Genomic DNA, 121,896 nt, shown 5'->3' on the forward strand with positions numbered 1-121,896 from the left:
CCAACAACTCAAGAGGGGATTTAAAGTTAAGATAAGTTCTGTAGAAGCCGTTACATTTTCGTTAAATGCAAATGCTCTGTTTCTAACTGCTTTGTGTTGATCAAGCTGCCAGTGAAGCCAATGACTCAGAGATCATATGCCTGTCTGTGGCTGATCAGATAAATTTTTAAAAATGGCCACAAAACTGGAGATGTTAAAAGCCAAAGTATACATTTTTATGAGTGTTTCATACTTGTGCAAAGGATTACGCACATTTAAAAACAATTCCAGATGCATGTAGCACTTTGCATGGACTCTTTGGCAGCAGGTCTGTTCTTTTGCTCCTCTTTGTGTGGGAGAATTCCTTTCTATTGCAGATTCAGATCCTGTGCCATGCAGGCAGGCACAGAGAGAGAGAGCGAGAAAAGAGAAGAAGCTATAATTACAAAGTAAGCAATAGAACTGGTGCATAGCATGGCAGGGATCCCAGCAGAAAGAGGATAACACCAGAAGGGCAAAGCCAAGCAACTGTTGGGCAGGTAAGCTTGGCAGAACCTGCTATTCCAAAAAGGAAAACAGTGATTGATTAAGACACACAGAGTATCTTCTTCTGTATACTAACAGAGCAAAAAAAGAAAGACTTAAAATGTCAGGTTAAGCAAGTCTTATAACCTTTTGATCCTGCTGAGAAATGCAGTTCCACCAAGACTTCAGTAACTTTCACCCCACCAAGAGCCTAGAGTAATCCACACAAGACATTAGTCCACACAAGCTGGACATTACTGTGCAGCTACACAATGAACATATAGGTGTAATTTTATTAGGAAACCCACTGACAACTACACATATTTGGAGACCTCCAGATTCCACCCAGAACACCCCACAAAATCCATTGCCTACATTCAACCACTGGGATACAACCACATCTGTTCAGACTCCCTGGACAACTAAGCACACCTAAAAAAGGAAACAGACGAACAGTGCCACACTGATCCCTCGGAGCAATCAGCTAGGACAGACCTAGAAAAGAAAATGACAGACCACCATTTGTTGTCAATTGTTGTTGTTGTTGTTGTTTGTTGTTGTTATTGTAGTAGTATATCGCTCTTTGTTCCAAAGTGAGCTCAGTTAAACTTTATCATCAATGGTCTACAACCCATCCTGGACAAAACAGTTCTGTCTTAGAGGCCTTACGTGACAGGCCTCTTCTTGCTGACAGGCAATCCCTCCCCCAGCCCAACAACGTAAAACAGCTGCCCACCAGCAACAGGCCACACAACAGCAATATGGACACAGGGACCAGATCAGGAGGGACCTAATAATGTTGTCTGCAACATCAGGGATTAATTCATCTCTTATTTTCCAATGTGATATATGCCATCATCTGCCGGTGATGCCTTTCTGCACTGTACATAGGACAGTCTCTACACAAAAGAACAAATGGACACAAATCTGACATCAGAAATGACAATATAGAAAAGTCAGTAGAGGAATCTTTCAGACTCTCAAAACATTCTGCCAGTCAAAAAAAGGCAGGGTCATAGTCCAGTGGTTGAGCATCTGCTTTGCATGCAGAAGGTCCCAGCTTTGATCCTTGGCATCTCCATGTTGGACTGGGAAAGACTCCTTGTCAGAAACCCTGGGGTGCTGCTGCCAGTCAGTATTGATAGTACTGGGCTAGATGGACCAATGGTCTGACTCAGTACAAGGCAGATTCCTATCTTCCTATTACAGGCTTCTCCAGCCTGATAACGTTTTATGTTCCTATGGATTAAGGAACATAGGGACCTGCCTTGTATCAGGTCAAAATATTTGTTCCAGTACTGTCCACTCTGATTGGCAGCAGCTCTCCAGTGTCATCTGCTATCTGATCCTTTTTTAAAAAGAAAATTGGGGATGCCAGAGATTGAACCTGGGGCCTTCTGCATGCAGAGCATGTCTGTGCTCTACCACACAGCTGTGGACCCTCCCATGAGATCAAATCAATCCATTAAACTTTGTTAAGTAAGGGTCAAATATTTTGAAAGACTTTAATTATCAACAGATTTGTACTAATTCTAACATACACATTAGCTCCATGTGAAATAATAATAACACTAGCTTTTAAAAAATTGTCACAAACTATTACAATTTCTAACAATTTTAGATGATGTTTCTATACATGTGTACAATTCACTGAGCAGTTATTTTCTTTGGTTTTTAATCTGGAATACCAGGATCAGTCTACAGTTACATTTAAAAAAGAAAGAAAAAAGACAGGCATTAAAATAGAATTAAAGCAGAACAGGAGCAAATGTGTTTTTTTTAAAAATTGATCACATGGAGGGGGGCATTTCCTAATTCTTGCAGCAAGCTAGATGGAATCACAGAAGATCAGAGCTGGGCACCTCAGACCCAGAGGCTGAATGTGGCCTTTCAGGCCTCTCTGTCCAACTCTTGGGACTTTCCCTAGGTCACACTATACCCCAACCCACACCCTTCACTGGCTGTTCGGAGAGTGCTTTTACCTAGATGAGATGTATCCTTGAAATGTGGTCATGCCTGTTGCTTCCTGGATATGAGAGAGAGAGGGAGAGAGAGAGAGGAAACCTCTGTCTTTTATGTGGCAAGAATGCATACATTAAGGGAAAGCGTGCAAATGCAGTAAAAATAACATACAAAAATGCATTATATAAGGAGAAATCCTTTACCACAATGTGTCTGTTAGTCAGAACTGCATGAAAAAATGGGCTTGTTTGAAAAATCCAAACAAAAATGCTGAAGATTTGTCATGAGGATTTTTTAAAAATAACAACCCAAATTGCTGCAGAAATGTGGAGATTGAGAACTAAATTTAAGATTGGGGGGAAAGTGAGAAACTGAGAGAACTGAAATAGTTGGAGGTAGTGGAGGAGCTTTGCTACACTGCTTGGTTTGTCCCAGTTGCTACAGAGCTAGAGAGCAGGATGCCCTCACTCCTGCCCCTTGTTAATAAAAAGTGACATCATGGTGACTTTTTCAAAAAGTGTTTACATCCTGGGTTCATTGAATAATTGACTGCAATCAAATAAGAGGCAGCCAGCTGATCAATCAGTTGACTGACTGACCAGTATCCCAACACAAAGAACAGATTTACATACAAAACTCTGGCTGCGTTGGCACTGCCTCAGACTGATGGAGAGGAAGGTCACATCTTGAAATGCTTTCTCACAAAAGCACAACATGTTAAAGAGAAAGACAAGCTGGAAGAATCTTTCTACTTACAACCTTTAGCAAATGTTGTATTAGATTTAGATCATAGAAATCCAGGGTCAAATCCCCGCTCAAGGGGCAAAACTTATTTGGTGATCTTGGGCCAGTCACCCTCCGACAGCCTAGCCCACCTCATAGGGTTGTTGTGAGGAGAAAAGGGGAGATTGGCTATGTAACTGCCCTGAGTTCCTTGGAGGAAGAGTAAAATAATAATAATCTGGCTTCTTCAGTATTTTTCTATGTGCAGGAAGTTTGTTGTTTTTATAGTACAAGAAAGCTTTCAGAATTGCTGTTGCCCATCTCCAGTCTCAAGTGACATCATCCATGAACAGTTTTATCACATAATCTATTGTTTGTACAGGCTACCTTGGGCTTATCCACATGAGAGCATTACTTGGTACTAAAAGCGCTGTTTTTACCTCTGTTTTCTATTTGCACCGTCCATAGCAAGGGCTCAATGCTGGCTGCAAACACGATGTTTTCTATTCACACTGAGGGGAAGGATCAATCACATAGTTTCCTAATGATCATGCCCTCTAATTTAACATTTCCACTCCCTCTGATTACCTGGCAACCGAGCATGCTCAGTTTGTTCTACCAGTTAGTTTCATTTTAAAAAACAACAACCTAGAAGTTGTATTATTTATATTTTCACTGGTACAATACAGCTGAAATACAAATCTTTGATTGAGCAGTGTTACGGTTTTTCACACAAATTAGGGGGGAAAGAAAATAAAGGCACCGTTTGCAGAAACACAAAAATGCCAGCAGAACAGGAGAGAGCAGCTACAAGTTGCTCTTCAGCCCACAAGAAATGAAATGAATGAAGGGAGGAGGAGCGATTGGGCTGGAGAGGGGAAAGACTGACACACCCACCTAAAAGCATCAGAGCACAGCGTCTGCAAGCATTAGAGATACAGAGTGAAGAATTTTTCCTTCCCTTTTAGTATTATCAGAGGATTGGGTCAGTACAGATTTACAGGGGGGAAACTGCATGATAACTCCTGTTTGCCAGTAACATCATGTGAACCATGCAAATTAAAAGGGGATGTGAGCAGCAACAAACACACACTAAAACACTGTGTAGATGAGCCAGGTTACTATTTTGCGGTGGTATGAAGTAGGTTGCATGGATGCAGTTTGCCTCTCCCCCCCCCCGCCCTCTCCCCTTTGTTCACATGATGAAGTGGAGTGGCTTATTCATTGAGATGCAAAGGCCTGGAAAAAAACAAAAAAAATCAGGAAAAAAATTGTTTCCCCCCATTTCCCCCCATTTTCCACCCAGTTTTGAGGAAAAAAACAAAAAATGCTTTGGGAACAAAATGGGAGGAAAGCTTTTTTTCTGGGCCTTCACATCTCTACTGGTTCAGTATGTCCCCAAGTCCTAATGAGCCACATAATTGCCAAGAGGTTTCTGTGATAACAGATAAACAAGGTGATCAAAACAGTGTGGCTCCACGGAAGTAGGCATACTTACATAGAAATAAGCCGCACTGAATATAGAGGGACTTACTTTTCCTGGGTGAACAATGAACACACGTTCATTCAGTTCTCCACTAATATTTATCGCCACTTCAAAAACTTTATGTGCCATTTCACCATCATCCTCAAATAGTACCTAACTCTTCACAAATACAGTCATATTAAAGTCGGAAATAATATTTTAGTTCAGTTTTTATCTTTTAAGCTAGCCTGAGAACTCATATGAAAGTGGAAGGGCCGTACCTCAGTGGTAGAGCACCTGATTTGCATGCAGAAGATGGTAGGTTCAATCTCCGGCATCTCCAGGTAGGAGTGACCCAAGTCTAAAACCCTGCAGAGCTGCTGCTAGTCAGTGTAGACATTTCTGAGCTAGAGGATCCCGTTGATCTGACTCAGTATAAGGCAGCTTCCTAGGTTCCTGTAATATTGCAGGAGATCTTTTCCTTTGCTAAATACTAACTTTGAATGTTTGGGAGTGGGGAAAGGTGTTCACATTTTTAAACAGGAACAAGCTGAAGTGATGCGGAATGAAGACTGTTTTCTTTAAGGAGCCCTTTCTGACAACCTTTCCACACATCTACAATAAGAAGCAGACTGTGATGAATACATTAACTGAAAATGGGGATGAGCTATATGAGCTGCATTACAGCAAAATGCCTAGGGACATTGCCCTTGTGTTGCTGAAATCTGAATGACTTCTGTGCTGAGGTGGCATTGATGAACACATTTTGTTATGGAATCACATTCTGCAGACTACTGTGGTTTCTCTGGTGTTGGAGTCAGTTATTAGGGTTGCCAGGCCCTTATTTATGTAGAGTCACCTTTCTTGGAAATCTGTACATCTTCATGGAATATTTAAACTTTTTTGTCTGGCCCCAAAGGGGATGAGATGAGGGGCTCTCGGACCGCTCCCTAGAGGAAGATGCGTATTTCAGGATGTATGCTCATACTCATCACCTCTAGACTCCATTCTGACTGCTGCTGAACACATCCTCTTGATCGTGCCTTCCATAAATCAGATGCAAATGGCAAGGGAACATAGAAAGATGCTTGTAGTGGCTAATGGCACCTGCCCCTGTAGCTCCTTCCTTTCTGGAAATCTGAGATTTCACCCCTGCATATTTTCTAGAAGCAATGCAAAATGGTTTTTATCTGCTTTTCGTGCCTGAGGGATTTTAGTGCTGAGTGTGCTATGTAGGCACCTGAGAGTAAATTACTGGTCTTCTGGAGAACTGAGTATCTTTCATGGATTCCCTTCCTGCTGAAAAGTGTTATGGACTTCTTTTGTGTAGGGCATGGGTGGGTATCAGGTAGATCATGATTCAATGGTGGGCATTGGTCATTTTCTGATGGAATTCCTAATGCCTGCTAGTTGTTGAGACTGTTTTTAAAAAAAGGGGGGGGGAGAATGCTGGATGGCTATCTGTCAGGGATGCTACAGATGCATCTTGCATCAAGCCAGGGGTTAGACTAGATGACCTTCAATATCCCTTCTAACACTATGATTCTAAGATTAGGTGGGATTTCAGTCTAGCCAACAAGGCATTTCTCATGTTCTGAAACTAAACAAATAAATGTAACACTAATTCATTCTGTCTCAGGTGCCAACAGAACCCAAGTACACACTGTCATTTTGTAAATTGAAAAACACAAACAGTGGACCAAGGAAATTAGGATAAAAAAGAAAAGTACAATAGGCTGTCCAAGATAGAAAGCGCACTATAGGAGGTGGGAAACCTGTAGCTCTCCAGACCAGGGAGGGAAGGATCTGTCAATTTCAGTTCTCTGTACTCATTTTTCCATCATCATCATCATTATTCATTAGATTTATTGGTTGCTTGTTCCCTAAAGGTCTTCAAGCAAATTACAACAATGTTACAAACAAAAACAAATATGTCATACTATCCTTTAAAAAACACAATAAAACAACACCACCATACAGGTACAGGAAGCTTTGGCAGCTTTGGCAGCATTCAAAGTGCTGGTTTTGACCTACAAAGCCCTATACAGCTCAGGTCCAGGCTATTTGACAGATCGTATCTCCCTACATGAACCTGTCTGGGATTTGAGATCTTCAGGTGAGGCCCTTCTTGTGTTCCCCACACCTTCGCAAGCACATATGACGCGGACACGAGATAGGGCCTTTTCGGTGGCCGCCCCTAGGCTGTGGAACTCCCTTCCGAGTGAGGTGCGATCAGCTGCCGTCTTTCCGGCAACAAGTAAAGACTGTTTTATTTCAATGGGCATTTGGGATAGAGAACGACCAGGATTAAGTGTCATAGGTTTGGTGATTACATTATATGATTTTATTATTTTAAATTGTCCGCTGTTTTTAACCTGTATTTTATGGTTTTAATTTTTCTCATAGTTTAATTCTTTTTTAATAATATACTTCTGTATGTTTTAATGGGGTTGTTTTTAGTTGTAAGCTGCTCTGAGTCCTATTGGAAAAAGGGTGGGGTAGAAATAAAGTTTATTATTATTATTATTACTAACTTAAATTCACTTCCCCACATTTCTGCAGCAATTGGTGCTTTTAAAAAAATCCTCATGAAAATTCTTTAGCATCTGAATGCAAATTTCTATTACTAAACCCATTTTTGTATGCAGTTTTGACTTAATATACATATTTTTGCAAGCAATTTCCTCCTAAAATAAAGCATTTTTGTGTGATTTGGCCTGATTCCATATAAGGCAACTTCTTGTGTTTCTATGACGATTAGAAACAGTGGCACAGCTAGGCAATTTTAGACCCTGCACTTCATGGTCTTACCAGGGGATGGGGGGGGCTTAGATGGCCATGTGTACTACTTCACTTGTGAAGCACTCAATTAACGTTTCCTTTATTCCTCCCCACACCTACCACCTTTTGATGCCTTACAATTGCTTCTACATTCTTCATTTGTTAGAGCAAGCTAGCAAACCATCTTGCCAATCTTGATTGTTTTTTAAAGACAAAAGAAAAAGAAATATTCTGATTGTGCAGTTTTGCCTATAAAATCCAATTAAATCATAGTAATATCATGCCCTCAGGGATAAAATGAGATATGCTTTCTGCTGCTTTGCTGGTAAACACATTTGCTTCAGAGTAAGCACCATTTTGAAAAGGATCATATATTGCTGAATTTTAAAAAATTGAACAATAATTTAGGAGAAAGCTGGTTGATTTATAAGAAATTTGACTTAACCTGAGAAGTTCATATTACAAAGGGTCATATTCAATACAATCAAGACCTAAAATGAGCTGAGTAATATACAACCAATAATTATTCATATCATCCACTGAAGAAGACCTGATAAAGGTCAAAACACATTTTTAAAAATTCTCATGAAAATCCTCCAGCATTTTAGTGCACTCCTACTAAACACCTATTTATAAGCAGTTTTCACTAATGTACATATTTCTGCAAGCAATTTCACATCATACAATGTTATTTTAACTCATGTATTCATTTTTATGCAAACTTTCCTCTAACATGCATTTTTGTAAACATTGTTTGGTTGGAGAACTGCTTTGCAAAATTCGTATAAGTGAAAATTTCAATGGATGCCTGTGTTTCCGTTCTCATCTTATTTCAGAAAGTGTGAATTTGATAAATTCAGCTTAAAAAAATAAGTTAAATTTAGTTCTGAATCAAATTCATCCCCCTCCCTACTCCAGATATTGTTGTACTCCAACTCCCATCATCCCCAGGCACTGTGGCCAATACTCAGGAATGATGGGAGCGGACTTCCGGGAAGGGTTGCTTTGCCTGTGCTGCCTCTGAGACGAGCTCTTGTCTCAGAAGAAGCTTTTTCAGCTTTAAAATCAGTCACAACATTCTTTTTGACTGGTAAAGATTTTCTCCTGGTCAGGGAGAAACGTAGAGATTAACCATAAAGCCTGTTTTTGTGGGGAGGACTGGATTTCATTTATTTATGAGAGAAGGTTCAAACTGCAATGCCGGACGGACTTTCATCAAGCTCTTGCTGATTACAGCGACACGTTTATCTTTTCTTTAAAGAAAAACGGACTTCAACAGGCAGATAAGCATCCTTCTTTCTATTTTCTTTTTTTACTTGATTTAAATTGGTGTAGCAAAAAAGAGATTTGTCAATGAATCAGCTGTGAAGAACTTCTAGGTGAGTTTTATGGCTTTTCTCTTTCACTAACGAAATTAAGGAGGAAAGAAATCGAAAAAGCTTATCTTTGTTTTTATCGCAAAAAGCTGTCCTGGAGGTGCATTCTAAAGATACCAACGGAAGAGGGATTTCTATTTCGAGGAGGGGGGAACAAAAACTTTTTTTTTGGTCTATTTCATTTTGACGAATCTGCTTGTTCACGACGCCACTAATTGTTTTGATGTTGGGAACTAAGTTTGTTTTTGTATTCCTGAATACATAGAGATAAGGTAGGCTGTAATGTCTACACTGATATAAGCAAGCCTGGAACATTAACCCAATTGTGGCTGAAATAATTTTTGTTTCTGTGGTTTTAAGAAAGACAACCAGGAAAGTGATTGAGACCATGGAAGAAATTATTTCAGAAAATAATGGCTGAGATTGAGATAACGAAACAAACCCTGAGACACGGTAGACAGGAGATGAAAATTGAATTTAACAAAATGACGCAGGAGCTTAAAGAAACAATGGATTCTGTGAGAGAGGAGTTTGATGGGATAGGGAAGCTACAAGCCCTGGAGATTGGAACAAATGTGAAATTGGAAAAAGATTTGGAGTTTATGGATGTTAGAAATAAAGTTTACTGTTTGGAATTCAACGTTGTCTCTGAAGAAATTAATGAAGATTTTGGTGGTAAAGTTATCAATGTCTTGGATAATTTTCTGGACTGGAATGATATGATGGAGCTTGACATAGAAAAAATCTATGGAGTTGGCTACAGATATGTGACAGTGGAGAAACTCTTAAGAAATGAGCCAGTGCATTTTGTAAAAAAGAAGAACAGAGATATGACTTTGCAGCAATATTTCAGCAACATACTCAGAATTGATGGCAAGGACATATTTGTGATGGGGGAAATTCCCATCAGACTCTTGTTATATGACTATGGCTATGACAGCAAGATCATCATGGGATACTGATAATGGATGAATGGATACTGAAACCACTGGATTTAACAGGACTATTGAAGATGGAAGATGGAATTAATATTGATAATGGAAGAATGGTTGTGGAAATTATTGGACTTGGCAGATTTGACGAGATGGATTAATTGATATGTTTGCTTGGACTATGGCTATGACAACAAGATTATTATGGGATACTGATAACGGAAGTATGGCTACTGAAATTACTGGACTTAATAGGATTATTGAAGATGGAAGATGGAATTAATATAGATAATGGAAGAATGGCTATTGAAATTATTGGGCCTAACAGATTTGAATTAGATGGATTAAGTGATATGTTTATTTGGAGAAAAATTGAAAGATATATCTCTCAAGGAATTGAAACCTCTCTTGGACTTTTTGTGGAAAGAATAAAATAATGTTTATGAGATTTGATGATTAATTAAGATAACTACTGGAGGAAAGTGATTTTATAATATAATTTTAGAGATAGGATTGTTATATATTGTAGACCTATAACTGATCTGCGACAAATCGGAAGTCAACGTTTTATTTTATTGTTTAATTGTTTTTGTTTTGTTTTGTTTCTTGTTTCTCTGAAAATCTGAATAAAAATTAATGATAAAAAAAAGGAATGATGGGAGCCAGAGTCCAGCACAGTCTGGAGGGCCAAAGGTACCTTACTGCAGTTGTAACTCTTTTCATCTGTTATTCTTCAAGTGATCATAACAGTGTGGAAGGAGAGTGAGGGGCCAAGCGCATGGCCCTGACCTCCCCACCCTGCCATCTGCTCACTGACAGTGCAATCTTAGACATGTCTACTTGGAAGTAACCCCTGGGATTCTTTGGGAGGAAAGGCAGGATATAAATTCAATACATAAATAAAATAAATATGCATTGTGAGGGAATGTTGTTAGAGGGGAGCTTGCTCTAGGCACAGAGGCTCCCAAACCCCATGATGTAGAATCCTGCATAATCAAAGTACTAAGTCACAGAGGGAGTCTACATGCAGTAATAAATTGCATGGAGAAACATGACTGAAAAGGGCTTCTCAGTTCATGTTCAGCCTCACTGTATCAACTAAGGTCACCCTAGATGACACACAACATTTCCCTGCAACTCAAATTGCGCGGTAAGCTTGTCCATTGACCCTGATCTTCTTATTGGTGAACCCAGAACATAATTTGAAAACCAGTGACCTAGAATCCTGGATAAACTATGGGGGAAGCATTTGGTGAACTCAAATGAGTGAACATTTTGTAGGAAGTTTTTTTTTTAAAAAGCTCATATTCTAGACTAATTCTGGTGGGAAGAGCTGATGCCTTAATATACACACTCCAGGCTACCCACATAAGTGATGCTGAAGGAGGGGCAGGCAAAGCACCGCAGTATTCATTATAGATATTTCATCACTATCTAACAATCATAAAGCCACACTTAATAAGGTTGTAAAGTGGTGGCAGAGTAAAATGTGACATGTGAACAAATCACTCATAAGGAATGCATGGGAAATTGCATGCTTTGGCCCTACCACTATTATATATGTGCTCGTGTTGTTTCTAGAGAAGTCAAGGGAGGAAGGGAGGTCAGGAAGGAACTCCTTCAAGCAGGCTAACTGGCTATGCAGCATTCAGAGATAGAAATGCAGAGAACCACCCTTTGGGGCTGCAATCCTAAACACACTGGTAAATCCCATTCAACTCAGTGTGGCTTACTTCTGAGTAGACATGTATGGGATTGCAGTGTCAGTTTTTAGGAAGCAATAGTAGACTGTTTTGTTCAAGGAAGGACAAGCAAAATGATCAAGGGGCTGGAGCATTTTCCTTATGAGGACAAGCTACAGCATTGGGAGCTTTTTAGTTAATATGACTAAGGAATAAGGAGGGGACATAACAGATGCATAAAATGGCACAGATAGAGATATTTTTTTCACTGTATCTCACTAGAACTTGAACTTGGTGTTACCAAATGAAATTAATAGGTTGCAAATTCAGGGCAGGTAAAAGAAAATACTTTTAAACACACACACACACACCATTTGCTGCCATGGGATATGTTTGTGGTACTGGCCTAAGATGGCTCTAGAAAGGATCTGACAAGTCCATAGAGCTATCTGTCATTATAGCTAATTAGAACTTCCATACTCAGAGGTAGTATATCTCAAAATACCAGTGGGAAAAGGTTATTTTGCTCAGACTCTGCTTATGGGCTTCCCAGAAGCTTCTGGCTGACCGCAGATGGAAATTGGACTAGATAAACCCTTGTCCAGAACCAGCAGGATACTTGTTATGTTCTAAGATAGAGGGTATAAACTATGAATCTGAAATGAATTCAGGGGAAGGGATTATCAGACCAATTATTTTGATTCAAATGTGCTTGTAAAATGTTTGAATTTTTGTCATCTTAATCTCAATTTTGTCCAAAATCCCCAGTGCTGGATGCTGCTGATTTTGAAGGCTTTAGAAGAAACAGGAAAGTATTGTCTTAAATTCTTTAAAGCTTAACTATTATCAGTAAGGTTTTAGATGTGGGTTTTTTGTTTTTTGCTATTTATATTTTTAAAGATTAGTTGAAAACAACATATAAATGACTACTAATTGCATATCTTATATTAATTACATATCTTATATCTTTCTATTTTATATACGCATAGTAATTACACCTATTATAATAAATTATATTTAAAATTGTTATTTTTTTCACAACAAATTACATATGAGACCCATATTGATATCAGTTATGTGGATTACCAATATATAATAGTTCCACCCTGAAACCAGCTTTCTGGTGACAGCCTAGACAAGAGGGATAAGTCAACATGGACTCAGGAGATATTAGGGAATGACAGGACAAGGCAGCAAAGAGCTCAAGTGATTAGTGCTCAAGTGATCAAATAGATTTGGGGCAGAAAACCTGTAGCCCTCCTGATGCTATTGGACCCTAACTCCCATCATCCCCCAGCCAGCATGGCTAGTGGTCAGAGATGCTGGAATATGTAGTCCAGCAGCATCGGGGGGGGGCACAGATTCCCCACTCCAATTGAAAAGTTTAACTGTGGTATAGAGAGAACACAGAGGTGGGAAGAAATTCAGTTTGCATTTAAAGGTGAACTTACCCAATTTGCACTTTCCAAAACAATGTGAGAAATGAAACAGTCTTCCCTCAAAATTCCCACTTCTCTGAATTTTGCCATGCAGTTCTCTAGCCAAGTAATGTGAACAAAAAATGCACATACTGGGGTAACATGTCCATAAAAATGCATATATTAGCAAATATAGCATATAAAAATGCATTGTATTAGGGGACATAACTTTGCAAAAATGTTTCTATTTGGCAAAATTGCATATGAGGAGTAAATTGCAGATGAATTTTCATGAGTATTGGAAGTGGGGCAAGAGCAACTCCTGTTTGGGTTCTTTTGTTTGTATTCTAGAAGGAAAATAGTTAGGATCCTCCAACTAGCTAGGCTTGCCTACCTTTACCTGTGCTGTTCTCTACCTGACTTCCTTCCATTATAAACTGATATGCTCAGGGAAGCTGACCTGCCCCTCCTTCCTTTGTCTTCTTCTTTGACTGTCCAAGGAGAGAGGAGACATCTCAGTCTTTGCTCTCTCTCCTGAGCCATAAGGGCAATACCCAAGTCTGGGCATTGCACCTCCAACTTAGTTAGAGCCTTTCCTATCTACTATGTATTTCTATAAATAAAGTAGCTTTTCTTATCTTACTAAGACTTAAGTCACAGTGCAGAGTGAAAGCCTGCTTCTTAGGGAAATGCACACACTGGCACACGCAGCTCAGAACGCTGAGTTACTCTGCACATGCATAACAATGAGGACTTGGTCTTTAAAAAAACTGCAAACTGATGGAAATGTTAAGACTGAATTTAAGATGACAGTTAAGATTAACATTTTCACATCAGTATGCACTTTTTTTTGCAGAGGTATTGATTGGGGGGGAGACATCACCCACACCGTGCAAAATTGACCCCTCCACTGAACAGTTGTTGAGCAGAGGAGGTGATCCTACACAGGTGATGCTCAGCAAATTACTTTCCTTTATGGGGCATCATCTTCACCCTGCAGAATCACCGAGGGATCAATAGTGGGGAGGGAGGACGCATCAGGAAGGCAGAAAACTTAACCTACCTTGCCCTGGAAGGCACAGCTGGGGATCCGAGGTAGGTCCTGGTCTTTTACGGGGTTTTCCTGCCCTGCCTGGCTCTCTTTCTTGCCTAATGCCGCACTCCCTGACAGCTACAGATTGCTCTGGGTCATCCACCTTGAACTGTAGCAGTCCATGGCAGTCTGAACCCAACTCATCCAATGTGCAAGTTCCTCTGAATAGGCCTGATTTGGCTCAAGCGTTGGTCGAATCCAGTTCACAGGCTAAATTTCCACATTGCTGAGCTTCCTCTGTTCCCCTTCTAAACCAGAGTGTGCTGCTTCATGTGGTAAAACTCATGTTCACTGCTGATTAGGTTTTGTGGTTTTTTAAAAAGAATTATTTTCAGTTCACTGAGTCACAGAGGGATTCCTAGAATTTTAAGTATTTGGACAGACAGCAGCATCACTTTTCTTGTATCTGGGAGGAATATCAAGGCAACACAAAGTCAAAAGGCGGGGCTAAATCAAGGCTTGTAAAATTATTTCATGCCAAGGGTAGATGCCTTTTGGTTTTGATAAATGTCCCGTCATACCCCTTTATGGATAGTCAGATTATTATCTCTTTAAAAAAAAACCTTTATAATGCAGTGATTGGCTTTAAGGGAGGGACTTTCAAGAGGAACAGCAAGTTTTTGACATTATCAGTGCCATTCTGGCAAAACGTTCTGGACATTCAGAAGCCCAAAATCCAGGGAAAAATTCAGCAAGAGAGGATTTTGTAACATTGGTACTCAACATCTGAAGCAATAGCCTAGGAATATGATGCCATGGTGTCACAAGAATATGAATGAGAACTAGAAACCTTATAATAGCAAAAGTACAGACTACAATTTTCTAACAAAATCACATGGTTCCACAAAAAAGGATTTCAGCCTACGTTCTTGATACTTCCGTGTTCTGATACAGAGATGCAGTCACATCTGCTACCATGTTACTTAAATTGCCATAATAGTAATAGTTTTGCTGCAATCCTATACCCACTTACAAAGGAGTAAGGCGCATTGAATTCATAGGTCTGACTTCAGAGTAGACATTTATAGGACTCCACTATTTTTTTAAAAAAAACATTTTATTGAATTTTTGGTTTTTTTTATTTGTGTATATCAAAGAACCTCTGGACAAGAGGATATTGTAAGGACAGCATATATAGAAACCGATTGGTTCCCAATTGGAAAGGGTGTGAGACAGGGGTATATTTTATCACCCTATTTGTTTAATCTATATGCAGAACATATCCTATGGAAAGCAGGATTGGACCAAGATGAAGGAGGCGTGAAAACTGGAGGGAGAATTTCAATAATTTAAGATATGCAGATAATACCATACTACTAGCAGAAACCAGTAATGATTTGAAACAAATGCTGATGAAAGTTAAAGAGGAAAGCACAAAAGCAGGACTACAGCTGAACGTCAAAAAGACTAAAGTAGTGACAACAGAAGATTTATGTAACTTTACAGTTGACAATGAGAACATTGAACTTGTCATTATCAATACCTTGGCACTAGGGTTGCCAGGTTCATGGCCTGAGACTGATCCTGTATCTTTAGGAGAAGAGAAAATCAGCCAAGTGCAGGAGTTCTTGCAACACGGTAATGAGAAAAACCACATGGAGGGATTCTCTCATCCCCCTGCACAACTTTTAAAGATACAGAAGACCTCTTGGCTGCCAGGCCTGGCCTCCAAGAGGTCTTCTGTATCTTTAAAAGTTGTGCAGGGGGATGAGAGAATGCAAGAACACCTGCACTTGGCTGACTTTGTCTTCTCCTAAAGATACAGGATCAGTCTCGGGCCATGAACCTGGCAACCCTACTTGGCACAGTCATTAACCAAAATGGAGACAATAGTCAAGAAATCAGAAGAAGGCTAGGACTGAGGAGGGCAGCTAGGAGAGAACTAGAAAAGGTCCTCAAATGCAAAGATGTATCACTGAACACTAAAGTCAGGATCATTCAGACCATGGTATTTCCGATCTCTATGTATGGATGTAAAAGTTGGACAGTGAAAAAAAGTGGATAAGAGAAAAATCAACTCATTTGAAATATGTTGTTGAAGGAGAGCTTTGCGCATACCATGGACCACGAAAAAAACAAATAATTGGGTGTTAGAGCAAATTAAACCAGAACTGTCACTAGAAGCTAAAATGATGAAACTGAGGTTATAATACTTTGGGCACATAATAAGAAGACATGATTCACTAGAAAAGACAATAATGCTGGGAAAAACAGACAGGAGTAGAAAAAGAGGAAGGCCAAACAAGAGATGGATTGATTCCATAAAGGAAGCCACAGACCTGAACTTACAAGATCTGAACAGGGTAGTTCATGACAGATGCTATTGGAGGTCACTGATTCATAGGGTCACCATAAGTTGTAATCGACTTGAAGGCACATAACAACAAATATCAAATGACAGTGAAAGGCGTATTCTTGCTGTGGAAAATGTTCTTCCAGAACAGGGTTTTTAAAGGGCTATGAGCCCAATAGTCTCCCATTATGCTCTGTAACTGCCATACATGTCTGGCCATGAAGTGCGCTAGAATGGCTGGTTCTCCATAGGCCCTTAAGTGTTCATAAAAGGCACTATGTAAATATAACTATTTATATGGCTTTGCATGAAACAGTTACTCTAGCCATTGTGGGGTGACAGATGATACAGACTCCATAGTGTGTGCTTCTTAAATTCATTTGTTGCTCATGTTGTTGGTTTTTACCTTACCTTGTAGTCCTCTAGGACTGCAATTCTATACATACTTACCTGAGAGACCAAGCCCCACTGAAAGCAAGGGGATTTACATCTGAGTAAACAAATAGGATCAGGTTCCAAATGTGATGGGCTCTGTGTTCAGTCTCTTTCCTCTGAAAATGACGTAAACATTCTTCCAATATAACATATGCTACATCCAGTGAAGCATGTTGATATGTTTCATTACCAAATGGGTCCACATTTGTTTGCTCAGTTTGTAGAAGATATGCTCAGAGAATAACAAGATAACTGCAACTTTCTTCAATCAAATGGTAGCTTTCTTAGGAAGTTGATATTGATGCCATTTTTTAAATTAACCCCACAACACCAAACCAATGCCATCCAACAAGCAGTCCTACCAATTCAGTTAAAAATGCTTAGCTGCGTTTCTGTTTACAAAATCTATAAGATGCCACCTTTTATTATTTATTTATTATTATTTTATTTATTAATTTATATCCCGTCCTTCCTCCCAGTAGGAGCCGAGGGTGGCTTTGGACCACAACAATGGGCTATGTCATCTGCAAGCATTAAACAGTTCTCTTAGCCCTGCAGTTCCCTTTGCAGGGCTCAGGTGTTTCCTATCAGCAATAGGGGCCATTGTTCACAACAGAGCCAGATAATCCTGTTTTTATACGATGCTACTATCCGCTTTTGCTTCAGCACAAATAGGAACACAAATTCAGACCACCCTAGTTTTCTTTATTTAATGTAACTCTTGTAAAGGGCTTTATGATCTTTATGGCTGTAATCCAGGCAGTTCCCATAGCCATTACTAAGGACTTGTGTGGGTCTATTGACTGTTTTTCTTTGACCACCTGCCCATCCTCTCCTCTCTCATGCTATCTTGCAAGCAGATCTCCTTTTCAGAAGTAACTTGCTATGTGGAACATAGGAAGCTGCCTTATAATAAGTCAGACCATAGCTCAGTATTGCCTGCTCTGACTGGCAGTGGTTCTGCCAGGGGATTCAGACAGGGGATATTCTCAGCCCTACCTAGAGATTCTGAGGATTGCACCTGGGAATTTCTGCATGCACAACAAATACCCTACCCATGAACCATGGCCCTTCCCCAGCTGTGGTCCTTCTGCCATGGCACAAGGATGGGAAGAGTGTTCTTTTTTGAAGGGGGATATCACAAATCCAGCTGGATGAGATTCTCTAGGATTTTGGCCTGTTTTACTGATAAAGTAAGCTTCTGTAATGCCAGCCAGTAGCGTTCCAATTTCACAGAGTGGAAACAGAGACCAAAACTGAAAGAGATAAGAGTTGCCAGGAATTTCCAGTAAGTTCAGGCTGCACTGGATTTTTTTAAAAAACAAACCAACAAGTGTTCTATGGTGAAGACCAACAAACATCTATTAACAGGAAAATATTCACCTTCCCACAGATGTTTGCAATGCCTTTGTGGGTTGCAGCATGCTCTTCCCCATAACCATTATAAAGGTACTGTAACACATGTCATTCTCCTCTCTTCTTGTGCTCTTAGAAACACATCTTTCCTAATCTAATTGTAATACAGTGAGCCACATTAATCTCTGCCTATTTCAGCAGGCTGAATCTTTGCTCCACTTTTTTTTGGGGGGGGGAACATCCTGAAAAGTATCAAGATTTTCAAGATTTTTACAGTGCTGTCAGAGTATTTAGTTGTTTTTTTGCAATTTTACCTAGAGATATACAGTGTTTATCTATACCTACAAATTATAAATCATCTGTATTCTCCTTTGCAGTAGGCTGCAGCAGGATTGCCAAGGAGTGTAACACTCATGACTTTAGGCTTCCACTCAGGCCTCAGACAAGAGGGTTAAAACAACCCTGGCTTGCTTTCTCTTCTTTCCTGGCTCAGCCTCTGGGTATTTAGAATCTGGCATTAATCGTACTTTCCTAGAGCTGTAACTTATACATAGCACACATGCTAGAATGCACACAGAAACCTTGTTAACACTTGTTCCCTTCACTTGTCATACGTCTACCCTGAAGGAACCTTACCTGGCCTGGCTGCCTATGGCCCTTAAATGTTTAAATGTTGCCCCCACCCCATCCACCACCATCAACTTCCTGCTTCCTTACCAGCCAAGGCCCACTTCCTGTTTCCTCCCCACCTCCCTTATGATGTAATCTCCCACCAGACCAGGGAACTTGTCTTTGTTGCCTGGCAATACGGCTGACATTCCCCTCCCAGCCTCAGCTTCAGGGCCGCCCCCACACATCTGCTAAGCATCCTCAGCCATTTTTTTTTTAAGTACCAAACTAATAGGGAGCCAGATGGAATGATACATTTAATAATATTTTCTTTAAATGGAGATTGTAGATATGATGCAAAGTAGATATGATGTGAAGACCGGGGAAGGAACTGGCAATCCCACCCCATATATACGGTCTGCCTAGTAAACGTCGCAAGACGTCACCCTACGACTCACACTACAAGTGCGGGGACACCTTCACCTTTACTGCATCTTAGGGTTTCTCAAGACAGCTGTAATGCTTGCTTTGTCCAGATGCAGTGGGCCCAATCCAATCAAAAAAGAGGGAGATGCATGTGCTTGCCTCCCAGATGGCCAGAGGGAGTACAGTGAAGCCATGAGCTGGGCGATGAGGTGAGCTTTAGCACATGGGTTGATGACTGTGTGAGGAACGGGGAAAGTAGAGTTAGGCAGGAGTCCCAGTATACCATATAGAGATGATGATATAATAATTTATTTATATCCTGCTGTTCTACTGAAAGTACCCAGAAGGAGCTTAAGGTGATGTACATAGGTCTCCCTGCTCTCCATTTTATCTTCACAGCAATGCTGTGAGCTAGGTTTGGCTGCTAGGTTGTGCAAGGCCACCCACTGAGTTTCATGGCTGAGTAGAGAACTGAACCCTGGTCTCCCAGATCCTAGTTCAACACTCTACCCACTAGACCACACTCGTCATAAAGCCATATAGTATCACAATATGGTTCTCTCTTGCTTTCTGCTGGACAATGAAGATCACTCAGACATAGTGGGAGAGCACTGGCACCTAGAACTGAGGCATGCCCTTTGCACCAACTATGTTTGCACATCATTCAGCAGCATGGGTGGCAGGTTGCTGGACTGTGGTGCCATGTGCAACTGCCCCAACACGATGAGGTTTTTACACTGTGGCTTGCATATGTGACCCCGGTGGGCCGATCATTCCACAATGATGAGACACATCAGTAAAAGATTTCTAAAGCTAACACCGAATAAAGATTCTCATAAGATGTTCTTACAAAGACTTTTTTTGTGGGTTCAGTTAAGTGGACTCAATTGCGGTTAATTTGTTCAAAAGGTAATCCTGTCCCATTTCACTGAATGGGAGTTTTGCTGTCACTTTTGATAGCAGGATTGCATCCCCACCTATTCAGCTAAACCTGGCCAAAAAAACCCCCAACACACGCTTCCTTTGGAGATGTAATTCACACAGGCCACACAGACTGTCATACAGCAGAAAGCTTTCCTTATTTCTTATTTTTCCTTCCTTTCTCACACATCCCTTCTAGTTTTAGACCATCCACATTTAAATGAGTTTTTGTGGGCGAATGTGATTTCAGTGCACAATCAAATACCGTGCTCTTGGTGGGGAGGGAGGTGGAGATGGCAGAGGGGGGCAAATAATCAGTATTTCTGCCATTCTCCAAGCCCAGTGCTTGACAAACACGTTTTAAAATATTGCGCAGCATTTCATCTCTTCTGGAGGGCACCAAGGACCAGAATGGTCCTTTAGTGGGAAGGATACATTTCTGCTTTATCTCATATTTTGTCGAGGTAACGAAGCTTAGTTTCACTATGATTTCTCCATACTAAAAAGCATGTGTTGGTCTGATTGAAGCCTACTTGTCATAAATCTAGGAGTAATTATATATGTATTATATATATATATCATTACATGTGTATTAAATGGTGGTAAGAGCAAGAAAGCCTAACAGATGGAAATGTTTCTGTCCAAAGTTTAGCTTAAGTTTTTACAATAAGCAAAACAAATAAGAAACTTGGATTCATTCCATCTGTGTGCTACTGTTCTTTAGACTAACAGATCTTAAAAAAAAAAGCAACTTTTGAGGCTGCAATGTAAAGCTGCAGATAGAAATGTAAAAAAAAAAAGTTTACATTCACTTTGCTAGAGATGAGTGGTCAGCATGTTTGGCCTGTGGGAGCTCCCTTGCCATGTTTGGCATGTTTGGATTGCCCCCGAGAAAGGTGGCTTGTTGGGGCGGAGAAGCCACTCACACACAGAGAAAACAAATCTTACATAAAAATAGAAGCCCACGTCGACGGGCCATATATGGAGTGCTGGAGACTTTAGAGGGATACCCTTTTCGGACCACCCCTTTGGCGAAAACAAAATCACTACCGCATTATTGCTCTTTCCGCTCCCCCTTACCTCCTTTAAACCACAGCTTCGTATAACAAATGCTCTACAAAGGTAAACAACATTTTAGTGTTCAGGCCCTAGTGTGTACGCTAGGAAAGGTGACGCCCCATTGTGTCTTCTTTAAATATATATATATTTACAGATTTATCTCTCTTAATAACTGGTGGAGCAAAATGCAAAGGATTGCGGTACGGTGCAGCAACAGCAGCTTCTGATGAGTCAAGCTCCCACAGACGCCAGCCTGCCTCTCCAGCTCTCCCCCCGCCCGCGCGCGCCCTCCTTTTCCTCTCCTCCCCCATCCGCCCCTCAATAGATGTCTATTAAAAGCTGCTGACGTTGGGAACGACGGCCATCTTTGATGAGGGCACAGCTCCTATTCCATTGAAGAAGGAGGCTTGGGGAAGTCAGCAGCGGCTGTTCTTACTTCCCGACAATAGCAGCACACCCCATTCTCACAACCCTCGCGGAGGCGACCGAACAGAACTCTTCAGGAGCCAAGGTAAGGGAAACACCGGATAAAAGCCTCCTGTCTTTCTTCGGAAGCCTTTTTTTTTTTTTTAAACTGCTACCAAAGGTGTGGAGGAAAGGCAGATAAGAGCTGGGAGGAGAGCTGTAACCTGACCAACCATGTTGTTGTTTTCTGACTGAGCAAACAAGAGGAAAGAAGAGAAGCCAAGAAAAGCTCTTTTACACGGCTGGCTCTTTTTAAATGTAGTGGTGCCCTCTTATCTTTTAAGAGTTTTCCTGCAGCGTTAACTCTTTGTATGTGTGTGTGTTGTGTGCGTGGGATTCTTACCTATATTGTTTTATTTTTCGAGGATGAATTTAGAGGTGATGGTTGTTTTGCTGGCTGGGAACAACCTCTCTCTTTCTCCCGCGTTGTCGTGCATGGCGCTTGTCTGCTTCCTTAGTAATGGAGGGGGGCACGATATAGGGCGGAGTATTATTGGGGTGGGGTTTGATTCTTTGGGGGGGTTGCACGTTGGCCGACAGTCTTCGACGGGAGATACAGGTCCAGTACCATGGACAGCGGCGTCTGCGGCGGCGGACACTGTCGCAGCGACCGCAGAAATCCATCAGGGAAGCGTGCGCAGCTAAAAGCTTCACTGCAGCAGTGGGCTTCGATTCAGCACCTCGGACAGCAGGGCGCCTCTATCACGGGATCATCCAACATTCCAAACGTAGGGTCCGGGTCAGTATTCTGCACGGTGCTCAGTTGGTGCACAGAAAGCCCGGTTGCAACAACGCACATACAGCAAAATGCTTGGGGGGAGGAGGTCAGGAGGTGGGGGAGTGAGACCAAACTTAGATATATCAGATGCACCGTACGTATGTGTGTAGTAGACGGATAGGCGCACATTAAATTCTGTAAAATGTCAATACGATTTAATTCTTAGTTTCCAGCTTCTCTTCGTCGCTTGGTCAACACTGATTTTCTGTCAAGGGTGGCTCTGTTTACACGCCATAACCCTAGCCCGAGCTGTTTCTGAATCTCAAAATATCCGCATCCATAGTCACTTAGGAAAGGCAAAGCCTCTTCTGACCTCTGTATTGCAGAGCCCTGCAGCGAAGCCTCGGCTTGTTTTTGTCCACCCACCCAAGCCGTGGGTTCTCGTTTTCCTGTGAGGAGAGCCTGTTATTAAGCGGATTAATTTGAAAAGGTGAGCGGGAGGCAAAGAAGGGGGCGGGAGACAGTGGTGGTAAGACAACGTTCGTGCCTTTCCTGTCAAATATTAAAGTTCGTATTTTGCTTGTAACTTGTGTGCTCTGTTTTCAATACGTTAAAACATGGGGGGGTAATCAAAAAAGAAATCCTCTCTCTCTCCCCCGCCCCCCTAACATTGTGTGCAGTGACCAAACTGCGAAACTTCCAGCGGGTTTGGAAAGAAACCTCTTGTGATCCCAGCGCTCTGTCATTTTCCTACAGACTTCATCCATAGCTTCATTCATCTTTTTTACTCACTGCTACCTTACTAGTAAACGATGGAGGACCATTCTTAAACAGGACTATGGGGAGCAATAAGAAGAGAGTATCTGGGGTTCAATAGGTAGATCGCTGATGAATGTGGGGTTTAAAACCTCGGGCTCCCCCGCAACCGTCCACCCACAGCACCTCGACTTGAGGGGAGGGGAACCGAGCGAAGAGGACTCTGCTCCCCGTGTGCACTGCAGCGCTCCCCGGGCTGCGCGTGCATCTTATGTAACCGATTTGCTGGAAAGTCTTTAAGGCAACATTCCTGGCCCATGTAGCCCATGCGCTGGTCAGGACCGCCGATGCCCATAAACGGGAATACGGTTCCTTTGAAAGGTGGAAGAGGGTCCAGGAGACCGACCCTAAGCAAGAGAGCTTCTACAGAGGTTGTTTAAAAAGAAAAACGAAAAACGAAGGCATCAGCATTACGCTTCCTCTCCAGGCTCTTTGCGTATTTGCGTCAAACGAAAGCCCTGACGTGCCAAAGCATCAAGCGAAATGATCCCCGGTGCTTTTCTTCTTCATCGCAGGCGAAAGGGTAAAGGGGGGGGGGAAGGAAACCCGCAGTGTTAGGGGGCGGGAAAATGCTTGCTTCTGGGATTGATAGGCAAACCAGGGGACCGTGAGGCGTTGTTTCCATCCAGCAGCGCCTCTAGAAGTGATGGGGGACGACTTCCCAGGTGGTGCCCATTCATGGCTACGGGCTGGAGGGAGACGCGTCAGCTCAGCTCAGCTGACGGATTAAGAGAGCTGATTGAGAAAACTCCCGGAGATCAGGCAACGAGCACCAGAGAATCACCCAGCGGGCCTTCGCTTTCCGATGTCATATTTAGCTTCTGTCTCCATCTGCTGCATTAAACACCGGCGTGGAGGGGGCACGTTTAATCATAGGATGACAAGATCGATTAGGGGCTGCTTAGCTAGGTTGGATTCCTCTTCTCTCATCCCCCCCCCCCAGACACTCTCCATCCTTTTCACATAAGCTTTTAAGTCAAAATCGTAGGGTCTCTTGAAATTGAGCAGAGCTGGTTGGCTTGTTTTCTGCTCATTTCCTGGTCTTGGCTTGGGTGATAATCGGTGGAATTATTCTTCTGGTTGGCGACGGCTGCCCAACCCAGTTTTCCCCGGCAGATGTACACGCAGCAAAATAGAAGCGGGCGAGACGTCTCCCTTTATTTAAAAAAATATTAACCCCTTCATGGAAGTGTTGTCGTTTAGGTGTGGGCTTGCCAGGGCCATTTGGCAAAGCAGGGAGAAAAAGAGACTGGGCGGTGAAATGAAGGCTGCCTTTTCGAGGAAGGCTGCTGTCGAAGAAGGCATGGCGAGGAAAGGGTGTCTTTCTCAGCCTCAGGACTGAATCGGCGGTGGGGGCAGAAGCAGTGTGGTTCCTACGCCTCCAGACCCAGAGGATGGAACCCAGGATCATCTCCAGGAATCGTGCCTCCGCCGTCAGAAGAAGAAACGAGGTGGGGGTGGAGAATGCAGCTGGTAACTTAGAAGAGGACACATGGGGTTGGACGTGGGGCAGGCTCTAACCCCAGAATCAGAAACCCCAGGGCCGAGCCCCCAGCCTTGCTGCTTCTGACCATAGATCCTGCTTGCTGGCTTCCCATTGACCACTGTGAGAACAGGATGCTGGACTAAATGGGCCTTTGGGCTCTTCTTATGTACTTAGGAAGAAGCAATAGTAGTGCCTCTGAGAATGGACAGAATGCCTTTTGTGCCACAGCCAGCACAGACATGACTTCCAGGCACCTGAAAATCAAAAACTTGAAAAGATAGACCCTCAAGGACAGCCAGTGTCACTGGCAGTGGCTGGCAGGTGGAGCAAACATTAGCAGCAGTGCAGACCAGGCTGGAAGCAGACAAACACACACAGAAGTGGAGACCATCTCTTAAGGAATAACCTGCAGGAAGCTTTCCATTTGGGCCTGCCAATGTGGAATTCCACAGTGGCTTCTCTGACTGCCAAATGCTGTTGCAGGCAGTGGGATTTGGAAGGAGGGAGTGCTTGCTGCTTTTGCAAAAAGTGTAGCTTGGCCAGGCAGTTATTTCAAGAGTGCAACAGCTGAGATCACTTGGGGCTGTTGGTTCCAAAGAACTGCCAGAGAGGTATCCCAAGGAAAGGGGAATTCCTGCCTTAGTGTCCCAAGACTATTAGCCCCTAGAACTTTCTCTTACCGCTAAATGGGTCTCTTAATGGTAAGATAACTGGAGCAACACTGCTTAGCCTCCTTGTTCAACTGACTCTGCCCCACAGATAGGAGGGGTAGAATCAAGCACTCTGTCTCCCAATTTCCTTTGCTTTCTTAAAAAAGCATAGTCTGCAAAGGATCTTGGTTAAGTAGCATTTTGTTTATCTATGATATTTGAACCATGAGGACTGCATCCTGAAACCCCAATAACACTAATGCTGAAATGGCAAGGCCCCAATATACAGTATATGTACCCATGTCCTACCGGAATCGTGAAACTAATGACATGTAAATGTGAGTAAAACGTCATCCACATAAAAAGAGAGTGAGGATATAAAATGGAAACTCCAGTCTTCAGTTGCAGAGTTCAGCATCCGACCGAAAGAGTTTTAGTGACATTCACACAATGCCATGTACTAACCTACTTTCTGTTGAGTCAGACCATTGATTTGTTTAGTCTAGTTCAACTGGCAGAAGACTCAAGCAAAGCTCTTTCCCAGTTCTGTCAGCTGAGATTCCCCCACCCTTTTAAAAATTGGAGTTGCCAGGGTCTGAGGGCTGCCTGCTAGCAATGGACATGGCTAAAGTGGGTGTGGTCAGTGTGCACTCACATGCATGCCTACACACTCACCACACAAACAGCAGCACATGTGCAGACCACAACCACTCATCAGAGGAGGGGGGGGGAAACAGGTAGGCAGACACACCAACGTTTGAACACTCAGACAGCCCAGCAGAGGAGGTGCCATTTGCAGCATTGTTGCTCCCCATCACAGAGCAAGGGAAATGTTTTTCATCTCCATTGCAGAGCTGGGCTAGAGGGCTCTGCTCCTACTCCAGCGCTGCAATGGGAAAGAAAAACAAATTGATTCAAAGGTCTCCTTACCTTGCCAAGAAGCCTCTTCTCCCTCTGATGTGGCATAGTTGGAAGAAGGGCTCAGGACACAGGAAGGAGTGTTCCCTTCTGTTTCCCAAGCTCTTTTTGTGCAAATATGCGGAGGTACTATGCCTTTGAATGCCAGTTGTTGGGAATCACAGGTGGGGAGAGTGCTGTTGCATTCAGGTTCTGCTTGTGGGCTTCCCAGAGTCAACTGGTTGGCCAAGATAAGAACAGAGGCTGGGCTAGCCTGATCCAGAAGAGCTGTTCATATTTTCACAAACTTTCTGCTCCCTTTTTTGCTCTTATTTAAGGGAAAATACCCTTTTGGATATGGCCTCTTGGTTGATATAACATTTATGCCTTGCTGCCATCTTCCCATCCACTTTATTCTGTGCTTGTGTAATATTAATGTAGTACTGTGGTTAGAGTGGGTTGGGAACTGAAAATATCAAGCAAAGAACCATTGACGTGGGATATGATGTTACCATCTAGGAATAGCTACTTTTATTTTTTCCTAGCTTGTTTAGAATATGTTCTGTGTAGAACAATTCTTGGCTTGGTGTTTCTTTTTCCAGTTCCCCAAACTCATTTCCAGTGTAAAAAAAAATTAGCAATGGTTGAACTTGGCCCCATCAGAAATAAGCCCCCACAAACCCAAAATAAAACAACTACTTTATTTCTGAGACTCACATTATGAAAGCCAACATGGTGCCCTTCAGATGTTGGACACCAATTCCTGTCAGCCTCAGCCAGTATGGTCAGTGGTCAGGGATTATGGGAACTGGAGTCCCACAACATCTCGAGGGGAACATCTTGGCTACCCTTGGAATATCCAGTGACTTTAGATACAGTATATACTTAGGAAAGAATCTAAGCATGTGTTGAATTACATTTTCAGTTTCACACTTCCATTTCTATTCTGCTTTTCAGTCCATAATTTTTGAGGGGATGGGACACTCACTATTCCATTGCTCTTCCTCTCCATCTAAAATGGTAAAGTTCGGCTGCCAGCATATAGCACAGAAGTGTTGATCATGTAGCTTGGCAGACATGTCCTTACCCACATTGTTGAACCTGGGCCTTAGGGCTCAGTTGACATCCTTTGACAGAATGTAGAAATATCATTACTGACATAAATGATTTTGGTTGAATTAAATTCATTCTGCTGTAATTAATTTGCTCTAGCGTGGCTTGAGCAATCTTCCTTCCTAGCTGAATTTACAACAAGAAGTCAGTCTCAGGGTTAGAGATGGGTCAGAGGGGCAGTGCTATTAAACTGCAGGTGCTGGGAGATGTCATTGCTGAACAATATTATAGAGCTAAACAATTTGCATTCTAATTTATTGGAGCAGCAGGGCAATATTTGTATATCTTCATCTGTTATTCATCTGTATAGATGATTAGATCTATAGTAAGCAGCATGGAAATGTTATGGCTCATGTGGGGAATCAATTTCATGGCAGAAGAGTTTTCAGGCTTCAGTCCTATACTTATTTATTTATAAATACAAATAAATCTGGGGCTTGGCCCCTTTGAACTCAATGAGACTTACTTCTGGATAGCCACGTACAAGTTTCCACTGGCAGTATCTTCCACATCAGGGGCTATAATCCTTCCAATTATTCCTTGCTTTAGGGATAAGTGGTACCAAATTGTATCTGTGTTATAAATGCAGTAGGCATGTGCAAAGTGGAGTATGTTATATAATTTCAGGATATGCAATTAGAAGAAGTAGTGATCAGACCTGTCCAACTGAGAATGACGCATACCATCAATTCCCCACAGTTTACTTCTGTTGCAAATTTTGGAAACATTCTGCAATTTAAACATTAAGAGGCTATCCAAATGTTGTGTGTGTGCATGCATGTGCATGTGCGTGTGCCTGTACATTGGTCAAATATATTGTTATGCTGCACCCTCTTCTATCGTAGCTTTAGATTGTTCCTTCTTTAGCAGTGGTAGATGTGGTATCTTGTCTGATCTAGTAACAGCAGCTGAATTCTAATCCAAGGGAAAAGAAAGACTAGGAGCAAGTTGTCATGAATGTCTCATTGTTCCTTTGGATGATGAATGCTCATCTGGTATTGGCCAAATTGAATTCATGCTGGCTGCAACCATCAAATATGTTTAGCTTTTCATCTGGAATTATGCCAAGCCATGTATGTTTTGTGTTCTAAAGAGCCCCCATTAAAAACCCAAATCTCAGTATCAAACCATTTACAACCACATTAATGGCACCCGATGCGAATATGTTGACTTACACCCATCAAGTATTTGTTCCCAGTTATATGTTTGCAGTTATATTAATACAAATTGAAGATTTAATCACAGGATTGCAAATCTGACTTTTTTCTTTTTTGTTACATTCAGTGTTTCATAGACCTTGAAGTATTAGAGATAACACGTTTCTGTGAATATGTGAAATTGCTTCTGCTACCCCAAACGTATTTCTTTGATATTGTGAAAATGATGATGGTGTTTCTAAAGAGAGAATACATGTACTAAAGAAAAATCTATGTTTAAGTATTTGGAATGGATTTACTGCACGCTTGAAGTATGCATTTTTGGTCAAATCTTATACCAAGATCCTGGTGGTTTTGGATCAGAGTCTTCCCTTTCCTAATTTGATGTAAGCATAAATAATTTTTAACTGAGGTATTCACCAATAAGAATCTAGTGCTGATTTGACCATTTGAAAGTAAGGAACTGCTTTGAACATATGTAGATTAAACCATAGGTTCTTCTAGCAGCAGACTCTGACTGAGGGCTCATCTACATAGGAGCATTTCTTCATAGGAAATACACTGCATTTACCTTCGTAATAGATTTGCACCATCCGCAGTTCCTGTTCAATGTTAGCTGCCAGTTATTTTTTTCTCATTCACACAAGCAGGCATTCCTCTGGGGACGATTACTCTCGCTGTTTCCTTGTGGCCCTGCCCTCTGATTATACATTTCTACTCCCTCTGGTTGCTAGGTGACTGAACATGTTCTACTAGCTGCAGTAGGTTCCTTTAAAAAAAAAACCCAGCAGTGCGAATATCTGTGTTTTCTGTAGGTAGGATTCAGCTGAAATACAAATCTTTGTTTGAGCAGTGTTATGCTTTTATGCACAAGTTAAGGGAAAGAAGAAAATAAAGGCACCATTTGCAGCAACATAAAAAAAAGCAGGCAGAATGGAGGAGGGCAACTGGAAGTTGTTTGTCAGTAGGGTTTCCAGGTTCAGGGCCTGAGACTGATCCTGTATCTTTAGGAGAAGAGAAAGTCAGACAAGTGAAGGTGTTCTTGCAACATTGTAATGGGAAAAACCACAAGGTGGAATTCTCCCTTCCCCCTGCACAACTTGTAAAGATACAGAAGACCTCTGGGAGGCTGGGCCTGGCAACCAAGAGGTCTTCTGTATCTTTACAAGTTGTGCAGGGGGGAGAATTCCACCTTGGGGTTTTTCCCATTACAGGCTTGCAAGAACACCTGCACTTGGCTGACTTTCTCTTCTCCTAAAGATACAGGATCAGTCTCAGGCCCTGAGCCTGGCAACCCTATTTGTCAGCCTACAGGAAACAAAATGAAAGAAGGGAGAAGATAGTGGGTGTGGAGAGGGGAACGATTGACACACCCACCTAAAAGTATTGGAGCAAAGAGTCTGTAAGCACTAGAGAAATGGAGTGGAGCCATTTTTCCCTCTCCTTTTCATATTATCAGCGAATTCGCTTAGTACAGATTTACAGGGGGGAAACTGCTCAATAGCTTCTGTTTGCAGTAATGTCATGTGACCCATGCAAATTTAAAGGAGATGTGAGTAGCACCAAACACACAGTAAACCACTGTGTAGATAAGCCCCGAGTGTTGCTCTTCAGGATCTTGGGCAAAAGTCCTTCCAAGCCCTTGTACTATCTGAGATCCTCTTGAGACACCACTAGGACGTTGTGCTTTACCACTGGGCTATGAACTGATCAATTTTAGGTATTAATAAATAAGAGTAATGAATAAGTGAATCTTTTGCATTGAAAATGACAACATAATTTGCATGTAGTTATTGCCATTTCATGTTTGCACAGAAGCCAGCCTTCCCCAGCATGGTTCTGTCCAGGTGTTTTGGACCACAATTCACATCAGCCCCAACAGCCAGGGATGATAGGAGTTGTGGTCCAAAACATCTGGGGGGAACAAGGTTGGGGAAGGCTGATGTAAAACCTTTGCTAGTTTTCAGATACGTTTTAATCGAGTATTTTTTTAAAAAAAATCTCTCTCACACACACACTTGCACTCGCACTCACACAAACACACACACACAAACACTATCATTTTCTCAGTACCAGTAGAGTAACTCAGCATTAAGAATATTAACGCAAAGAAGGACAGAAATTACCATTAAAAGTACACTTCTAACTAGTAAGGGAGGTAGCATTTGTATACATGCTTAAGTAATTATAGTTTTTAATTTCATAAAAAGATGACAAAATTATTTTGTCCATAATTTGCTACTAGAAAAACGGAGTAACTTTAGAATGATCATAGCTGAGTGCTAATAATAACTGGTAAAATATCCTAACCCTGCTACCTGACAATCAGGATCAGGGATTGGACCTTGGATCTTGCATATGGGTTCTGATACTGAGCCAAGTACCCTCCCTTAACAGACATGCTAAGAGGACTTTTCTTAACAGACATCCAGTACAGGCAAAGGTTGTGATCTATAATAGTCCTGTGAAGGGTTTCTCAGAAGAAATAAGATTGTGACTTTTTAAAGGGATGTGTACATGCTTTTGGCTTGCACAAATCATAGCCAGCAATAACATAGAAAAAGAGAAACAATGGGTCCAGGGGTTTGGGGGGGGTCAACAGTGGGACCCCTGCTGAGGTGTGGTTCTTGGCAGGTCCTTGACACTGCCAGCCCATGTCACTATCTGTACTCAAAGGGTTTGACAACCAGATAGTGTAGCTGCAGTTTCAGGGTGTGACATGGCGCATGAAAGCCCTTTTGGAATAATATGTGATGGTTGTGTACTCATGTGAAATGCCTTGTGGAGTCAGTCCATCATGAATTTGACCCCTAAAATAAATTGCATCACCAGCTATAAAGCATATCCTCTCTCAGCATACTGATGTGCAATATGTTTAAGATATGCCTAGTAAAGTAATGGCTCTAATGTCAAATGTATCTTTTTACAAGCAAGGAAATAGTTTTGAGACAGATGCATTTTGGATGCTGTAGCAGTTAGTGTAGTGAAAGCCTGATGGGCAGGCACTGTTTAGAAAGGAGAGGATAATGAAAGAGAATGGAAACCCCCTCCAGGTTCTGAGTATTCACTGAGCATTGATACATAGATGTCATCTTTCATGTGCTGTAGGGAGAGCTTTATATATATATATATATATATATAGTGCGGGTATTTCTAAGATGCCAAATATTCTCTCTTCCCCTTAGGTGACAGAAGCCTATTAGGCTATCGGTGCCATCCATTCTGGATCTTAACTTTTCACAGTTTTGACCTCTGCTCTGAGAACACATTCTGACCTTGAGAACTTCTATTCCCCTATTAAGAAAAGGTACAGCAAGGTCTTTATGACCACTGAAGATATGGTAACCCATCACTGCTTTGCTGCAAAGAGAAAAATAGTGACCAGGGAAATTATTGTTGACAGTACTGAATCTGTCACATCAATGTCACACTCTTCCCTCAATTAGGTCAAGCTAGTGAACATCACCAACATCACCTTGACCCCACTGGAGGTAGGTTAGGCTAAGATATCATGATGATCCCCAGTCAAAATCCAACAAGGGGCTTTCCTTCTGCCCAGTGCCCACCTATCCAATCTCCCCCCTCCTCCACATTCTCTTCCCTTCCTCCCCTCCACCTTCTTCCCTACACCTTCCCTTCATCCCCTTCCCTCTCCCTTCCCCCTTCCCCTTCCCCTACCCCAGGTCACTTTCACCTATCCTAAGTATGATTGAACAGGAGTAAATTCATCGAATATGCATGTAAATGATCAAACCTACCCTACCCTCCTCCTCCTTCCTATCACCTCTCTCCTGCCTCTCCCTTCCCCCTACTTCCCCTTTGCTCTCCCTCTCCCCTTCCCCTCTCCTCTCCCCTCCTTCTCCCTCCCTCCCAATCAGGACTGCATCTCCAAAGATGGAGAATTAAACTTTTGTATATTTGTTGGTGTTCTTCTTACTCTGCTTCTTTCCTGTGTTACTAATGTTTCTATAGAGAATCTAACCTAGAAAATTGTATTTCTCTCATTATTCATCCTAGAAATCTGTGCAAATTTATTTTTATTAATTTCAAAGCCTTTTCAGTAGCCAATGTCATATGATGGCAAAGACAGCCTTTTGTGTTTCAAACTGGAAGTTATATTCTATAATTTTGGGTGCATTGTTGGATCTGAAACTGCAGTTTGATGTAAAATTAGACAGATTACAATATGTTGCTACTTAAGCAATGACTCTAGCTGTTGGAAAAAAACAAACTTGGTCTGCCCAAGATGCATGTTTTCAGTCTCCTATTCTTAAACCACTCCACTTAAGGAAAGGTGGGTATGGTGAATTAAAAACATAAAGCATACCTAGAAATTTGCTAGAATATATTTCACCTCCCAGTGTTTTATCTTGTGCAAGCTGAGACACTCCTCATGTCCATTGGAAACTATTCTGCAGAAAAGTCAATGCCATTATTCCTCAATTGTTTTTGGAGGCTTTTTTAGTGTAAATTATGCAAAGTATTACTGCACTTCACATATTTACAGAAACCGAAGCAAAAGAAAATGATTTACTATAGGAAACTTCACTAAAATTGCAAAGTAAATCAAACAAGTTTGAAGTGTGTATCTGAACTATATCAACCTTCTTAATATTGTTGCTTCCTCCCTGCTAAAACAAGATCAGCACAGCACATGTCTTCTTTCTATTCTTTGGGCTGATTGCAGGTGTTGCCACCTCTCACCATATGCTCAGAGGCACATGTTACCAAATTCTTCCAAGCTACACAGGAAGTGGATTGGACTGTGAAAGACCAACCCAAATTATGTGTGCATTTTTATAAATTTGTAGGGCAGTCCAATATCTCAGAGAGGAGTTCAGGTCTCCTGCTCCCCTTGTGCATTTACTATGGCTGCCCAATTCCCCTGCTTTTTAAAGTTTGATAGAAATATCTGTTGGCTATAGGTATGTTCTTAAACCTCAAGGTGTGGGTTTGGGTTTTTTTGGCCTATTAGTGAATAACAATATGAGACTGGTTTGATTCAGAAGAACCATTGATGAAGCCCTTAGAGCAAGCATTCCTCTTTCACTTTGTTAGCATCTATGTGCAATGAAAGGTGATGAAAAAGAGCCAGGACTTGATGAAAGTCTAAAGTTGTTACTTGGTGGTTGCAACTTGATAAGCAAGTTGCAATTGATAATCGAGACCCAAAGAGTTATATGGCATCACACCATTAGGAAAAGCTTTCTGGCATATCACATGGAACTGGTAAGTGAGAATTCTAGCAGGAAACCTGGAAGTCTTCATTAAACAGACTCTATCCAGACTGCAACTGTTAAAAATAATTCTACCGAGTAATGAAGGGATTCACACGACTATGTTCTTTGTGTGATTATTATAACTCAGTCAATGAACAAGTTCAATGGCGATCCAGAGCCTTTAGGATTGCAAATCATAGAGCAAAGCTTGAAAACAACAAGATTGCCTATGGAAAAGTTTTCATCCTGCTAGCTTAGTCCCTCTGATGACCCCTGAAGTCAGGAGGATGACTTTAAGGGGAAACTATGTATGAACAGCTGCACAATTAGGTCTCCTAATCACGCGGAGAGCCTACACACATACAGCTGTATATGTAAGGCTTCCATTGACAGACACCCCATAGAACAAGTGAATGTCAGGACCAAAGCTGGGCAAGTAAGTGCTATCCCACACATCCCTCCATATAGCGAACATGTGTGTTTAGTGAATGTTCGTACGAGGGTTTATGCTGTTGAGTAGTTATACGCTGGTATGTTTTTTGTTATATGGCTTAATCAGTGTGAACATCCTGTGTGAAGGATCCTGGCACAGTGCTGATTTAAAGTCAGTTACTTATACACATGAGTAGCTGCAGACAAGGTGCATGCCTACAATCATGTGAAGTAGTGTACATTGGAAGGATACAACCTACAGCCATTTCTGCAATCAGAAAAGTACATCTTCAAGCTTCTCTGTAGCAGCAGGAATTACTGTGACAGCATCTTTGCACAGTCCAGTTCATACTACCATCCTCCATGTGATTGTATGTTGCTTGCATGTAGGAGAATACAGACCTCTAGGAACTTGCCATCAGTGCAAAGGGCTTAAATGAATGAGAGAGCTTGACTGAATGATATTCTAATTCCTTCCTCCTGTACAATTTTGTTATGTATGATTCTAACTCAGCAGAGGGGAAGAAGCACCTCCACCACACCAAACCAAGCTCACCTTAGCAGGTCCACCAGGTAAATGAAGAATGCTCAGTAGCTAAATACTTCGCATAAGGAATCTGTAGACAGGCGATTGCATTCCTTATTGTTTGTTTTTTTCTACTGCTAAACTGCAGATCTGGCATCTGCAAATGAGCCCTTGTTTTGTTGGCTTTTGGCACAGCTAGAGCCTGCCTGTATGCGCCCTGCTGTCTGGAAATCAGTGTTTGCAGAATGCACCTATTGTACGGCTGCTCAGATGGAGTCTTATCAGAGAGACAGGCCTGTGAACAAAGCAGTAAATATTGTCATCCAGTTGGGTGTGTCGTTTGAAATGCATGGTTGATGCCCAGCTGATTCTCACAGTACCCCAACAATGTTTTTGGGCTGATTGAAGCTGTAGAACATTGGAACAAATGTGCAGTGGGTTTCTTGAGATGGGACTGAAATATTTCTGAGAAGACATAACTGAAATGATGCATCCTCAGCAAGTATTTGAAAGGGTTATTTAATAATTAAATACATAAATGAGAGATAGCACCCTGTCGGATGGCAGTGGGGAACATGTGCCCTGCGGGCCTAATTAAACCCACCAGCCCTCCCCATTTAGCCTGTGAAGCTGTTTCAGTGAAGCTGCACCCACCTCCCCCTATACTAAGGAATGATTTACTGGTTAGATTGCCGTGTTGGGTTTTGTTTCCTATTCCTTACACCAGTGGTGGTTGGTGGCTCCATGTCAGTGGGGCAGTGGAATCCACTCCATGTTTTAGTCCAAACTTTCAAGGAGCTGTCCAAGGTTGGGCAGCTCCTTGAAAGTTCAGACTAAAATGCAGACTAAAAATGCAGACTAGAACTGCCCCACTGACATGAAACCACCATTCACCAGTGACTCCCACTGACAGTCACCTAAAACTAGGGCCAGTTGTTTATTTATTTATTTATTTATTTAATTACATTTCTAGACCGCCCTATAGCAGAAAGCTCTCAGGGCGGTGTACAACAAATAAAATCACAATTAAAATATGAGCAAGTGTGGAAAAAATATATATATATAGTACAATTATAAAACATTAATAAAATTGCCATTGAGATTTAAATTAAGATCATATTAAGTTTAAAATGTTAAATTAAAATATTTAAAAATTTACAAAATTTAAAAAGCCTGGGCGAAAAGGTAAGTTTTTACCTGGCGCCGAAAAGATAACAGAGAAGGCGCCAGGCGTATCTCGTCTGGGAGGGCATTCCATAGTTCGGGGGCCACCACCGAGAAGGCCCTAGATCTAGTTGTTGATCTCCGGGCCTCTTTATGGGTTGGGACCCGGAGAAGGGCCTTCGACGTCGAGCGTAGTGAACGGGTAGGTACATAGCGAGAGAGGCGCTCCATCAGGTATTGCGGTCCGATGCCGTTTAGGGCTTTATAGGTAAGAACCAACACTTTGAATCTGGCCCGGAAACATATCGGTAGCCAGTGCAGCTGCGCCAGGACAGGTGTTATATGGTCAAATTTCTTTGTCCCAGTGAGAACTCTGGCCGCAGCATTTTGCACTAGCTGAAGTTTCCGAACCGTCTTCATAGGTAGCCCCACGTAGAGTGCATTACAGTAGTCCAATCTAGAGGTTACCATAGCATGGATAACTGAGGCAAGATGCTCCTTGCTCAAATAGGGTCGTAGTTGGGCTACCAGCCGGAGCTGGTAGAATGCATTCCGTGCCACCGAGGCTACCTGAGCCTCAAGTGACAGAAGCGGATCTAATAAGACCCCCAAACTACGTACCTGTTCCTTTAGGGGGAGTGTAACCCCATCTAGGACAGGTCGAACGTCAACCATCTGGGCAGAGGGTCCTCCCACCAACAGCATCTCAGTCTTGTTAGGATTGAGTTTCAGTTTATTAGCTCTCATCCAGCCCATTATCGCGGCCAGGCAGCGGTCTAGTACATCAACAGCCTCACCTGAGGAAGATGAAAAGGAGTAGGCCAATTGTGGGCCAATTGTTTAGACAGGGGATAATCCTGAGTAGAACAAAAAATTAAATGAAGCCTGTCATTATACCACCATAGAATGGGCAAGTGGTGGTTGCTTCAGTGCTGGGAAATATTCCTGCACACATACTCATGCTGTCCGAGCCTGCCCTGGGATGACATAACAGCAGAACAGGCTGGGTAAAGCTGGGAGTATGAGCCATGGCTGCTTCTTTTTTCCTCACCTGTATGGACAAATGTGAACATGCTCTTGAGCCAAACATTTTTTTTCCTTTCAACCTCTGGTTTCCTGTGGGCTAAAATAAAAGTGGGAATCAGCTGGTGGGGGCCTGCTTAAGGTAAGGCATTGTCCTGAAGCCCTTGTTGTTGTTATATGCCTTCAAGTCAATTACGACTTATGGCAACCCTAAGAATCAGCGACCTACTGTTGTTCAGATCTTGTAAGTTCAGGTCTGTGGCTTCCTTTATGGAATCAATCCATCTCGTTTGGTCTTCCTCTTTTTCTGCTCCCTTCTGTTTTTCCCAGCGTTATTGTCCTTTCTAGTGAATTATGTACTCGTCTGGCTTTGACCCAGCTGCGTCATTAGTCACAGCACTACTCGTACTTGTCCTTTGTTCTTCCCCAGTAGCTCGGTGAGTGCCTTCTGACCTGGGGGTCTCATCTTCCAGCACTATCTCGTGTTGCATTTTGGATATTTTGTTCATAGCGTTTTCGTGGTAAGAGATATTCAGAGGTGGTTTACCATTGCCTTCCTCTGAGTTTGGATGCATCTTAGTCTGGTGTCTCAGCTTTGACCATTCCGCCTTGGGTGCCCCTTCTAGGAGTCTAGCCTCTTGGTCTAGACTCCTGATGGCATTGCTCTCAGCTTCTTCAATACTCTCAACCCCCCTTACCGTGTTAAGGTATGCATCCTAGAGGGGGCATGAAGCCCTAGGCCTCCACATATCTGAAGGAGACAATAAAAAATATGGTTCTAAATCAGGGGCAGGGACCCTTTTTCAGCCTGAGGGCTATACTTCTTTTCGGGCAACTTTCTGGGGGCCACATGCCAGTGGCAGCCAGAGCCAAATGCAAAAGTGGGCAGAGCAATGGATGTGATTGTTAAGGTCCCTTTCCCATTGGGCAAAAACCAGAGGTTTCTACACATACACACCCCTCCGTGCTTCTTCCAGGCAAGCAAGGAGCATTACCACAGTCCAAGGCCGTATTCTATCCAGGCACACATTCTAACGTTCAAGAAGGATGTGGCCTGGGGAGGGTGTCTGGCCTGGGAAGAGTCTCAAGGACCAAAGAGAGAAGCCTGAAGAGCTGCATTTGGCCTCTGGGCCTGAGATTCTCCACCCCTGTTATAAATGTACAGTAAGGCTGCGCACCGCCTCCTGTACCCACACTTTGGCTCTGATCTGTGGGGGGGGGCATCAAGCTAACCCACCGTCGGTTGACCTGGGGGCCACCACCTTATCCCACCCCAGATCCAGTCCTGAATGAGTTTAGGGGCAGGGCTAATGTTTAATTAGGATTTTAAAACCCTAATTAAACCTATAACCGGGGGGGGGAGAACTTGTGGCTCCTTCCACCCTTCCCCGACCAAGATGGGGGTCAATTCTGCAGGTTGTTGCAATGTGCCTCTTTCTCCCAGACTGATGTCTCAGTAGAGGCATTGATTGGAGGAGAGACATCACAGCACCCTGCAGAATCAACAGCTTTGCTGAACAGCTGATCAGCAGAGGGGTACAATCCTGTGCAGGTCACTCTCTGCAAACCACTTTCCTAAGGAAAGTACTTTGCAACCCACCCACCCCCCTGCAGGATTGCTCCCTGGCTTCAACAGCCAACAAGCCAAGGGAGCAAACCTGTGTGATGCAGGTTTGCAAAGTGCTTTCCTGCAGGAAAGTGCCTTGGAAACTAGCACCTGCAGCAATTCTATGTGTGGCAGTAGTGCTCAGGCAGGGAGGTGAGCTGTGGTTGCCTTTTCTCCCTGTCTGATCTCCTGCCTCCTGAGAGCCCCGGGTCACTCCGGGTCATCCAATTTGACCTGTAGTGTTCCCCGGCTGTCAGAACCCAACTTGGCCAAGGTCCAAATATATCCAAATAGGCCTTATTTGGCTCGGGAATCAGCCAAATCCGGAGCACAGCTTGAATGTACACATGAATACATACACCATATTTCAGCTATCTCATAGATTGACTGAAGTGAACGCCTCGGTGTTGGTGTGCACTGGCTGAGGATCTAGCCCAGAAGAAAATGTTATTTTTTTAAAAAAGAAATCCTTGGAAAATGTTGCACACATGAAAAAGAGGTGCCTTGATTAACCACATCACAAGCTTGTTCAAACTTATTTATTTATTGGAAATGGTTGAATTACACCTCATTTATTAGCAGGGAAAGTGAAACATCAAGCAGAATGTCACAGGGAGCCAACCGACTCATCAACAGTTCAGTAACCATATGACCATTTGAAGAGGAGCACTTGACGTATAACTCAGATCTATATGTGGGAAGATAATTTGCAGCAAATAATTTATCTAATGCAATTTTGCATCTTTTTTATACATGGATTTTCTATTAGCATGTCCCAAGACATGTACATATGTTGACATACCCTGTTTGCAATTTATTGTTGAATTTCCAAATATCATTATTGGCTTCTGTTTTGGGTTTCTCATGAACTAGCTGAAAATATCAGAGTTTTAACTCTTCATTGCAGATGGATGTCATATCACATGCACACAATTCTGTTTATATATTTTATTACATTTATACCCCGCCTTTCCTCCAAAGAGCTCAAGGTGGTATACATGGTTCTCCTCTCTCTCCATTTTATCCTCACAACAACCCTGTGAGGTAGGTTCTATCCTTAAAATGATTTTATTTTTTCACCTTAAGAATGTTGATGCTCCATGCTAAAATTTTCCACTTTAAAAATATTATTCACATATTCAAATCCTTTGAGAAATGTATGTGGTTGGGATTTTTTCTTGCTTTAAATATGTTAGCTTCATTTGTTTTGCCTCACTTGCCCAGAGACATTTCTTAACAAAGCATTAAGTTGAATATAATGTAACATAGCCAGCTGTGATAGGTGTAAGCTTATTAGCTTGCTCAGTTAAGTCAAGGTACTCAAAGTCCATGAATGGGCTCTGCTTAGCTCAGTTTGAAATTGCCTGGGTATTTATAAGCTTTCTTGATGAGTGTTTGGAAAAAGTTCATTCATCCTTTGAGAATTTCCTCCAAACATGCAATGTTGGCACACATATGGTAATAGTACTACACATGTACATTACTGCACTGTTCTGTTTGAGCAACAGCCTCAGTGGTACAGAAGCAAGGCAAGGCAAAACTTCAGTGGCACCCCGGACAGCTCCATGCATGGCTCACTCTGGAAACTCTGTAAGCGAAGCACTCAAAAGCTGTTTCAGCAGCAGCTACTCTCAAACTATTCTCAGTGAAGAGGCACCAGAGATCATATTGCAAACATACGTCAGATAATGGAATGGACCAGGAAATTTCAGCACCCTGTGCTTTATAGATTATAGCAAAGCCTTTGATTGTGTAGATCATGAAAAACTATGGAAGGCTTTAAAAGAAATGGGGGTGCCACAGCATCTGATTGTCCTGATGAACAACCTATAATCTGCACAAGAGGCTACTGTAAGGACAGAATATGGAGAAACCGATTGGTTCCCCATCGGAAAGGGTGTGAGACAGGGGTGTATTTTATCACCCTATTTATTTAATCTATATGCAGAACATATACCAAAAGTGGGATTGGACCAAGATGAAGGAGGTGTGAAAATTGGAGGGAGAAATATCAATAATTTAAGATATGCAGATGATACTATACTGCTAGCAGAAACCAGTAATGATTTGAAACGAATGCTGATGAAAGTTAAAGAGGAAAGCATAAAAGCAGGACTACAGCTGAAAGTCAAGAAGACCAAAGTAATGATAACAGAAGATTTATGTAACTTTAAAGTTGACAACAAGGACATTGAGCTTGTCAAGGATTATACCTTGGCACAGTCATTAACCAAAATGGAGACAATAGTCAAGAAATCAGAAGAAGGCTAGGACTGGGGAGGGCAGCTATGAGAGAACTAGAAAAGGTCCTCTAATGCAAAGATGTATCACTGAACACTAAAGTCAGGATCATTCAGACCATGGTATTTGCGATCTCTATGTATGGATGTGAAAGTTGAACAGTAAAAAAAGTGGATAAGAGAAAAATCAACTAATTTGAAATGTGGTGCTGAAAGAGAGCTTTGCAGATACCATGGACTGCAAAAAAGACAAATAATTGGGTGTTAGAACAAATTAAACCAGAACTATCACTAGAAGCTAAAATGATGAAACAGGTTATCATACTTTGGACACATAATGAGAAGTCACGATTCACTAGAAAGACAATAATGCTGGGAAAAACAGGAGGGAGTAGAAAAAGAGGAAGGCCAAACAAGAGATGTATTGATTCCATAAAAGAAGCCACAGACCTGAACTTACAAGATCTGAACAGGGTGGTTCATTGACAGATGCTATTGGAAGTCGCTGATTCATAGGGTTGCCATAAGTCATGATTGACTTGAAGGCACATAACAAAAACAACCATTTTCAAACTGAACCTTAAATAGGAGCTGCAGTTCTGTCTCTGTACCTAGCTCTGCCTTCCACTAGAGGGGCCTCTTCATTTAAAGGGGTGGGTCTTCAGAAACAGAGGAGGGCAATGCACCAATGCCTCTGGTTCAGTATATACAGCTGGTCCTGGTCCTGAGGGCAATTCCATTCTGAATCCCTGGCTACTTCCCCTGAAGAAGAGGAATCATGGCACCTAGGCATCTGAAATATGTATGATGCAGGGTTCTGGGTTACACACTTTTAAAAAGGATGTTGACAAACTAGAGCATGTCCCAAGGTGGGCAGGACGATGAGGGGTATGAAAAATGTCCAATGAGGAACGGTTGAAAGAGTTGCGTATGCTTATCCTGGAAAAGAGAAGGTTAAGGGGAGTCTGCCAGCTGTCTTCAAATATTTAAAGGACTGCCAAATAGAAAATGGAGCAACACTTCTTCTCTGATGTTCAAAAGGGCAGGACTAGAATGGATGGAAATTGCAAGGAAGCAGATTTCCGCTAAACTGTAGAAGAAATTTTCTAATGGCAAGAGCAGTTCAACAGTGGAACAGGCTGCCTCAGGTGCTGGTAGACTCTCTTTCCTTGGACCTATTTAAGCAGAGGCTAGATGGTCATCTGTCAGGGATGCTGCAAATTGCTGCATTGAGCTGTTGCTGGACTAGATGACCCCAAGATCCCTTCCAACTCTAAAATGTTATGATCCTATAGACCAGCCTTTCCCAACCAGTGTGCCTCCAGATGTTGTTGGACCACAATTCCCATCTTTCCTGACCATTGGCAATGCTGGCTGAAGCTGATGGGAGTTGTGGTCCAACAACATCTGGAGGCACACTGGTTGGGAAAGGCTGGTCTATAGACTGTTTGGTCTGGAATCATACACAAGATTCAGACATTCCCCCAGTCTATTTGTTCCCTCCGTACGAGATTATTTTGCAAATTACATGCCTGTTTAAAAGGTCCACATTCATTTCACAGTGATCTAGAAGAGTTTCATTAAGAGTAATGGCTTAAATTGAAAGAACTCCTGCACCTGAGCCTACAAAGGAGCAGGCTTTAAGTGCCCAATCTGCTGACTGCTGACCATGCATGCATAGAATCTCATTTAACATTCCAAGCTGGAAAATGATTCAGTGTTTGGGTAGGGTGTGTGTGTTTTATTCATCAGACAGCCAGTCATTACCAGCAGAACCAATTCATAGGCTGAATCAGGTAAATACTAATGTTGGCAGTGTTACCAAATGGTACAGGGTCGGTTAGCTCTATGTGCTTCACCTTAACTATTTTGTAAGTCAGTCTCTCCTTTTGTTTAATGTCCACGACAACTTATGCTTGCAGCAGTCACAGCCATGGGAGATGGACAGATCGATTTATTATGGCCATAGGCAAATAAAAACTGATACGCACAACAATAATAAGAACATAAGATTCACAGGGGAGCCAATAATGGGTGATGTTGGCTGGTGCCCGTTGGAACCAGTAGGGTGAAAGCCCATCAGAGCCAATGGTAAGTGGATCCAGAGCCAATCGCAGACACAGCCAACTAATTCTATTTTTGTCCCCATTCTCCTCCCTGCTGAGTTCTGCCAGGGGCAACATTAAGAACAAGGTGGAAGAAGCTGACCTCTAGCCCTGCCCCCGCCCCTTGGATTGGTTGTAAGTAAGAAGGTGTGCAAGAAGGTGTAAGTAAGAAAGTTGTAAGTAAGAAGGTGTAAGTAAGAAAGTTGTAAGTAAGAAGGTGTAAGTAAGAAGGTAAGAAGTGAGAGTATTGAAGAGGCAGAGAGCAATGCTCTTTAAATGGTTAAAGAGAGAAGGAAACACGGTCAGAACCCTAAATGCAACAATACAGCAACTAGTACGTAGGGACAAAGAGAACTATTACAATAGTTACTGTACAGAAATAGAAGAGGACAACAAAAAGGGAAGAACAAGAGCCGTATTCCAAAAGATTAGAGAAATGAAATGGAAATTTAAACCAAGAGTAGGGATGTTGAATAATCAACAGGGCAACACACTGACTGACCGAGATGAAATAAAAGGAAGATGGAAGCAATACACTGAAGAACTCTATAAAAGAGATGCCAGGATGACAGATTCATTCATGGAGGAACCCTATGATGAAGAACCAGAAATTCTAGAATGTGAGGTGAAAGCTGCTCTTAAAATACTTGGAAGAAACAAATCACCAGGAACAGATAGCATACCAATAGAGTTCCTACAAGCTACTGAGACTGTCCAAATTTTGACAAACATTTGTCAAGAAATATGGAAAACTAAACAATGGCCCACAGACTGGAAGCATTCAATATACATCCCAATTCCAAGGAAAGGGGATCCCAGGGAATGCGGTAATTATCGAACTATTGCCTTAATATCCCATGCAAGTAAAGTAATGCTCAAGATTCCACAACAAAGGCTCTTACCATGTATGGAGCGAGAAATGCCAGACGTCCAAGCTGGATTTAGAAAGGGAAGAGGCACCAGAGATCATATCACAAACATAGGTTGGATAATGGAACGGACCAAGGACTTTCAGAAGAAAATCACCCTGTGCTTTCTAGATTACAGCAAAGCCTTTGACTGTGTAGATCATGAAAAACTATGGAAGGCTTTAAAAGAAATGGGGGTGCCACAGCATCTGATTGTCCTAATGAACAACCTATAATCTGCACAAGAGGCTACTGTAAGGACAGAGTATGGAGAAACTGGTTGGTTCCCCATCGGAAAGGGTGTGAGACAGGGGTGTATTTTATCACCCTATTTATTTAATCTATACGCAGAACATATGGAAAGCGGGATTGGATCAAGGTGAAGGAGGTGTGAAAATTGGAGGGACAAATACAAATAATTTAAGATATGCAGACGATACCATACTACTAGCAGAAACCAGTAATGATTTGAAACGAATGCTGATGAAAGTTAAAGAGGAAAGCACAAAAGCAGGACTACAGGTGAATGTCAAAAAGACTAAAGTAATGACAACAGAAGATTTATGTAACTTGACAATGAGGACATTGAACTTGTCAAGGATTATCAATACCTCGGCACAGTCATTAACCAAAATGGAGACAATAGTCAAGAAGAAGGCTAGGACTGGGGAGGGCAGCTATGACAGAACTAGAAAAGGTCCTCAAATGCAAAGATGTATCACTGAACACCAAAGTCAGGATCATTCAGACCATGGTATTTCCGATCTCTATGTATGGATGTGAAAGTTGGACAGTGAAAAAAGTGGAGAAAAGAAAAATCAACTCATTTGAAATGTGGTGTTGGAGGAGAGCTTTGCGCATACCATGGACTGCGAAAAAGACAAATAATTGGGTGTTAGAACAAATTAAACTAGAACTGTCACTAGAAGTGAAAATGATGAAACTGAGGTTATCATACTTTGGACACATAATGGGAAGACACGATTCACTAGAAAAGGCAATAATGCTGGGAAAAACATGATTCATAGGGTCACCATATGTCGTAGTGGACTTGAAGGCACATAACAACAACAACAAAGAAGGTGGGCAGGTAGGGGCTGGCTGAGGGCAGACTGAGGTTGGTGGGGCAGCTCCCCATTTGCCCTAATGGACCAGCATCCACTCACAATAGGAGAGTATTACTGTGTCCTTGGGGCAGATTCATATTTTATTATTGTTTGCCCAGAAAGTTGTGTATAGAGAAACATTACCTTGATAAAATATGAAAGGCAGTTCTTCTAGACTCTAAGTAGTAGATGGATATGAAAGACAATGCAGCTATTAATCTTCTCCATACAGGCTACTATAATGTGTGAAGCAGCTGTGTCAGAACGTTAAATTTTGCTGACTCAGTATAAGGCAGCTCCCTATATGAGCAGGTTCTTTGATGGCTGAAACGAACATAATAAGTGATGGATATCATGGTGCTTTGGGACATGCGCTGAAGAATACTGTGGAATGGGGAGGATATGACATAAGAAGCATTTGTTATACTCAATGAAGCCATTGAGGGACAATGTTCTAAATTAAGAATCATGGTTATCCCCATATAGATCTGATCTACTGTGGGCTTTAGAGATGCCAGCAAGCTCTCCCAAGCCAGGCTCAAATATGAATTTTGTGGGCTTCAGACAAGGAGCAAGGCTTTGCATTACAGTGCTGAGAGCCCTTGTGAAACTACATCTGCCATGGCTCCCCAGAACAACATCTCACATGGCTTTGCACCCTGATGCATATCAGAGTGACAGAGGAGAAAAGAAAGGAGTGAAACCTCTTGTCCTCTCCCCCTGGTAGCAGGAACAGGTTTTAAGATAGAGATAGCTGGCAGAGACAGGATGGGGATTTGTTTTTTTCTGATCCTTTGGACTAGGGTGGGAAAATTACCCAAACTCATCCATTATCTCCCACCCCTGAGAACTCAGGTAATTTCTGCATTGAACTGACATGAGCTTGGGAGAGCTCGCCCATCTCTAGGGGGGTTGTCCTTAGTTTAACATCCACCACTATTGTACCACTAAAAGAAATTGATCCTTTAATGTGGCAACACCCAGCCTTTGGAACTCCCAGCCCCTTGGTATTAGGAGGCAACTTTGCTGTATTGCTTTCAGCGCCTGTTAAAACTCTTTTCTTTCAGTGAGCCTACCCAGGCATGCAATTTTAGCATGTGATCTGAGTAAGCAGAATTGTTTTACAATTACTGATTTCATTTAAAAATTAAAAATATACAGTGTAACTTTTATTGGTATTTTTAATGAATGTTTTGGATTGTGTTTTGTAAACTGCTTAGAGGTCCTTTTACTTGAGTAAGTGGTGTATAAAATTTGCTAAATAAAATTGCAAGAGACAAGTCAAGCTTTAAATGTTACGTTTTGTTGTTCACATGTCTGTGCCATTCATATACAAAGCAGGGGATGGGGTCCCATTTTGCAAAAAAAAAGACCTCTGGGCCATATTTAACTAAATCATTGTGCTTGTGGAAGCCAGCTCAAAGTTTCCCACTAGCACAGTGGGTCTTTCCCCTCTCTGCTCCCCCCTCATCCTCCCAAATCAGGACGGTAAGAGAAGTCCCAGAACAGTGCATGGGGGAGGAGAAGGGAGGTCATTCAACTGAGTAAAGAGAAATGCTTGTGCTGACAGAACCATCTTCTTAGCGCTACATTGACTACAACCCTTCTCCTCCATCTCACCTCCATTACTTCATGCACTTTTCTTCTAACTGCAGTCTGATCATGGGAATCAGCTGGGCTAGGAGATAAACCAGGAAAGATCAGGTTGGGGGTTGCGCAGGGCTCAGCAATTGTCACTTGTGTACACCTGCATACACTCGCCTGCTCTATATGCAAGTTGGTCAAACGTGAGTCACAAAGAAAGAGAAAAAATCCCAGCATGCTGAAGGAAAGTTTATTTCTTGGCAAAGCCCAGCACATTTCAGCCTCTGATAGATTGGATCTTCATCAGGAGACAAAATTGTCTTTAGGGATCTCTAGTAGCAAAAATGCTTAAATTCTTAATAACAACTAAAACAAACTAATTTTTCCTTCAACATTTTTGGGATTTTCTTTCTTCCTTTGTGGTTCTTTAGATGCTGACCTTTTTTGTTTCCAGACATGTGAGTAAACAGATCTGGCTGACCCAATTGCCACTCGTTTTGCCTTTTAATGGCTTTAATATGGATCAGATCCTGATCTCGCTTCAACAGACGTCATACCTCATCAACTTTCTCTGTGCACTTGGAATGTCCTCATCTTAATATATTTTAAGAATTGGTAAAGCTTGAGGATGCTCTGCATACATACGGTTGAAAACTTTACAGATCAGTTGATGAGGTGGCAGTCATTACTAGAGCAGTGTCCAGGGGCGGCTAAGCTGTGGCCCTCCAGATGTTGGACTCCAACTCCCATCACCCCAGCCAGCATGCCCAGTAGTCATGGAAGGTAGGAACTGTAGTCCAGGAACATCTGGAGGGTCAAAGCTGAGCCACTCCTGGTTTAGAGCCACTACTGCCCATATGTTTCCAACTGCTATAAATCATGGCAAAGCCAAAGCAATATCTGCCTATCTAGTCCAAATGGCTCCACATAGAAAACTAGAGTTCTAGCCTAACCTTCTCCCTGACATACCAACTTTCTAAGTACAAGGATGTTTTGTTGTTGTTGCAGTGTGTGAGCTCCAGCTGCAATCTGAGGTGAGAAATAGGCCCTAAACTAGGGATGAAGGGAGCTGTCCATTTTGGTTCTCTCCGTTCCTCATTTTTCTAATCATAAATTCAGTCTTCCACATTTCTGCAGCATTCTGCAAATTTTTAAACACAAACAAATCCTCATGAAAACTTGTCAGTATTTTAGTACAAATTTCTCCTAATAAACACATTGTTGTATGCAGCTCTGAGTAATGTACATATTTTTGCAAGCAATTTCCCCAAATATAATCCATTTTTGTATGTTATTTGCACTACTATATTCCAGAGCTTGGAAAAGTTACTTTTTTGAACTACAACTCCCATCAGCCCCAGCCAGCGTGGCCACTGGATTGGGCTGATGGGAGCTGTAGTTCAAAAAAAGTAACTTTTCCAAGCTCTGCTATATTCATTTTATGCTCATTTTCCTCTAATGTATGTATTTTTGAAAACGTTGGTTAGAGAACTGCATCGGAAAATTTAGAGAACTGTGAATTTTGAAGGATGGCTGTGTTTCATTTCTCATATTGTTTTGGAAATTGCAAATTAAATAGTTTTCCCTTTAAGTGCAAACTAAATTGAATTCTTCCATCCCATCCCTACCATAAATTAAGTTTTATTCCTGTGGAAGATAGTCAAGCAACTTTTGGCTGGGGACTGCTAATTAAAAGATCTGGCTTAACCTATGATTTTCCATATGGAGCCTACCAGCCTTGCACAGTGATTGAGAAAACAGAATCATTTCTCCTTTTCCAAGTAGTAGAAACTTTGACAAGATTATCCTTTCGAGTGTGTGGCCTCAAAAGTTACAGCAGCCACAGTAAAGGTGGTAGCCTATGCTTTCTTTTTTTGCACAGAAAGGCAAAACCAAATACATACAGCTCGGTGGTTATTGGCTCTTGTGCAAGTTGTTGCTTCACAAAATGGCCGCTGCCCCAAAAAGTCTGCCAACATTCCAAGCAGTTCTTTAGGACAGCAAAATGGCCACGCTCTTGAAAGGCAGCACAAAGGCAAAAGTAGGAGAGCAAGCATTTTCTCCTTTTTCTCAGCTGAGGCCCAGTCGAAACCTGTGCCTCATCTCATCCATCTTCAGCAATGAACATGGATTCAGCAGTTCTGTCAACTGTTTATAACATTCTAGGACTGAATTGTGCAGTGTACGGCAATTCTTTGTATAATCCGTGTGCTGCAAAAGGTCTGTTAGCATTAAATATTAAAACAGCAGCTTCAGACTGATTTTTCAATGTTATTTAAAATGAGTTAAAAAGTTGTTTTTCTATATCTATATTCAGAGTGCATTTTCTGCCAAGGCCAGTGGTAGGTTGCATCAGCATCTCCAAATTTTTTTATATATATATCCTAATGTCTTAACACTGAATTTAAGATCAGCATATACTTTTAAAATGACAATTGTTGCCCTTTTTTGTGCTATAGTTAAAGCTGTAGCTCCTTTATGTTATGATAATCTTATGCTCCTTTATATTAAAAAAAATTAAGAAGCTCTTTTCTTGAAAAGAGAAACTACAGTGTAGCTGAAGTGCTTCTTTAAGGTTAAAGGAAAGAAAGAAATGTAGGCATTTATTTTCTCACACCTTCTTCCTAAAGTTCTGTGCAAGTGTATACGCATGGAAATTTGTTGTATACATGTCATAGCTAGCAAAATGCCCATCATGATAACTGTTGATGAATGTGTGTGTGTGTGTGTGTGTGTGTGAAGTGACGCCTTATCTAATAGGAGTAGGGTTGCCAGGTTCTTGGCCTGAGACTGACCCTGTATCTTTAGGAGAAGAGAAAGTCAGCCAAGTGCAAGTGTTCTTGCAACTCTGTAATGGGAAAAACCACAAGGTGGAATTCTCCCTTCCCCCTGCACAACTTTTAAAGATACAGAAGACCTCTTGGTCTGCCAGGCCCAGACACACTATACATTCCAGTAAGATTCTTGTCAGTAAAGGCAGCTAAACACCTCTGCTTTAATCTCTTTGTAGCTCTTCTGTGCATTTCTTGGTCATGTGACTTGTCCATTGATACTATCTCTTTAAACATTATTTAATCTGTTTCTAAAGAATATGCCGTTCCCTTGACTATATATTAGGAATGGAAACTTCTGTCAGTTATGGTTCTCTCAGCTTCTCATTTTTCCAACCTTAAATTCAATTCTCCACATTTCTGCAGCAATTTGCTATTAAAAAAAAATCCTCATGAAAATTCTCATGCATTTTAATGACAATTTCTCCTGTAAACCCCCTTTTTAGGCAGTTTTGACTAATATACACATTTCTGTAAACCAATTCTCATCACATGACATCATTTTTCTATGTTATTTTCACTCATATATTTTTATGCACACTTTCCCCGGATGGCATCCACCCGAGAGTTCTCAAAGAACTCAAATGTGAAATTGCTGATCTGCTAACTAAAATATGTAACTTGTCCCTCAGGTCGTCCTCCGTGCCTGAGGACTGGAAAGTGGCAAATGTAACGCCAATCTTCAAAAAGGGATCCAGAGGGGGTCCCGGAAATTACAGGCCAGTTAGCTTAACTTCTGTCCCTGGAAAACTGGTAGAAAGTATTATTAAAGCTAGATTAACTAAGCACATAGAAGAACAAGCCTTGCTGAAGCAGAGCCAGCATGGCTTCTGCAAGGGAAAGTCCTGTCTCAGTAACCTTTTAGAATTCTTTGAGAGTGTCAACAAGCATATAGATAGAGGTGATCCAGTGGACATAGTGTACTTAGACTTTCAAAAAGCGTTTGACAAGGTACCTCACCAAAGACTTCTGAGGAAGCTTAGCAGTCATGGAATAAGAGGAGAGGTCCTCTTGTGGATAAGGAATTGGTTAAGAAGCAGAAAGCAGAGAGTAGGAATAAACAGACAGTTCTCCCAATGGAGGGCTGTAGAAAGTGGAGTCCCTCAAGGATCGGTATTGAGACCTGTACTTTTCAACTTGTTCATTAATGACCTAGAATTAGGAGTGAGCAGTGAAGTGGCCAAGTTTGCTGACGACACTAAATTGTTCAGGGTTGTTAAAACAAAGAAGGATTGCGAAGAGCTCCAAAAAGACCTCTCCAAACTGAGTGAATGGGCGGAAAAATGGCAAATGCAATTCAATATAAATAAATGTAAAATTATGCATATTGGAGCAAAAAAATCTTAATTTCACATATACGCTCATGGGGTCTGAACTGGCGGTGACCAACCAGGAGAGAGACCTCGGGGTTGTAGTGGACAGCACGATGAAAATGTCGACCCAGTGTGCGGCAGCTGTGAAAAAGGCAAATTCCATGCTAGCGATAATTAGGAAAGGTATTGAAAATAAAACAGCCGATATCATAATGCCGTTGTATATATCTATGGTGCGGCCACATTTGGAATACTGTGTACAGTTCTGGTCGCCTCATCTCAAAAAGGATACTATAGAGTTGGAAAAGGTTCAGAAGAGGGCAACCAGAATGATCAAGGGGATGGAGCGACTCTCTTACGAGGAAAGGTTGCAGCATTTGGGGCTTTTTAGTTTAGAGAAAAGACAGGTCAGAGGAGACATGATAGAAGTGTATAAAATTATGCATGGCATTGAGAAAGTGGATAGAGAAAAGTTCTCCCTCTCTCATAATACTAGAACTCGTGGACATTCAAAGAAGCTGAATGTTGGAAGATTCAGGACAGAGAAAAGGAAGTACTTCTTTACTCAGCGCATAGTTAAACTATGGAATTTGCTCCCACAAGATGCAGTAATGGCCACCAGCTTGGATGGCTTTAAAAGAAGATTAGACAAATTCATGGAGGACAGGGCTATCAATGGGTACTAGCCGTGATGGCTGTGCTGTGCCACCCTAGTCAGAGGCAGCATGCTTCTGAAAACCAGTTGCCGGAAGCCTCAGGAGGGGAGAGTGTTCTTGCACTCGGGTCCTGCTTGCGGGCTTCCCCCAGGCACCTGGTTGGCCACTGTGAGAACAGGATGCTGGACTAGATGGGCCACTGGCCTGATCCAGCAGGCTCTTCTTATGTTCTTATGTTCTTATATGCATTTTTGTAAACATTGGTTGGTTGGTTGAACTGCATTGCAAAATTCAAATAAGTGCCAATTTTGAAGGATGGCTGTGCCTCAGTTCTCATATTGTTTTGGAAAGTGCAAATTTGATAAATTCGGCTTCAAATGCAAACAGAATCAAATTTCTTGTAGTGATGAACATCACCCTTGGTAGGCCCTTGCATGCCCATGCTGGCCCAAGTGCTGATGTGGGGACTGTTTGCTGCTGGTCCCATCATTGCCATTCTCTGGGTGGTCATGGGGGTCGGGGTAGGCTAATCCCTGCACTTTGATCTCTAGGTACAGCCCTAGCTGCATCACTGCTTGAAAATGCATTTTTGAATTCTCAGAACAATATATCTTGAACATTTGCTACATTGTCTACCCTATAGCCAAACGTGGAGGAGGCTACTGTTATGGGCTACTCAATGCTATTTGATTTTTGGCAAAGAACCAGTTGGATTTTCCCCCCCAATAAACGCGAATGAGCTATTAAGGCCACAATCCTATATACACTTAGATCAGAGTAAATACTGTTGAATTTGATGAGACTTACTTCTAAGTAAGTATACTGACTTCTGAGTAAGCACACATAGGATTGTGCATTAAAGGTCACAACAGTGTATTTAGTCTCATCTAAAATACGTGATAAATTAGGAATGTTATATAAAGCACATGGTAAATTGAGAGACCAAGATCTGTATGGGACATTAACCCCAAGGCAGGATTTGTCTGGAATTAATAACATCATTTTACTTTGCAACACAAGCTGTCACAAAAAATATGAACCCCTTGCACTTGATTAATATCACATAGCCCATGTTAGACCTTGATTTTCATATGATGATTGCTGCTATGATCATTCCACCTGAAAGCAAAATATTACTTACAACCCCTTCAGGAGAGTTGATACCAAGGAGCCTTTAAAGCAGGGGCGGGGAACCTTTTCCAGCCCAATGGCCGCAGTCCTTTCTGGGCCGCTTTCCAAGGGCCATATGCCAATGGTAGGTGGGGCCAAAGGCAAAAGTGGGCAGAATGAAATGAATGAAAATGTTACTTTTGTACTGTATACTAGTTTCTATGCACCTCCAGAGCCCTCCATCTAGGCATGATCAAAGTTCAAGGAACATTCCTACCAGGCAAAACCACTGGGGATGTGAATCAGGGTCAGTGAAGGGTATGGCCTGGGGAGAGTTCCAGGGCCAGATTGATATGCCTGGAGGCCACATTCGGCCACAGGCCTAAGGCTCTCCACTCCTGCTTTAAAGGATGAGAGCAAGGTTGGCAGAAGGACAGAACGTACATTAAAACAGGGGCAGCCAATGTTGTTGGACTACAAATCCCATCATCTTAGACCGTTGACCACGCTGGCTGGGGCTGGTTGGAGTTGGAGAGCCACAATAGCCGGAGGGCATCCCATTGGCTACCCATGCTGTATAACATGGGTTTGTTGCCAGAGCCCTTTTGGGAGAGAATGATTTTCTGGCATTCTGTGAAAGTGTGCATGCTTCCAATCCTGGTAAGCCTGGCTCATAGCCAGAATGGTTGGTGTTTAAGTTATTGCACCTTTGCTTCTTTGCTGCTTTAATTCCAAACCACAACTGGGAAGACCAGCCCCAAACACATCAGAGATATATGGAGGTAAAGGAAACCAAATCTTCCTAGAAGCTGGATTTAGAAATCCATCTGTAAATACAGATGATCTATAAACACCCCCTTTCAATTCACGTGGTGGCTGTCTCAGCACATTGGAGCTTACTGCCCATCCACCACTACTGTTCCTGGAAAGATAAAAGTAGCGCCATCTGAAGCAGGCAATGGAAGTAGAGGATGCAACACACTTAACCTGGGAGGACGTCCCATGGAACTCAATGGGCCTTACTTCAGAGTAGACATGTTTAGGATTGCACTGCTCAGGTATCATGTGAAAATTACAGTAATTATCGGAATGGTTGTCTGAATCCATCCGTTTGTAAAAGGGGCAGTGCTAAGCATGAACTTCGCTTCCATAAACTGCATAGCAAAAATGAATTCTTTTGACTCTTGCTGCTAGCTGTAGGTTCTATAGCCACGTGCACGCCCACACGCCCACAAAACACCCACTCACCTCTCATATACCAAAAGAACAATGAAAGAAAAAGACTTGGTATGAATCAGCTTATTTTATATTTCTCCTGCAGCCTGGTAATGAAGAGAGGCAAAAATTGTTAATGCAACAATTAGTTTCAAGCAGTCAGCTGGCAGTCAGATTGTATGTGGATGGGAGGGGCATGAGGTAATGGGGAATTGACGTTCACTGTTAGTAAGTGGAGGACTAGGGTGGCAGGGAGTGCAGGCTGCAGTTTTCAAATTGTTTGCCTCCAAGCTGACATGTTTGCTCAGTTCAGGCCTCCCCCTAAGCTATGGTTTGTGCTAACAATAGTTTAGAACTGAACCCTTCACCTATCCTGACCCTAGGGCCATCTGCTTTGCTGGGTGCCCGCACCAAATGAGGTGTGGTGGGTGACTTTCTTAGTGGTGGCACCCTGACTATAGAATGCCTTCCCCAAAGACAACATGCAGTGCTGGGAAGCCAGGAGAGCAACTAGCCCCCCCCCCACAGCCCTGCCAGTGAATCACCTCACTTACTTGCCAGATCAAGGAGAGTTCATCAATTAGCCTGGTGCTCTGGCAGATGACATGGTCACTCCTGCTCTGAAAAAAAAGGCCTGTGGCCACGCTCCCCTGCATTCCCTCTCCACTGCACCACTATCTGTATGTAGGAAGGAATTGCCAATCACATGAGCCCCCTCCCACAGCCAGCAGTGGTACAGCCCAGATAACACGTTTACCAGGACTGAGTCCACTCCCTGTGTTAGAAGGAGTGGATCAGAAGGTAAGACTGTGTTGAAATAGGATTCGCAAGACATGAGTGAGGAGAGAGGAAAATCTGGATTTTCCTTTTGCAGGGGAGGGGTGGATGGGAAATGAATGGTTGAGGGAATATTGCTTGAAAGGGGATTTTACCAAGGGGATCTGGGAAGGAAATTAATGTTTACAGGTACCTTTGTGTTTGGAGAGAGAAGTAATAAAAGGGGATATGTTGCAGAAGATGTTTGGCACCCACTAACCTGCCTACTTAACTGGCAGCCGCTTAGGCAAGCCAGGTATCTCAGATTCAGTAGTGGTTTGGTATTTGGGGCACATGCTCCTACCTTCAGTTTGTTGCCTTGAATAAGTCACTTCTCTCCATCTAGTCCCCTGTTCTGTTCCCATCTGTGGCCAGCCAAAGTCCCTGCGGAGACTCACATGCAAAGCTTGAAGGTGCTGGGCATCCCCTTTGGATTGTCTCTTGCAGCTGGTATTCAGACGCATACTGTCATAGGAATATAGGAAGGTGTATCAGACCATTAGTCCATCTTGGTCGGTTTTATCTACCCTGACTGGCAGCTTCTCTTCAGGATTATAGACAGGTGACATTCCCAGCCCTACCTGGAAATGCTGGGGGCTGCACTTGGGACCTTCTGCATGCAAAGCAGATGCTCTATCACTGAGCTATGGCCTTTCCCCAGCCTCTGAATATGGATGCTCGGGATGGTGGTCATCATGGCTGATAGGAGGTACTTCCCTAGGCAGAGCAGAGGTAGGGCTGTTGGTGTGTCGACAGGGAGAGTCATTGCTTGGCCAGGTTGGTGGGTTTTCTAGCAGCCTTGCCTTTTGAAGGCACCAGCCTTCCTTGTTCAGATGCACTGATTTCTTACCAGTCGGGTGGATTTGCAACTTGCAAACCACAGACTAAAGTGATGTATCGCACTGCATTTTGAAATGTCACCGAAAGGACACTGCCTCCATCTGCAACTCATTCCTCGTCACTGGAACATAATGAGAAGAAGTTGGCAGCAAAGGGAGAACACCTGCTCAGAGTTTTACCCCATGAACCTGCATTGTAGCAAGGTGGTGGCACTGAAGCAAGCACCCGAGAAGAGTTCACAAGTGTCATGGAGAGTCACAGCTCCACTGAGGCTGGGCTGCACCATGGAGCCTTCCAGGCAATGGACAGCACTTGATGAGACCACTGAGGCAACAGGAACACCAGAGCTATCAAGGATTTGTCATATTCTTCAGGAACGCAGAGCTATCTGCAGATGACAAGAAAAAGCATAAAGTGCTTTGTCACCCAGTGAGATCCATTTCACACTGTTCTCCAGTAATCATCAATGGTGTCTGGTTCCCTACTGTGTTGGCTGAGGTGGATGTCAAATGCAGCATTTGTCTTCCTCATACTTCTCCTGAAATGCAGGCCAGCTTCTTGAAAGAGGCCTCCCTGTAGCCTTGTCCCCATGATGATGCTCAGATAATGTGTTGCATCAGGTGTGTGCACTGTTTCTTCAGTGGCCTTGTCAAATTCTCTGCCTCATCAGACCACCTCTGTCTGAGGCAAGATGAATTCTGCAATCAGCATCCTCCTCAATGCTTCCCTGTTGTCAGCTTGACTTGGAAAGTATTGTGACTAAAGATGCCCCTTTTGTTTTCCTTCCCAGTATGGCTGCTGGCCTGAATCATTCTGTTGTTGTTGTAGTTCTTACGTCACTGTGTAGAGTCACATTTACTAATGTCGGTCTTGCCCTTGGGCAAAATGTGCCTCTAATTCCTAATGACAAGAGTATAATGTGGGTCCACTGAAGGTGACATTGAATCTCTAGCCGTGGACAAGAACAAATGGAGCCGAGGAAGCATTTGCGTGTGTTCCAAGCTGCAGTTTTCTTCAGGCATACTTGTACAGACATTTAAATAAATGTAATCCTTGTTTTGCTAGTGCTGCTGTTAATGAATGCTACTTTTAACTATTGCATTATGGTTTTAATATTGTATGTTGGATTTCTCTTTCCTTTATAAGCTGCTTTGAGTATTTATTTGACCTGAAGAGTGGGGCAAAAGTAAATATTAATTTTACAACAGCCACAGCGGTGCTCTGATGACCTAGTTAGAACTGGACAGGTGGATCCAGTGGCCATTTTAATTTCTCACAATGCATCTAACAAAGTGTCCCTCTGGGGTATTTTGGGGGACTACAGTGGCAGCTAGACCAAATAGGGGCTCAGGGCATGTGTCAGCTATGGGCCGTGATGAGCCAAAAGAGCCCTGGCTGCTGCCCAAGGATGCTAGGTGCTGATGCCATCTCTGATCTCAATAAAATTGTATGACTTCTTTCCTCCAAGGTCTAGTTCTCATGGCTCTGGCCAACCTGGGTATGACTTCAGAGACACAGTCTTGGAAGACAGAATGTGTCCTCCAGGTAGTTTTATACCACGACCTGTCTCCCCCACATGCTAGTTGTCTTTCTCTCTTTGTGGAATTGTATGAAGGAGCATTCCATCAAGCAAATCCTTGCTTGTAGTCTGCAGTGGTACAGTCCAGACTCAGGTTGACTTCCTTGGCGAGAGAACTAAGCCTCTGATGCAGGCCTCTGCAGGATGTTGCATGCTTATGTAAGAACAGAAGCCCTGCTGGGTCAAACCAAAGGCCCATCCACCATGGCTAACTAGATGCCTATGGGAAGACCATATTTCAGTGCTCTTTACGTGGTGCTTGCAATGCAGGCCAGAAATTGTCTAGAGCCTAGACAGTGCCAAGAGATGGACTCTGACAACACGTTTACCTCTAGAATGAAATTTGACAATAGCAAGACTCTTGGTAGTGGGAGACTTGGGCATTTGGATTTTCAGAACAGGGTGACCAAAGCAACACAGATTGAAAATAAGAGTCATAATGTTAGTTAGCTCTGAGAATTCTGTTTGTTTCTGCCTTTTCCTTTAGTACAGGTTTTTCTGTTTGACTACGGCATAGTTCTCAGATGTTGTTGACAACATTATGAGACAGGAGGTGGGATGACTAGAGCGCCGGTGGCGGAAATCTCGCTCCGAAGACGATCGGACACTGGTTAGAGCAGCAATAGCGGCCTACCAAGTGGCAACAAAGGCAACAAAGAGGGATTTCTTCACTGCCTCTATTGCGTCTGCAGAGTGTTGTCCCAGGAGGTTGTTCCAAGTGGTCTGCAGCCTGGTCGGTCCAGTTGCGCAGGAACCCATGGAACATTCTAAAGCCTCCTGTGATGCATTTGCTAAACACTTTGCTGATAAAATTGAGCGCCTGAAGAGCACGATTCCGTATGCCGTGGATACAGGAAGTGGGCCAGAGTCGGCCAGTTGCTTTCCGGTCCGGTGGGATTGGTTTCAGCCTCTTCCCTCTGAGGAAGTGGACAAGGTGCTCTCTACTGTAAGGCCGACCACTTGTTTGGTGGATCCTTGCCCCACATGGCTCATTATGAGCTGTAAAGAGAAACTGAGTGAAGGGATCATGGCAGTTGTGAATGCTTCCTTGGAAGAGGGAACAATGCCATCAGCCCTCAAGGAGGCGGTAATAAAACCCATCCTGAAAAAGCCCTCCTTGGATCCCCAAGAGTTGAACAACTTCCGCCCAGTTTCCAATTTACCATTCTTGGGCAAGGTGATCGAGCGAGTGGTGGCCAAACAGCTACAGACACACTTGGATGAAGCAGATTATTTAGATCCATTCCAATTGGGCTTCAGGACTGGACATGGAACTGAAACAGCCTTGGTCGCACTGGTGGATGATTTAAGGAGGGCGTTGGATAGGGGAGAATATGCATTCCTTGTCCTCCTGGATCTCTCAGCAGCTTTTGATACTGTCGACCATGGTATCCTTTTGGATCGCCTGGAGGGAATGGGAATAGGAGGCACTGTTTTACGGTGGTTCCGTTCCTATCTCTCAGACAGGCATCAGCGGGTGGCATTGGGGGATGAGGTTTCAGACCCTTGGCCTCTCAATTGTGGTGTGCCACAGGGTTCTATCCTCTCCCCCATGCTGTTTAACGTCTATGTAAAGCCGTTGGGAGCCATCATCAGGAGATTTGGGCTGCGGTGTCACCAATATGCGGATGACACCCAGCTCTATCTCTCGTTCAAGTCCTCGCCAGAGGTGGCTGTGGATACCATTTCCAAGTGCCTGAAGTCCGTAAGTGAATGGATGGGAGGAAATAAGCTGAAGCTAAATCCTGACAAGACCGAGGTGCTGCTTGTGGGGGACAAGAGAAGGTTAGGAGATATAGACCTGGTGCTTGATGGGGTGAAATTGCCCTTGAAGGACCAGGTCCGTAGCCTCGGGGTCATTCTTGACTCCCAGCTGTCCATGGAGGCTCAGGTTTTGGCAGTGAGCCGGGTAGCTTTTTATCAACTTCATCTAATACAGAGGCTGCGACCCTACCTTCCTGTCCATCTTCTCCCACGGGTGGTACATGCCCTGGTCTCCTCTCGCTTAGACTACTGTAATGCGCTCTACGTTGGGTTACCCTTGAAAACGGTCCGGAAATTACAACTGGTACAGAATGCGGCGGCACGTTTGATTAAGAACAGCCGTTGCCGTGATCACATCACTCCAGTGCTAGAAGATCTACACTGGTTACCAGTTGTTTACCAGGCCCAATTCAAGGTGTTGGTATTAACCTTTAAAGCCCTATACGGTTTCGGCCCAGGTTATCTAAAGGAGTGCCTCCAGCATCACCAAACATGCCGCCTGACGAGATCAGCCACTCAAGACCTTCTCTCGGTCCCACCAGTTAAAACAGCTAGGCTGGTGCGGACCAGAGAGAGGGCTTTTTCGATTGTGGCCCCCACCCTCTGGAATTCGTTGCCCTATGATCTTCGCCATGCCCCCTCCCTGCCAAGTTTCCGTCAAGCCTTGAAAACCTGGCTATTCAGGCAGGCCTACAAGATCCCGGGAGTAGATTAATTTTATCTTGCTACAGCTGTGGATGGTTTTAGATTAATTTTAGATTGAAGCTGGTTACCATGTTGTATTTTATATGTAGTATTTTATTCTAATTTGTACGTCGCCTAGAGTGGCCGCTGACCCGGCCAGATAGGCGACTCAGAAATAAAATTTATTATTATATATACCTAACTTAAAGTCTCTTAACCTCTTAAATATTCTTCTCTTAGGAATGGTCAGCTGTCTTGCAGTTCAAGAGGTAAATATAAATACTCCTGACAGCTTCATGTGGAGCTGGTCTTATTTTAGTTCTTGGCTTCAGCTTTTGGCCCTAGACACATATGTAGCATTTTCAATCAAGGAAAAATGTTGTTTCAGAGTCATTGGTTTTCTTACATTTATATATTTCCTTCTGTCATGGAACCCAAGGCAGAGTTACATGTAGTCCCCAGATGATCTCCCATCCAGGCACTAACCAGATCCAGGCCTGCTTTGCTTCCGTAAGGTAGTGGTCTCATATGCCTTCAGACCACATCCTAGGACAGGGGTAGCCACTGTGGTACCCTCTAGATTTGGTCATGCTGGCCATTGGTCATGCTGGCTGGGTCTGACAGAAGTTGTAGTCCACAAGATCTGCAGGGCACCTCCTTAACTACCCCTACCCTGGAGTATACAAGTATTTCCTCTATTTTTCACCATCTACCCCTAGAAAAGATTTGCTTTGAAGTCTTTCCACCTATATGAAAATGTTGATAATTTGCATTTGTGTGGGGCTTTAACAACTCTATAAATATTATTATTATCATAATGCAGGTAGGAGGCTGTAAGGTTGCTGTGGCTTGCCAAAGGTCACATAGTTCATGGCACAGTTTGATTCAAACTGGGGACTTCCTGATTCGTAACTCAGTAAGAGGCAGCCATACATATGGGCATTCTTTTTGCCAAAATCTTTGGCATATATTTTTGGCAAATGACTCAATCAGAAGAGTTGAAAGGATTTTGCTGCATCTTTCCATTAATCTGCTGGTCACGTGACAGAAACTAAAGCCCTAGAAGCACAGTCCATACCCTTGCCTAGCTGATTGGTCACAGGGGAGTGGGAGGAAGTTCCTTGTCTATATTAGTACAGAATAAATCCTGTCCTGTCAGGCCGTGGTTTAATTACTGGAAACGCAAAGGTTTTATGTTTGTGTAAAGTACCTGGGGGCTGGAAATCAAGTTTGGCATTAGCATTCTGCACTGACTTCCTGAGCAAAGTATGTGCAACCCCAAATTCTACAATATCCCACAGTGTGGTTCTTGGGGCTTCTTCATATTAAGACTTCTTGAGCTGTAGCTGGGAATTGGAAGTTGGGAGGGAATCAGCAGTATGCTTTGGAAATGAGCAAATAAGTAATGTGCATCTGTGGGGTTCTGTTGAATACTCCTGTGGCTAATATAATTTGTTACTCAGCCTGCAAATGTCAAACGCTATCAAATGTGTAGGAACAGCAAAACTCCATGTTTTGTACAGTCAACAGCCCCAGCTCTGTGACACTATTGCAGAAGCAATTTCACCTCCAAATTCCAATTAACAGATGGGTGTAAATGCTTACATAATGTTCCCATTCAAATGAATGAATATGCTAGGGATAGCTCATGCTTAAATCAAATTGTTTGTCCCTTTCTTTAACGAGTTGCACCTGGAGAGCCAGAGATTTTCTTTCAAACATCAAGAGTTACTGTTTAGTTATCATGTTGGGAACCACTGATGTCAGTGAGCATTTACTTACTTCTCCTGGACCTGCAGCCAATGAAATGGGCAGATTCTTTGGCTGTTCAGAGTTCTGAGGTTCTTGGGACCATTCCAGCCAGATAGTTATTCAAGGAATGGAAACAGTAAGGAACACATGCTAACTTTAACATGGACCTGCTGCAGCACTAAAACCAAAGAACTTATGCTTTTTTCCCATTCTGAAGTGGTGATACATAGGCGAATTTCTGCAGACATCATCACTATGATGCTTCATAACTAAAGCTCAAACGATTTAGTAACTAACAGTGCAATCCTAACTATGTCAACCCAGAAGAAAGTCCTCTTAAATTCACTAGGGCTTACTCCCAGCTAAGTTGGGTTTCTGGTTGAAGCCTAAGATTGTTTTAATGTTCTAGTAAATAAAAGAGGGCTGATTGGAGCCAGGGCGGGCAACCTGTGACTCTCCAGATATTGTTGAACTCCGTCTCCCATCAGTCACCAATTAGCATGGCCAAGGGTCAGGGATGATGGGAGCTGTAGTCCAGCAACTCGTGGAGGGCCACAGCAGGTGCCCCATCCCTGGTTCAGGCCCTTCAACCCCAAGGTCTGCACCAGGCAAGAGGCATTCTGCTCTATGTGCGAGAGAAAGGAGGGGGGATGCCTCTGGCAAGAGAGTAAGAAGAGCCGGCGAAAGCTGCAGCTGCAAGCAACAACTGGGAGTGCACTCCCAAATGTGCCTGTGCAGCGGGGCTTGCAGCTGGCACTGATTAAATTTAACACTGCCTGCAAGTCCTGCTGTGATGGGTTCTACTCAGGCGCTCTTACTTGGAGTTCCCAAATGGAGCTAATCCCTGCTAAAAGCAGCTCTCCCCATTGTTCTTTTGCACAGTTTAGATTCAGTGCCAAATGCAAGCTTTCCGGTGGGGGTTGATCCACCCGATATCATATGGCATCAGATGATTGACAGATGGACAGACTCACCAGACTAAAATGGTTTTCTACCACATCTGGAGGGCACTATATAGGCCACCCCTGCACTAAAGAGTGGACACGCATTTGCACGGGTAGGCAACCTTTCTTAACTTGGCTGCACTAGGAGGATGGGTAGGAGGGCGATTGCAGGATTGAAGAAAAAAGCTTGGAAAAGATTAATGCAGGCTGATATTGTCTCTGATCAACATATCCACTCTGTGAAAAGTTTGGCGCATGGTCCTGCAGGATTCAGGGAGCTAGAGGGAGCAGGCCCTTGACTTTGCACAACTCACGGAGGATGCGTGTGACAGGTGTCTGTGCAGACATTATGAGGAGGTGAAAGCTGCTTGCTTCCTCCCTCCCCTTTAGCGCTTACACATTTTCCTCCAGGCTTGCCACAGATAGCTCTTATCCTATTTATTAGGCATGACTGTACATAGCATCGTACCATTGGCTTTGTAAGATGACAACGCTAACTTTAAACAGAAGAGAAAACACACCAAAAATGGGAAACGACCAATGATAGATGACCCAAAAGGATCATTGGGTCATCTAGCTTAAAATATAGTAATATATTGTGGTGGAATGGAGATCATTTGTTTTAATGTATTTTAAGGTCTTTTTATGATGTTTTAAAGTGTTTTTAGCATTTCTGTTTGCTGCCCTGGGCTGCTGCTGGGAGGAAGGGTGGGATATAAATTAAATCATAAATAAATAAAATCATGAGGACAGAGTGTGAGTTCCATGCTGGTTACTGCTAGGGATTGGTGAGAAATTTGATTCAGTCGCTTTTCAAGCTGAATATATCAAATTTCTACTTTCTGAAACAATCTAAGAACCAAATCAAAGCCATCCTTTGAAATGTGCACATATTTGAATTTTGTGATGTTGTTTGCCAATCAAACAATATTTGCAAGAATACATATATTAGGGGAAAGTGTGCATAAAAATGCATATATGAAAACTGCATTATATGATGAGCAATTGCTTGCAAAAATGTGTACATTAGTCAAAGCTGCCTATAAAAATTGTTTATTAGGAGACATTCATATTACATTGTTAGAGAATATTCATGAAGGTTTTTTTTAAAACCACTGCAAATTGCTGCAGAAATGTGGAGAACCGAATATAAGACTGGAAAAACGAGAAGCCAAGAGACTTGAAACTGATAGATCTTCCCATCCCTAATTGCTGCACAGCAGTTAAGGCGTGGGGGTGACATGTCTGTTTACCATCCCTAAACTGCTTCCCCCACCCCCGCTCCTGGTGTTATGTATTGACACACATGCATGGTATCAGAGGCCATTGGAAACCAGCCTGTGCATGTGTACACATGGTTGTGAGTGTTTTCATAAAATCATAGAATCGTAGAATTGTAGAGTTGGAAAGGGCCTATAAGGCCATCAAGTCCAACCCCCTGCTCAATGCAGGAATCCAACTTAAAGCATACTTGACAGGTGGCTGTCCGGCTGCCTCTTGAACGTCTCCAGTGTTGAGAGCCCTCCACCTCCTTAGGTAATTGGCTCCATTGTCATACCGCTCCAACAGTTTTGAAGTTTTCCTGATGCTCAGTCAAAACCTGGCTTCGTGTAACTTGAGCCCATTATTCCATGGCCTGCACTGTGTTTTACATGTTTTCCCCTGCTGGTGTTGTGTGTATGTGTCCTGTATCAAAGACTTTCAGTTAAAACTGCAGCTCCTTCTGCTTGAATTATAAGTGGGTCTACTGCTTAGAAATTTTCAAGTTGAAAAAAATGAAACTATTTCCTCTTCCTTGCTGCAAATAAATAAAGCAAGCAAGCAAGCATTCTGCATTGGACATTTTTTAACCGATACATTTTATCAGAACATCAAGTTGTACTTCAAAAGGGGGAATGCTGAGAGAGACAAGAAGAGGTGCCAATCTTTAATGCCATAATGGTGCTTCACATGTTTTGCAGGAGTCCTGGGAAGCATGTGAGCAGAATTCAAGCTCTCTTTTGTTGTGGATTCAGAATTATATGTTACCAGGGTAGAAGTTAATAATGTTACTTTACCAAGGCTGCATTACTGTTGTTGATGATGATGATGAGGTTTTAAAAAACAAGTACTGTGTTAGGTTGATGCACGCTTTTGAACGGAAAAAAAAAAGTCAGGGGTGGCGACAGCACACAAATATAATGTGTGCTCTTTGTTCAGGTGAATGAGCCGAAATGTATTTGCCTTTTAACAAAATATTCTCCAGGCAGCTCTATCTCATTGATAATACGCACATGGATGTGCTTTAAAAGACGGCTCTCAAGCGTTGATTTTACTCTGGCAAATTCTAGTACCTCAGCCTACTTTTGCTTGACTTTCCTGCAATCCAGGATTCAAGTTCATTGTAAAAGGAGCTGCTGTACTCTTCTCAGCTGTATTTGTTTGACTCTCTTTTATTCTTAGGCTGAAGTCTTAAAACCTTTGGCCTGTGATGATTAGTCTCTATAGACTTTCAGGTAGGGCATAGAGTGCTTTCTTATGGAACCAAACCAGAATATAAATAATTTAAGAAGTGCAAGATTGGAGGAGGAGCAAAGTGAGCACAGTACTAATTGCACGCACCAGTGAGCTGCTCCTCCACTTTGAACCATAGTTTATATTTAAACTATGGTTTAATGCTACATGCTAAGCAGCTAACTATATGACTCAGAACATTCCAAATTTTTCTCTTGTCTCTGCCCTGAACTCACTAGGTGGGCTCAGGCAAATCACTCTTTCTCAGCCTCATATGGCTATCTGCAATCTGAGTATAATAATAGTTGCCTACCTTATAGGGTTGCCGTTAGGATAGCAAGATTATATATGTGAAACACTTGAATGCTAGAATAAAAAAAAATAAACAATTTAAAGAGTGCAGGTTGAGTTGCATTCTTCAGTCTGAACCCTCTTATTTGTGCACAGACTTGGGTTTGCCATTTCGGGAGGTTTTCAAGAAGAGAATCAATAAGGCATCTGTTAGGGCTGCTGTAGATATACAGCTCAATTCCTGCAACGGAGGCCCACAGCTGGAAGACACCTTCCATGTACATAGCCAACGCTGATTAATTGTCACATCTGGATATGCATCCACATGTGCATTGCGCGGTGGCTACTGAACACTTTTGATGCAGCTGGGCATCTGCAACCCTCTCCAATGCTGGTAGAGCTGAATGAGGGCCATAGCATTCTCTGCATCAAGTTGGAATAGATGAGCCCTGTGGTCTTCCCAGTCAGCTGTGTGTGTGTGTGGTTTTTTTTTTTTAAAATGTACACTGGAATTTGAACTGACTAACTCCATGATAAAATTGTTACTGACATTCACAATGGCATCATTAAAAGAGTGGTGAGTAAATGAAAGATTTGGTCCTGTGATCAGAGATGTCAGATTACATAGACATCAGCCCAATGCTCACAACCAGGCCTGCACTTTTTCAAAGAGCTCAGCACCTGGCATCAGTATGTGTAGTGCTTAGAGCAGGTGAGGCTAACCCAAGGCCCTCCTGGTGTTGTTGGGCTCCAGTGCCCCTCAGCACCAACCAGCATGGCCAATGGTCAGGTATGATGGGAGTTGCGGTCCAGCAACATCTGAAGGGCCACAGGCTAGCCACCTTTGGCACAGAGCCTGATCCATGGAGCCATTGTACAGATTTATTTGTTGAATTTGACTGCAGAACTGCTGGGCCAGGGAGAAGAGGAATCTTGACTTGGCCACAGTGAAGTGCATCACAGCCTTTCTTTCCTCAGGACGAATGAAAAGAGGAACCTAAATTTTCTGTAGCCTGCAGTACCACAGATGAAGGGTGAACAAAGGCTGTTTCTTAAAGCAAAGGGACTTCTTTGCGACCAATATTTGTAAGAAATAGGGGGAGACTTGAAATATGAGCGGGGACTTGTTATACTTTCTCTTGACTCAAAGTATACGAATGGATAGGGAAGGTCCGTAGCTCAGGGGCAGAGCATCTGCTTTGCATGCATAAGGCCCAAGGATCAATCCCTGGCATCTGTAAGTAGGGCTGGCAAAGACTATTTACCTGAAACCCTGGAGAGAGCTGCCAGTCAGGGTAGACAACACTGGGCTAGATGGACCAATGGTCTGACTCAGTATAAGGCAGCTTCCTATCTTCCTAACTCTAGGTGAGGTCCACTGCTCAACTAGCAGAACAGAAATGGTTGTGCATCTGAGTATATCTGAACCATATGACTTCACCACAGCTATCCTGATCTTCTCTGTGACTTATCCTCTGCCCAGCATCTGCCATTTCAAAACTCTTTCTAGCTAAGGGAAATGGTAGAGGGCAAAGTAGGCTGACTTGAGTCAGAGTCCTTCCCTGTAGTTGTGATATTCAGTCTAGTTATCCCACTGGGATCTGTCATATAGGAATAGATCCATTGGGTACACGCTGAGGAAGGCCAGTGGATGAGTTGTTGAAACAGCATTTTACCCGGGCAATTTTCCAGCTTTAAATTAAGTTCACATTTCTGCAGCAATATGCTATTTTTTTTAAAAAAAAACCTGTATGAAAATTCATCAGAATTTCTCCTGATAAAACACATTTTTGTATGTAGCTTTGACTAATGTACACATTTTTGCAAGCCGTTTTCCCTACTAGAACACATTTTATATGCTATTTTCACTAAGCACACTTTCCCCAATATATGCATTTTTGTAAACATTGTTTGATTGGAGAAGTGCATCACAAAATTCAGATAAGTGTGAATTTCATCGGATGGCTGAGTTTCGGTTCTCATATTGTTTTAGACAGTGCAAATCTGATAGATTTGCCTTTAAATGGAAACTGAATTGAATCCCCCCCCCCATCGCTGTGCAACTGCTTGGGTTAGGGGAAAGGCAATGTGCTGTTCTTGCCATAGCAATCAGTCAGACCCTTCCTTGCATTGGGATGTGGATTCAAGTGCTCTGCAACCAATGCAGCCTAGAGCAATCTCATCTGCATTCAGATCTGCATTTATTTGCCCATCCGAATGTGCATCTGAGTGCTGACATTCCTCTGTCTCCAATTCATTATTTTCAATAAGATGTGTATCCAGATGCAAATCTGGTCACTCTGGCCAACAGGGATATGTTCCCCCAACACCTATCACATTACAGTTTCACACCCTCTCCGAAGGAGTCTAAACATGCCCAAAAACTGGGGGATTATTTATTTGATGGTGAAAATGATCATGGAAGGTGTTGTCATTGTCGTTCTTCTAATTTTGGCTCAGCACTATAAGAAACTATTTTACAAGATATGATAAGCTGTTGCTTGAGGCTCTGGGCATCAAACAGGGTTTCAACGACATTAACTGAGTCATTTTTGTTTCTCCTCTCTAGCCAATATTCCACAGCATCGCTGTGATGTTAATAGCTCATAATTAAGATAATTCATTGCAAATTTATTAATTAGCAGTAAATTGTGTAGATGCTGCAGGGTAGTAGCTGGAAATCTGAAATTATTCTTTTGTGTACCATACTTTTTGCAAATGAGTAACCTTGTTCAATTATTGTACTGCTTCTATAAATAAAGATGAGTCAGCCCTCCTGTGGGGCACCGTTAATTATGACTAAATGCTGATATACAATCTTCAAGAAATCATCTGTGGTACTTTACAGACATGAATGACCTTGTCAGGACAATTCATATATTACAAAACATTTCTGCTTTTCTGACCCCTGAGGTACTAAGGTAGCTGAAAAGCTGGACTCATCTGCTGCGAAGTTCTCACTCAGTGTGGGTGTTATTTCAAGGAATAAGTCATCAAAATCTTCCACAGATTCAAGACCATATAAGATGTGGCACAGCACACCAGTAAAACAGGGAAGGACAAATCCGTCAGTTTCAGTTTCTCTTAGTTTCTCCTTTTCCCAATCTTATTTTCAGTTCACTACATTTCTGCATCAATTTCCATCTTTTTTAAAGTCCTCATGTAGATTTGTCAGTATTTTAGTGTGCATTTCTCCTAATATACACATTTGCATACAAGCAATTTTCCTTCGCTTAATGCCCTTTTGTATGTTATTTGTTTCACTTCCATATGCATTTTGTACGTGCACTTTCTCCTTTCCTACGGAGAACCGCATTGCAAAAATTTGAGAAGTGTGCATTTCAAAGGATAGCTGTGATTCGGTTCACCTGTTGGTTCTGGAAGTGCAAATTAGGTAAGTTTGCATGACAATGTGAGCTGAACCAAATCCACCCCCCATCCCTATAACAAAAGCCCTAAACTGAGTGTGATTTTGACTTATGTGCTGCTTTTCCACATGAATGTGGCCAAAGCGGCTCACTGCACAAAATCCAGGATCCCTTAAGGATGGCTTCCTCCCATACCATCCTGCCTGCTCCCTAAGATCTGAAGGAGAGTCCCTTCTTTGTATCTTCCCGAGGGTGGAAACATGGCTGGGTGGGACAAAAGTGAGGGCCTTTTCAGTGACTGCCCCTAGATTATGGAACACTTTGCTCCACAAAGTGCAATTGCCCTCCTGTCACTGTTTTTCTCCAGTTACTAAAGCCCTTTTTATCCTAGCAGGCTTTTATTCTATGAGACAGGCTATAATTTGTTTATTTATTAGATTTATATCCCACCCTTCCTCCCAGTAGGAGCCCAGGGCAGCAAATAAAAGCACTAAAAACACTCTAAAACATCATAAAAACAGACTTTAAAATATATTACAACAAAAAATCCTTTAAAACATAGTAAAACATTTTTTAAAACATCTTTTTTTTAGGCTGTTTGTATTAAACTGCCCTCTCTCTCTTTCTTTTTCCCTCTCTCTCTGTAATGGTTTTATACTGTTTTATGAAATTGTAACATTTTATGTCATAACATAAGACACCTTGAGTGGTGTTTTTACACCAAAAGGGCAGGATATAAATGTTTAACAAAATAAATAAAATGTAAATTAGTCAAGTCATCAAGAGATGGCTTGTGGGGGTTGCTGAAACTTTGGCAAGGTACTGGTCTGCAAGACCAACATCTTGATGCATGGAAAAGCAGAGCTTATTATTGTGGAGACGCACAAAGAGCAAGCTCTGGGGTGCAATTCTTGAGCTTTGCACATTATTGCCCTTTCTTGTAAAAGTAACCGAGCAAACAGTTCTCAGATAGGACTTCAGTGGGAGATTGGAAACTCTTATTGCCCTGTCTCCCGCAAGCCATTCTTTAGCTGTTGGAACAGTTTTATTCTTTTTCAGTTTATTGCATTGTTGGTTAGGTTTTATCATGTATTTGTAATTTAAAAGTTCTATGTATACCATAGAAATGTAATCCATTTTTGGGTGATCAGTTTTTAATCTGGATAGATCAGGTTAAATTGGCAGGGTGGGCCTCAGCCTTGGCCTCTTCTCCACTGCTGGTATTCCTCCATGCAGTGCCTGGCATGTCTGTCCCTGGGCCTTTGCTGGGCTAACCTCCACCTCAGTGTCCTTCATTCCTTGGTTTCACTCATCTCCACGCAGGCCCCCTCTCCCCCTCATCTCTGCAGCTTCTATACATTCTGCTCTTGTTCCACCTCCTCCTCCTGTTCAGTCTCCTCCCCTAAGGGCACATACAGTAGGGCCCCGCTTTACAGCGTTCTGTTTTATGGCGTTCCGCTGATGTGGCGGCTTTCAATTAGGGGACATTCCCCTTTTTAAAGCCGATTTTGCACTTTTGCAGCATTTTGCGGTATTTTGCAGCATTTTCTCTCTTTCTCTGTCTACCTCCCTCCCTCCCTCCCTCCCTCCCTCCCTCCCTCTCTCTCTCTCTCTCTCTCTCTCTCTCTCTCTCTCTGTCTGTCTGTCTATCTATCTATCTATCTAAAAGAATGGATGAATATATCAATTTCAGTTTCTTTCAGTTTCTCAGTTTTCCAGTCTTCAGTTCTTCACATTTCCACATCAGTTTCCACATTAGTTTGTGGTGATTTTTTTTAAAAAATAGTCCTCATCAGCATTTTAGTGTAAATTTCTAATACATATTTGCAAGCAATTTCCCCTGTATGGTGCAATTTTGTATGTTCTTTATACATGCATCTTATGCACACTTTAGTATATGCATTTTTGTGCACATTATTTGACTGAAGCACTATATTGCAAAATTCAAAGAACAGCAGATTTTGAAGGATGCCTGTTTTTTGGTTTGCGTATTAATTCAGGAAGCGAGAATTAGGTATGTTTGCCTTTAAATGAAAACTGAGCTGAATTTCTCCCCCATCCCTAGATATAGTGCATGGCTCAATGAGATTGCTTCCACATTTATTGGAAGCACACTTCCACTTACATTAGTATTGCTCTATTTTTAAAAATGTTTTAAATAAATAAATAAAGTTTATAATCTCTGTCTGTCTGTCTGTCTGTCTGTCTGTCTATCTATCTATCTATCTATCTATCTATCTATCTATCTATCTATCTATTTATGCGTGGAGATGAGTGAAACCAAGGAATGAAATTTTAAAAGGGGTAGGCCTAGAAGTGGGCATTGTGAGAGCAGGGGCACAGGATATAAATTCAGAAGAGCAAAATTACCACAGGCCAAACCACAAGTGCCAAAGACACTTGAAGAGAGACACTGCTTACAAGTGCCTGTACGCTAATGCTAGGAGCCTCCGAACCAAGATGGGAGAACTGGAGTGCTTGGTCTTAGAGGAGAGCATTGATATAGTGAGCATAACGGAGACCTGGTGGAATGGAGAAAACCAATGGGATACGGTTATCCCTGGATATAAACTATATCGGAAGGACAGGGAAGGACGTATTGGTGGCGGAGTCGCTCTATACGTGAAAGAAGGCATTGAATCCAGCAAGCTCGAAACCCCAAAAGAGGCAGACTCCTCCACAGAATCGTTGTGGGTGGTGATACCATGCCCCAGGAGGGACTTAATACTGGGAATGATCTATCGTCCCCCTGATCAAAATGCTCAGGGAGACCTTGAGATGAGATATGAAATTGAGGAAGCATCCAAACTAGGAAATGTGGTAGTAATGGGTGACTTCAACTACCCAGACATAGACTGGCCGCATATGTGTTCCAGTCATGACAAAGAAGCAAAGTTTCTAGATATTCTAAATGACTATTCGCTAGACCAGTTGGTCATGGAACCGACCAGAGGGACGGCAACCCTGGACTTAATCCTCAGTGGGGACCGGGACCTGGTGCGAGATGTAAGTGTTGTTGAACCGATTGGGAGCAGTGACCACAGTGCTATTAAATTAAACATACATGTAAATGGCCAATTGCCAAGAAAATCCAACACAGTCACATTTGACTTCAAAAGAGGAAACTTCGCAAAAATGAGGGGATTGGTAAAAAGAAAGCTGAAAAACAAAGTCCAGAGGGTCACATCACTCGACAATGCTTGGAAGTTGTTTAAAAACACTATATTAGAAGCTCAACTGGAGTGCATACCACAGATCAGAAAAGGTACCGCCAGGGCCGAGAAGATGCCAGCATGGTTAACGAGCAAAGTCAAGGAAGCTCTTAGAGGCAAAAAGTCTTCCTTCAGAAAATGGAAGTCTTGTCCGAATGAAGAAAATAAAAAAGAACACAAACTCTGGCAAAAGAAATGCAAGAAGACAATAAGGGATGCTAAAAAAGAATTTGAGGAGCACATTGCTAAGAACATAAAAACCAACAACAAAAAATTCTATAAATACATTCAAAGCAGGAGACCATCTAGGGAGGCGATTGGACCCTTGGATGATAAGGGAGTCAAAGGTGTACTAAAGAACGATAAGGAGATTGCAGAGAAGCTAAATGAATTCTTTGCATCTGTCTTCACAGTGGAAGATATAGGGCAGATCCCTGAACCTGAACTAACATTTGCAGGAAGGGATTCTGAGGAACTGAGACAAATAGTGGTAACGAGAGAGGAAGTTCTAGGCTTAATGGACAATATAAAAACTGACAAATCACTGGGCCCGGATGGCATCCACCCGAGAGTTCTCAAAGAACTCAAATGTGAAATTGCTGATCTGCTAACTAAAATATGTAACTTGTCCCTCGGGTCCTCCTCCGTGCCTGAGGACTGGAAAGTTAGCTTAACTTCTGTCCCTGGAAAACTGGTAGAAAGTATTATTAAAGCTAGATTAACTAAGCACATAGAAGAACAAGCCTTGCTGAAGCAGAGCCAGCATGGCTTCTGCAAGGGAAAGTCCTGTCTCAGTAACCTATTAGAATTCTTTGAGAGTGTCAACAAGCATATAGATAGAGGTGATCCAGTGGACATAGTGTACTTAGACTTTCAAAAAGCGTTTGACAAGGTACCTCACCAAAGACTTCTGAGGAAGCTTAGCAGTCATGGAATAAGAGGAGAGGTCCTCTTGTGGATAAGGAATTGGTTAAGAAGCAGAAAGCAGAGAGTAGGAATAAACGGACAGTTCTCCCAATGGAGGGCTGTAGAAAGTGGAGTCCCTCAAGGATCGGTATTGGGACCTGTACTTTTCAACTTGTTCATTAATGACCTAGAATTAGGAGTGAGCAGTGAAGTGGCCAAGTTTGCTGATGACACTAAATTGTTCAGGGTTGTTAAAACAAAAAGGGATTGTGAAGAGCTCCAAAAAGATCTCTCCAAACTGAGTGAATGGGCGGGAAAATGGCAAATGCAATTCAATATAAACAAGTGTCAAATTATGCATATTGGAGCAAAAAATCTGAATTTCACATATACGCTCATGGGGTCTGAACTGGTGGTGACCGACCAGGAGAGAGACCTCGGGGTTGTAGTGGACAGCACGATGAAAATGTCGACCCAGTGTGCGGCAGCTGTGAAAAAGGCAAATTCCATGCTAGCGATAATTAGGAAAGGTATTGAAAATAAAACAGCCGATATCATAATGCCGTTGTATAAATCTATGGTGCGGCCGCATTTGGAATACTGTGTACAGTTCTGGTCACCTCATCTCAAAAAGGATATTATAGAGTTGGAAAAGGTTCAGAAGAGGGCAACCAGAATGATCAAGGGGATGGAGCGACTCCCTTACGAGGAAAGGTTGCAGCATTTGGGGCTTTTTAGTTTAGAGAAAAGGCGGATCAGAGGAGACATGATAGAAGTGTATAAAATTATGCATGGCATTGAGAAAGTGGATAGAGAAAAGTTCTTCTCCCTCTCTCATAATACTAGAACTCGTGGACATTCAAAGAAGCTGAATGTTGGAAGATTCAGGACAGACAAAAGGAAGTACTTCTTTACTCAGTGCATAGTTAAACTATGGAATTTGCTCCCACAAGATGCAGTAATGGCCACCAGCTTAGACGGCTTTAAAAGAAGATTAGACAAATTCATGGAGGACAGGGCTATCAATGGGTACTAGCCGTGATGGCTGTGCTGTGCCACCCTAGTCAGAGGCAGCATGCTTCTGAAAACCAGTTGCCGGAAGCCTCAGGAGGGGAGAGTGTTCTTGCACTCGGGTCCTGCTTGCGGGCTTCCCCCAGGCACCTGGTTGGCCACTGTGAGAACAGGATGCTGGACTAGATGGGCCACTGGCCTGATCCAGCAGGCTCTTCTTATGTTCTTATGTTATCTATCTGTCAATCTATCTATCCAGCTATCTATCATATCTGTACTTAAAAAATGTTCATTTCATTTTTCACAAACAGCCCCTAAAAGCCACAGTGTAGAGAAGGTATCTATGGGGAGTTTGAATGGCTTTCCTCATTAGCCCTAATCAAGAATCCTTATTCATCCTAAGTCTTTGGGATGCAGAAAGAGTTGCCTTTGTTTGCCTTAACCAATTCTTCATCAAGAATCTGAATTGTGAGCAAAAGAGGGAAGAGGGCTGTAGGGTCCTAAACAGCACAGCTGCAGGACAAATGTGGCTAGAGTTCTCTGCAATAGTGCACTTAGCATGATGGTTAATCCAGCCCTACTATTTAGTATCATCTTGATACTGCAAAATATAGCTGCTGGGGTGCTTAGTGTAACCCCCAACTTTTCATATGTGAAACTGGCATTAAAGATCTGCACTGGCTTCCGCATTAGCTATCTAGCCAAGTTCAAGGTTTTGTTGTTGACAGTCAAAGCCCCAAACAACTTGGGACGAGGATACATAGCAGACCATGCCCCATGATACATACCTGGCGAATCTTTAAGATCCTCTAAGGAGACCCTGCTGATCATTTCATGACCAATGAATTATAACTTGATGACAATGCGGATGTTGGCCTTCTCAGTAATAGCACCCACTTTCTGTAATACCTTCCATCAGGTAACTTGTAGGCAGAGATAGTAATGACCTTTAAATGCCTCTTTAAAATGTAGATATTTACCCAAGATTTTCTGGACTCTTATCACTTCAATTTTTTTTTGTACACTGCTCAGTTTATTTGCGATATATAGTCAGTTTTTTTCTTGTTTATATCTAATTTTTCAGAATTTTTACTGAATATTGTTGTATTTTTATTATTTTTTATTTTGATGTGAACCTCTCTTAAGTGGTATAGTTGTTTTCATAAATGCCAGCTGCCAGTCGCTCCTGGGACCCTCACCTCCCTTCTCTTCACCTTCTCTTCCTATGAGAGATAAAAGATCATAGATATCTGCTAGCTGGGTTTTTGTGTGGTCAGTGCTAATTGGATTTGTATCTGACATATCTGCTTAAATGTGTATGTATGCTTTATTTCTTTATAAATGTATTTCTATATGGCTATATCATAAAATATCAGAGCGGTGTACAATGGTAAAACATAAAACACCATTAAAAGCAACACAAATATTGTTTTCAAGGACACTAGTTTAAAACGTATACCTCTGCAATTATTACACAGATTTTTCACGCTGCTTGTCCTACCCACCCATCCACCCATCCATCATCTATCCATCCATCCATCCATCCATCCATCCATCCATCCATCCATCCATCCATCCATCCATCCATCCATCCATCCATCCATCCATCCATCCATCCATCATCTATCATCTATCTTATCATCTATCAATCTATCTATCTATCAATCATCTATCTATCTAATCATCTAATTTCATTTATATCCTTCCCTTCCCCCCAGTAGGAGCCCAGGGTGGCAAACAAATAAGAACTTTCTACATAAGAACTAACAGAGAAAACACCACATATTTACAGGCAAGCTCCTATTATCAATTAGAGTGCACTTTTCACTAGAGACTTACAAATGCAGTGTGGACAATGGATAAAAAGGGTAGAAATCAATAATGCCAACATTTCCAGGGACATCTCAATGGCCTCACTTAACATGTATGGAGATAGCTAGAATTTCAACTGGTAGAGATGGATATGATGGAGACCCCTCTTTTTGGTTCCATATCGGGACCCCAGCTTTCTGTAAATTAAAAACTGATCCTTGGACTTCCATCAGAATACAATAAGTTATTTTCCAAGAAACAGCAGTGGTCAAGAGCTGTGTGAAATGCTTGCCCTTTCCATCACAGCACACTTCCTTCCCAGCGAATGGACGCAGAGCTAAACAGTGATTTTAAGGGACATCTATGACTTGTGAGACCATTCTACCTTTCCTGTTCCACTTGTCTTTAGAGATGTACAATACACTCAGACTGGTCAACTTCTCCATTGTCTAGTTTAAAATGCTCAAGTGACTCTCAGCCAAGAGTCCTGAAGCAGAAGTGTCCTTTGAAAAAGAAAGGCTTTTCCTATGAGATCCCAACATCCTGGGGAAAATGCTGGCAGGATGGGTACCTGGGTCATAACTGAGAGAGAAAGCACTGGGGTGGTGAGGATGGGGTGTGGGGTGGCAGCAACAATGAAGCTTCAGATTTTGAGCATTTGGGAGAGGAGTTTGAGGGTTGATGGGCTCATGTCTGTTTTAGACTTGGGTCCTCAGAATTCCTGAGGTTCGATTCCAAGACAAGTTTGAAAGAACTCTCATGCCATCTCAAGTCTAGCTTACTACGTGGTTTAAGTGACCCCAGCTTAGAAATCAGAAGAGAATGGAGAGTGCTGTCCTATGCTCCTTTTCCTATATAATGCAAATGAATAATACCAAGAGGAGTAAGGTGCGTCACTTGCCATGTCTTAACAATCCTTACAACAGCTTGATAAGGAACTTTATTGATCCTATGTTGCAAATGGGGTGAGAGGTGGGAGACAGTGGCTTGTCTGAAGTCTTGAGTATGCTTGTGACTGAGATGACATTTGCACCAGAAATTTCGAGGTCACAACTCACACTCTAAACAGCTGGTCTCCTACCCCACCTATCCCAGAAAGTTTGGTCCACCTTAAATACTATAAAGTATGACAGTTTGTCTTCAGCCTTTACAAAAGATAAGTGTGCTCCATTAGTTTACAGCGAATGTGAAATTTCATCATTTGGGTTTTATGGGACCTCTCATTCTGTGTCACAGGAAAAAGTAAAACATTCTTGATGCTTCAATGTGAAATGGGATGGGAAAGATTATTCACTGTACAACACCCATGATTAAAAGGCAACATGTTATGGAAACTTCAGCTTTGTTAGCCTGGGAATGATGTTCAAGAAATTTGTTCAGTTCATATTCCAGTATGAATTGACCTGATCCGCACTTCCTGGATGAATGTGTGGATGGAATGTAGTTGTCCATTGGACTTTGCACTTCCCAGAATAATGGTGGGAAGATCCCTTTAAAACTTACTGCTTCGAGGTGGGCTACCCCCATTAACTTTATGTGAACGTAAGAGCCACTCAAAATGGCTAGCCCAGATGCTGCAGCAGCTTCTCGGAGCAATGGGGACATGATGACATGCTGGTGCCACTCCCAAGGACATAGTGCAGGCATGCCCATCTTTTTTTTCCTGTACAATGTCCCTGGAAAGGACATCCCAGCATCACATCCTGTCGCTCCTAGGCAGGCCTTGGACCACCTCATAATGCTGTACATATGGACTGGGTTTTTCTAAAAATCTGCACAATAATATGGAAATGATATGAAACTTCGACATGACCGCATGTGAAACTGACATGGGGCAGGAATAGACTGATCTGTCCATCACAAGTTGTCCTTGAGGAGACGCAACAGAGAATGACATGTTCCCACACATTTCTTTGTTCAATGGAGAAAGCTTTCCTGTGGACAAGGTCTTTTTTTGCAAAATACATTGGACCAGACCCAGCCCACAGTTTGGGGCATTAGAACAGTTAGGGCTTGGTAATACATAGAAATGGTTATTTCAATTCTGTCACCAACTATGGAGAAAGTTTTGACTGTTTGGGGTAGAATCAGAGCTTGGAAGATTAGTTTTAAAAAGTAATAAATTACAGTTACAATTACATGGTCCCAAAAAGTAGTAATTACCATTACCATTACAATTGCTCTGAAAGTAACTGGTTACTTTTTCTCAAAAGTAATCACTACAATTACATTTTGGTTACTTTTTAAAAAAAACAAATGCCTACAAGGTGCCGGCCTTGGCTGCTGCACATCTAAGTAGCCTAAAACAACATTAAAAATAAACACACACATATAGAAGTAGTAGAATAATTCTTTTTATCCATAAGAGAGCAATGGTGGTCTCTCTGCTGGTAAGGGAGGTGGGGAGGGAGGCAGAGGCCACTACTCAGATCTTTGCACGTCAAACTAATTGCACAGCCCTCCACAGCCAGCAAGCATAATCTCTGTCACTTAACCACCTCCCGGACCCTCCCCAGCCACCAACTAAGGGACACTCACCCAAGCAAACATTTTCCCCTGAGATGCAAAAAAGTTAAAATACTGCAAATGCAGCACAGTAGCCAGAGAGGGTGGTGGAGGCCACTTTGTGTGCCAAATGCAAACACAGTATTCACACACACACACACACACACACACACACACACACACACACACACACACACACACCTTGTGATCTTTCACCTCCACAGTTCTTTATCTCCATTCTGCTGCTGCCTCCTTCTTCTCCTTTATCCATGTTTTTGCCCTCCAGCTCCTTTTCCCCTCCACTCCATTCTTCACCACCACCATCCATTTTTTTAAACAATTGTTTTCTCCACTCCACCCCGTCTCACTCTCCGCCTCCTCCCTCGTCACCTCCTACCCACCCACAGAGCATGAAGGAAGAGCGATGCTGCACAGAAGCCCAGTTTGAGGGACATGATTTTCATTCACAAGTCAGAGGAGCAGAAGACTTCCCCTGCTCCCCCCCAAGTAATGCCCAAAAGTAATGCTGGAAACATTACAATTACTCCTCAAAAGTAATAAAATTACTCCTCGTTCTATTACAATCAAAATGTAAAGGAATTACCAACTCATTCCTCAAAAAAGTAATGAATTACAGTAACGAATTACTTCCAAGCTCTGGGTAGAATGCTTGTGTGAGATCTTTCCTCAGCAAATCTTCACTTTGCACTGGGTTTGTTGCTCAATAAAGGTTGACATGGTGTCTTTTGAAAACAGAAATGAATAAGTTCTTCTTCGTGATTGCACCAAGGAAGCAAACATTTGGATTCCTATTCAAGAAAGTGACTAATAGCCCAGAAATAGAACAACATCACCTTGGGAACAATCTATGACTATTCTCTGGCTCATAAGAATTGCCAGCCACAGTTGAATGACTTGACGGTGAGAGCAGTAATCTAAGAGTGTTTTTGAAAATACCTGGCATTGACGCACAAATCATCCAGAAACAATTTGTTGATCAGACCACTAATCCAATGGTGTTTTGAAAAGACTCACCATAACACACAAAAATCAAGAGTGCAGCATGTTTAATTTCACTTCACTGGGTTTATTCCTTTCTGTTTTTCTTTCTTTTCTTTTTTTTATGTGTTCCAGGCTTGCAGGGAGGACAAAGGAAACCCACTTGACCCTAAAGCCCTGCCAACACACTTGCAGCCAAAATGGCCGAAGATGCTGATATGCGCAATGAGTTGGAAGAAATGCAGCAGCGTGCTGACCAGATGACTGATGAGGTGAGAGAAATGTCACTGGAGCAGTAACAGAAAACCACAGGCTCCTCATGAGGTCTGCAGGCTAAGCCCCCCCCAAAAATAATATAGGATTTATCTATTTGGTCCTGTTTTCCTAGCTCTGTTGCCCCTGATCCTTTTAACTCAGTGGTGGGAAACCTGTGGCCCCCCAGATGTTGCTGGATTCCAACTCCCATCAGCCCCAGCCAGCACAGCCAATGGTCACGGATGATGGGAGCTGAAGTCCAGCAACATCTGGGGGGGGGCACAGCTTCTCTGCCTCATCTTAGTGTAAGAAGTTGGGTTTTGGACATGGGATCTTCTGCATGTAAATGCAAAAAGTGCAGAAGGGTAATTCCAAAGGGATTGGGATTCTGTCCAATAGGGAAGCTTTTCCCAGGTTTTTTGTTGGCTTTGTGAAGCCTTCATAATGGAAGGAAGAGTGTTTCTGACAACTTAAGTGACTTTTGTAATTCCTCCCCTCGAATATAACATACAGTGCAAAATGAGTCTCTGTCACTTTTGTTTATGCTTCTAGGGCAGGGAAGAGGAACCTGTGGCCCTCCAGATGTTGTTGGACTTCAGTTCCCATAGCTCCAGCCAGCATGGTCAGTGGTCAGGGATGCTGGGAGTTGGAGTTCAGCAACATCTGGAGGACTACAAGGTCCGCTTCCCTGTTCTAGGCTTTACCACTAACAGGACATCTAGTTAGCTATAGATAGATCTGTGGATAGATCTAATGATATTTCGTTTTCATCACCCCTCTTGAGCACTATTTGAGTGAGGGGGGATGAGGCATAAATTGTCTAAATACATAAACAAGGATGTACTGAGTTCTTATATGTCTTGTTGGAAGGTGAATTCCTTCCCATGGAATTTAGCCCATGATATGCCACCATCACCTAGAATCCTAACACTAAGCTATTTCTCATTGCTAGAACAAAAGATACTACTCTCGATCAGTCTCACTTCCAAACACTGAGAATTTTGGCTGTAAGGTTCTCGTTGCTTCCCCTGCTGAAAAGCTGGGTAAGAACCTTGCCCTGTTCAGCCACACCCAACCTGGAGCAGTCATAGTCTGTTGTGACCAATGTGGTGGGAACCCAATCAGAAGAGAGCTAGTGAGGCATAGTGGTTAGTGTTGGACTAGAACTCTGGTTCAAATCCCTGCTTAGCCACGACATTTACTGGCTGATTGTGGACCAGCCACAATCTCTTTGCCTAGCCACAGGGTTGTTGAAAGACCCAAGTGAGGGTGAGGGGGAAAGCATTATATAAATAAATTAAAATAAGACAGCTATCTTCTTTTTATTTGACTGTGTTCAACATGCTTACATTTTGCATATTTTCAAGCTGAAAACTGTTTAGCAATTGTAACTCTCTTTCTCTGTTTCTTCATTTGATTTTTGATTTTCAATTTGATTTAATTGACTGTTTTGTATTTTGTGTTTTGACATGTATCTGTATTATATTTTTGCTGTACGTTGCCTAGAGTGACAGGATTTTACCTGCCAGATAGGCGTCTAATAAATTTTAGATAATAATAATAATAATAATTTCATTTCCTTCTCAGTCACTCGAAAGCACCCGTCGTATGCTGCAGCTTGTTGAAGAGGTAAGGGGTTCTAGATTTATCTTTAGTGTTATCCTGAGAATGCTTCATGGCTTCCAGAAGCTGATCCATCTTGAAGCCCATGAAACAAGCAATGCTGAAGCTCACTAATCACTTCCTTGATTATCCAATCAATGTCACAACCTTTCTGATACACAAGTGTTTTTTTGTTTTCTAAAGCACTTAGACAGTTTAGGGTGAATCCACATGCTCATCCAGCATACATTAAGCCAGAGCTTCTCATGGGATGATGCCCTCCTCATCCATATAGGCACATGTGGAAGATGATTGTTGTCTGGTAACATACACAGCAACGTCACACAATGTAAAGTTAACTGCAACTGCTTTTTGGTGGTGTGGTAGAAGGAGTCTCCTACACGTGAACATATGTGCTTTTATCCTGATAAAGGGCAAGGTGGTTGCAAAGAAACACAGGTGGTGTGTTACGTGCTTGGTGGATGAACATAGAAAATGCATCCAGTGTTTCACTCTGTGACAAACGTTCTAGGAAAATAGGTGAAAATCCAGAATATTAACTTCAAATGCAGAGCTTGGAAAAGTTACTTTTTTGAACTACAGCTCCCATCAGCCCAATCCAGTGGCCATGCTGGCTGGGGCTGATGGGAGTTATAGTTTAAAAAGTAACTTTTCCAAGCTCTGGTCAAATGTAAAAGATATTAAATGAAAACAACCTCCTACTTTAAAATCAGTAGTGACATGCAAACCTTGTTTAGAGCTGTGGACACAAGTTCCCCAAAGATGATTAGGTTTAGTCTTAGAAATATTATTTTAAAAGAATAGAATGTCAGAATTGCAGCATGGCTATTGAAAACTCTTCCATTGTCATTCAGACTTGACACTCAGATGGCATTGTTACCTTTGGCATGTCTTAAATGGTTGTAACACAAGGAAAGAAGCTCTGTCTGTGTACCTTTTATTTATTAAATGTATATGCTGCCCTTCCTCCCAGAAGGAGCCATGGGCAGCAAACAAAAACACTAAAAGCACTTTAAAACATCTTAAAAGTCTTTAAAACATATTAAAACAAAACATATTTAAAACATCTTTAAAAGCAATTCCAGCACAAATGCAGACTGGGATAAGGTCTCTACTGAAAAGGCTTATTGAAAGAGGAAGGTCTTCAATAGGCGCCGAAAAGATAACAGAGATGATGCCTGTCTAATATTTAAGGGGAGGGAATTCCAAAGTGTAGGGCCCAAGCAATCAGGAGATCACTTTGTAAGCCCAGCTGGCTGACCAGCACATTATAAAATAATTATAAACAGTGGGTGTGGTTTATTTTTCTACAAGAAAAAGTGCAATGAAGTACAGAACAGAAGATTGGTGGATAGAAGTAAACTATTTTCTAACTGTTTTGCATTGCTTTATGGAATTGTAATGCTATATACAGTAGAGCCCCACTCATACGGCGGGTTACATTCCCTACCCCCACTGAAAAGCAAAAACCGCTGAAAAGCGGAACTCATTTAATAGAATGGAGCACGATGCCCGAAAACTGCCATAAAAGCGGAACAAGCGCCATATGCGTCTAATTGAGACCGCCGCATTAGCGAAGTGCCGTAAAGCGAAGCGCTGTAAAGTGAGGCCCTACTGTATGTTGTAAACTACCCGGAGTGGTATTTGTACACTAAAAAGGTAGGATATACATATTTTAGTTAATAAAAAACGTAATACTGAAATGAAACAAGCAATAATAATACTATATAGCCAACCTGGGTCCTCAGATGCCGCTGGACTTCAGCTCCTATTGTCTCTGGCCATTGGCCATGCTGGCTGGGGCTGATAGGAAATGGAGTCTAATGACATCTTGTGTACATTAAATGTTATTAAGATTGGATCAAGGACTAATATTTATAGCAAATTATCATTGCCAGTATGATGCTTAGGGCCAATTCACACAACTTCATTACATATTAGGCTTATTGGCAGTCAGGCCAACTGTTTTGTGTGTGGTGGTGTTGTTTCCATCACTCTGGGTATATGAAGTAGCCATCTGAACATTTCACTGCAGTGAACGTAGATCCCCATTTGCCACAGCCCTGCAAAGTTCCTTCACAAGTGCACAGGTATTGTATCACTAGAGTGGTCCACTGGGATCTGGGCTCATGTCAGAATGTGCAGCTGGCCACCCACGTTCAGATCCAGATTGATTTATTTCTCCCTTTTTTATTTGAAAAGTACAAAAGATATACAATATAAAGCATCAAGATATCATACTGATCATATATCCTGAAGAATAAGAGTCTAAGCAAATCATACCTGTTCAAAGCAAAAATAAAACATTGAAGAAAAGACAGTCAGTGGGTATACACATTAGACACATACATGCACACACACACACATATATATCAGTACTGTAATTTGAATAGGAGGCAAGCGTCAAAATTTTAAAAAGTGAAAACATCACATAAGGCTCCATATTATCTTGGAATTTTCCATTCCAGTATTTTATAAATCATCTTTCAATATATTTACTGGATGCATGTCCTTCTTTACCCCTCTTATAAAACAGTTTAGCTGTTAAAGCTGTTTTGCAAACCTTCTCATGCGACTGCATTTTAACTAAAAGCCAAGGAAATTTGTAATTAACAGCAATGACCTGCCCTCCTGCTGGTAGAAAAAGATGTTTATAGGTTCGAGATCTTCTTTGCTAACTATCCCTTTTAAATATCCAAGAAGGTTCTTTTTAGAAGTCATAAGAATTTGATATTCTAGTACAGGGGTGGGGAAACTCTGGTCTCCAGGCCAGTCATGACCAGGGGGTCCAATTTGGCCCACAAGGCCATTTTCCCCACCTGCCCCACCAAGCTGTCAAATCTGGCCTGTGGGGCAAATACTAAAAATGATCTTGCCTGTGGAGACAAAAAGGTTGTCTGCCTAGCATATCTGTAATTATACTGGGTATTTTTCACTAAAATATTTGCACCTGAAAGCAAAACCAAAATATATGCATGATATTTTCACACAGTGCATTATACCTCCAGCCCCTGTCTTCCTGAATGTTATAGGTTTTGTTCGGGTGCGTGGGGATTAGATACCACCTAAGCTGAATTTTGTGGAAATTTTCCTGAAGATTTACATGAATTATATTTTTAACAGATGATTGTATCTTCAAGTTCAGTCTTCTGTAGTTATTGATTCTCCTACATTTCATTCCCATTTATGTTCAAAGCTGAAAGTAAATTTCTCTAAATTCTGAAGAAACTTGTACTATTTATCAACCAAGCCCTGGCTGTAGATGTAATCAGTACATTTTGTTATGTATAAATCTGTAAAACATAAATGTTGAAATTAGGTTCTTAATTTGTAGATATTGGAAGACCAGGGGCTGTCCTCCCATTATATTATATGTCCACCCTGGGTTCCTACTGGGAGGAAGGGCAAATATATATCTAATAAATAAATAAATATCACTAATGATTATGCCAGTCCAAAAAAATCCCTTGACACCATGTGCATATTAAATAGTTCTTTATAAAATAAGGAGGTGAATAGTCTGGGACTCAGTTTATTCTTTAATTTAAATCAGACATCTTGGGGTGTTGTTTTTTTTACTATTAGTGTTAAGAAGTTACCTGTTTTGTTTCTTTGCTTGTTTTGTTATGGTACTATAGAATATCTGCTAGTGGAAATCCAGGTTGCTGCTGCTGCTGCTAATTAGTTGCCTTTTTCCCCAAAAAGAAACTCAAAGTGACTTACAACATTAAAAACCTCATACACATAAAAACAATAATAAAAACATCCTAAAATATACATGAAATACATAAAAACAATATCCAACTCCCCATCTGACTAAAAACAAATAGAAAATTAAACTTCAAAGGCCTGAATGAAGAAAAATGTTTTTACCTGGAGCCTAAAAACAGGTTATTATGGTGCCAGGCGTGCCTCTCTGGGGAGAGCATTCCACAATGGGAAGCCACCACTGAGAAGGTTGCTTATTGCCCTTTCTCCAAATTGTCATGTGTGTCCTGATCAATGAAATCCCACCACTAAAGATAGGTGATGACCCAAACAAGAGGAAAATCAGTCGTTCTGGATTCCTGGCAGGCAGGCAGGCAGGCAGGCAAGGCGAGGCAAGATCAGCACCTTGGAGAGGGACCAAGGTATGAGGTTCAGGACCATGGTTAGTGATCTGCAGTTGAGACTATTTTACAAATCATCTCAGGAGCAACTGGCAGATATTTACAGCCTTGGTTTGGTATTTATTCATTGGAGGCCCCACTCCCTCAAAACTACATTTGGCCAATAAAGGGACCAGAGCCTTTCTCTGCAGCCATTGGCTTCTTCTAGGCCCCAGGGTTCCAAGCTATGGAGATGTCTCCTCAGGGCTCTCTTATTCCTGCAAGGAGTCTGCAGAGCTATCATTGGGGCTGGTGGCAGAGGTTTTTCCTTGAGATTTAGGGGAAGAGATGTAGGTTCTGGTGTTCATGGCTCCATGTGGGACAGACCAGGGAGTAGATCCATCTCCTTCACTCTTCCTCCAAGGATTTCTGGTCTAGGGCCATGACAATGTGAATCATGGCTTCTGTTAGAGCACATGATGATATGGTATATTATGCTGAATCGTTTTATCTGGCCTATCCAATATTATCTGACTCACATTGACTCTCTAGTGGGGGGTTCTTCACATCCCCTTCACATCCCTACTGACCAAACTGAGAACTGAACCTGGGACTTTCTGTGTACAAAAAGTGAAGGCAACTGTCATTTTAAGAAGAGGTTAAAACAATGGTTTGGATTCTTCTGCAGCATTGTTGATTCCGCTGAGCCTTGTCTTTGACCCAACCCTTGATTGTAAATAATCTTTTCAGGAGTTGGGAATCCTGTAGAGAGAGGTAATGTGTCTTATCTGCCTCTTGTGTTTCTAGCAGGTGCAATATCTTTATAGACTAGTTAAAACTCAGATCTTTTACTGTGCTCAAATAGTATTTCTTAAATCTTCTGTGCATAGCACCACAAGAAACTTCCCAAATAAGCCCTCATTATGCTCCAGGTAAATGCAGGGAAAGGCAGCTCAGAAAGGGTATTAAGTTTCTTGATGTACCACTGCAATGTTAAATCTCTGTACTTCATCCCTTCAACATAATTTGCCTCTCTGTTTCCATTTCTGCTTCTTGCAACTCTTCCCTCTTCAGTCATCTTTGCCTTTCTTTTCCATTGAATGGCTATCGATTCCCAATGTGTCTTGCATGTATCATGCGTTAGCTGCTTTTAGCTGATTACTAAGCTGCTGAGTTGGTGAATGTGGCCTTCGTTGTGAAGGACCTAGTAGATCCTGATACTTTAGAACTAATGTCAGACCTGCAACAAAATGTTGTAGTGTGGGTGCTCCTGTTCAGGGTTCCAGCCAGTCAGCTACACCCTCTTCTAGGGACTCCATTCCACCCCATCACCAGTTTTTCACACACACCCCAAAAGTCAGCCAACATTTCATGCCTATGTTTTGGGGTATTCTTCTAAGAAGCCCCCCAAATATTTTGTTCTACTTCTGCAAACCTTGGGGGGTGTCCCCCAAGTCTGATGATATCTCCCTCTTATGTGTGGATGGTGCCATTCTGGCTTCATGAGGATCCTCAGAGAATGACTTTGCTGTTCATATATAGGATAAAAATAGGTTGGTTGGAGCATATTTAATGGACTACCTTAACTCTAATTGCCATTATGGATTGTTTCTCACACAGTCTAAGAATCCACTAATAACCATGTCTCAACACAAGGATTTTATTCCTCTGCTATTTGCCTGTGATGTTTCTCCCTTCCAAGTATCATTTCTTCTTCTTCCTTTATGGATCCAGTTTTATGATAGTGGCCACCTTGTCTGTTGCCTGTTGATGGCAATGTCTTGGCTGTGATCATCCAACAAATATGTCAAAACACTGGGGCAAAATGAAGAACTTTTGCAAAAGGGAGCAATGCATGCTTCACATGTACGTCAGTGTGGCTAAATCTGAAGCAAAGATCCTTTCCAGTTGAAAGGTTTGACCTCGGGACCAATCCTGAAAAAGAAAAACGTTGAGGTATAGGTCAGTTTTCATGATAAATCAGCTTGGCATTTAAGTGTGTTGCTTCACAGAAGGCCAGTCATCACGGCAAATGCCATAATCTGCTAGTGCTAGGGCTGCAGTTAAGTTTTGTGGGATTCTTTCTTCTTTTTTGTAGTGAGAAGTGACGGGGGATATGTGTAAAATGTTCTCCCAAAGAGCAGCACTCCCCTAGAATAAGGCTGCAGTCCTAAGCACACTGACTTGAGAGTAAGCCCCATTGACTATGGGAAGCACCATAGCTCAGTGGTAGACCCTCAGCTTTGCATGCAGAAGGTCCCAAACCCAACCCTAGGCATCTCCAGATAGGGCTGTTATTATCCTCCTTTCTGAAACTGTGGGAAGCAGCTGCCAGTCAGTGTAGACCAGCCTTTCCCAACCAGTGTGCCTCCAGATGTTGTTGGACCACAACTCCCATCAGCCTCAGCCAGCATTGCCAATGGTCAGGAAAGATGGGAATTGTGGTCCAACATCTGGAAGCACACTGGTTGGGAAAGGCTGGTGTAGACAATAATAGTCTGACAACAAGGCAGCTTCCTATGTTCCTAATTATAAGTGAGTTAGTGTTGCACATCACCTTGTCCTGTGAGGTCCTACAACACACACACACACACACACACACACACACACACACACACACATATCTTGGCAAAAAGTTTGATGAGAAGGAGGGGGATTGCACTGCTGATGGTTTTAAATTTGGTGGACCTCTTGTCCCATGTTTATATGCCCCCATGCAAATAAGGAGGCCTCTTCATGGGGGGGGCGAAGGTTCTGTGAAAACGGGCTCCCTTTTTGCAGAAGTCAAAATATATAAATGCAGTAAATAAATAGATAATATGCTGCCTTTCAAGTGAATACATTAGCACCTTTAATGGGCTCTTGGGCTACATCAGCCTTCAGCAACCAGATATTTTAGACTACAATTTAGCCCCAGCCAGCATAGCTGTTGGGAGCTGGAGTTCAAAACAGCTGGAGGGCAGCAGGTAGTGACAGCTAGACTATAGTGTGGTGTTAAGGCAGACCATAGTTAACTAAGGAGAAGGGTGCCCAGGTGGGGAAAGAAGACTGGGGAAATAAATTACAACGCATGCTTAGGAAATGGTTCTGCAGCCATTCTTGTGTCCTTACGCAACTGACACTTCCTTTTAGTTTCTTCTAACTGCTGGCACTGTCAGACAGTCCTGGTAGTTTAATGTCTCTCCTACCCCATTCAGAACAATGTTGCTACACCAGAGTAAATGAAATAAAATGTATTTCATTGCCTCCTTTTGGAATTTGTGCCCTGATTCCTCGAGCAGACATGATATATTTGGTTTGGCTCCTATGAGGTGCTTATGGAAGGTGCCTAAACCCAAGTTCTGGGGGTGATTTTCCCCTTCCCCCCACCCCTTGTTGCACAGCTCACCCTGTCCAGGAGGATCTTCTGACCCTCAGGAGAGACCTTTAGTGGCCTTGAGCAGCTGAGGGTGGGAACAAGACCTCTTCTACCAACTCCGTTCCATGAGCTCTTTTTAGGATCCAGCCTTTGTCTTGACCTGCAGAACTTGTGAGCCACCAAGCCAAAACCAAAACCAAAACATTTCAGAAGAGAATTTTCTCAGACATTTTCTGGGAGATCCCCCCCACCCACATTCCCTCCACTGTTGGGAAATTCCATTTCCTGCACCACAGAATAGCCATTGAAATCACTCCCATTCCCCTCCCAGTTTCTCCATGCACTAGTCAGGTGGAGATTCTAGGGATGCCCTTTCCCCTTAACCTATGTTTGACATTCACTAATCAAGGTGCAGATTCTGTTTCCAGTTCTCTCTCACTCAGAGAGCATTCATTGTCTGGTCCACATTCCTGCCTTTGCTTTCGTTCACCTTGATTTTGATTTGTATGGGCATCAGTTGTTGCTTTTAAGGTTATTTTTATGTACTCTTAGTGACTTGCCACATATGCCATATATGAATGATGTTGCCATATACAGAAATGATTATTTACCTTACCTGACTTGTACATTCAGAGAAGCAATGGCCAAGAGAGTGGGGGTGAGTGACTCTGATGTAACATGGGAAATAGCCCTGGCACATTCCTCTAGAGCAGGGATGGGGAACCTGCAGCCCTCCAGACTTGTTGCACTTCACCTCTCATCATCCCTGACTATTCGCCATGCTGGCTAGGACTGATGGGAGTTGTAGTCCAACCACATCTGGCATGCCCTAGGTTTGCCGCCCCTGCCTTATAGGGAGCTGGGTGTGCTCTAGAAGCCCACTATGGGGGAAATGAACAAGTTCCATTTCTCACAGCACACTTGAATGCTTTTTTTAAAAAAATTACAAATCACACTGCTTCTTTTGCGACATAGAATGGCTTCTGGTGTTATCTAGGTGCAAGTGTGGTCCCATGCTTCTTTGCAGCTTCCAGATGGAACTCTTGTATTTCTCTCCTGCTCATCCCTCCAGTTAAGCAGATCCTACCTTTGGGGCTATCCATTCATAACTGTTTCGGTATAAACAAACTTATGTTTCCATTGCAGCCCGAGAGAAAAAGATAAACTGTAATGGGGGGTGGGGGAGAGAGACATCTGTTGATCAGATTGATAAATATTGGTCCAGTAACAAGTTCTCCTTCGTCCATGGTATATCCCCATCTCTAACGGGGAAATATCGGTGTAGGAGAAGGCTCTTTTCTGCCTTTCAGGATGCTTGGCCAACAATGAATTATGTATTGTTCAGTGTCAGATCATTCATGACCATCTTAGATGATAAAGGGCCTGGTTGGATGATACTGACTTCTGACCTTTCTCTTATACATGGCTGGGGAGCAAGAGAGCACCTTCCCTGCTGCACCTCCAAGCCATCTGAATGTTCATACATGGGCATATCCCTTGAATAGAATCAGGGGTAGGGAATCTTTTTCATCCTGAGGGCCACACTCCCTTCTGGGCAATCTTCTGAGGGCCACATGCCAGGCACAAATGGGTGGAACAATTACAATTACAATAAACTTTACCGTGTGAGTAAGCTGAGTAAGTGAGTAAGCACAACACCCCTCTCTATCCTCCACCCAGACAAACAAGAGGAATCATCAGAATTAAATGACACATTCCATCCAAGCAAAAACACCCAGGGTGCAAAGCAGGCCCAATGAGGGGTGTGTCCTGGAGAGAGTTCCAAGAACCAGATAGAGGCCTGGAGGGCCACAGTCAGCCCCTGGGTCTAAGGTTGCTCAGCCCTGCCTTCCATGGATACCCTACAAGATAGACATGCAGTGTAGGTGGGAGAGGGGGGAAGATGTGGTCTTTCTCCCACATCATCTGTAGGAGAGAGACTGGAGGAAAATATAATCCAAATTGGGCCTTGGTCCACAGTGTTTGAACACAACTGGTTTGAGGGCTGCCTCTATTTGACAAAAAACATTTCTCAACCATTTTGCCTACCTTGAAATCAGCAGTTTGGTTTCAGTAACATTTCAAGGGTGAGGCAAAATTCTTTGGGGAGGAAGAGAATCAAAGCTGCTTTTCCCAGAACACCTTGTTCTGGGGTGCTTTTTGCATTTTTGGAAATTCAAAATGGCTGCCACCATTAAAAATGACAGCTATAACTACAGAAAAAGACACACTTTGACAGAAGGACTAAACCAACTTAAGCCGACTCATTTAAAATATGTCAGACAGTGCTGTTCCACACAACTCTAGTTTTAAACCTGAACTACGAGGAAAAACCTTTTTCCTGTTTCTGTTTCCTTCTTTCTTGTATAAGAATGTCTTGCAGAACAAAAACAAAAAGAAAAGATTATTTATTCACAAGCAGACCCAAATGTTTAAAAATGCTGGTGGGGGAGTCAGAGATTAACAAAACACTCTTATGCATGTCTAATCAGAAGTAAGCCTAATTGAGTTCAGTGGGAATTGCTCCTAGACAAACGTGCTGAAGAATGAGTGAAGCAGTTTGGAAAAAACAAAGTTGGGAGATGGACCATTTCACTCTGAATCAATGGGTCAATTTCACAAATTTTACCTTGAATCACTTTTCTTCCCAGCTCTAACACTTGGTTCACACATCCAGTGGGACCAGAGCTTGGAAAAGTTACTTTTTTGAACTACAACTCCCATCAGCCCTAGCCAGCATGGCCACTGGATTGGGCTGATGGGAGTTGTAGTTCAAAAAAGTAACTTTTCCAAGCTCTGAGTGGGACAAACATTTCCTAAGGAAAATCTTTCCTGCCTTCTCAGATAATATAGTATTGCAATCAATACCAAGCTGTATTGTTGCAATGGAGAATATTAATTTTTCTTCTATATTATTTATGGATGTGATCTAGGGATGGGGGAGAAATTCGATTCAGTTAACATTCAAAGGTGAACCTAGCGAATTCACACTTTCCAAAACAATATGTGAACCAAAACACAGCCATACTTGGGAATTTGCTTTTCTCCGAATTTCACAATGCCATTCTCTAGCTAAGTAACGTGTACAAAAATGCACACACTAGAGTATGTATGCATAAGAATGCATATTTTCATGAAAATAACATAGAGAAATGCATTATATTGGAGGAAATACAAATATTAAGGGAAACAGGCTTTGCAAAAATGTGTATATTAGGCAAAATCGCATACAAAATTGTGTATATTAGGGGGAAATGCACTAAAATGCTGGTGCATTTCCATGAGGACTATTTTTTTAAAAAAAAATGCATACTGAGGTGGAAATGTGGAGAACTGAATTTAAGATTGGAAAAAGGAGAAATGGTGAGAAACCAAAATTGACAGATTCATCCATCCCTAATGTAATTGCTTCCTATTGTTTCCTTTATCCCTTTCACAGTTTATCTTTGATCTTCTGATATATTTTTTTCCATATCAAGGACTACTTGTTCTCTCACTAATTTCATTCTTTCTCTACCTCTGTCTCTTTGTTTCATCTTCTTATTCTTACTGGAATGTAGAGCAAAGATGCTGGTATCAGGACCTTGGTTATGTTGGATGAGCAAGGAGGTAAGTTTGGATCATTTACATCAGAAATTAAAAAGCATCTTTTCAGTGAAGTAAATTATTAACTATAGATACCTATTTAAGGTCTTAGTAACACATACAGGTGTGTGAGCACGTGTTTGCTTATGTGTCCACAAAGGATGTAAAATACATACCTAGTTACTAGTGATGGAAAGCTGAAAAAGACTTTTTCCAGTGTCCATTGGAATCAACAGGAATTCAGTAACAGACTTGACATCAGACTGCTTCAAAGCAGAGTATTGCAGAGAAAGGCTGTTGTCTTCTAACTACTTTCTGTAAGGAAGCATTGCTGGGAATGTAGTATAGTATTTCAGAATTGAGGATTTTAGCTTCTGTGCTGGAACAACATATGGGCATTTACTTGGAAGGTCCAGTGCAATCCAGAGCCATTTCAAATATTATGAATTTCTGCATAGAAAGCACTTTGCTATAGAGCATCATGAAGTCCAAACCAATCACAATTTGCCAGTGAGTGTACATGCAATGAAACAGACACGTGTGCAGTAAGGAACATAGGAAGCTACATTATACTGAGTCACACTATTTATTGCTCCATCTAGCTCAGTATTGTCTACACCAGGGCTGGGGAACCTGTGGCCCTCCATACGTTGTTGGACTCCACCTCTCATCAGTCCTAGCCAGCACAACCACTGGTCAGGGCTGATGGGACTTGTAGGCCAGCAACATCTGGAGGCTACAGGTTCCCTGACCCTGGTTTACACTGACTAGCACCAGCTGCTCTCTAGCATTTCAGATAGAAGTCTTTCCCAGATCTACCTGGAGAGGGCAGGGATTGAACCTGGGACTTCTGCAGCAAAGCATGTGGTCTACCCCTGAGCCCCCTCCCCTGCCCCCTCCCCATTGTTTGACATGACAGTCTTCATGCAGCTTGCATGCTTCTATGCACTTTTCACACTGGACATTTTTAATGTTTGGAGCAGCCCTCACTTCCATGTAAATGTGTTTAAGATAAAAATGTAAAGACACTTTGCCAGTCACCATTTTACGCAGTCCCTAGGACAGCCTTTCCCAACTAGTGGGCCGCCAGATGTTGTTGGACCACAACTCCCATCAGCCTCAGCCAGCATTGCCAATGGTCAGGAAAGATGGGAATTGTGGTCCAACAACATCTGGTGGCCCACTAGTTGGGAAACGCTGCCCTAGGACATTTACATCTAAAATAAGGACTGAACACATCTCGGTTGAATTCCTTTAAGTCACTGTTGGTATGCTCTAGTGGTCACCTATAAAAGGCATCTTAACAGTAGTACTAATGCATGTTTTGGTTGTTATTGTGATTTAATGTATACTAGGAACTGAGAATGTGTGGCCTTCCCAATGTTGTTGGGCTTCAACTCCCATCAGTCTCAGTCAGCATGGCAAATGGCCAGGGATGATGGGAGTTGTAGTTCAGCAATATCTGTAAGGTGATGGGTGAAGGTTTTATGCAGCTAAGCAAGCACAGGCAGACAGGAGTGATTGCAACAGCCAGGGTCTACCCAGGGTGTGGGCTACTGTCAAGGCAGGATTCGTGTTGTTGCCTCCTTATAAATACAATGTATCTCAAGATCTCTTACTCTGCATCAGCTTGTCAAAAATAGGAAATGCCCATTGATGAATTATTTGAGCCAGAGTTAGAATCCTACTACATTATAATCTGATTCACAATCATGGGTTGTATTCAACTAAGTCCTACTCAGAGTAGATCTATTGCAATTAATGAACCTACATTAACCTTGTTTATTAACTTCAGTGGGTCTACTCTGAGTAGAACTATTGAATACCACCCTATGATTCTAGATATATTAATCATGAAGTATAATGGCATTTACTCTGATAAACAGATCCCATTTGGTTGCTTTGATACATGGTTCAGTGTAACATCTATTTCTGTGCATCACCATTTCAGTGATTTTCATAGTATTATTTAATCAGATATTTAAAAATTCTGCACAATTTTTTCAGACATTTGAGACTATGTTTTTAAAAGAGTCACAGTCATAATAGTGCAAGGAAGCTATGGGAACTGGGTATCTAAATCCCTTGGTCTTCCTTGAAAATGTCATGATATATTTTGGCCAAACATGCAGTTTCCTTTCTGCCTCCATTAAACCAAAGTGGATCTTCCACAACAGCCCAATTCTGTCACCATTTTATATGTTTTGTTTTGGTTAGGAACTGAGATAGCTGCCTTATACCAGTTCAGACTTGGTCCATCTAGCTCAGTATTGTCTACACTGACTGACAGCGGCTGTCCAGAGTTTCAGACAGGGGTCTCTTCCAACCCTACCTGGAGATGTCGGGTATAACACCTGGGACCTTCTGCATGCAGAGCCACAGCTATTGCCAAGCTTCAGCCCTTCTCAATTGGCTTGGTTGCACATTCTTTAGCTGATATCCTGAACCCAACATTTCCTAAATAATCCTATTGATTTTCACAGGAAGTGGTTTGAGGACTGTAGCCTTTCAGTTGTGCCCATACTTCTGTGGTCCAAAGCTCCACAAGTCTCCAGCATGCAGTCTATTTTGGGGATCAAGTTCTCTAAACTCTGATGGAAGAAGAAGGCTTGATACTAAATTCCTGTTGAACACTGAGACCTGAGGGAGAAGCTGGATATTGAGAGTATTTAATGGTATTGCATATAGGAAAGGGTCAAAACTCATTAAAAGCTGTTTTAAATTGGTACGGGTCATGCCTTAAAATTCCAGATTAATTAATCCGCGAGTGGCATGGAAGGCTGGAAATGATTCAGACTCTGGAAATGTGATTGCTGCACTATGTTCACTGTTCTTTAACCAAATTTGTATCACTTTTTAAAAAAAGCAATGCACAGGTTGGATAAATGTGATTTGGGGGAAATGTGGTTAACCTATTGTGTACAGCTGGAACCCCTGTTTCTCTGCTGCCCTGTAGGAGCCTCCTGTCATTTGTGTAGCGTGTCTAAACCAAGTATGTTTCAGCAGATGATCCGATTAATAAACCATTTATTAACCTTGCGCTGTGATCTTTTTTCAGATGACCCTGACAGCAGAAGTTACTTAGGATTATTAGGTGTTTCATAGATAAGGATTCTGACATGGATCATTTGAACGTGTAGATGACAAAGAGCATCACATTCTTTCGGGGGCCCTCACCCTCTCCTTAAGTTTCCCAGGGGACCTGTTTACTTTGATGCTGCAGATAATTTACAAGACAAAAACCTCATGAGTCAACATCAGGGTTTATTTCTGGCATAAAAAAGCAAACGCCTTTGACATCAAAAAGACAGTGCAGGGTGATGAGTGTGCAGCCCACCTCAAAAACCACAAGGCACTTCAGTGAAGCCTCTTAGTTCTCTTACCAACATGAGATTCTCACTGTTTATAGGAGAAGCACAGTAAGTTAGTTTCAAATCTTTATGGATTTGCAGAAACAAATGTGTGTAGGGGAATAGACAGTGACATGTTTTCTGGAATGTTCAGGCACTAGATAGCCATTACAAATGACCCTGGTCTAATATAACATGCTGTAAACATATGAGCGCCACACAAGCTTGTGTCTTGTTACACCTTAAAGACTGTGGTTGATTCCACACAATTGGTTTATTTAGCATTCATTCTGATTTGCTGCACCATGTTTGTGGAGAGATTCTACAACACTGGCTGTTTACTGAGGATTCATTCTGATTACTTTGTGGGAAGTTTCTACAATATTGCTTCAAGCAAATGTTATCCCCTAAGTTTCCAATCCATTTCTCTGTCTCTTTTCTTATCCCCAAAAGTCAGGTTTTTTGGAAGCAGGTTTATGGTACAAGAGCTTTAAATTTACTTTAATGGCAGAACAAACAGTGACAATCTGCAAGTGTCCTTGCCTTTTTATAGTGGCAGAAGTTTTCATGGACTTGAGTCCTCTTCATCAGATGCAATTACTGTAGTCCACACAAACTTCTGCCACGGGACTCTATTGTTCATAAACACATTTAATTGATGCATTTTCATGAAACATTTTAATATGTCCCATATTATGTTATGTTCCAGATGTAAAATGTTTCAGTGGAAATGGCCCTGCTGCTCAGTTCTATAACTAAAGCAGCATTTTATAGGATTATAGGACAGTAGAATTGCCTGTCATTTGTTAGTAAAACCAACCCACATGGCTCAGACAAGCTGTGCTAGAGAGGAGTACATAATATGCAAGTGCAGTCCTAAACATATTTAAAAATGGACTGCCTTCAAGTCGATCCCAACTTATGGCGACCCTACGAACAGGGTATTCAGGGTAAGCGGTATTCAGAGGGGGTTTACCATTGCCTTCCTCTGAGGCTGAGAGGCAGTGACTGGCCCAAGGTCACCCAGTGAGCATATATTTACATATTTACTCAGAAGTAAGTTCCATGAGGGAATCAGTGGATTTTACCTTCTATCAAGCATTGCAGCATTAGGTTCCTATTCCAAAAGCATATAACTGAGTAATTGTGTCTGGGTTAAAGGTACCTGCATCCCATTGAGTTATGTCAGGGATCCAAAGTGGATTAAGTCCAAGCACTTTTGGTTAACTGAGCCACAAATTAAGGCATCTACTAGGGCTTAATTTGCAAGAGGTCTCATCTTTGCTGAATTCTGGGACCCATTTTCAGTGCCAAGGTCATCCCCATAATATACAAAGTAAATAGCAAAGCATGTGCAGGGAGCATAACCCTCATCACTGAATGATCTTAATAAGTGTGCACACAGCTGAGATTAGGGACACAGAATTCACATAGGAGAGTGTGACTTCCAGGCATCCACGAGCCACAACACCTGTCTGTGACAAAAAATTAATTGTCTGTTGCATCAGGCATTCTCCCTTCGCATTCTCTCTTCTCTTGGCAATTACAGTATGCCTGAGCTGGCTGCACATGTATTGAAATAGAAACAGGCTGGCTGCTGCTACTCCAAAACCACCTGAGCATCACCCTAAGCTGAGGTCATCCTCCTGTGGCTGACTAAACTGACTTCCCAGAATATTTGCATTGGCAGAGCAACGTAAAGCTGCCCTTGTGGCAAGCAAACTCTGCTCTGGTGTACCTGAATCTTCCTATCTATCACATCCTTCTGGTGAAGATATGTAATTACTTAATATAATGTGTGTTTGTTCATCCATTCCACTGAAAACTCACTACAATCTGGACTTGGGCATTTACATCCTAGTTTATCTAGTTTAGCTCATAGGGGAAACAGATGTTTTGCCCTTATAAGACCCCAGGTTCTGTCCTGGGTAGGAATGGGGGAGAAAATCATTTTGTTGAGGATGTTAATGCAAATCTACCTAATGGACATTTTCTGGAACAATATGCAAAGCAAAACACTGTTATCCTTTGAAATTCACCCTTCTCCACATTTTGTGATGCAGTTCTCCAGCGAAATAATGTGTACAAAAATGTGTATATTAGGGGAAAATGTGCATAAAAATGCATATATTTCTGAAAATAACATATAAAATTAGAGGAAATTGCTTGCAAAAATGTGATAGGCAATACTGCACATAAAACTGTGTATGTTAGGAGAAATTTGCACTAAAATGCTGGCAAATGTTCACGATAACTTTTCTTTTAAAAAATCACAAATTGATGCAGCAATGCAGAGAACTATACTTAAAACAGGGAAAAATTAGAAACTGAAATCGACACTTTTGCCCATCCCTAGTCCTGGGTATCCCCAGTTAAAAGCTCAGAAAGGCCCAACTCATTCCAAGTCAAAATAAGCACCTACTGGCCATCTCTAGGAAAAAGAATTACAACCAAACAAAAAAATGGATATCTCAAGATTATCTATATACATAACTCCAGCAAAAACTCCAAAGGGGGAAGGGATAAACATGCAATACCCTCTTATCAATAATAACTTACTAAAACCTCTCTCATATGACTTACTGAGACCTGGACACAAAGGAAGCTCCTATTCCTGCCAGTGATGGAGGTGTGTTCTCGTTTTAGTGGAAATGCCTCGATTTGATGATTGTTTCATCAAATTCATTAGTAAAACAATGAATGTATCTAATACCAGTTAACCTGGGCATTTGGAACGGATGGAATATGAGTCAAATATGAACAGTTTTCATGAACATTTTGAGGTGACTGTTCCTAAGGAGCACATATATTTTTGTGCCTAGATTTTCATGCTAAAATGAGCATGTTTTTGCTTTTTCCATATTCCACTGCCTCACCCCACCCCCCACAGAGAAGAATCTAAATAACAAAAAGGAAATGTATACTATTGAGTTGTCATGTCTTGAAATATTTACAACCACTCCAAATTTTTTAGTACAGCTTGGCATTTTAGTTTCACCATTTCAACCACACTTAGTCCACTTCTCCCCCCCCCAATCAAATATTTCTGTTCAAATACATTTGACCATTGGTGGAAAAAAAGCCTTTTGAGATATTTGTGTAATATAGAAAATGAACACAACATTCTCTTTTTTAATGTAGTTTTTCTTAGTTTGATTTGCTAAACGTAAGTCAAATACTTATGCTATGTTGGTTTTAGGTATTTCTGGAGGGGAACATTTCATTCCAAATTTTCTGGAAAACTCATATTATGGCCTCCTCTGCATCTTTCCTTCTAAGTTCAAGTAATCAACATGGTGCCCTTCAGATATTGTTGAGACTACAACTCCCATCAGCCCCAGCCAACATGACCAATGGTCAGGGAGGATAGGAGGTGGCTCTTCCTGCTCTAGCTGATTCCCCTCTTCTTTCACATATGGGCTATAACAGGGCCCTCCATGCTCTACCTTCTAACCCTGTTCCTTATTCACCACCCGCAATACAGAGATTGGGAGAGAGAAAAACTTCTGAAGCCAAGAGTCAAAACTACCATTCTTTCTCTTCTTCCTCTCTTGAAACCTCCCTTTAACTCCAGGGACTGACCTTTTATTTAATGGTTGTGAATTGGTCTTTTCTTGTACTAATCTGCAGAAATATGCATCTATATTCTTTTGGTTCCAGTGCAGAAAATGTAAACAGAACCAGCCTCAAGACTCTCCTGTTTCTTCTCTTTTCTTTTGTAGCTGGGATTAGTCTTTTCCCTTTAATTAAAACATTTCTTTCCTGATTGGCCACCATGCTGTGTTTGAAAACTGGATATTGAATCAGGTCGTTTTCTTAAGGGGACCAACTAGTGACGTGGCAGTAAAGGGAATGGGTCTAGTAGTACCAAAACAACTGAGAAACTGTCAGTAAGGTGACAATTCTATGCACACTTACTTGGAGGTAAGCCTCACTGAACACAATGGGGCTTCCTTTTGAGTAAATATGCACAGGATTGTGCTGCATGGCTGCTGATGCAATCTTAGCACATATTGTTACATTGGGGTGTGTGGCATAATAACTTTTTGTTCCTGCAAAGATAATAGTGGCATGAAAGCATTATCTCCCACTTGTGAAAATGTGGGCCATAGCTAGTGCTACCCTAAGCAAGCACCAGGCTGTTGGTGTTCATGAAAGTCACTTGTTATTTGCATATAAACCCACTGTGGTGGGCTTGATAGTTATGTTATACTGTAATGATGCAAAACAGGTGTAACTCCATTAAAGTAAAAGGAATTACATTGACCTAATCATGTCCTGGAAGCCATGGGAAGATAAGGTAAGGAACAAAAATAGCTAATTATGCTTGTCGAGAACAGAGAATGCAACTGCTGATTGTATTCTGACATATTATTCCATCTGCTCTGAAGTCCTTTGCAGTCTATTCATCTGCTTCTTTGGACACTGAACTAGGTCCTGTGATCTCTGTAATTCCTCCTACTCCAATGGGGTTACTCCTGGCATATAACTATGTCATTGACAGAGGAATAAGACCCATGGTCTTCTCTTCTTTAGAGATGGACCACGGCCAAAAAATCAGATCTGAAGAGCCTCAGTCTTTGAAAAAGTTTGTATCTGGACATGGATCTTAACTCAACTACTCATATCCATTCTTAATACCATTATTAACTGTATACTTTTTCACCAACTCTCAAGTCAAACCAATTACATTTTCAACCATCATCAAACTCAGAGACATTTGTAAGTGGAAGTACTGTAGATATTTTCCATGGAAGGCAACCATTTATATCTTTTTTATTAATGTACATAAATACAAGGTAATAACCCCATTTCTTTCTTTCTCTTGGATGTCATTGATGTCTTAGTAACTGGATGTATTGTATTATGTTTCTGGACTCTGAGGTATTTGGTAGCACCTCCACTTTTACATTTTGTTGAAATTAGTAGACGTCAAAGCATCTCATTTTCTTTTCTTTTGTATGTGAATGTGTGTGCTTTACCATATTAGTAAAGGGCTTCATTCTTCAGCCTCTAGGTCTGCTTCCATCTTTGCTTCAATGCATCAGCTGCAATTAATGCATTGAAATGCTCCCATAATAATTCAGTTTCTCCATCCATCATTTGTTCATATTCTGTTGAAGACAACTACAACAACAAAGCAAAACAAAAAAGTACAATTCATTCCACACTGTCATCCCTTTGTCCTGACCAGAACAACTCGATCGTGTTGAAGAAGGCATGAACCATATCAACCAAGACATGAAGGAGGCCGAGAAAAATTTAAAAGATTTAGGGAAATGCTGTGGCCTTTTCATATGTCCTTGTAACAAGTAGGTACTGGGTACCAGCTCTGCTTTGTAGTGTCCAGTTCTTTGTCACGAGTGAATGTCTGAAGTTTTTTTTGTCTTTTTTTTTCTTTGTCCCTTTCCATCTGCTTCATACTGTGGGGATAAAATACTTGTGTTTAATCAGAACAACTGGAGCGCATCGAAGAGGGAATGGACCAAATCAATAAGGACATGAAAGAAGCAGAAAAGAATTTGACGGACCTAGGAAAATTCTGTGGTCTTTGTGCCTGTCCATGTAACAAGTAGGTGCTGCCTGCCTGCCTGCCTGATCTCTTGAGCACCCAAGGCTGATCTCAAGCAATAAAGCCTTGTGACGCTCATTCTTGCTTAAGGCACCTGGGCAGGATGAGCATGTGGCATGCAGAGAGAACAATTCTGGTTCCAATGCGTTCATCTCATAGTGTAGACCAGAGGTTCCCAAACTTTGGGGATCAACAAACCACTCTTGCCCTGACTTTTTAAACCCTCCTAGCCCTCACCCTCTACTCTGCATTGTCAGCATCCAAATTCCCAAGCTCCAGGGATCCAATATGAATCCAACCATTTATTCCCCTGTCAGAACCGAAAGCACTTACCTGGAAACTTGGATGTTGACACAGGAGCATTTGGCTTCACCTCAGTCCCAGTGGAGAAGAGAAAGTGGCAAGGACAGTGGCAGCTCACTCTCCATAGATGGGTGCTGGTGTGACTTGTGGACTAGATGAGGCTGGGATAAATGTGATTCCACGAACTATGTCTGAATCACTTGCCGTCATTTCAGAGTTCAAGAGTGGCTTGCAGGTTTCATGTTTGGGAACCACTGGTGTAGACACAACAGTGGGATTACTGTAGATGCATTAAAATCAGGCATACCACAGTGAAACCTTCACAGTGAACGCTTATAAATGACGAAGATTTCAACATTTTACAGAGTGTGTACTATGTAGTAATAACCCAAGCTTCAAAAATTATGACGCTTTTAGAATACTGGCTTCTCTGTCGCTGGAGCTTTAAAGGGAATACGTTCTTGGCCATGAGTTGTGGTTCAAAATTCAATAAAGCGGATCATTTGGATCAAAACCATGCCAATATCATGTATCAGCAAATATCTTTCTTTGCAAGGTCTGGAGATGTGCTGTGGTTTCTTGTTTGATCCCAAGCTATGGGGAATTTTTAAATATATATATATGCAGTATATATTGGCAGGAGAACTGGACCCCTGTTGCTAATTGTCATTCCCCAATTGGGTCATGTACACCAAGCAGAAATGTTGAAATGTGCTGGGTTTGCTTGCATGTTATTGCCATACAATGAAAATGCAGCATAAAAATGTGATGTGCAGACTTGGAAGTGAGACAGTAGATATGGAAGAACAGGCTTTTTTGATGGATAACAGATTTCATATACACTGACACTTCATAAATGAACTAAAAACACATTAATAAGAAGGCACCCCAAATGGTGTGTGTGTGTGTGTGTGTGTGTGATTTACTATATGTTAGCATTTTATTAATTCAGCCTCGCAGTAAGATATTGGCCTGGAGTGAGTAATAATTCCTCTGAGTGGATAAATTAGTGAGTTGGCGTATTTCTTGTATTAATGTGCAAAGCTGGATCAGTCCATCAAGGCAAACCTGTGCTGAGCAGCAAAAACCAGTCAAGCTCTTACAGAACTCAAAGAATGTTGTGAATCTGTGCAGCTTCCTGTCCAGATCAGTGCTTGTCTGAAAACACAAAATACTACTGTTTGTAACAGTAGTAGAAAGTTTGGATGGCTGAGCTTTAGACTTGCTACTTTTGGCATGGACTACGACAGCCAACCAATGGGCGAAGTGGTGTGTGCCTGTGTGTGTGCATGCATGTGCATATTGAAAGGGAAAGGGGGTGTATTAAAGGGGTGTAAAGAAAGAACCAACATCTAAAGGAAGTTTCAAACTATTGTCTCTGTTTGTTTATTTCAAAATCCAGCTAGCATTCAGATCTATAGAATTATTTATTTGCTTATTTAATCCTGAATCATAATTACTATTACATTTGTTAGTCACTTCACACAAAAAATAAGTCTCAAAAGAACCTAACAAGATAACCTACAGATAAAATAAATTAAAAGTCAAAAATTTATCAATGTACAATACAACATTCCTAAAATGCTCAACCAGCAACACAATAGCTTCTTAGAACAAGTGCTACCTGTATGCAACCTGATCATTTACTTAGAAGCACATCCCAATGGTTTTTATGGGGCTTACTACCAAGCACATGTGCCTTGGATTCAGCCGGGCAACACAATCTTAACTATATGTATTTAGAAGATCTACAAATTGCAGTGGAGCCTACTTCTAACTTACAGTGCAATCCTATGTTTGTCTACTCAGTAAGCAAGTAGTAAGTAAGTAGACTTACTTATTGTAGTAAGTCTGCTTCTGAGTAGAAACTGAGTTCAATGGGACAAATATCTTAGACATGTGTAAGATTGTGCTGTTAGATATAAGACCAATGGAGCTTAATGACACTATTAAGGATGCTTATAATTAAAGTGGGTCATTTCATTCAGTCTCCAAAGGCTCCCAGATGAAAATAACTTTTCTCAAGCAATTTATAAAATAAAGCACTTATGAAAAGCATTGACAGCATAGTTTGAAATCTGTGGCCAAATGAATAATGTTTAACAAGCGTTCAGATCATATTATGACGTGGCAATACTGGACATTTCTTACTAATGGCACTCCATATTTCCAGTTTTCTTCATTCCACCAGACAGGACAGCTTCCTCTTTATACACAGACTTGTGCGTACCTCATTAATAATAATAGCCATCTTTGCTTTTAACCCAAAGAGAGACTTCCTGAAAGTGATATCAGGCTTATAATTAGTTTCCATCTGGTCCAGTTTGTAATTTCAGATAGTTTTAGTTCTAAAACAACACAAATGGATGCTGCACATATTAATATTATCTGTCACTTGCTGGTATGCCTGAATTTTAATTTCGCCATGGCGGCTCAGTCAAAGGTGGCTCCTCCAAAGCCCTGTGCAATTGAATTCACATAGTTTCTCTGCAAGATAACTTCCCAGGGGCGAACGTTTTAAGATGCTCAACACAGATGAAGATCCATTTTTGCCTGTGTCGCACTTGCTGTGTAGGCTGTTACTGCTAGTGGATTAAGAGAATGTTGAACCACTGGGGGGGAGCTGTGCTTTATGGAGAATGCTTCACTTCTTATTCATGCCTGTAGCTGGTGCATGAAAAAAAATTATATCTAGAGGAATTTCCCTTTCTGATGCTCAACTGCTATACATGCTTGTATTTATATAACTATATTTATATATTTATTTTTCCCGCACTCATCCCACTTTGGCCTAATTTTATTTTTTTGTCTCTGTGGACAAAGGTTTGTACATCAACTCTGGATGTATACTTTCTCTTTCCAAGTACCGATATATTATTAAAATATCTAATCCAAATTGCCCTAAATTACTTCTGAAGGCAAACCAACCAACACTGATTCTAGTATAACACTGGAAATCTTGGTGGATGTAGAAGTTTACCATGCCACACATTAAGAAACAGAAACTTGGCCACAGAGCTATGTTCAAAGGAGGCCAGATCTGTGTGTGTAATCTAAGATGGTGTGTTGCTGTGATATGATGTACACACTACCCTTAGCGGCTTTTGTTTTCATGTCTGTCCAGCAGTGAGTTCTCTGTTTTATGTGTCCAAAATATACACGTCATGAAATACAACTGAATGTTTTCTAGTATGTTTTATTGTTGTTGTTGTTGTTTAAAAAAACACTAAAACAAGGCAACAAAACGAAACAAAAATTATTGCAGACTTGGCAATCCCAATTGACTTCATTGGAAATGAAATTGCTAAGCATCCGAGTCGTTGTGGCAGCAAACTATCAATGCTTTTGTTCAGGTGTATGATATATCGGTATACCAGAATGCCCCATCCCCCCACCGCCCCGTATGAAACACTCATTTGCTTGACTCAGCTCTTAGCTTGAAGAAATAATAATCGTCATATATTTTTGCAGTTGCATCTCCCCACTCCATGCTTCATTACTCGCCTTCTCTTTTGGCATAGGCTTAAATCAAGCGATGCTTATAAAAAAGCCTGGGGCAATAATCAAGACGGGGTTGTAGCCAGCCAGCCTGCACGTGTTGTGGATGAGCGAGAACAGATGGCCATCAGCGGTGGATTTATCCGCAGGTGAGGGTGGCTGTGGGATATTTGTTTTATTTTCACCCAGTCTTTCCCCCTCCTCCTTCCCTGTCACTGGCGTATTGGGAATGTTTCCATATGGTCCAAGGGCGAGTGTCTCTGGCCTTCTTATTGTTGTTTATTCCCCATGTTGGCAATGTCCAAGTTCATTAATCCAAGGGTTTCAGAAATTTCCACTGACATTCCATACAGGGCCGGATTATCCATTAGGCTTAGTAGGCTGAAGCCTAGGGGCCCGGAGCTCTTGGGGGCCCGCAATCTGTGGCTCCTGTCCTGCTTCCGCGCATTGCTGGCGTGCATTGCTGCCATCAACCAAGATGGTGGCAGAGGCTTCAGCCCCTTAGGGAAACCTCAGCCACCATCTTGATTGATGGCAAACCTGTGCGCGCAGTGCGCACAGCCGCAAAAAAAGCGGAAAGGTAGGTGAAGCGGGGGGATGGGATGGGACGGGATGGCGGGCAGCTCAAAATCAGCCTAGGGGCCCTCCTCAGCTTAATCTGGCCCTGATTCCATGCCCTACTTGGGAGGAGTTCTAGAAACCTTGGATCAGAGGCACCTAAAATACATAGTAGTTTTAAAAAAAAAACAAAAAAAACAGGCTTTTAATCAGTCTCTCCCTACAGAGCCAAGAGACGTGGGGTCAACTGCTCCCCACATAAACCAGCCATTCCTAATACTCATCCTAATCCAGCAGGAGCTGTGAGAGCTGCTGCTTACTTTGCACAATCCAGTGTACATCTCTAGTCTCTCTTCTCTTCCTCCTCCCATGGAAAGGGGGCACTCTTGTTGCAGTCATTAGATGTTAGATTTTGTGGGAGGTATTAGCATTGTTACACAGAAGCACAGGAAGATGCCTTGCACCAAATCAGACCAATGGCCCATTCCCCTTTCTATTGGCTACACTGATTAGCAATGGCTTTCCAGAGCTTCAGACAGCCCTACCTGGAGATACTGTCAGGGATGTAGTCGCCCAGGGTCTTGGGGGTCTTAGTCCCCTTGCTTTTTTGCAAGCAGGGTCCCCATGTCTCCAGCATCCTACGAGCCAATCAGCATGGAAAGGGAGTGTGTTAGCCACTGAGAAGAATCTTCTAACATGCTTCCTTATCCTTTCCTGCTGATTGGAGCCAATCAGAGTGAAAGGAGGTGAGTCAAACACTAAGAAGACTCTTCTTAGTAGCTAACATACTCCCCTTTCATGCTGATTGACCTCTAGGGACATCTGTTGTTTTTGGAGAAGGCTTGTGTGGGAAGGACTGAGGAGAGTGGAGACGATGACGGAGAGCAAGCAAGCTAGGGGGTGTGACTGTGAGGGTGTGTGGCATGACTTTCATGAAGGGAACCTGCACTTCTGAATTTGCCACTACACTACTGCTGAGGATTGAACCTAGGACCTCTTGCATCCAAAGCAGATGCTGTATCACTAGTCTTATCACATCGTAATCAAATCCGACAGGTGGATACTGGATCTGCAAAGTTGTTGACTGTCACTCATAACCAGTGGACAAAGGGGGAAAGTGTAGGGAAACACAGTGAACTCTGTAGAACACGTGGTTTGGTGATGTCCCCTGGGTTTGTCCATGTTTTTCTGCAGGCTCTAAGGCTTAAAAGCAGTCACTACAATGAAGAATTTATCTGGTAGAGAAGTATTATGGTGGCAAATGTTTATTTCATTCTTTTAAGAATGTAAATGCCACACTCCAATACGAATCTTTCCAGGAAGGCTTAAAAATAGATTCCTTCAAATGGACAAAGAAACCCAACAATTCCTTATGAATAGGTAACCTTATGGTACAGTTTACTTCTTTCTCCTTGACAGGGTAACAAATGATGCCCGAGAAGGTGAGATGGATGAAAACCTGGAGCAGGTCAGCGGCATCATTGGAAACCTCCGTCACATGGCCCTGGACATGGGCAATGAGATTGACACACAGAACCGCCAAATTGACAGGATCATGGAGAAGGTAAGGGTTGACCTGCCATTCACATCTTATATTTCTTGTATGACAATAAGTTGTTCTGGATCAAAATGTTGGGTTATATTCAACGTAGCTCTAAGGCTAAGATTTCATCACCTCAACGAAGGAACACTCTCCCCTTCTTCTCCTCCCCCCATGTTCCCCCTAAATCTGTTTTGGGGGTATCCCCAGGCAGGGATGAGTTCTATTTGAATTAATCACCTTGGAAAATGTGATGTTTCACCCCACCGTGGAGAAATCATGACCAGCCCAATCAATAGGAGAGATGGTGATGATTTTATTGATAATGGTGCCATCCATGTCTGTGGTGCTTTACAAAGAATGAGAGGAGAGATCCCAGGCCCAGTGTACAATCAAAAATAGCCACAAATGACCCAATAGAGAAAGGGGAGGGAGGGGCAAACAGGTGAAGAAGCTGTGGTTATTTAAGTTAAACATACATAGGCTTTGCTGTAGTGGGCATGAGGACTAAGGGATTGTTCCAAAGCAGAGATGGGAGACCCTGTGGCCCTCCAGGTGGTTATGGGACTGGAACTCCCATTATCTCCAGCCAGCTTGGCCAGCAGTCAGGGATGAGGGGAGTTGGAGTCCAACAAATATTTGGCACTATGCTTCCTCAGTGTGCTGAGTGGCTCAAAAATGCTTGTATCACAGTGTTTGGGTCTTCTTCAGAATTCTTGGCCTTTTTTATTAGAAAAAATGTTGTTACAGCAATAAAAAAATTGTGAAGAACAAAACAATATTTTCAGAAAAGGGAAAATAACTTCATCTCATAGTAGGACTGTCATCCTAAGCCTACTTACGAGGAAGTCCAATTGAATGTAAGGGGCTATGCAATGTGTTACGTTGGCTGTAGATATTAAATGTAAATATTCAGCTTTATTTATTTTTTCAACAGCTCTGAGCCCTTGATTTTGATTGGCCAATTCTTTATAGACCCTTTCCTAGCTGACTTTGGCAGTAGCTCTTCCATTTAGGAAAAACAACATCAGAGCTGCCTCTTGGTCCTCAATGAATCAGTCAATGAATAATCAATAAATAAGAATACAGCTGGAAATAGCAGCATCTTGGAAGCAGAAGCTTTCCACCAACTGAAACATGTTGTCTAGTCCATCATCCAGTGGCCAGCCTTCTATGGGAACTATTTGGATGGCTGATCATTTTATATTGGTTAGGATTTATATTTGCGAGGTTCCTTTATTTCCCTACGTCCACCTTTTCTAGAATTTTGATGGATATAAATGGGAACATACTATGGCTTAGCTTTTTCTTGATGCTGAAAGGATTCATTTGGCACCAGTAGAGCTCATTCTTGAGCACAAACATTTTCACAATTGCAAAATAATTTAATGGGTTCTTCCCTAGAAAAACAACAGGCATAACAAGGTCCATAGTTCCCACATCATAGCACTGTAATTACAGAGGAAATAACATAACAGCCTCTAGGGTGCTTCAAGAATCAGTCCGTACTATTTTTTTGCTCGTATGCTCCTATCTGGTGGGCACTATGTTGAAAATGGTCTATGCCAAAGTGCAGGCACAATCCTAGCTAGGCCTTGGCCTTGCTGATAAATGGACGCCAGCATCCCTTCAGACCATAGACTATATGGTAGCAGGAAGCCAAGGAAGAAAGAGTGGACTTTGATAACTCACATTGGATTTTTATTTTTTGCATGCACAGGATAATCTGCTGACATTGAGTAGATGAGGAATGTTATGGGTAGGAATGAGATGTGCCATAGCCATATGGAAGGCTTTTCCTCTAATGCAAAGGACTTTGGTTAGTGCATAGAAGGGAAGAAATTGCACAGTCATGGGCAAATAACGTTTGACCCACTCCTGAGTCATTTCCTGCTAAGGAGCAGGAAATCAGAAGGCTAACTATCAGTCTCATGCTTCCTGGCAGGAAATTACAGCAGTGAGTGTGTGTGGATAAACAATAATTTCTAGTTAAGTCCAGCAAGGTCTCTCCTGTCCCTAGCAATGGCTACTAACCCTGATGGTTTTATTCTACCTCCGCTTTCGGAGGCAGTATGCTTCTGAATATCAGTTGCTGGAAACGGAAGGAGTGGAGAGTGCTCTTGCGCTCAGATCCTATTTGTGGGTTTCCCATAAGCATCCCATAGGTTGTTTTTAAATTGTTTTTAATGTCGTATTTTAAACTTCTTGTAACCTGTCCTGGGACCTTTGGCTGGCCATTGTGAGAACAGGATGCTGGACTTGATGGGCAACTGGCCTGATCCAGCAGGGGTCTTCTTATGTACTTAGCAAGTCTTCCCCACAACCTGTTACTCTTCAGCCAGGATACAGAGGGCTGGCTATGGGCTGGGAGCAAAGCCCAATGTGAGCCTGAATGAATGAATGAATGGTGATAATTACCCTTTCTCCGAAAGGAGCTCAGAGCTGCATATTCCAAACTGCTTTAATTCCAGTTTAGACCCCCCAACATTAATGACTAGGATAGAGCTGTTGCAATGCCTTCTCTAGATACTGACCAGTAGGAGGCTAGGAGGTTTGGGATTGGGCATTTTGCTGCCCTCCTTGTAGCTCTGCCAATAGGAAAGAAACAGGAAGAAAGTTGTGATCTATGTGGGAGGCCTTGAGTACATTGCAGAATTAGGAGGCTAGACCAGAAGAGCGGGGGGTGGGGGGGGTGGACTTGCGCCATGTACTCAGCCCTCTGTCTTGGTGTAGGTTGCAGGAGTGGGCATTGCTAGGTACGTAAAAGCTTCAGGACATACAATAAGCCACCCTGGCAGAAATTTCCATCTGCTGATTCTTTTTGCCTAAATACATCTGGGCAATTAAGATGGCACGTGGCTGGGTGTGTGTCTCATCAGCTCTGCCCTTTCCAGTACACCCAGCTGGGCCACCACCTGACAATGCCTCAGGTAGCCTGGACTGGAATGCCAGGCAGGACAAGCTCTGGACAACTGAGGTCTGGAGAACAGTTGCTCTGCTGTGTAACTTCCACAGTTACATTCTCCTTTCTCTCCCCCCCCCTTCTTCTCTCTCCCATCCAGGCTGTTTCCAATAAAACCAGGATCGATGAGGCCAATCAACGTGCAACAAAGATGCTGGGTAGCGGTTAGATGTGCCCAAGTGCAGATTCTCCTTCTCAATACTGTCCCCCCCCTGAGGACAGCACTTTCATGCTTTTTCTCATGGTATTTACCAACTAGGTTTGCACACATGCACAGATCAACCCACCCCCATCCCTCTTCTGCTCTGCCCCCACCACACCCTGGTTGTAAATGTTGTCCTGTGTAGGTTGTCAGCTTTCCAAAAATGATACCTGTAAATTATTTTTATTTTCCAGATCTCTTTCTTTCCAAAGGTTGTATATAGTACTGACTTGATGGCTACAGCTCATAACAAAGTTCTGTTTGGGGTTTTATCACCCCTTCCCTCCCCACTTTCTTTTCTTTTCTGTCTGTTTTTGATTTTTTAAAAAAAACAACAACTTTATGATGTTTTTGCTGAATGACAAAAAACATATGTAGGAATGCTCGACGTGCTGTTAAACTTTTAACTATACAGTATTGTTCTTGTAAAACTGTTAACATTCCACAGAGCCACTCCCAGGAGTCTTTTCTTCGGGTTTCATGTCGTTTAAGCACTTAAGAATTTGGTGTTCTCTCTCCTCTCTCTTTCAGTTCTCCATTGCTCTCATCAGTTGTTCTGAGTTCATGATTAGACAGTGTGAAATTCTATAACTTATAACAAGCATTGCACTAAAGCAAAAAAAGTGATGTGATTTATGCATTTATTGCATGAAAAATAGACTTTTAGACTCCTTAACTTAAGTGACACTTTTCCATGGCAGTAGCGACATCAACTACGACAAAAGAAAAGAAAACCTTTTTTTTTTGTAGCATGCTCCGTACTGGGACACTGTCAGGACTATGTTATAATACCAGCAAGTTTGCAGTAGTGCCATTTATTTCTTCTTGTTAATATATATATATATATATTATATATAAAAATATAAATATATATAGTTATGAGCCATGTTCATTTCTTTTTCTTCTTCTTTTTTCTTTTCTAATTTTAATTTCAAAGGAGATGGATTTGGCATTCATTTAACCATTGCCAGCAAATTAACAGTTTGGCTGATACTATTGTCAAGGACAAAAAAAAAAGCATCAACAAATAAGAAATAGGTGTAATATATAGAGTTTGTCTGCTGCTTTCAAAGACTTTTCAGGGGGGAGGGAATGGCTATCATATGAAATGTTGCAGAGAAATGTAATTTTTATAAGGCTCTCTCTATCTTTCTAGCAGCTCTCTCTTTCTTGCTGTCTCTCCATTTCTCTCTCTTTCTCTCTCCCCCCCCCATGTAGTTTGTAATTGGTACAGTTCTCTGTTGCTTACCTAGAGCTATGCACACCAAAATCACTGCAATGTTTAGTAGCTGTTATTAATTAAAAAATAAAATGAAATAAAAAATTACCTATGTGAATGAAATCTAGATAAAACTGTGAGATTAAATATAGATGCCGCATGTAATATGAAATTCCTTCTGTCTCCTGTCAGTTTGTGACGTGATTGACATTTTGTAGCTAGTTTAAAAATATTAAAAATTATAGACCCTCTGACTTTCCGAGGTTTTTCTTAGTCCATTTGTTGGCTCCTTGCCACACATACTTTGTTATTTTCCACCCACTGGAAAGAAAGGAATTCTATGTGTCAAGCAGAGTAGCCCACATGATTCAAAACAAGTGTCTGGCAGGCCAAAATACAGGAGAAGGTTTCCGTTTGAGGCAAGTGGTATAAATAGCCTGGAAACTGGTGGCATCCCAGGGGCCATAGAATGTTTTAGATTGCTTTCTGTGAGGGTGGAGAGAGAGGCTCCACCCTCAGAGAGGGAGATCCAGCTTTCTAGGGCCCCTCCTGTGGAAACCTTGCTAGAGTCTGTAAAGGAGCATGCCAGGAATAGGTATGGGTGGAAAAATTTACTTCAGTTCACATTTAAAATTCACATATCAAACGTGCTCCTTCCAAAACAGTATGAGACCTCAAACACAGCCGTCCTTCGAAATTTGCTCTTATCTGAATTTTCCAATGAAGTCCTCCATCCAAACAATGTTTTAAAAAGTGCACGTATTAGGGGAACGTGTGCATTAAAAAGAATATATTTGTGAAAATAGCATAAAAATGTATAATGTTAGAAAATGCTTGCAAAAATGTGTATATTAGACAAAACTGCACATAAAATGTGTTTATTGGGAGAACTTTGCAGGATAATGTTGAAGAATTTTCATTAGGATTTTTAACAATAATAATCTCAAATTGCCGCAGTAAGGTGGAGAACTGAATTCAAGATTTGAAAAATGAGAAACCAGGAAAACTGAAACTGACAGATCCTTCCATCCCTAGCCAAGAGTGGTTCAAGTGAAGGGATGGATCCGAAAGAAGGGGAACATATCCCTGAAGCTGGGGTATGAATTATCCACATACCCAATGAGAGAGACACTGGTTTTTTTTAAAAAAAAAAACAGAAAAGGATTGCAAGAATGCTGCTCCAACCTCTTTTCCACCCTGCCAGCACAAGTGTAACAAAGTGTAGGAACAAGCAATTCATCCTCCTTCAGTTCTCCCTCTTCCTGCCCTTTAGGACTGCAGCCTTAATCGTGAGGATTTCACCCAACAGTGTGGAATTGTAGGCCTCGTGGAAAAGTTGGGTCTTAAGGAGAGCAATGGAGAAAGTAAGAGAGGTTTCAACAGGCCGGTCTTTGGGGAAGCAGATGCAAGCATATGGAACAGTAAAGGCAGGTCTTTGGAGGGAGCAAGAGACCTTTCCCATCTATTCTTACATTCATCCTTATGCTCCTGAGTTGCAGAAAGCTTTGCATCAAGGTAAAACCGGACAGGGAAAGACCCTGTTGTGGCAGTATCTATTTATTCCTGCAGTAGAAGATTAGCTAGACAAAATGTCCTGGCAGCCACTTTTATTTAATGGTTAGGCAGTCCATAATGAAAATATTATCTCTCTCACCCCTCCCAATTTTACTCCCTTATATTCCGTATTCTATGGGATGGGCTGTAATTCCACGGATAGAGCATTTGTTTTGCATGCAGAAGGTCCAGGGTTCAATCCCACCATCTCCAGGTAGGTCTGTCTGGGAGAGAACTCTGTCTGAAACACCGGAGAGATACCAGTGTCAGTCTATTCTAGGGGTGGGGAACTTTTAGCCCTCCATATGTTGCTGAACTACAACTCCCATCAGCCCCAGCAAGCATGGCTAATGGCCAGGGATAATGGGAGTTGTAGTTCAGCAGCAACTGGAGGGCCAACGGTTCCCCACCCTGGTGCAGAATCATAGAGTGGGAAGGGGCCTATAGGGCCATTGAGTCTAACCCCCTGCTCAGTGCAGGAATCCAACTTCAAGCATACCTGAAATTGTGCAGACAGTACTGAGCCAGATGGAGCAATGGTCTGATTCAGTATAAGGTAGCTTTCCTATAAAGAAAGAAGAGTTTTTGACTGATGAGGCAACTTAAGCAACAGAGGCAATGTGCTTTAATGCATGGATGGGGAACCTGTGACCTTCCCGATGTTGTTGAACTCCAACTCCCCATCAGCTCCAGCCCGCTTGGCCAATGGTCAGGGATGGTGGGATCTAGGAACTAGCAACATCGGGACAGCCACAGGTTCCTCATCCCTGCTTATACTCATGTGAAGGCATGTGGTGTGATTGCGATCTCCTCAGGCATGCTGACATTTGGGACAGCTTGCCTAGCATTTATTAGAGAAAAGGATAAAAAAATATGTTTTAAAATGTCAGGAGACAGGAACAAACCTCCCTAGTTGAGAAGGCTAATTTTAAAAAAGGTTATTTTTAACTGGTCATACTGGGTTAACTAGCCTCAGACTGAAATAGCTATTAACCAGCACCATGACAGACATCTGAAGGGCAATTAGAAGTGGAAGTTATCAGAACTGGTTGAAAGAGCATCAGGCCCTCAATGGGATGCCTCTGGGAACATTAGCAGGAAAAGGAGAATTAGTCATGTATGAGAGCTGACTCATAAAAACATGGATAATACAGTGAATGGTACAGTACCAAGCAAAGTGATCAGGACACAACTATGAAAGTGTTAAATGTATCAGTGATGGCAAAATGTCTGTCAATATTCTGGAAATTCACCAGGGCACTTTCCATTTGAGTAATTAGAGTGTGTACAACTGACATTTTAGCTCTGCCCCGCCTGTGATTGGATCTGGCTCCACCCACTATCTTCTGCCCCACAGTCCCAATGGGCACCAGCCACCACTGAGTACCATAAACAAGGCGCTATCACAAAGGCAGCTTCGGTCATACCACCCACCTCACCTCAGAAGGTGAGGGCCTCCCAGTGAAAATCGAAACCGCTAGTCCATATGGGGATGGGGGAATGGGACTTCTTCATGTAGGCTTCTTCACTTCTGGGTGACCTGCAGCAAAGGTGAATTCTACAACTACATTTTGACCAGGAGGAGGAGGTGATCATGACTGCACCCTTCTCAGACAATGATCAACAGATCTCCACAAAGATATACTTATTTCATTGCTGTTAAACTGCCTCCAGGTACATTCTTGTAGAAAAGTGAGATATGTAGTGAAAAAATAAAATAAGCCCTTCATGCACATTGGGAAGCAAATGGCTAAGACCACATTCACAGCATACGTTTATTCCACTATCACTCCACTTGAAACAGTCATGGCTTCCTGCAAAGAATCCTGGGAAGTGCAGTTTGTGAATGGGGCTGAGAGTTGTTAAGAGATCCTTATTTCCCTCACAGAGTTACAATTCTCTGAGTGGTTTAACAGCCAGTCCCTCTTCCCTGCTGCTCTATGAGGAGAATAGGGGTCTCTTAATGCTCAGCACCTGTCACAAACTACAGTTTCCAGGATCCTTTGGAGGAAGCCATGACTGGTTAAAGCTGAATAATAGTGAAATAAATGTATGGTGTAGATGTGGCTTAACAATGCAGTGAACTATAACAATTTTCCCAGCCACAGTCCCACAGGAGAAAAGCTGAAATTCAAGAATCAAATACAGTATTTCAGAAGCTTGTCAGCATTCTAAATACTAAATAGCAACTAACACTCCATTCAACCATGACCTTTAGTGTCTATTTCCCGTTTTGGTCTGGACAGAGGTAATGTGGATTGTGCTTTCCACGGCGCCAAGTGGGAAGGAAGAAGGTTGGACTCCCGGCCATTAAAGGCTGAGCTGAAAATATTCCCTAGTGGGGTTTGTTAATGCAGCTTTTCAAAGAAACTGCAGGACTAGACTGGATTAGCTGCCGACATCATACAGCCATGAGTTATATAATGTGATTCCCTATAAGCTGCATGGAATGCACAACAGAACTAGGCAACAACAGAACCAAGAGGGAAATGGTCAGTTCCACAGAGGGCTGTGACGCCCTTCCCTGGCTCTCCCTGTCAGGTTCCTACCTGCTCGTGGCTACTGCCTTTCACTAGGCACCACCAGGGACTCCACCAGTCCGGACTGTCCTTTTTATGGTTTCTCTCTCCGCTCTAGCACAGATCTCAATAGATCCCCCTGCTAGGCAGCACCACCAGTCATGTTCTACAACCAATGTTCCCAGAGACCTTGCCTGAGTCTCTCTATCCGGTTACATTCGTGACTGCGTGCCTATGCTGTTCCCAACCCCCTTGTATCAATGCAGATAACTCATAACTCGGGGTTGCTCTGGATACTTATAATGTTATCTTCTCCTCTTCACCGCTGCCACCATTTGTTACTGTTTCCCTTCAGCCTTGGTCATTACCTTACCCTCCCTTCTGGTCTGTGAAACCCCAGCCAAGGATCAGCCCTTCGGTAAACCAAAATAGTATTTATTAAATAACATTAATAACAAGATAACTTTGATAATGATCTACAAGCTTATGGTTTCATCTATTACTGTGATATTTGACTTATTACTAATCCGAACTCCACCTCCCTCTTTCTCCACACTCTCCTGACATACACCAACTCACACTCACCTCCAAACTCCACCAAAACAACCCACTCACGTCCACCAAACACCTCTCAAACAACCCACTAACGTCCACCAAACACCTCTCAAACAACCCACTCACGTCCACCCAGATTCAACTGTCATCCTTCCATTTATACTCTCAACAATTCAAACACTCAGCCAATCATCCAGCATTCTACTGCTCATTTACTCCCCCCTCCTCTTTCATTCCACTTACCATGTATCTTCTATACAAACAGCACTTACCATATATACATTAATACAGGAACATTACATTTCCCCCCCTTAAAAATAACGGCAGAGTATTATTCCTGCTCTAGGATTCATACGCCGCGTTAACAATAAAACCAAGTCTTTATGGGGAAAATGTCTTTTTTGTTCCTACGTCTGCGTCACGTCACTGCAGTCCCAGACACCTGCCTTGACAGTCCATCGGCCAATACATTGTCCTTGCCTTTTATGAACTGGAAGTCCACTTGATAGTCTTGTAGGGCCCAGGACCACCTCTGCAGCATAGTGTTATGGTTTTTCATAGTCTGTAACCATAACAAGGCCCGATGGTCAGTCGTCACCATTAATCTTCGTCCCCATACGTATGGGCGCAACTTGTTCAGTCCCCACACGACCGCTAGGCACTCCTTTTGGACCGACGAATAGTTTTTCTCCCTCAACGTCAGCTTGCGACTCAGATACGCCACTGGATGTTTGGTGCCTTCTCTCTCCTGCAGCAAGACAACTACCAGCGTGAGGTCCGACACATCCGTAGCCACGATGAATGGTTGCTCATAGTCTGGTGCTATTAATATAGGTCCTTGGCACAAGGCTTGCTTCAGCAGATCAAAAGCCTTCTGACATTCATCCGTCCATACCACACGCTCAGAACACTTTTTCTTTGTCAACTCATGCAAGGGGGTTGCTATTTCCCCAAAATCTTTCACAAACTTTCTATAAAAACCAGCCACACCTAGAAATGCCCTAACTTGTTTTTTAGTTAAGGGGATAGGCCACAATTGTATTGCCTCCACCTTGCTCCATAAGGGGGTGATTTTCCCACTCCCCACCTTATGTCCTAAATAGATTACTTCCTTCAGCCCAAACTGGCATTTCTTAGCTTTTATTGTGAGGCCTGCTTTTCTTAATGCCTCTGATACTGTTGTCAGGTGTTGGACATGCTCAGGCACCGACTTGCTAAAAATGGCCACGTCATCGATATAGGCCACTGCAAAATCTGACATGCCTTGCAACACAGTATTAATTAGCCTCTGAAACGAACTTGGTGAGTTCCTTAGTCCCATGGGTAAAGTCACAAACTCATATAACCCATCTGGTGTACTGAAGGCAGTTTTGGCTCTGGATTGTTCGTCTAGTTCCATCTGCCAAAATCCTTTACAGAGGTCTGTCGTAGAGATAATGGTTGCTGCCCCCAATAACTCTAACATTGCGTCCACCCTAGGCATAGGATACGCATCTGGGACCGTAATTTTATTGATTAACCGATAATCAATACAAAATCTTGTAGTTCCATCTTTTTTCGGAACCAGGACAATACTTGAGGCCCAGGGACTGATGGATTCCCTGATCACTCCTAGTTCCAGCATCTCTTCGACCTCCTTTTTAATTTCACTCAAAACTTTCCCATTCACACAGTACGGAACAGATCTGATTGGGGCATGATTTCCAGTATCAATGGAATGTCTGGCTATACTGGTTCGGCCAGGTTTATTACTAAAGAGATCTCCATAGTTTTTCAAAACTCTCAGAATCTCTTCCTTTACTTCTTCTTTCACCTCCTCCGACCATTCCACTTGATCTACCCCTCCTTTGTCTTTGCTTTCCTGTACCAAATCTGGAAGTTCAGGCCCACTTCCCTCAGGGAATAAGGTAACTTGCAACACCTTTGCATCCCTGGTATGGTAAGGTTTCAACATATTTACATGAACCACTTTGTTTTTGTTTAATTGGTCTGTGGTAATTACATACGTCACTGTGTCAAGCTTTTCTCTTATGGTATATGGTCCCTCCCAGTTAGCCTGTAATTTATCATGTTTCCTGGGTATGAATGCCATAACCATATCTCCCACATCATACACACGTTCCCTGGCTGTTCTGTCATACCAGTAACTTTGCTTCTCCTGAGCTTGACTCAAATTCTTTTGTACAGCTTCCATCATCAATGTTAATTTGCTGCGGAAGTCTAATACAAAATCAACTACAGAAGTTTTGTACTCTCCCAGGGTTCCTTACCATGAATTTTTTAACAGTTCCAAAGGTTCCCTCACTTTTCTAGTGAACATCAGTTCAAAGGGTGAGAAGCCTGTTGACTCCTGAGGGACTTCTCTGTATGCGAATAAGAATCACCCCAAACGTTCATCCCAGTCTTGTGGGTGATCTTGAACATAACTTCTTATCATGCCCTTCAGAACCCCATTAAATCTCTCAGTCAATCCGTTAGTGGCTGGATGGTAAGTGGTGGTCTTTAGATGTTTTAGACCACAACACTTCCACATACATTGCATCACTTCTCCCATGAATACACTGCCTTGATCCGTCAGCACTTCATGAGGGAAACCCAGCCTCATAAAGATTTTTAACAAAGCCTCTGCCACTACAGGGGCTTCTACGGATCTTAATGCTTCTGCGTCTGGGTACCTGGTGGCAAAATCCACCACCACCAATAGATATTTCTTGCCATGCCTTGTGGGTTTGGAAAAAGGGCCCACCAAATCTACTCCCACTCTATAAAAGGGTTGTCCAATTATAGGAAGGGGCTTTAAAGGTGCCTTGGTCTTTACTCCACTTTTCCCCACCTTTTGGCATATACCACAAGATAGAAAATGTTGTTTTACATCTTTGGCGATATTTGGCCAATAATAGTGTGCAGTCAATCTCCTCTTGGTCTTTTTTATTCCCAGATGTCCTGCACATGGGACATCGTGGGCTACCTCTAGCAATCTGGTTCTGTATTTGCTAGGTACTATCAATTGCTTCACTGGTTCACATTCATCCTTTCTCTCAGCAGGCATCCACAGTCTATATAAAATCCCATTCTCACACACAATTTGATTCCTGAGTTTGTCAGTAAAGGGAATCTTTTGTGTCAGGGCTTGCTCCTTTATTTGCTTCAAACTTATATCCCTATTCAGTTCTTCTCTGAACTGCTCTGCCTCTTCACTAGAGACCATTTGATACAAGTTGTTTCTTTCAGCAGGCCTTCCAGGGGTTGCTATGGTGACCGTAGGCTCGAAAACAGGTTCCACCCTGTTTCCTTCAGCCCCTTTTAACATGGCTTCTGTTTCTCTGCCAAGCTGTTGTCTGGTTACCACATATATTTTTCCTTGTGCCCCATTACATCTCTTCCCAATATCACTGGCTCTTGTTGTTGGGCATTAATACCCACTTTATATTTTTCCTCTCTGCTCTCCACTGCATTTTCACTAGGGCCATGGGTAAGCTTTCTGGTTGACCCCTCACTCCTTGGATAGTCACCGTTTCCTGAGGTAATATTTCCTCAGATTTTATTAAATCTGGCCTCAGTAACGTCTGAGCGGCACCAGTATCAAGCAATGCCCAATAATTTGCCCCTTGAACACACTTCTTCTCTTAGACTCGAATCCAAGTCTTTAACTTCTGTCCAGTTTATCTGGCAGAACTGAACCTTTTTCGTTGTTAGCTCTTTTGGTTCTGTTTTTACTGCCCTTGCCTGAGCAGGATTACTAATGGGGTTGGCAACCTCACATTGAAAATGTAGGTGCCCCGGTCTACCACATTTAGAGCATAATTTCTCCTCCATTTTAGGGTACACAGATCCACTCTGGGGTGTCCTGTGCCCTTCAGATTTTACTGGAGGACTCACTCGCTGTGGCACATCCTTTTTGACGCCATTATATGGTCTGGGTTTAAACTCTCTTGATGTTTTCCCCACCCAGCCAGTTCTATTGGAGGCAAAGTGATCCGCCATCTCTGCGGCCTCCTGCACCGATGTAGGGGAACGGTCTTTGACAAGGAGCCTTATTTCTGGTGGTGACTGATGGTATAATTGATCCAGTATCATGAGGCTTTTCACCTCTTCCACTGACTGAGCTTTGGCACTACTCATCCACTTTCCAAATATATCCATCAACTTTGCTCCCAGTTCAACAAAAGACCTCCCTGCTTGGATCTGACAGTTTCGGAATAATTTTCTAAAATAGTCAGGTCCCAGTCTGAGCCTTTTGTATACTGCCTCTTTAAACTCGGCATATGTGACGGGTTTGTCTGAGGGGAAATATTGGTATACCTTTGCCAATTCCCCTTTGATCAGGTTTGACAAATATTGCATATATTTATCCTCTGGTAGCCCCCACATTTGAGCTGCCTTTTCAAAGGTGCTGAGGTAAATTTGTGGATCTTGTCCCGGCTCAAACACCGCAAAATCTTTTGGTGTAACCTTTATTTTGGTTTTATTTTTGTCCTTTCTTGTTTCATCAGAATGAAACTTCTCTCTTTCAAACTTTAACTTTCCCACCTGTATTTCAGCATCCACTTTCATTCTTTCAGTATCCATCCTCAATCTCTCAATTTCCAGTTCCCGCTGTTTTTCCTTCTCTGCACCTTCCATCCTCAGTTTCATCATCTCAATCTCTCTGTCCGTATCTTTTTCCTCACGTTCCTTATCTTTTTCCTCACGTTCCTTATCTTTTTCCTCACGTTCCCATCTTAACTTCTCTCTCAAATACTCTATATAAGCGGGATTGCTTGAGTATCCTTCTCGGGTCTCTTCCCTGACAGGTTGTTTTTGCTGGACAGTTGTAAATCCTATTTGTGCTACCCTCAATTCATCTACCCCTTTACCCTCGTGAGGTAAATTGAATGTTATGCACTTCTCCACCAGCTCCTCTCTTTTCATCTTTATGTATTCAGCCATGATGTTGGAGTTCACTCACTCTTTGCCACACACTCTTTGCCAGTCACTCTCACAAGAAATCTTTATTTGTTATTTCTGTTTGCCACACTACTGTTAGGGATTCTCTAGTATTTGTATCTGGACTCTCTTTTGTTCGTATCCCACCGCTACAGCCAACACCTGTGACGCCCTTCCCTGGCTCTCCCTGTCAGGTTCCTACCTGCTCGTGGCTACTGCCTTTCACTAGGCACCACCAGGGACTCCACCAGTCCGGACTGTCCTTTTTTATGGTTTCTCTCTCCGCTCTAGCACAGATCTCAATAGATCCCCCTGCTAGGCAGCACCACCAGTCACATTCTACAACCAATGTTCCCATAGACCTTGCCTGAGTCTCTCTATCCGGTTACATTCGTGACTGTGTGCCTATGCTGTTCCCAACCCCCTTGTATCAATGCAGATAACTCATAACTCGGGGTTGCTCTGGATACTTATAATGTTATCTTCTCCTCTTCACCGCTGCCACCATTTGTTACTGTTTCCCTTCAGCCTTAGTCATTACCTTACCCTCCCTTCTGGTCTGTGAAACCCCAGCCAAGGATCAGGCCTTCGGTAAACCAAAATAGTATTTATTAAATAACATTAATAACAAGATAACTTTGATAATGATCTACAAGCTTATGGTTTCATCTATTACTGTGATATTTGACTTATTACTAATCCGAACCAAACACCTCTCAAACAACCCACTAACGTCCACCCAGATTCAACTGTCATCCTTCCATTTATACTCTCAGCCATTCAAACACTCAGCCAATCATCCAGCATTCTACTGCTCATTTACTCCCCCCTCCTCTTTCATTCCACTTACCATGTATCTTCTATACAAACAGCATTTACCATATATACATTAATACAGGAACATCACAAGGGCTTCCTCAGAAGCTGATTCCGAGTAAAGCATGTACAGGATGGCAGCCTAAATCATTCACTGCTGATGACCTAAGTGGCCAAAACAGCAGTTTGCATCACCCAGGGATGATTTCTAGACTGCTGGACACAAGGTTCCTAGGTTCTCCTGTATTTCAGGGTGCCAGCTGACTTTCTACCACCTGTACGACACAAGATGTTTCAACGCAGATAGCAAAGGCAGCTTCTGGAGTACATGAAAGGAAGCAGCTTTCTACTGCTGAGCTGTCATGAGTTGGACCATCCATCTATCTGGTGTGGTGTTTTCTGCTCTGGCTGATGGTGGTCTTTCATGGCCGTGCTTCTGGAGGGATCTATTTGTCTAGAGTTGCCCAAGACTGAATCTGTGACCTTCTGCATGCAAGGCATGTGCTCTGCTGCTGAGCTATCTCCTCTCACTCCCACCCCCCAGCTGTCTGACTACAAGGCTATTAGCAAAAGGCTGTGAAACTATGGAAATTAGTAGAATGTCACACAAAGATGACGTCCAGAATCATGTACCAGTGTTCCAAATGTCAAATTCAACTCACTATTAGACTGCACTTGTTATATCTACATCTGGAGGATAACAAACAACCTTTATAGTCCCAACGATAGGGCATTTTCGAGCATCTCAGCCCATGATGGGAGATATTTGCACTCTTCATGCAGAAGGATTGGGATAGCATCCATCCCAGTTTAGCCTTAGCTTTTTTTAAAAAAAATTACCGTAAGTTCATTTTCAGTGCCAATAGTGAAATATCTCATGAGCAAATCCTTTAGCTGTTCCAACGAAAGCTTATAGCAAAGTAAAATAAAATGGCAAAAGTAGTTTAAGAACAAAAAAGGTGGGGAAATATTTTGAGGGCAACACATGAACAACTACGCATTTTTCTCACATATAGAAACAATTTTCTCCACAAGATATTTATGCAGTAAGAGCAGTGTTCC

General features: G+C 42.2%; 1 protein-coding gene and 1 long non-coding RNA gene across 5 annotated transcripts; one reads left to right on the forward strand and one right to left on the reverse strand.

Annotated features, from left to right (window-relative positions):
- The first annotated feature begins 21,417 nt into the window (after nt 1–21,417).
- SNAP25 (synaptosome associated protein 25) lies at nt 21,418–110,615 on the forward strand. 4 transcript variants are annotated; one of them, XM_061626174.1, is made up of 8 exons: nt 21,418–21,546; nt 78,487–78,623; nt 80,194–80,235; nt 91,236–91,284; nt 99,805–99,922; nt 104,007–104,132; nt 105,961–106,105; nt 109,144–110,615. In XM_061626174.1, the coding sequence occupies exons 2-8, from the start codon at nt 78,552–78,554 to the stop codon at nt 109,210–109,212; spliced, it is 621 nt and encodes a 206-aa protein (XP_061482158.1). In that variant the 5' UTR covers nt 21,418–21,546; nt 78,487–78,551; the 3' UTR covers nt 109,213–110,615. The 4 variants fall into 4 exon arrangements, with proteins under 4 accessions (XP_061482158.1, XP_061482157.1, XP_061482159.1 ...); XM_061626173.1 differs by lacking the exon at nt 99,805–99,922 and adding an exon at nt 100,065–100,182; XM_061626175.1 differs by lacking the exons at nt 21,418–21,546; nt 99,805–99,922 and adding exons at nt 31,558–31,644; nt 100,065–100,182.
- Nucleotides 85,990–98,307, reverse strand: LOC133384261 (uncharacterized). The gene is made up of 3 exons (XR_009762472.1): nt 98,193–98,307; nt 87,706–87,843; nt 85,990–86,252 (listed from the first exon to the last, which is right to left on the reverse strand). It is a non-coding gene; the product is annotated as an uncharacterized LOC133384261 (long non-coding RNA).
- Nucleotides 110,616–121,896: the final 11,281 nt, after the last annotated feature.

The sequence above is a fragment of the Rhineura floridana genome, chromosome 4 (assembly GCF_030035675.1).
Source record: "Rhineura floridana isolate rRhiFlo1 chromosome 4, rRhiFlo1.hap2, whole genome shotgun sequence".
In the NCBI taxonomy this organism is placed as follows: Eukaryota; Metazoa; Chordata; class Lepidosauria; order Squamata; family Rhineuridae; genus Rhineura; species Rhineura floridana.

What these genes read in the sequence shown, in the direction of transcription:
- SNAP25 (XM_061626174.1), top strand. Translation starts at nt 78,552, where the DNA reads ATGGCCGAAGATGCTGATATGCGCAATGAGTTGGAAGAAATGCAGCAG. An exon ending in TATGTTGGATGAGCAAGGAG is followed by an intron (nt 91,285 to 99,804) that starts GTAAGTTTGGAT and finishes TGTCCTGACCAG; the next exon opens with AACAACTCGATCGTGTTGAA. An exon ending in TTGACAGGATCATGGAGAAG is followed by an intron (nt 106,106 to 109,143) that starts GTAAGGGTTGAC and finishes TCTCCCATCCAG; the next exon opens with GCTGTTTCCAATAAAACCAG.